General features: G+C 32.8%; 11 protein-coding genes and 1 long non-coding RNA gene across 31 annotated transcripts; 2 read left to right on the top strand and 10 right to left on the bottom strand.

The window, feature by feature from the left end:
* Positions 1–28,375: 28,375 nt before the first annotated feature.
* Positions 28,376–40,745, bottom strand: LOC102612395 (beta-galactosidase 10). Its single transcript, XM_006464855.4, has 19 exons — positions 40,450–40,745; positions 40,039–40,134; positions 39,804–39,916; positions 39,619–39,685; positions 39,406–39,498; positions 38,703–38,846; positions 37,674–37,762; positions 37,387–37,492; positions 37,180–37,267; positions 36,936–37,054; positions 34,748–34,912; positions 34,014–34,222; positions 33,239–33,348; positions 32,442–32,551; positions 31,309–31,416; positions 29,750–29,860; positions 29,397–29,617; positions 28,949–29,058; positions 28,376–28,743 (listed from the first exon to the last, which is right to left on the bottom strand). The coding sequence occupies exons 1-18, from the start codon at positions 40,618–40,620 to the stop codon at positions 28,950–28,952; spliced, it is 2,229 nt and encodes a 742-aa protein (XP_006464918.1). The 5' UTR covers positions 40,621–40,745; the 3' UTR covers positions 28,376–28,743; position 28,949.
* An 11,005-nt stretch (positions 40,746–51,750) lies between these two features.
* LOC102628169 (beta-galactosidase 6) lies at positions 51,751–61,931 on the bottom strand. 2 transcript variants are annotated; one of them, XM_015528739.3, is made up of 18 exons: positions 60,874–61,931; positions 59,827–59,922; positions 59,571–59,683; positions 59,166–59,232; positions 57,870–57,962; positions 57,629–57,772; positions 57,423–57,517; positions 56,360–56,465; positions 56,199–56,283; positions 55,964–56,082; positions 55,526–55,696; positions 55,267–55,448; positions 54,466–54,557; positions 54,272–54,381; positions 54,056–54,169; positions 53,071–53,190; positions 52,808–52,956; positions 51,751–52,089 (listed from the first exon to the last, which is right to left on the bottom strand). In XM_015528739.3, exons 1-18 carry the CDS (start codon positions 61,117–61,119, stop codon positions 51,933–51,935), a joined length of 2,259 nt encoding a protein of 752 aa, XP_015384225.1. In that variant the 5' UTR covers positions 61,120–61,931; the 3' UTR covers positions 51,751–51,932. The 2 variants fall into 2 exon arrangements, with proteins under 2 accessions (XP_015384225.1, XP_006464973.2); XM_006464910.4 differs by having other exon boundaries at positions 52,808–52,953; positions 60,874–61,929.
* A 682-nt stretch (positions 61,932–62,613) lies between these two features.
* Positions 62,614–69,549, bottom strand: LOC102613399 (chaperonin CPN60-1, mitochondrial-like). Of its 15 annotated transcripts, none has more exons than XM_025102450.2 (18): positions 69,190–69,291; positions 68,683–68,735; positions 68,504–68,581; positions 67,985–68,058; positions 67,620–67,795; positions 67,423–67,518; positions 66,241–66,342; positions 65,981–66,064; positions 65,813–65,899; positions 65,503–65,583; positions 65,362–65,421; positions 65,166–65,243; positions 64,989–65,084; positions 64,817–64,901; positions 63,771–63,874; positions 63,369–63,474; positions 63,187–63,265; positions 62,614–63,039 (listed from the first exon to the last, which is right to left on the bottom strand). In XM_025102450.2, exons 6-15 carry the CDS (start codon positions 67,459–67,461, stop codon positions 63,840–63,842), a joined length of 747 nt encoding a protein of 248 aa, XP_024958218.1. In that variant the 5' UTR covers positions 67,462–67,518; positions 67,620–67,795; positions 67,985–68,058; positions 68,504–68,581; positions 68,683–68,735; positions 69,190–69,291; the 3' UTR covers positions 62,614–63,039; positions 63,187–63,265; positions 63,369–63,474; positions 63,771–63,839. The 15 variants fall into 15 exon arrangements, with proteins under 15 accessions (XP_024958218.1, XP_052300020.1, XP_024958217.1 ...); XM_052444060.1 differs by lacking the exon at positions 69,190–69,291 and adding exons at positions 68,826–68,946; positions 69,078–69,141 and having other exon boundaries at positions 62,614–63,265; XM_025102449.2 differs by having other exon boundaries at positions 62,614–63,265; positions 67,423–67,514.
* Positions 69,550–81,734: 12,185 nt separating this feature from the next.
* Positions 81,735–85,033, bottom strand: LOC102614864 (aspartic proteinase Asp1-like). 2 transcript variants are annotated; one of them, XM_025093486.2, is made up of 11 exons: positions 84,865–85,033; positions 84,736–84,766; positions 84,577–84,640; positions 84,087–84,228; positions 83,876–83,993; positions 83,549–83,772; positions 82,932–83,156; positions 82,689–82,827; positions 82,314–82,511; positions 82,129–82,201; positions 81,735–82,031 (listed from the first exon to the last, which is right to left on the bottom strand). In XM_025093486.2, the coding sequence occupies exons 1-11, from the start codon at positions 84,918–84,920 to the stop codon at positions 81,922–81,924; spliced, it is 1,380 nt and encodes a 459-aa protein (XP_024949254.1). In that variant the 5' UTR covers positions 84,921–85,033; the 3' UTR covers positions 81,735–81,921. The 2 variants fall into 2 exon arrangements, with proteins under 2 accessions (XP_024949254.1, XP_024949259.1); XM_025093491.2 differs by having other exon boundaries at positions 84,087–84,132.
* A 10,896-nt stretch (positions 85,034–95,929) lies between these two features.
* On the top strand, positions 95,930–97,682 carry NAC (NAC domain-containing protein 2-like). The gene is given in 3 exon segments (NM_001288863.1): positions 95,930–96,229; positions 96,318–96,592; positions 97,068–97,682. Coding segments are annotated over 3 exon segments (918 nt in total). The 5' UTR covers positions 95,930–96,063; the 3' UTR covers positions 97,545–97,682.
* LOC102614284 (aspartic proteinase Asp1-like) lies at positions 97,630–100,453 on the bottom strand. The gene is made up of 8 exons (XM_006464862.4): positions 99,972–100,453; positions 99,762–99,879; positions 99,435–99,658; positions 98,846–99,070; positions 98,602–98,740; positions 98,235–98,432; positions 98,050–98,122; positions 97,630–97,958 (listed from the first exon to the last, which is right to left on the bottom strand). Exons 1-8 carry the CDS (start codon positions 100,193–100,195, stop codon positions 97,849–97,851), a joined length of 1,311 nt encoding a protein of 436 aa, XP_006464925.1. The 5' UTR covers positions 100,196–100,453; the 3' UTR covers positions 97,630–97,848.
* Positions 100,454–105,394: 4,941 nt separating this feature from the next.
* On the bottom strand, positions 105,395–107,483 carry LOC127903688 (uncharacterized). The gene is made up of 2 exons (XM_052444160.1): positions 106,617–107,483; positions 105,395–106,442 (listed from the first exon to the last, which is right to left on the bottom strand). The coding sequence occupies exons 1-2, from the start codon at positions 106,962–106,964 to the stop codon at positions 105,747–105,749; spliced, it is 1,044 nt and encodes a 347-aa protein (XP_052300120.1). The 5' UTR covers positions 106,965–107,483; the 3' UTR covers positions 105,395–105,746.
* Positions 107,484–109,061: 1,578 nt separating this feature from the next.
* On the bottom strand, positions 109,062–110,533 carry LOC127898875 (uncharacterized). Its single transcript, XM_052431373.1, has 3 exons — positions 109,975–110,533; positions 109,239–109,339; positions 109,062–109,190 (listed from the first exon to the last, which is right to left on the bottom strand). Exons 1-3 carry the CDS (start codon positions 110,531–110,533, stop codon positions 109,062–109,064), a joined length of 789 nt encoding a protein of 262 aa, XP_052287333.1.
* An 832-nt stretch (positions 110,534–111,365) lies between these two features.
* Positions 111,366–112,930, bottom strand: LOC127898956 (uncharacterized). Its single transcript, XM_052431637.1, has 2 exons — positions 111,838–112,930; positions 111,366–111,514 (listed from the first exon to the last, which is right to left on the bottom strand). The coding sequence occupies exons 1-2, from the start codon at positions 112,916–112,918 to the stop codon at positions 111,480–111,482; spliced, it is 1,116 nt and encodes a 371-aa protein (XP_052287597.1). The 5' UTR covers positions 112,919–112,930; the 3' UTR covers positions 111,366–111,479.
* On the top strand, positions 112,604–116,696 carry LOC127898957 (uncharacterized). Its single transcript, XR_008050719.1, has 4 exons — positions 112,604–112,750; positions 114,654–114,760; positions 114,866–116,142; positions 116,323–116,696. It is a non-coding gene; the product is annotated as an uncharacterized LOC127898957 (long non-coding RNA).
* On the bottom strand, positions 113,161–119,241 carry LOC102628761 (uncharacterized). 4 transcript variants are annotated; one of them, XM_052431636.1, is made up of 9 exons: positions 118,825–119,241; positions 118,137–118,237; positions 116,703–116,826; positions 116,352–116,427; positions 115,345–115,473; positions 114,013–115,232; positions 113,797–113,911; positions 113,667–113,702; positions 113,382–113,586 (listed from the first exon to the last, which is right to left on the bottom strand). In XM_052431636.1, the coding sequence occupies exons 1-9, from the start codon at positions 119,088–119,090 to the stop codon at positions 113,521–113,523; spliced, it is 2,133 nt and encodes a 710-aa protein (XP_052287596.1). In that variant the 5' UTR covers positions 119,091–119,241; the 3' UTR covers positions 113,382–113,520. The 4 variants fall into 4 exon arrangements, with proteins under 4 accessions (XP_052287593.1, XP_052287594.1, XP_052287595.1 ...); XM_052431633.1 differs by having other exon boundaries at positions 113,161–113,702; positions 118,825–119,240; XM_052431634.1 differs by having other exon boundaries at positions 113,161–113,702; positions 116,703–116,823; positions 118,825–119,240.
* A 3,174-nt stretch (positions 119,242–122,415) lies between these two features.
* LOC102615535 (aldehyde dehydrogenase family 3 member H1-like) lies at positions 122,416–127,311 on the bottom strand. The gene is made up of 12 exons (XM_006464867.4): positions 127,026–127,311; positions 126,061–126,168; positions 125,719–125,956; positions 125,112–125,180; positions 124,896–124,992; positions 124,585–124,791; positions 124,093–124,208; positions 123,903–124,007; positions 123,653–123,825; positions 123,461–123,551; positions 123,161–123,310; positions 122,416–122,983 (listed from the first exon to the last, which is right to left on the bottom strand). Exons 1-12 carry the CDS (start codon positions 127,061–127,063, stop codon positions 122,744–122,746), a joined length of 1,632 nt encoding a protein of 543 aa, XP_006464930.1. The 5' UTR covers positions 127,064–127,311; the 3' UTR covers positions 122,416–122,743.
* Positions 127,312–141,032: the final 13,721 nt, after the last annotated feature.

Below are 141,032 nucleotides of genomic sequence, written 5' to 3'. Positions count from 1 at the left end.
TTGTTTGTGTCCTAGTCTTTTAGAGTGTATCTCTTTGTTCAAGATATTTTTGGGCTAGTGCAGATTTTTTGGTTTGTTGCTTGATTCTAAGGGACGTTATTCACTGTATTTCCTATACAAAAGTGAGTCAAATTAAAGCTTATCCTTTCTATTCAGCATATTACCTCATTAAATTATTTCTCTGCTTGTTATTAATATGGTACACATCCACAATACTATTTGTTCTAGCTTGTATTGCTATAGCATTTACTAATAGCATCTGAGACTTTGTTCAACTAATCATACCATGGTTTAATGGTCACTATTTATGATCATTGGAGTAAGCTTATGGAAAAAAAATTTAGGTTAAAGGAGTACTGGCAGTGGCGGAACTTGAAATAGCAGAACTTTCACAAGAAGTTGAGTTAGATGCAATAAGAACTAAGCAATTAGAAGAATTTCGGTTGAAAGAACATAAGGTAGAAAATTACCTCTTCCAGGCTACTGATCGTTTAATTCTGGAAATTGTTCTCTGCAAGAAGACTTCTAAACATATTTGAAACTCCATGAAAAGGAAGTACTAAGCCTCAGCAGGCAAAGAAGGCACAATTACAAGCCTTTTCTTCAGACTTTGAGACACTTCGGATGAAATCGGGTGAATCAATTTCTAATTATCTTTGAAGAACTATGGCTATTACAAATAAATAACATGTCTACGGAGAGCAAATTGATGATTTAGCCATAGTTGGAAAAGTTCTTATGGAGTGTTTACTAAACAGCAACGGGAATCAGAATGAAGAATTTGTTTACTTGCTTAATTGAAGAAATGGATGTGAATGAGATGTCTAGGTCCCACACAAAATAAGGACAATATCAATTTTATGATTCCAAGGGGGCCTAGGAATCACAATTCCATTCCTTGCCATGATGAAAATGTCACTGTTATTTTTCTTGTTTTTCAGAAATATCTCTTTATCATTGAAAAATATAAACTAAAAAAAAACAAAACTCGAAATCCCTAATCTAGCAACTGTTCATCTCCAACAATTTTTCATCTCTCTTGCTTAGAAACAATCTGCACTCTCTCTCATAATCAATGACGAATTTGACCGGTGACTAATGTGAGAGAGAGATGAAAAATTGTTGTGGGTTTATGCTTCCAAAACTGCTGAATTATTGCATGGCCATTATATAATTTTATATTTTTTTATATTATAAATTATATGAACTAATATCATGGTGTTTATTGTGTGTTTATGCTTCCAAAACTGCCAAATTATTGCCTAGCCATTTCTTGTGTGATTAGCTTCCGAAACTACCAAATTATTTTAATAAGTTTTGCACTTTTCTTGAAGGTGATTTTGATATGATGATTTTCTTTATTTGAAAGGATAGAATTATTTTTGTGTGGAAATTATTATTCTAATAAAAAAAATGAAAGGTCATGATATCGCAATTCTCATTCATGTCTTTCTTTTTTTTCCCCTAGTATTGGACATTTTAATATTAAGTATGAATGATTATAAAAAGGGTAATTTTTAGGAACCTCCCTTGAGGTTTGGTGCATTAACACCTAAAGAAAGTATGACCGTAATTACAAAGACATCCCCCGCCATTTGTATTTCCATCCACTGACTGTTAGTAGATTAATAAAAAGACAAAAATATCCCTAAATCTGAAAACACCTTTATAGCAGCCATTAGGGTGTTGTACGTTAATAGAATGAAATATGTTTTGCTCCCAATACACGGATAAAAAATTAAGGAATAACCAAATACTATATTGCATACTCATTAACTAGAAAAAAAGATAAAATATTGGCGAAGAATTTAACAATTCTGAACTTCAATTAAGAAAATTGTTTTACAAATTTTATTGAACTCGCAAGTGCACGAATCTATTGTAGAATAGATCAATGGTGACGAGTGTCGATCCCACGAGGAGGTGGCTTTAATTGTGTGTAGAATTAATTTTTCTAAGTGAGTAGTTGGATTTGTGGTGAAAGTGACTTAGACTATCCTAGAATTTAAATTGGAATGGCGGAATTAAATTAAAGAGGAAACTATTATAATTGAAGCGCTTGGGTATTTGGATCTGCATCAACATGCACCATGGGCTAAATATTCCTTATTAATGCCAATTAAATCATAAGGGGGATTTCCACTCTTCATGAACCACAATCTAATCAATATGGTGCTAAGGGCTGATCGTGCCAAATAATAATAATCTTGTACTAGGGAGCCGGTGAAACTAAAGCGGTGTCTAGACAAGATTATTACTATTTGTCGACGAAAAGTCAAAACATCCACAAAAATTAGAGGGGAAAAGAAAATAAATTTACCAAATAAAGCCCATGGCACATGTTGAGACTTCACCTTCAACCCAAGTTTGAAAGAAAATTAGCTACTCATAATTAAACTAGGGGCAAAATAAGAATTTATTAAAATACGTAGAAAATACAAGATGGAGAAGGAATTATAAAAAATTGAACTCAAAAATGTATTCAGGGATGCCAAATTAGGAGGGGAGGCCCATTTTTTATATATACACTGAGTAAATCATGGTCATCGGATTAAAAATATTTTGGACGCTCAGGATTGCGCCACGTCATTAGTCAACAGTACGCGGTTTGAATAGTGACACGGTTTGACCATACGGTTTGAACAGTCAGGTGGCTTGAATAGTGACGCGGTTTGGTTGTAAATAATTCCGTGTATATACATGTACCATACGCGCGATATTTGGTCCACTAACATGCTGCCACGTCAACGATCAACAGCACATAGGAATTTTAGTCTAATAGAATCGTGACACCTCATCAGTCAATGTCACATCATCAGTCAATGCCACGTCATCGTTTCGTATATGTGAACAGTAACGTGAACAGTACGGTGTGAACAATGACATTTTTCCTTTTATGCTCCTCTTAAGGTTTTCGGCTATCCTGAGTTCAAAAGTAATGTCCGTTTTGCTGTTTGATCTCTTGTTCATTGTGAAATGACCATGATGCCCCTAAAATACATAAAATACTTAATTAAAATAAAACACACATAATTAAATCATAAGAGACTTAAATACATAAAAGTAGGAATGTTAGTAAAATTTGAAGTATAAAATGATGATTTTCTCCTTTATAAATATACACTTTCTAACACTCAACAAAAATCATATTTGTTTTAAATTGTAATCACAAATACAATCCTAAAAATCAATTTCATTAAAAAAATCTCAATTTTTTATTTTAATTTTGTTATAAAAATTAGGAATTATATTTACAATTACAATGCTAAAACCCACTTTTGTTTAACATAGAAATCACATGAAAATAACTAATTTCTAATACGCAATGGTTTGTTTAGCTCATCACTAGTGCGAATGTCACTAAAACATCCAGCGACTTCTTCAACAACTCAAACACAACCTTAAATCCATTTTCATACACAGTATCAAATCAACCAAAAGGCTCTAACTTTAACATGCATTGAGTTATTTGGAATTTTCACCTTCTATTAAGTAGTTTCAGAGAAAAGAAATGCTAAATGGATTTAAGAGCGAAATAAGCCGACTATCCCCTTCTTAATAAACACTGGCCCCGGCACCGGCTCGAGCTAAATCAAAGTGGCAGCAATCAAGATAACTAGTTTATCTCTCCGTTGTTACGGGAGACAGGCTGAGACTCAGGAGAGTCCGTTATTCTTCTTGTCAAAAGTCTCGCTTCCTTATTTTAAGTTCCTCCCAGATACATGGCTTACATGCCCGGCTCAACATTCTTGGAAAACAATCGAATTGGGAACTCATTTGTTCTTTACTGTCGCCAGCAATGGTCACTCGACACAACATTTTCCCGCCCCTATTACTTCGTTGTTTATCACTCTTCTTTTAAATTAAAGCTTCTTCAAATTTGAACTTCATTTGATGAGGTTAAAAGCATAAAGAGAAGAATATGGTTGTGTTTGGGACTTTGCGTGGATGAATGGACTGTTAATTAGCTTGGGTTTAAAGGATGAAAAAGAAGATATGTCCAATGCATCCTTGGAACTAGTGGAAAATGAAGTGCACATCGGTCAACTTGATTGCTTTTGATTGTTTCAAAATTTTAGACATAAAGAGAAGAATATGGTTGTGTTTGGGACTTTGTGTGCATGAATGGACTGCTAATTAGCTTGGGTTTGAAAGATGAAAGAGAAGATATGTCCAATGCATCCTTAGAACCAGTGGATAATGAAGTACATAGCGGTCAACTCGATTGCTTTTTATTTTTTCAAAATTTTAGAGAGCCTTTTTACGAAATTACCATTATATATTGACAAGATACCAAATGGAATACAAGGGCAAGAGAGGTATCTAATAATACGCTCATACTTTCTATCTAAGTGTTAATACGCCAAACCTTAGGGGAGGTCCCTAAAAATCACCCTTATAAAAATGTTGGAACAACTGATTTTAATTGTTACAAATAAATAGAGTTTGGAAAAGAGGTCATGCTCAAATTAAATTCAACATTTCCCATCATTTTTAGGTCACTTTCTTCGTGCTACTCATTTTGGTTTGGCGACTTTAGGGTTATGGTGATACAATTGATGGTAAGAAAGTTTGCAGCTTTTAGAACTTGGATTCCATTCCCTTAGTGCTTGTAATTGATCCTATCACAAGTAAAAAATGATAGGAAATATTGGTGCTACTTATTTTAATTATTGTAAATAAATAGAGTTTGGAGAAGAGATCATTCTCAAATTAAGAACAACATTTCCCATCATTTTTTAGGTCACTTTCTTCATGTTACTTATTTCGGTTTGTGGCTTTAGGTGTATGGTGATACGAGACCATATCACTATAATATCATAAATAGCCCTTGTCTCAAGGAAAAAATGAAATGGTTTATGTAAAAAAATAAGTGGATATGTGTCTTTGAACAAATATATATAACTACAAGAATTGAACTAATTTTATTTTTTCTAAATACAAGAAAAAATTATTTTTAAAAAGGTGGGGATGGACAAAGTTTGATTATAATTGCATTATTTGTTTTCTATTTCATAATTATAATATTCGTTTTAGCATGATTTGTTGAATAATCTTCACTTTTGCTTATTTGTTATTTATTAATAATTGTGAAGATTATGATTTGACAACCTGCAAGCTTAATTTGCTTCTGGTTGTGATGTTGAGATATAGGATGACTCATTTGTTAGCAAGAAAAAGAGGAGTCTTGGTAGTTATACACAACTTGGTGATGATGTTGTAAATGATTATAGTTGTGTGTGCTACCATGTGTTCCTATCTTTGTTTAACTTATCAACGAAGATTGATAAGTCTCAAGTCACACTAAAGAGTTTATCAATAACTAAACTTTTTGTATGGCTTAGTTTTTGAAAGTGATGTGAAAGGTTTGTCACAATTAAGAATGGATAGACAAATCTTTTAAAAATTATGTACTAGAAACGAGGTTTATTTGGTACTAGAAATGTGTCGTCCGAGGAAAAGCTTATGAGTTTTTTGTATATCTTAGCACACTATTTGAAGAATTGAGTGATTAGTTTCAATTTTAAAAGATCTAGCTAGACAGTTAGTAAATGTTTCTATGAATGTTTGACGACAATGATTAGATGCCAAAAAGAGTTATGGAAAAAATTTGAGCCTGCGTTGGAGAATTCAACGAACCCAACATGGAAATGGTTTAAGGTACTTATAATATTACATTGATATATTGTGTTCACTTATATAGTTATGTACATTGACATACAATTTTTTTCTAATTTAATATTTTAGAATTTCTTGGGAGCATTAGATGGTACATATATAAAGGTTCACATTTCAGAAGCTAATAAGTCAAGATACATAACTATGAAAAATGAAATTGCAATAAATGTCTTGGGGGTTTGTTCACAAGATATGCAATTTATTTATGTCTTATCGGCATGGGAGGGTTCAACTCATTATATGCGAGTGCTAAAAGATGTTGTAACAAAAAGAAAAGGTTTCAAAGTTCTTCATGATAATAATTTTAACCAAATTGTCTTTAGATTTTAAGATTGCATAATTGATTTTGACTTTTCCAATGGGATGGGTTTTTTTTTCTCCTTTTAGAGGTCGATGTGACCATTTGAGTGACTTTAGGGATGGACACCAACCTACTACTCTAGAAGAGTTGTTTAATATGAAGCACTCTAGTGCTCGCAATGTGATTGAACAATACTTTGGATTATTGAAGAAATGAATAATGTAATATTTCAATAGTAATTGATACCATTGAGCCTTCAAATGAGTGGAATATTTGGAGAAAAAATTTGGCCCCGAATATGTGGAACACATGGCAAGCAAGTAGAAATTCATGAAGACTTTGTTTATGAACTTATGGAATTCAGTTTTATTTGACATTGGATGTTGTATTGTTATTTGACATTTGTTATCATATTGTTATTCGCTTTTGATTCTTCATTGTTACTTGAATTTGGATATTGTATTCTTATTTGCCCTTGATACTATAGTGTTATCTGAATTCGAATATTGTATCGTTATTTATCATTAATTATTGTATTATTATTTGGATTTCGACGTTGTATTGTTACTTGGCATTTGATACTGCATTGTTAGTTGAATTTATATATTGTATTGTTATTTAACATTTGATATTATATTTTTCTTTAACATTTGGTATTGTACTGTTATTTGAATAAATATGATGAGTTACATTCTGACTCCAACTACCAAAGGTCATGGTATGAATAAACACTACTAGACAACAACTCAAGATAATTCATGATTGAAGTATTGTTGGATTTGAGTCAAAATCCTGTGTGGCGGGCAGATGGTGTTTTAAAAATGGGCATTTAAAACAATTGGAAAATAAGTTAGAGGCAAAAATCCCAAGATGTGGTCTAAAAGCATCTCGTCACATTGAGTCTAGATTTAAATGATTCAAGCAAAAAATGTTGTGCTATATCAAATATGCTATCTCTTAGTGGGTTTGGGTGGGATGCCGATAATATAATGATAATATGTGAAAAATATATTTTTTATGAGTATATCAAGGTAAAGTTGTAAATTGTATAGTGTTACTTTTACTGGTTCACTTTAATTTGTATTACTAAAACATTATTATTACTATTTTTTTTACCAAAAAGAAAGGAGACAATTGGCTTATTCAATAAACCATTTCCTCATTATTATACTTTGTCTAAGATTTATGGTCATGGTCCAGCAACTTGAGCTAATGTTACCTATGCAAATGATGATGAATAAGAGATATGTGAAGATGATGATATGAGTATGAATATAGGAGGTGGGTGTTGAGTGTTAGAAAATGCATATTTATAAAGGAGAAAACCGTCATTTTACATTTCAAGTCTTACTAACAACCCTTACTTTTATGTATTTAACCTTCTTGTGATTTAATTACATGTGTTTATTTTAATTAAATATTTTATGTATTTTAGGGGCATTATAGTCATTTCACAATAAAGGAGAGATCAGACGGTAAAACGAACATCACTTTTGAACTCAAGACGGTCGAAAACCTTAGGAGGAGCATAAAATGAAAAATGGCACTATTCATATGTACGGTACTATTCACGTGTACAGTACTAACTACGTTACTGTTTACAACACTGTTCACATAGACGGATCGATGACGTGGCATTGACCAATCATGTGGCATTGACTGATGAGGTGTCACGATCTTGTTGGGCTAAAATTCTTATGTACTGTTGATGGTGACGTGGCAGCATATCAGTGGATGAAAAATCTCGCGTACGGTACATGCATCACACAGGATTATTTTCAACCAAACTGCGTTACTGTTCATCCGAGTCAAACCGCGTTACTGTTCATCCGAGTCAAACCGCGTTACTGTTCATCCGAGTCAAACCGTGTTACTGTTCATCCGAGTCAAACCGTGGACTGTTGACTGATGACATGGCGCAATCCTGAGCGTCCAAACTGTTTTTAATCCGATGGCCATGATTTACTCCATGTATCTATAAAAAGGGGGCCTCCCCCCCTAATTTGATATCTCTGAATCCATTTTTGGGATCCATTTTCTGTAATTTCTTCTCCATCTTGTATTTTCTTCGTATTTTAATAAATTCCCATTTTGCCCCTAGTTCAACTACGAGTGGCTAATTTTCTTTCAAGCTTGGGTTGACGGTGAAGTCTCAACATGTGTCATGGGCTTTATTTGGTAAATTTATTTTCTCTTCCCCTCTAGTTTTTGTGGATGTTTTGACTTCTCGTCGACAAATAATACTAATCTTGTCTAGTACTGCCTTGGTTTCACCGGCCCTCTAGTATAAGGTTATTATTATTTGGCACGATAAGCCCTTAGCACCATATTGATTAGAGCATGGTTCATGAGGTGTGGATTCCCCCCTCATGATTTAATTGGCATTAATAAGGAATATTTAGCCCATGATGCATGTTGATACGGATCCAGATACCCAAGTACATCATTTTAATAGAATTCTCTTCAATTTATTCTCGCCATTTCAATTCCAACTTTAGAATTTATTCTCGCCATTTTAATTTAAGTTTTAGCATATTCCAAATCATTTCCACCACAAATCCAATCACCCATTTACAAAATTAATTCTACATATAATTAAAATCCACCTCCTCGTGGGATCGACACTCGTCACCATTGATCTATACTACAATAGATTCGTGCGCTTGCGAGTACACTAAAATTTGTACAACAAGTTTTTGGCGCCATTGCCGGGGAGGTAAGTAATTTTAATTCATAGAATTAATTTTTTGTGAATAATTTCTTTTAATTGTTTTCTTATATTTTTTTTTTTAAAAAAAGTGAATCTACATTTAAAGGTTAGTATTTCTTTTCTTTTTCTCTTATTTAACATTCTATAATTTAATTTTCAATTTATTTTTCTTTGTAATTTTTTTTGTTTATCTTATTATTTTATTTTTAGTTAATTTATTTCATGTATTTGTTTTTGTGTATTTTTATAGAAACGTTGTAATAGCGCAATAAGGTTAGTATCGTAATTTCTCCCTCTTCTTTATTTTTATTTGTTTTGTTCCCATCTTTATTTTTATTTTTATTTTATTTGTTTTGCATGCATGGTCGTAGGTCATTATTACCTAATCTTGAACCTATAGACCTTGAACTTGAGAAAACACTTCGCACACACAAACAAGTAAAAAATAAAATGGATTTGCAACCACAGGAGAGGCCATTTAAGGATTATTTCAGTCCTTTAGCAAATTTGAGCACATCATGTATAAGATACCCAAATGTAGCTGCTAGGAGCTTTGAACTAAAACCTAGTGTGCTAAATTGTCTCCCCACATTTTATGGCCTAGAAAATAAGGACCCATATAATCATCTGAATGATTTTCATGCTATTTGTCAAACTTTTAAATACGAGAATTTTTCAGACGATGATGTTAAACTTAGATTATTCCCATTTTCTTTAAAGGATAGAGCTCGTTCATGGTTAAATACTTTACCTGCTAATAGCATCACATCATGGGAACAAATGGTAACAAAATTTTTAAATAAATATTTCCCAGTGCATAAAACCAATGCTATTCGCAGGGAAATCTCAGAGTTTACTCAAAGAGAAGACGAGCAGTTTTTCGAAACATGGGAGCGATTCAATAGGCTACTCTTGAAGTGTCCACATCATGGGTACGAGAAATGGCACCAATGCTAATACTTTTTGGAGGGATTACTACCAAATGTGCAAGAATGGCTAATGGCAACAAGTGGAGGAGAGCTAATGTCAAAAAGTGCATCAGAAATTTGGAAATTCTTCCAGCGACAAGCAGATAATTCCCAACAACGGAGTCGATCACTCAGGACTACTAGAAGAATTAAAGAAGTGAATGAGGTTCAAATTGGCGAATCAACTTCAGGAATCAAAGAAGTCAAGGAGATGGTTGAAGGTCTTGCTCGACAAATAGCATCGTTATCGACTGCTAAATCAACAGAATCACATGACCATGACTCATACTTAGATCAAGCCAATGCCATAGGTGTAATAAGAAAACCATCGAATTACAAGCCATACTCCAACACATATAATCCTGGATGGAGAGACCACCCTAATTTTTCATGGTCTCAAGGATTCCAACAGAATGGACCAGCAGCTCCAGCTCCACCAATGCAACCAATTCCACAAAATCCTCAAGCCTCTCAGCCCCCATTTAGACCATACAATCAGAACCAGAACTACTCTTAACCTAGACCATGGGAGGATTCATTCCAAAATCTCAAGAATCTTACTCACTCTACGATTGAGCAACAGAACCGCACCATTGATGGACTACGAAATGAATTGAGAGCGGGCTTCAACTCACAAGCCCAATCAGTTTCAAGCCTCGAGAAGATGGTGGGACAACTTGCTTCTTCAGTTCAGACCTTGGCAATGACCGTTGAGAAAGGTAAATTTCCAAGTCAACCAGTGCCTAACCCTAAAGGAGTGCATGAAGCAAGTACCAGTTCACCGCAACAGCATGAAGAGGTCAAAGCAGTCATGACCTTGCGAAAAGGAAAAGAAGTCGACAACAAAGTGGAGATGCCGGTGACAAAAGAAAATCAAATTGTACCTGTGAGTGTTGAGGACTCATCACCGGAGGAGAAAGAAGAAACCAACCCACGAGAATATGTTCCGAAAGCTCCATTTCCTCAGCGGTTAGCTAAAGGCAAGAAGGGAAAATCCACAGGTGAGATTCTTGAAATCTTCAAACAGGTAAGTGTTAACATCCCTTTGTTTGATGCTATTAAACAAGTTTCATCTTATGACAAGTTTCTTAAAGACCTTTGTACTAAAAAGAGAAACATGCATGTTCAAAAGAAGACATTTTTAACAAAAAACGTTAGTTCTATACTCCAACATAAAATTCCTTTAAAATGCAAAGACCCAGGCTCCCCCACTATCTCATGTAGTATAGGGAACCACACAATTGAGAATGCTTTGTTGGATTTAGGAGCTAGTGTAAATCTTTTGCCTTACTCTATATTCGTGAAACTTGGACTTGGAGAATTACACCCAACTCCAGTGGTGTTACAGCTTGCAGATCGGTCCACGAAAATACCTCGTGGTATTGTGGAGGACGTGCTTATCCAGGTAGACAAGTTTTATTTTCCTGTTGATTTCATTGTAATTGACACTCAACCAATACAGGATTCGAGGAAGCACATCCCCATTATTCTAGGCCGACCTTTCTTGGCAACTGCGGATGCTCACATTCAATGCAGGACTGGAAATATGCAGTTGTCCTTCGGCAACATGACTATGGAGCTGAACATCTTCAACATTGCCAAACAACCTCACAATGCAGATGATGGAATTGTTGATGTGGATTTAATTGAAATAATAGTTGATGACACTTTTCTTTCAAACCTTAGTGATGATCCTTTATAAACATGTTTAACTCACTTTGGTTTTGATTTTGATATTGACAGATCGGTTGATGAGGTCAACGTCATGCTTGACTCAACACCATCTATGGACACTAATAAATGGAAGTCAAGAGTTGAACAACTAGCACCATCAGAGAATAAACTCATCCCATCATCAGAATCACCACCGAAACTCGAGCTCAAACCATTACCCAACACATTGGAATATGCATTTTTGGGAGAAGAAAGTACTCTGCCGGTAATCATCATCCCTAAATGACGAACAAAAAGGTAAGTTGTTGGATGTTTTGAAAGAGCACAAAGGGGCATTAGGATGGACCATAGCAGACATAAAAGGTATAAACCTAGTAAACTGCATGCATTACATTCACTTTGATGAAAATGCTAAATCTACTAGGGAAATGCAACGTCGGTTAAATCCTAACATGAAAGAAGTTGTTAGAACTGAAGTCCTTAAACTATTAGACGCAGGTATCATTTACCCCATTTCTGATAGTTCATGGGTCAGTCCTGTGCAAGTTGTCCCCAAAAAGTCAGGAGTCACAGTAGTTACGAATGCTGATAATGAATTGATACCCACTAGAGTAACTACAGGATGGCGTGTATGTATTGATTATAGGAAGTTGAATTCTGTCACACGTAAAGACCATTTTCCTTTACCATTTATTGATCAAATGCTTGATAGATTAGCAGGCCATGAATTTTATTGCTTTCTAGATGGCTACTCAGGATATAATCAGATTCCCATAGCACCAAAAGATCAAGAGAAAACTACTTTCACTTGCCCTTTTGGCACATTTGCATATAGGAGAATGCCATTTGGATTATGTAATGCACCTACTACATTTCAACGATGCATGTTGAGCATTTTTTCTGATATGGTGGAACAATTCCTTGAAGTCTTTATGGATGATTTTTCTGTCTTTGGTGACTCGTTTGATCAATGTTTACATCATCTAACACTAGTTCTGCAGAGATATATCGAGAAGAACTTGGTCTTAAATTGGGAGAAATGCCATTTTATGGTAAAACAAGGTATTGTTCTCGGTCACATCATTTCGAGCAAAGGTATTGAGGTTGACAAAGTCAAGGTGGATCTCATTTCTAATCTTCCTCCACCCAAAACAGTCAGAGAAGTAAGATCTTTCCTTGGGCATGCTGGTTTCTATAGACGTTTCATTAAAGATTTTAGCAAAGTTTCTAGACCCTTATGCAATTTACTTGCTAAGGATATACCTTTTATCTTTAGTGATTCATGTCTTATGGCGTTTGAAAAATTAAAACAGTTGTTGACATCATCACCCATCATTCAGGCCCCAAACTGGAGCTTACCATTTGAGCTAATGTGTGATGCATCTGATTATGCAGTAGGAGCACTATTAGGACAAAGAGTTGATCGAATTCCCCACGTTATTTACTATGCTAGTATGACATTAAATGATGCACAGTTGAACTATTCAACTATTGAAAAAGAAATGCTAGCAGTAGTGTTTGCATTGGAAAAATTTCGATCATATCTCATTGGTTGTAAAATAATTATATTCACGGATCATGCTGCTCTTAAATATCTTCTCACAAAGAAAGATGCAAAAGCTAAACTAATTCGTTGGGTGTTACTTTTGCAGGAGTTTGACTTGGAATTCAAATATAAGAAAGGCACAGAGAATGTTGTGGCGGACCACCTCTCTCGTCTCCATTTTGACACAATTACAGAATCATTACCATTGAATGAGTCATTTCCAGATGAACAATTAATGAATGTGGAAGTATTACCTTGGTATGCTGATATAGTTAACTATCTTGTTACAGGTAAACTTTCAGAGCATTGGACCAAGCAAGACAAGGCTAAATTCTTTGCAGAAATAAAGAATTTCTTTTGGGATGACACGTATTTGTTCAAGTATTGTGCAGACCAAATTGTTAGACGATGCGTCCCAGAAAGTGAAATTCCGAATATCCTTTCATTCTGCCATGAACAAGCTTGTGGAGGCCATTTCAGTGCTAAGAAAACAGCAACTAAAGTTTTACAATGCGGTTTCTATTGGCCAACTATATTTCGAGACGCTTACACTTTCTGTTCTTCATGTGATAGGTGTCAACGAATGGGGAGCATTACGCGAAAGAATATGATGCCACTAAATCCAATTTTAGTAGTTGAGATTATTGATGTATGGGGTATCGACTTCATGGGACCCTTTCCCCCGTCTTTTGGCCATCAATACATATTGGTTGCTGTTGACTACGTATCGAAATGGGTAGAAGCAATTCCATGTAGAACCAATGATCACAATGTGGTGATAGGATTTTTGAAAAGCAATATTGTCTCACGCTTTGGATTCCCTCGAGCAATAATCAGTGATGGTGGTGCCCACTTTTGTAACAAAGCATTCAAAGCTCTTTTGACAAAGTATTCAATCACACACAAAGTGGCGACCCCGTATCATCCGCAAACCAGTGGCCAAGTTGAGATCTCGAATCGAGAAATAAAGCACATATTAGAAAAGACGGTGAGGCCGGACAGAAAAGATTGGTCATTAAGACTTGATGATGCCTTATGGGTATATAGAACGGCTTTCAAGACCCCGATTGGGATGTCACCCTACAGACTAGTGTATGGAAAAGCTTGCCACCTACCTGTGGAACTCGAGCATCGTGCGTATTGGGCCATCAAGAAATTCAACTTTGACATGCAGCAAGCCAGCTCAGAAAGAAGATTACAGCTGGCAGAACTTGAAGAAATTCGCAATGATGCATACGAAAATGCCAAGATTTACAAGCAACGAATGAAAGTCTTCCATGATAAGCAAATTATGAGAAAATCGTTCACTCCAGGTCAGAAAGTGCTTTTATTCAATTCTCACTTGCACCTATTCCCAGGTAAGTTACGCTCTCGTTGGTCTGGCCCATTTATCGTACATACTGTTTTTCCACATTGGGCAATTGAAATTAAGGACCCAAAGAACGGTGTCACGTTTAAAGTTAATGGTCAAAGATTAAAGCCATATCTAGAGTACCAACCACATGGAGAAGACACCGAAATAAATTTGAGTGGCCCACCAAATTTGAATTGATTTTTTTTCTTTTCGTTGATTTGATTTTTCTTTCGTTCTTTTTATTATTATTCTCTTGCTAATTGAAATTGTTTTTGCATAAGTGTGTTTATTTTACCATTAAGTTTTCTTTTATCGTTTTTAATCATGAGTACCTTACTTAGACCGTTCCTCCTGAACATTCTTAAACCACTTCAACGTGTCAAAACTCATCTCAAAAGGCAGATTCAATTTTGTAAAACACATCGCATTTGGGCTCTACAACCACCAGAGTTAGTAGCCTATGTTGAGGGTTTAGAAAGCCAACTCAGAGACATTGAGAGAAGTGTTTACGACATCCAGTTGGAGCTTGAGGTAAATTCAATAAGAGGACGATTTTAATTTTCTTTGTGTGTTTTAATTTGTTTTTCTGTTTGTGTGCTTTAGTTTGTTACCTCAGTGAAGTGGCGGATAACGGTACTCCATGACAATCAAGTCGGTTACTTCAGTTTCCCATAATAACTGATATTCTGAGGCGAAGGTATGGACAGAAACGAGATTCTAGCGAAACTTCACAAGCGATTCCCTTCACTTCCTCAGAATGCCCTCCTTACGATCTATAAAGCTCGGTCCGAACGCATGCGATTACTCATGAGGAATAACATACATGCTGACATCCGTTGGTTAATCGAGGCTAAAGTACGATCGGCAGGTGAGTTACCTCCAAAATTTATTGCATACATACCTGGTTGTGGTAAAAGAAATTATGCAAGAAAACGACGAGCTCGAAGAATTTCTGTTGCTTGTCATAAGTGTGCCAGAATGAGTTGCAATAAAAACCCATGTTCTTTAGGAATGATGTCTGATAACAGGGAAGATAAGATTCAATTCATTAAGGATGGCTTGAATAAGGAGTCATTGGATAATATCCTTTTGTCTCTTGAAACGCATCCCAGTGGATATGTGCAAGGAGCGATTCTCCAGTTATGGTCATTATTCCAGAAAGAGCATGCACGATATAGTCTTGGAAATCTGACTATAAATGACCATGTTTGCCAGTTTATAAGAAAACTGGATAGGAAGCCAATCCTCGACCCATAGAGGGCGTTCAAGCCGTTTCTGGACGTAAAACCAGAGGAAGATGTGAGCCACAGTCGCAACTACCTGTAAATATCCTTTTACTTTATTGTTATTTTATTTCACTATTGTCTTATTGTTTGCATTATTGTCTTTAATAATTTTATTACTGTTTGCTTTTTCCTTTTTACTGTTTTCTTTTTGACTTGCGAGCACGTGCTTTACGCGTTATTTGACACTGACATATTACCTCATACACAACCATGACCCACTATCACCGAGACTCTTAAATGTGATTTTTTTTTTGTCAAGCACTCACAAATTGTTTTTGAGAAGTATCACAATGTCAGCTACTCCCAATAGACAATTCAAGAACATTTGTGTGCTTTCTGGATTTACATATGGCAAACATAAAGAGTTCGTTGAGGCAGCCATAGATCTTGGTCGAAGCATAGCAGCGAGAAAATTACACTTGGTGTATGGAGGAGGTAATCGAGGGTTATCAAAAATGGTCTCAGAAGCAGCTTTTATCAAAGGAAGTCAAGTGTTAGGCATCATCCCAAGAGTCTTAAAACCATTGGGCAGTTCGTCTGACTCATCAACTGGAGAAGAGTTAGTCGTCTCAGGTATGCAAGAAAGAATAACTGAAATGCTTAATCATGCTGATGCTTTTATTTTCCTTCCAGGAGATCTTGCAACACTAGAGGCACTTATCACGCTAGCATCTTGGGCCCATCTGCACATCCACCAAAAACCCATCGGTTTGTTAAATGTCAATAACTTTTATGATGGCTTTATCGCATTTCTTAACCATGCAATAAAAAACTATTTCATTCCTTCTAATGTAAAAAAACTTTTTATTTGTGCTCACACTGCTAATGAGCTACTTGATATGTTACAAGCTTATAAACCGGAGCCAGACCCCTGGACCTTTGTGTTGGAGCGCCCAAATAATGATGGTAACAGTAGCTGCAGTAAGAAGTACAAATTAGATTTAACTCTCCGCTTGTAAATATTGTTTTCTGTGTTGCACCACCCAGGTGATGTCTTCTAAACTCTACTTCTTTCCTTTCAAACATTGAGGACAATGTTTCGTTCTGGTTGGGGGGAGGGAATAGTCGACAATTGTGGAATTTTGGTTAAGTTTTTACTAATTTTTGTTGTAGAAACTAACTGTTGCTAATTTTTTGTGTAGTGACTCTAGAAACGCATCTTCATCGTTTTAAAAAAAAAAATTTAAAAAAAACTTTAAAAAAAATTCAGACATTTTTTTTTTCTTTATTATGTGTTTATGTTTATTTTTCTTCTTTTTAATTTCTCCTCTATAAATATACATTTTCCAACTTGTGAGTCGAAGATGGTTGAATATGGAGTGTAGTTCCTCTAGAAACGCATCTTCTTTAAAAAAAATAAAAAAATCATTTTCGTTTTCTATCATTTTACGTATAACTTTTCTAATTAGTTTTTATGCATCATTTTCACATTTCTGCATGCATATTTTCCTTTCATGTTTAGAATAGGTTGGGGGGTAGAATGTTGTTTAAAAAAAAAAAAATTTGTGTGATTTGTTTTAACATTGGGTGACATGATTAATTTTAAATTTTAGTATTTGTATTATCTTTGGTCTTAAGTGATGTTACATTATGTTTGCTACTCTACATGTTGATGTCGGAGACATATATGAGTTGCTTGAAGGAATGAACATGTCATAATAAGTACCAAGTGAGTTTTTGAGCCTATCATTTTTCTTGGAGAGTAACCCTTTTGCCCATTCTTTATACAGCTTAACAGTTTATTATTGTATACACGATCTCTAGATTTCTTTTGAGTTAACCCTTAATAAAAAAAAAAGAAAAAAAATGTGTGTTGCTACATTTGGAGGCCCATCTAACTAGTAGATATGGAAGGTTACTTAGAGCCCTAAAAGACAATGGAAAGGACATCTTTGATCCGTTTGAGCCTTTCTAGCAATCCATTTTATTAAATATCCATAGTTAACCCTTTTGAGCCTTAAAAAAAATATATATTTTTTCTTTGTCAACTTATCATCTTGACCCACTCCGATTTGGAGTATTACCCGATATCTTATAAGTTCCATTACCTATTTATGTTTGAGAAAATGTAAATAATTATGTTGTTCAGTGAAGTTATACCAAAACAAAAAAAAGTAAAAAAAAACAACAAAACAAAAGTTTCTGTTTCAAAAGAATAAAAATAACAATAATAGGTGAAATCCACCTTGCAACTTCCAAAAAAAAAAAATCTCTACATTTTTCTCAAATATACACTTTATTTTCCTTATTTCCTTTCTTTGTTAACCATGTCCCTAGCCTACGTTACATCCTAATAAAAGTCCTTCCTGATTTTAGGGAACTATAATCTAAAGTAGAAGCTAGTTATATGGGCTAAAAAGATGTAGTGGTGCATATAAAAAAAATAAATAAATAAATAGGGTTAACTAACAGTTTTTATTTGACTTGAGATCGTATTATTTTTAAGCTGAGGGCATATTTATTTCATCTTGGTGAGAGCATGTGATATCACTTCTTCATTATTTTCTCTCAATTATCATTCATTGGAGTGACTATTTTTATTGGGTTTAATTTCTTTGTGAGAGTGTCACTACTTCCAGTGAGATTTTGGGGTTTGACATGTCATTCTTGAAAGTAGCTATAACAAAGTCTACTGGGCTGATTCATGTGGATGGTTGATGTGGGTGTGATGTTACTTTAGATTGGAGATAATGCTTATACTTTTATTTGATTGCTATCATTAATCTCATTGAATAAACACGAGTGTTTCTAAATTTAAAAAAAAAATCATTTTGAATTTGAATTTTATTTTCGCTTCATTTGCTAGGGACTAGCAATAAGCTGGTTGGGGGGTGTGTTGAGTGTTAGAAAATGCATATTTATAAAGGAGAAAACCGTCATTTTACATTTCAAGTCTTACTAACAACCCTTACTTTTATGTATTTAACCTTCTTGTGATTTAATTACATGTGTTTTATTTTAATTAAATATTTTATGTATTTTAGGGGCATTATAGTCATTTCACAATAAAGGAGAGATCAGACGGCAAAACAGACATCACTTTTGAACTCAGGACGGTCGAAAACCTTAGGAGGAGCATAAAAGGAAAAATGGCACTATTCATATGTACGGTACTATTCACGTGTACGGTACTAACTACGTTACTGTTCACATAGACGGATCGATGACGTGGCATTGACCGATGATGTGGCATTGACTGATGAGGTGTCACGATCCTGTTGGGCTAAAATTCTTATGTACTGTTGATGGTGACGTGGCAGCATATCAGTGGATGAAAAATCTCGCGTACGGTACATGCATCACACTGGATTATTTTCAACCAAACCGCGTTACTGTTCATCCGAGTCAAACCGCGTTACTGTTCATCCGAGTCAAACCGTGTTACTGTTCATCCGCGTGGTCAAACCGTGGACTGTTGACTGATGACGTGGCGCAATCCTGAGCGTCCAAACTGTTTTTAATCCGATGGCCATGATTTACTCCATGTATCTATAAAAAGGGGGCCTCCCCCCCTAATTTGATATCTCTGAATCCATTTTTGGGATCCATTTTCTGTAATTCCTTCTCCATCTTGTATTTTCTTTGTATTTTAATAAATTCCCATTTTGCCCCTAGTTCAACTATGAGTGGCTAATTTTCTTTCAAGCTTGGGTTGAAGGTGAAGTCTCAACATGTGTCATGGGCTTTATTTGGTAAATTTATTTTCTCTTCCCCTCTAGTTTTTGTGGATGTTTTGACTTCTCGTCGACAAATAATACTAATCTTGTCTAGTACCGCATTGGTTTCACCGGCCCTCTAGTATAAGGTTATTATTATTTGGCACGATAAGCCCTTAGCACCATATTGATTAGAGCGTGGTTCATGAGGTGTGGATTCCCCCCTCATGATTTAATTGGCATTAATAAGGAATATTTAGCCCATGATGCATGTTGATATGGATCCAGATACCCAAGTACGTCATTTTAATAGAATTCTCTTCAATTTATTCTCGCCATTTCAATTCCAACTTTAGAATTTATTCTCGCCATTTTAATTTAAGTTTTAGCATATTCCAAATCAATTCCACCACAAATCCAATCACCCATTTACAAAATTAATTCTACATATAATTAAAATCCACCTCCTCGTGGGATCGACACTCGTCACCATTGATCTATACTACAATAGATTCGTGCGCTTGCGAGTACATTAAAATTTGCACAACAGTGGGTTGGTTAATGAACCTTTTACTGAAGATTTTATTCATAGTATTCATAGTATGTCAAATACTCCACATTGGAATATTGTTCCCTAGAAGTAGATTCTACTCTCAGTAGTTCAAGAAACAAGTCTAGGAAAAGAAAAAGCAAAGACAAAGCATTTAACCAAATGTGCTCAAAGATTAAGAAAATGGCTAAGACAGTGGCAGCAACAGTACCTAGGCTTGATAGGTTGATTAATGTGCTTTCTACTTGATAAAGATATAGCTGATTTGCAAGCTAAGTTATATGAAGAAATGAGCAAAATTGAAGGCTTGGGTGATTGAAGAAACATATGATGCGACTAGTCTATTGGCCACGAAACATGATTTGTTACGTATGTTCTTTACCTTGTCTGATTACCTTAAGAAAGGACATGTCATCTAAATACTTCATCGTGGAATGTAGTCTGATTATAATGTTAAAAATTTTGTACTTGTGTTGCTATGTCCAAAATTGGCAAGATGTGTTATGTAAGGATTTTTAATTTTATGTTTTTATTGGCATTGTTGGGTTAATTTTCTAAGTGTATATCTGAGTTGGTTATAAGTGAATTTTTTTATCTTAATATTTAAAATAAATGGCGGGAATGAATTAAAGATGAAAACAATGCAAATAAAGCACTTGAGTCTCTTGATTCACACTCAACATTTCACCATAGGCTTAACATTTCTTTTTTAGTTCCAATTAATTCCTGAGGTGGTATTTCCACTCCTTATAATCTTCACTTTAATAAATATGATATCAAGCGCTCAATGTATTAGAGGGTAATGATCTTCCACTTAGTGTGGTGTCAAGAACACGTTGTGTCGGACGATAATAATCTTTTTGTCAGCAACGTGGCAAGACCGTCCACTAAATAGCCTAAATACACTCTCTGTCGACACTAACTATGGCCAATGGGCCGTGCCGGCACCAACTATCGGCCCACAAGGGCTCGTGGGCCAGCACGGCATGGCCCACCAATTTGGTGGGCCGTGCCTACCTTTTTTTCAGTTGAGCCCAGCACGGCCCATGGCACCAGCGGGCTCGTGCCGTGCCCAAAAAAAGCCCACCAACTTTTTTTTTAACGTGCTTAAAAAAGTCCACGTGCCTGACGTGCTTTATTCAAACCCACGTGCCTAACGTGCTTTATTTAAGCCCACGTGCCTAACGTGATTTTTTAAGCCCACCAACATCATAATCATAATCATAATAATAATAATAATAATAATATTCATAATCATAATCATATTAATTTTCATTAAGAGAGCAATTAACATTTTATTATTAGTTTATCACAATTTCACAACCATATATTTTATTTCACAATAATCAATCATAATTCATAACACAACAATACATAAATTTAATTCCATAGATCATAATAATAATTAATTAAAATTAAAAATACAATCCTCGAATAATCATTATAATAATTCATAACTACGAAATATTAATATAACAAATCATAGGTCACAACTTACAAGTTATAACTACGAAACGCGAACTACGACCAATTGACGAATAACAAGCACAAAAAAATTATAAACATAAATAAATAATTAAATAAATATCATAAATAAAATTAAATATCATAAATAACATTATTCATGTAATAAATATCATAAATAAAATTATGATATTTATAATTTTATTTATTAAAATCATGATATTTACTTATTCATTTAATAAATTATAAACATAAAAATTAGAATATTTATTTAAACTAAGATTTAATGATTTAAATTAATTTTTAAAAGTCTATGATAAAAAATATATTAAAACATTTAATTTCAAGATATTTTACTTTAATTTCATAACATTTTATATTTATTTTTTGTTAAAAAAATTTACTTAGATATATTTTGGCCCACGGGCCGCGTGCTAGCCCACCAATGAACCGTGCTTATTATGTGCTTTTTCGCGTACCGTGCTTTGGCCCATCTCTAATCGTGCCGTGCTTTAAGGCCCGCGTGCCTAAAATTCTAGGCCCGGCACGGCCCACGTGCGTGCTGTGCCGTGCCTCATGCCTCACCAAAACGTGCTCGTGCCGTGTTGTGTCGTACAGACACGTGCCGCCCGGCCCATTGGCTATCTTTAGTCGACACTATATCAAAACAACCCACAAAATACTAGAGAGGAATTTCTCTGAAATAAATATGGTGCTAAGTACTGATTGTGCTAGACAATAACGATCCTTTACTAGGGAGCCAGTATACCATGCAAAATCTAAACATGATACACTATCTATCAACAATGAGTCAAAAAAACTACATAAATTATAGAGGAAAAGAAAATAAACTTACCTAATTAAGCCCATGGATCATGTTGAGACTTCACCTTCAATCCAAGTTTGAAACTACAATATCCACTCATAATTAAATTAGGGCAAAATGATAATTTTATTAAAAAATTATAATGGGTAAATTATGACCATCGGATGAAAACAATTCGGACGCTCAGATTTGCACCACATGGAAAGTTTTGATTGGCTGGAGCATATCATCAGTCAACACCACATTAGCATTTCGGTACAATAAGATGTTGCCAATCATCGGTCAACGCCACATCAGTATCTCGGTCCAATAGCATTCTACCATATCATTGGTCGGTACCATATCATCGATCGATACCACATCATCAGTCAATTCCACATTATTGGTCCAATAAGATGTTGCCACGTCATTTTACTGTACATGTGAATAGTGTCATACTTGTGAATAATACCGTATACATAAACAGTACCGTATAAATGAATAATGTCTAATACCCTTTTAAGTTCTTCCTAAGGTTTTTAATCGTTCCAAGTTTAAAAATATCATTTGTTTTGCTTTCCGACTTTTCAATAGAAGTAAAATAGCCAAAATATCTTTGAAATACATAAAATACTTAAATTATAATAAAACACACATAATAAAAGCTTAGAAGATTTAAACATGTAAAAGTGGAAATGTTAGTGAGACTTGTAGCATAAAATGATAATTTTACATTGTATAAATATGCATTCTCCAGTACTCAACAATTCACATGACCATAATTTTATATCAATAGACAATTTCAATATAAAATGTTTTAAATGCCACACGTACGACAACTTTCAATCTGAATATCGTACAAACTTGAATAAAGAACATGGTAAAAAATCTAATGAAGCTGAGAAAGATGAAGAAGTCTCATAGTTAACGACATGCCATGTTAAAGAAAAACCTAGAAATCATATGTGTTGTCTGGATACAGACTATAGAAATCATATATATGGTGATAAATCTGTGTTTACTGATTTAAATGAATTTAAATAATACTTTAATAAATCTCATTTTTAATAAATTTTAAATGATACTTTATGACATTTATCGATGACATTAATTGAAAGACTTAGATTTATTTCTTATAAGAGAAATCTAAGGCTTTTGCAGCATTCAAAAGCTACAAAGCTCTTGTAGAAAAAGAAGTGAAATTCTCTGTACCGACTATAGTAGTAAATGCAATTCACAAGAGTTTGTCAATTTTTATGAGATACATGGGATTAAGAAGCAACTAACATTAGCTTATACACCACAACAAATGGATTTTCAAAAAGGAAAAATAGCATATCTTGAACATGATTTGAAGCGTGTTAAAGTAGAGCAGTGTAATGAAGAATTTATAGCCTGAAGTAGTAAATTAGAGCATCCATATATTGAACAAAATACCAACACTTGTTGTTTGAAATGTGAAACCAAAAGAAGCTTAGATTGGGTGAAGACCAATAGTTGACCATTTTAAAATCTTTAAATGCACTGTCTATGCCAAGGTCCTAGATCAGAAGAGGAATAAGATTGATCATAAAGGACAAAAATATGTCTTTCTAGTGTTAGTGACCAATCAAAAGCCTAAAGACTACAATCTTAACATCAAGAAAATTATTGTTAACCAAGATGCTATATTTAATTAAGAAAATTTATGGGTATGGATGTCAGCACCACACAGTAACAAATGCCAATAGACTTTGACAACGGAGATGATGAAAAAGATCTTAAAGCAATAACATGACATTCATCCAATGACAGTACCAATGAACCTATGGAACAATTAGATACAGCACATAAGACACAACCTCTGCACTCTAGGAAGAGGTCTATATGGATGGATTATCGCAAGATATCTGGTGTGAAGAATATGATACCTTAACTCATTTTGTTTTAATTATAGATAGTGCTCCTACCACTTTTGAAGTGGCTGTCAACGAATCAAAATGACGAAAGGCGATAGATGATGAAATTACAGCCATTTAAAGGAACAACACTTCAGAGTTGATTAACCTTCCATAAAAACACAAAACAATAAATATCAAGAGGGTGTTCAAAGCAAAATTGAAATAGAATGGCGGCATTGACAAACATAAAGCCTGATTAGTAGCTAAATGTAAAGGTTACAAGTAAGATTATGGAATTGACTACAGAAAAGTCTTTGCCTCAGTAGCAAGACATGATACCATCATGCTAATAATTGTAGTGGTTACACGATATTCATGGCTAAATCTACCAATTGGACATGAAATTGGCATTCTTACAAAGTGATCCATAGGAGCAGACCCCCTGGTTATGCAAAGAATATGAATGAGAATAAAGTCTACAAATTAAAGAAGGCATTATACGAACTGAAATAGGCACCTAGAGCCTAGTACAGTCAGATATGTGCCTACTTTGAAAAAGAAGGCTTCAAAAAATGTCCACATGAACATATACATATCATAAAAGTTGAAGATGGAAAGAAAATGCTCATTATGTGTCTTTATGTGGATGAGTTGATTTATAGCAGGAACGATATGAGCATGATTGAGAAGTTTAAACAATGTACGATGAGTAAGTTTGATGGGTCTGATCTGGTTATAACACATTATTTTCTTGGCATTGGGGTTGTATACTCAACTACATATATCTTCATCTCTGAAAAGAAATATATATGAGAGATTCTAAATAGGTTTCAATTGACAAATTGCATTGAGAAATTGCATTTTAGCAAGTGCACCATAGAGAATGGCCTAAATCTTACAAAAGATCTTAAAGGAAAGAAGATAGATAACATTTTCTTTAAGTGAATTGTAGGATGTTTAATGTACTTAATAGCAACAAGGCCTGCATAATGTATGTTATTAGTCTTATAAGAAGATACATGAAACATCCTCAATAGAGTTATTCTACCGAAGTGATAAAAATCTAACTACTTGGTTTCACAGAGAGTGACTATACTAGAGATTTTGATGACAGGAAGAGCACTTTGGGATACGTTTTCATGCTAAGCTATATAGCTACTTTTTGGTAATCAAAGAAGTAGCCAATTGTCACTTTGTCCACCACTGAAGCCGAATACGTTGTTGCAGCAATAGGTGCATGTCATGCTATTTGGTTGAGAAGATCTTAAAGAATTATGTTGCAAACAAGAAGTTTTAACATCAATCTACTATCACAACAGTTCAACCATCAAACTTTCATTGAATCCAGTATTTTATGGGAAGACAAAACATATAGATGAATTAGTTTTTACACCAGATGCCTTGAATTAGTTTTTTCCCAAAAGTGAAGATCAACTCGCTGACGTTTTTACAAAGTCCCTCAAGCTAGCAACCCTTTTAAAATTGCAAAAGTTACTTAGAGTTTGCACTTTCAAAGACCACAGGTGACGAATAGTAAATCATTTTATAGCTTCTAAAAAACTAAATTAAATGATTTTGTTTCAATAAATATTTAGTTCTAGAGAGGGATTGTTTGGAATAAATCTATATATTTTTTAGTCTTTTGGTCTGTTTGTCTGTGTCTTAGTCTTTTGGAGTGTATCTATTTATTAAGGGTCTTGTAGGCTAGTTTTGATTTTGGTTTGGTTTATTGCTTGATTCTAGAGAGAGTTTTTCTTTGCACTGCCTATATAACAGTGAGTCAAATAAGAGCTTATGTTATCCTTTTTACTTAGCATAATTTCTCCCTAAATTTTTTCTCTACTTGTTATTATCTGCACCACTTTTAATTTATTAGAATTTGTTTTGTCAAATTTCAGAAAAACTCTAAATAAGAATAATAGGTAGAAATTGATCATGTTATAGTGAACATTAAGGGATTGTTCCTTTTTTGTCTTAAGCCTAACTTTTAATTATTTTTAAACATTAACAATTTTTATTTTGTTTGTTTTCTATCATTTATATATGATTATAAGATATTTAGGTCTAAATAAAAAATTTAAATATTTTGACTTTTATTTGAATGGCAAAACATCTTAATTAATATTCTCTCTCATTAATACTTCTATTAAATAAATTTATTTCCTATTATATAAATTATCGTTTTATTATTTTTTTATCCCTTTTTTGTTATATATGCATATTTGACTTTTTTTAATGAGAATTTTAAATATAATAGAACTTTAGGTGAGTGTGTTTTCTAATAGGTCCATCTATTTGTATTTATATTTCCTATTTTTATGATAGTTTTATAATTTTATTTAATACATTAATTTTATTTCAAATGATTAAACAATTCTAGATTGATTTACGTAATTAACAAGAAAAGATATCAATATAATATATTAAAAATAATATTATAAGTATCACATATAAATATTAACATTATAAGATATAAATTTTATTCTTCATGCGTATTATTAATATTTATGAAGTTATATATGTTAAAATATCTTATTTCAAATGTTTTCTTTTTGAAAAATAAACAATTTAATACCTATATTCAGATATTGACAAAAAAAACAACATGTTATTCACATATATGTATTCAAACTTATTCAAATTTCGGCCAAATTTAGACACATTTATATTTTTTAAAAAAAGCACTGCATAAGAGAAAGATAAGTTCATTCAGGAAAAAAAAAAGAAAATTGAAAGAGAAAAAAACTAATTGAAGTAATTTTATAATGTTTGAGAATTGGTGAATTAAAATAATAAGTAATAATTTGATAATTATTTTAATTAAAAAATAAGTATTAGAAGAAAATTAGTGCATTTAAATAACCTTACTCTTTAATTTAATGTGAAACAACATTTTCGATATGATAAAAAGTTTCCATATTACACTATTGGCCTATTCGGAGAAGTAAGAAAGGTCAAACAATGAAAGTTTTAAAAATTATAAATCCTTATTTGTGTTCTGACGGGGTATCGTGGTCATTTTACTTGTTTCAACTAGTCCACTAATAGTTAGGTGGCGTTTGTTTTTTTGTTTGAATCAGAATAGACCTGAATTAGTCTGAATTCTAAATAGATTTGAATATCTGAATCTAAATAATATGTTTGTTTTTTCGTCTGAATCTCGAAAAATAAGTATTAAGTTATTTGTTTTTTTCAATTGAAAAAGCTAAAAATATGTACTTTTACATTTGTATCCTTATTAAATTTGAATGTCAAATAAATATATATTAAATACCACAATATTTTAACATTTATAAGTAAAACTATATTTAAGTGAATACATAATTATTTTGAAATTTTAATATATAAAATAACATAAATTTCAAATTTTATCGTATATAATATAAGAAAGAAAAAACAAGGATATTTTTATATGGGGTAAATGTCTATGGGTGAGTTTTGGGATAGACATGAAAAATAAATTATAAAACATGGATATTTTTTACTAGGGATGGCAATGGGGCGGGGTGGGGGTGGGGATGCCTACCCCATTCCCCACCCCATTAAAAATTTTTGCCTCCATTCCCCACCCCATTCAGTGGGTTGGGGATGGGGAATCCCCACGTGGGGAATGATTCCCCCATCCCCACCCCATTCCCTATTTACTTATTTTATAGTAAATATAAAAATATGATTTCAGTAAATTAAAAATTAGAGACTTAAAATAAAATCATCATCATATTATAAAGTATTTAAATTTTTTTAAAAATCTCTAAAAGTTTGAAACAATATCTTAAACTGATATTAAAAGTGAAAAATATTTAAAGAGAGCAGCACCTTAAAAGAGAAAAGAAAATATAATAATATTTTAAAATTAAAAAATATTGTAGGGTTTTCTTTTACTCATATCATGTTTATATTACATAAAAATTAAAAAATATTAATTGACATTATAGTTGATAAAATAAAAATTATTAACATATTTATGTATAATGGGGATTGGGGTGGGGGTGGGGTGGGGAGTACAATACCAAACCCCACCCCGTTAACAATTTGGGGATTATTTTTCTCTCACTCCCCACCTCATTCTCCAAAAATTATTAAAAATTTTTTCCATTTGGGGTAGGGCTCCATGGGGCCCCAAACCCGTGGAGGATTTTGCCATCCCTATTTTTGACATTAGTAAGTAATTGACTTAATTCAAATTTCTTCATTAAGTAAAAAGCCAAAAAAATTGACTTATTTTATTAAGTCAAAATTATCTAAAAAATCTCAATAAGTTATAAAAACAAACACCCTTATTTAACTTAATTAATTAAGTTAAGTCACTTTAAGTCATTAAGTTAAAAAACAAACGCCACCTTAATCTCAACATTTAAATTTTAACTTAAATTCTAATATTATGTGTCACTCATTTATTGGACAGTATATTACTTAATCACCGTAGCATTACTGTTTCAGAAATCATTGATAATTCTGAAACTGTGGAATCCACACATAATTAAACCCAGCCGCCAGTTGGATCTAAGGAAATAAATCATAATTTATTAAAAACGGTCATATTGGCTTAATGCCCGTCTCATATAATAGCATCTCAACTTACAATGAAAATAAATAAAAAAGAATATTTCCTGCTTGATAGATTAAAGTTGCAGGTGCTAGCCTAAAAAACCAAAAAAACAAAAAAAAACTCCCTAACATTTTTGCTTCTTCTATTCGGTGAATGGCCCGCAAGAATAAAGTTGATGCTTTGTGCAATCTGCTATATCAGCTGGAATGGCAGCTTCAGCTGCACATTACTTCCAACTACAAGTTCCTTAAGTTGCACCGGGGACAGACCAATATTTGCTTCGGATTGTTCTATGGCACAGTCATTTTCATTGAGGGAAACCTGGCAATAGTTTTGAAGAATATTAGGTAAACTTGAAATACACAACACAAAATCAATAGGCATTGAGTTCAATATGCATGTTTTGCACTAAGGGATGAACAGGGAAACTTGCCAAGGCAGTTTCCGTTAAAGCTCATATTACAGAACAAATGAAGCAACTTCAACACGTTAGCAAAATAATCCTCGCCAACAAAAGCAAACTTGCCTCAGATTTTACGTCTCGAAAATGTAATTTTTGTTGGATCTCCACCTTTCTCCTCGAAAATCACCAAAATGTTTTCAGACGGCTTGAACCAAGAACGTGGAATGTGGTACCTGGTCATCGCAGATTAATTAGTTGTTTCATAAGTCATAACAAGAATTAATTATATAAGGATCAATTACCGGTTAAAAGATAGTTCAGGAATTAGAAACCATTGTGCTATCTATAACTCAGTGCTCTACTTAATTTTACGATATACTTGAATTCACTAGTTCTAATGTCAGTAATCTCCTGAGTATTTCATGCACAAAATGACCTTTGGTCATGGAAATTTTGAGGACATCCGGTGTGGCAATTTAGAACCAATTCGAAAAGAGAAAGGGACAGACCATATAAATTCCTAGTACCAATTTGCATTCAAGTAAATTTTTTTTTTCCTATTTTACTTTACCATCGTTGTGATGGTTCCCCGCATCCAGTAATGCATTTGTCTGGGTTGAATTTGCCCCTGTAATCGCATTCTTGAACACACTCATCATGAGGAGAACTTTTCCTACTTTTCCTGGGCCAGTATCTTCCTATTTCTTCTCCATTCAACCAAGCCAGGCCTTTCCCCATTTTAAGCATATCCAAACCAATAGGTTCATCCCCAGGTGGTTGTTTCACAACAGCCTGCAACATTCCATGTGTTTATCTAATTAATATTCTTAATAAGCAATAGCAAATTTAATGCAAGTATAAAGATAAATGAAAATAGAAGCTACAATTTGAGACACGAAAAAGAAAATTTTGCCAATGTTTTACCTTGTACCATGTCAAAGGCTGATTTTTTGGTGGCTCCATAGTCGATACCCAATTTATGTTATTCCTATATCCAGGATTGTATATACCTAGGTGTTCTCCCTGTAGTCCTATCTGAAAATTGTGGGAAAACCGAATGAAGTGAGCTTTTAGGAATCTTCAACAGCAGCTCACTATTGCTTAATGGATATCTCAACCATCAATAACATATTACATGATTATGCCCCACCATTACTGTGACATTGGTCAAGCGAAAGAGCATTATGTCCTTAAAGAGATGCAAAGTGCATCAAGAGATTGAACATTATGACCTTTTTGGTCAAACTCACTTTGTTATCATTCTGAGTTACCATTCTGATTCAGACCCACACTATTGTCAGGCCCATCAGTAAGTATAGAAGAATCAATATTAAAAGCATTGCTAAATTTGCATATTGATTTCAAATATTCACCAAAAAAGAGATGCAAAGTGCAAATGATTGTTTTCTAACATGTTAAAGAAGAGTTTATCCTTCAAAATGATTTGGAAGGATACCTCCTAAAATTCAAGTTTTCTTGTGGGCTTTGGCACAACGAAAAATGAATACTGCAGAAGTGATCCAAAGAAAGTTTCCTCTTTTTTTTTTTTTGGAGAAAGCAAAGAAAGTTTCCTAATACTTGTCACTCTCAGTCTCGGTGTGTGTTGTGCAAGAAAAGTGCAGAAATCTCTAATCATCTTCTTCATTTGTTTATGGCTTCAAAGTTGTGGAATGGGTTGTGCAAAGACGCCAATATGTTGTGGGTCATCCTGGGCTCTTGTGACTGTCTTCTTATGGAGAATTCCTTTGCTTTTGGCAAAGGAATAAAGGCAAAATCTCTTTGAAGAAGTGCAGTAGCAGCACTGTTCTGTGTGACATTACAGAGAAGAAACATTTGCATTTTTGAAGGGAAAGCCATGGATAATATTGAAGAATTGTGGGATCGATTCCTTTTTTTTTTTTTTGTGCTTCGCTTTGGGCTTCAATGTCTAAAGAGTTCCAGGATTCATCTTTTCTTCTTCATTCATCCAAATTGGGAGGGATTTTGAGATAGGGTGTTAAAGTTGGAACATTGTCTATGGGTTGTTGGATATACATTTCTAAAAGCTTTTCTTTTTTTTCCTTTTTCTATTACTTAGTGGACAACTGGTCCACCCTCTATTTTGACTTTTCTCCATTAATACACTTTTGAGTTTCATATTTAAAAAAGAAAAAAAAGATAATGTTAAAGAAAAGAAGCAAAAGGGCAGCATTAAGTTTTTAGCGTTCTTTTTATGACCCAAAGAAATATGTAGTAATACCATATGACCTCACCATTCGAAGGGCCTTCTGAAAATATTGTTACATTTTTTATTCATGAATTCCATATTATTATGAAATTACTTCTACAGCTGATAAGCCAGAAAGGAAGGTATTAAAAGCATAAAATTATACTCAATTAGATTATTGACAACATTGTTGCAAAGAGCTCCTATACCCAAAGTACTTCAAAACTTCAAAAGCAGCAGGAGACATAAACCTGTTATACCACAGGAAGAAACATACCTTATAGGTCCAACTATATGTAGATAAGTCAAGAGTCCCACTGTTGAATCCTGTAATCTTAACACTGGTTATTCCTGCTCCCACCCATTCATAAAATGGTCCTGCATTCTAAAGCAACGAGGAAAGTAGCACCAAGGATTTTGGAAAATTGAGCACTTAAAAAATTTACACAAATGAAAAATCAATTAGGAAGAATTCTTTATTTTATGAGGGAGACAAAATTTTAGCAATAGCAGCAATGTACTCTGTGTGTGTGTGTGTGTGTGTGTGTGTGTGTGTGTGTGTGTATCTATATGGAATGCTAACGTAAGGCATCTTAGCTAAGCATATTCCCTATTTTAAGGATTTCTTGATTTGTAACATCAGATTGCTTTACCCTATGGAAAAGGAAACATCAAAATACTTTGCATAAGTAACTCAATCCTATCTTGTTTTAACAACTCAGAGAGGCACTACTCGTGACACCAATACATAAGTTTACACATTAAAAAAAGTAACGGTAAAGGTAGAAGAACAAAATTGTAGTAACGTATTGATGTGGACATGCATGAATGGCTAATTGGAAAGCAATGAATGAACAGTTAAAGAGTCTAGTAACAGCCCATTGGGGACAATTTTTTAGGAGTCAATAGACAATCTCGGTTTTTGTAATCCTTAGAAATTGAAATCTGTAAAATCAAAACGTATTAGAGACACCTAGAGACCATAAAAATCATTGAAAGGGTAGTTGTTATACCGTAAAACAAATTAGGACAATGTAATGAGAGTTTAAAGCAATAACATATTCAGTAATTTCCATTTTCTCCAAGTAATTTGTTTTCAGATTTTTTTTTTTCTTTCCTCTTAAGAAATCTTTGCAACAAAGGTGTTGGGAGTAAAATTAAGTACTAGTCTCTCAGTACAGCATGCAGCACCAGTTTCGTGTTTATGTCATATAAATTACTAATCTGATAAAAGTAGGTAATATGATCGACTTACGGTGCTGACCAAGCTAAGCCATACTTTGAGGAACACACAAAATGGCCATGATGTAAATCAGATCAACTCATTATTGATCTTATCTTTTGAACAAAAGGCATTAAATCCTTCATCTTGTATTATCACAAAGTAAACAGGTTAAGATTGTAACTCACTTGCAAGCCAACTGTCATGCTTAACAATGCAATTTCATTATTTCCAGCTTTGAGGGAGATAGGATTCTTATACTTGAAGGGTGGATGTGTTCCATTTCCAGATGCGCTACCTAAGATTACCAAATGCAAGGTGAGTACTTCAGGGAGCTTGATGACAAAATAAACTATAAAAATGATTAATAGCAGGAATATGAAAACTCAGGGAGAGCATGAAAATGGTAATTTGCAAAAATTAAAAACAAACAACATAAATACAGAAAAAATATGTTGTAGAGAAGTTATGATAAGAAGATAGCACGAATGACATAGCACCTGCATTTGCAATGAGCTCAGGGAAATTATATTCTCAAATTACACTAACTTTGAATATTTCCTTCTCTAAATGAATTCTCTTTAAGTTTTCCCCATTTCTTCTCCTGTACTCTCGCTAAAATCTCCCATTCCTTCTAAACCTCTTCATTTCTATTAAGCTTCCGGTTCTACACCACATGCATATAGATGGTGGTGCTGCAATTGCTGACAGAGACTTGCTCACTAAGATGAAAGAGCAGATATTTCCACACTTTCAGAAAGTATCTTGAGAATTCCAGCATAAAATTATTAAAACTGACAACAATCCAGTGTCACTCTTCACCAAAAGCTAGTCAGAATCAAGATATCAAACCTTTTATGTTGACCAACTCTAAACTGTGTATTTTTTGTCACACAGGCGAAGACTACAATTTACACATCATGCAATTAACCAAATTTAGGCAAAAAAAAAAAAAAAAGCCACAGAGAGAGAGAGAAATAAAAACCTTGAAGTTCCTGATTTGCAAAAGCATGAAGGGCATGACCCTTTGATTCAATTAGAAGAACCGGCCGGCTTCCGTTTTTCAAGAACTCTTCATTTTCATTAACAATTATACTGCAATTATGTAACAAAATCCGTTTTAAAAACCATATAAGAATACACATAACACTTCTAATCAAATGTTTGTGTCATTTAATATGCACATCAGGAGTGCACTAAAACGGAACATGTCCAGTGAAAGGTGTTAAAAAAAGGATAATGCAGATAGATTGCATACACAAGACAACCACAGGAAAACCAGGGCGACAACCGACTAGAGCCTTATCTAAATTCTCTGCCAGATCCAAATAAGAAGCAGTTAAAACTCACACCCTGAACATGTAAGCAAGAGTATCTCTGTATTTAAAGATTTGTCCTACCTTCTTGTTCTGATAATTTAGTTATATATAAGCAATAGCCAAGAAAATCATTCAAATTCTATATTATCAAAACTTTGGGCAATTTTCTTTCTTTTTTTTTTTTCATAGGAAAATTGTGTTTGCCGGTAGTTCAGTCAGTAAAATCTCTTTGGTTGATACAAGAGGTCTGGAGAAACTGCCCTGTAAAAGGCTGACTTAACTAAAGCTAAGGCCAAAAGAAATATTATACCAGTAATATTCTTACATCTTGAAAAGAAAAACTCAATTACTTGTTTCCAATTACACAGTAATAGATGCCGAGCTGCTTATGACTTCATAACAAGATTTTAAGAAGTGATAAAATTTCTCAACGAGACTAACCTTGTTGTATACCAGAGGTAGTCTGTAGTGTCTTTTGTGGTATTGATATGGTCAACAAAACCACTTTTGACAAAGTCAGCTTCTCCCCATATCCCTGCTATCTCCTTAAACACCTGCCATTTCAAACCCTTTGAGCCATTATCTGGTGATGCCTCTGATGGCTGCAAATTCTCTGGTACCATTTCAACTGTGGATGATTGGGCACGTACCTGTTATACTTAAATATTACTAATTAAGAAAAATTCATTTACAGAACTGAGGATGGGCAGAGCGCAAGTCTTGGCACTTATACCTCATAGAATCACCTAATATTTATCTTAATACTCTTTGATAGAGCTGTATACTTCCTAAACTTCGCTGAATATTAGAAATAAATTATCTAACGTGAAAATTCAATGATGCTTACATGACATTAGATTAGCAGCCATGAAAAATTGAATGAAACCCTTTTGTAAAGTACAAATGCAATTTTAACAAAGGACTGGGAAAGAGCTCAGGAGAAAAGTTTTAGCTAGTGTTAAATCAGCTATGATAGCCATTAAACTATTCAAGTTACAAAGAAATATGTACTTATTATATAAAATCAGCACAAGTATATAAGATTAATGACATATCACCATCATGTCATGTTCGAATATTTCAAGAATAGTTTTACAACATCCATGGTTGATAAATTTTTAACAGTTTGCTATCTAATAGAATTGATGGTCAGTTTGTAGGCAGCAAATACTTACATTTGCAGTGTTAAATACTACTTTCTTGCAGTCTGGCAAAATACTAACTGACCACGCAGGCAAGTGATATGACACATTTCGAAACACTACTGTCTTGTCATTTTTGTCATCCATGTTAGCTAGAAAGGCAGCACATGCTCCAGAAGAATCAGCATAGACATCAGCCTACAAAACAGTGGTTATTCTGGAATGCTACTCAGTTGCATTGGAAGAAAAGGTGCATTAAACTAAGTCAAAATTAAATCAGAATACCAAATTTATCAGGAATAGGAATATGATGAGTAATGCAAAAATAAAAGAACCATTAATCTACCAGAGAATACCAAAAGATTAACTTTTAACAAAATGAAAGAGTCTTCAACTTGGACAGTCTCCCCATATAATTCCCTTTTCTCTCTTTTATTCTCTTTTGGCAGTGGTAGGTTAGAAGGAGGCGACCGCTCTCCTCAAATGGTAAACGTCTGAGTCTTTTTTGAGAAAGATACAAGCAATTTGACAATTTATTAATCACCTCATTTGAGAAAAATGAGGTAAGTTAATTGTCAAATATACAAATATAGATAAAGACCCATTTGAATCCGGATTAATTGTGCATGTATATACATATACAAAAAGCCACAAGAAGCCCATAAATTTACAAGTAAAAGACTAAGCACAACTTTCTGGATTTAGTTGCAGTACAACAGTTACATTCAGTTAGCATCCCAAGACTTACGACATAAATTTCTTTATTACTATTAGACAAGAGCTCTTAGGCCAAGTGATAATTGAACATGGTAGCACAGCAGGTTTCCTAAAGGTCTTGTGTTCGGATCTTCAGGACATGAACTAAATTCTCATAGAGTGGAAGGGGTCGCATGTGTTGGATCCACATGACAAATCCTGACCCTCAAGCTTAAGCTTTTAGGTCAAGTGGTTTTTTCAGGACATTAATGATCAATTTCCTTTCCTTCATAATCCTTAGACCAACAAGACCCACACTAACATCAATTAAAGAGATCGAAGAATTTAACATTCTTAGATAACCTAAGAATTTTCTTAACCCAATATGCCAGTTAGGCTTCAGAGTTTAAAGGGAAAGTGACAAACCAATACCAAACTAAACGACCAGTGAGCATAAAGGCTACATGTCAAACCACATATAATCCAAAAGCCGAGGTGAAACTAACAGATTTAACGAAAAAGGAACTTGGCTCAGATTAACCAAAAGTGAGGATCTTAGCCTTATAACAGGCCAATTAGGATAACACTTACTACTGTCAAATTATGTTTGAAAAATGAAAATAGGTTTTAATATAATTTATAATGTGTATGGTATTTTGATACAATAATTGATAATAAAGCATACTTTGCATCCCTAATACCCTTCTAAACTTGACACATGACCTAGAACATTAGAATATTAAGTTGTAATATGGTTCAAAAACAAGTATCCTAATGACTACATAACCTGCCTAACCAGAACTGCTTCTTATTAGGCAGGCTGGGTCTTGAAAAAGTTCAAGTATTAGGGAACTGTGCATTGATGGTTCTTCCGGTCCTTTAGAATGAATGGAATAGAGGAATGTTTGAGAAGGATACAGAAGCTGAGGTTGATGTAATATGGGATGAAGTTCCGTTATTAACATCTTTGAGGGTGTCAGTCATCAAACAATTAGAGAAAACTTTTGTTTGTACTTGGAAACTGTTTAGTTTGCATTTGATGATCTTCTATTTTGTTCTCTATCTCTAGTGGGAAGATGTAATGACGTCTGACTGATTTAAAATTTTGTAATCTCTTTTTTTTTTTTTACACTAAAAATATCAAATTTCATCAAAAAAAAAGGTTGGGAAACTCACCTACAAACACCACCAACAACCCAATCAAGGTTGTCTTAAGATGATTAAGATGCAAGTCAAAATCACAAAAACTTCATGGAATTTATGATCAATCAAAGATGCAAAATATTTGAATCCTAGTACATACAAAGTACAAACATGGGGAAGATAAAGCAATGAATCAACTTTGAAACTATCTATGAATTCAATTCTTGATTTATCTATGAATTCGTAGAAAGAAAATAAGCAATTTGAGAATACAGTTGCATAAGAGCCACTTCTGCATAAGAATTTATAAACTATAACTGGCAAGAAAAAAAAAATGACGTTTAAGATGTAAAAGCGACTTGGTATAACAAGGAAAAATCACCTCTTGGGAAGAACCAAGTGACAAATTACTTCGCTCACCGTTGAGCAATGCATGCTCACATAACTTTATGGCTCCATGAAGTTCTTTAAGGTGTCCCCATTTCGGATTCCTAGGTAGACCTAGAAGCCAAGTTAGGAACCATCAAACAAATAATAAATGCTACATGTGGAATAAAGTATAGACTAATATTTAATTTTAGGAAAAAAAAAAAGAAATCTTTGATTGACAAATGTAGACACCTCACCGTACTCATCAATTGGTGCTTCATAGTCATAACTTGTTGTAATAAAAGGTCCTCCTGCTGTGCGACCAAAATTTGTTCCACCGTGATACTAAAGAAGAGTAAACAACATAATCACAATGTAGTTGCACCGTTCTAAAGAGATAATTTGAAGTAAACTTCTTAGTTAAAAATTTATTGCTTAAACGGAAAGAAGAGTAACTAAAATACCATGTAGTAGTTGTGGACACTGCCTCCTTTCTGGAAAAAACGAGCCACAGAAAAAGCAATATCCTCAGATGGCCTGTGAGGATCTCTACCACCAAATGTCTTAAACCTGGAAAATTTAGAGCATCACCAGTATCATAACCTAATTAGAAATCAGAATTTTAAGAAAGCTTAAATATATCAACACTGTTTCGCATTCCTTTTAAAACAATGATAAGAAAGATTACAAACAGTTATTAAGAAAGTTCATGAAGAAAACATAAGATACTATAGATAAAATACAACATTACCATCCAGGCCAATTCTCAGTCCAAATTTTGGGCATGCTCGGTGAATGAGGTGTGAATTGATCACAGTAAAAGGAGTTACAAGTATTGATCTGTAAATGAGAAGAAAAAAGTGAAAATAAGTACTTGGGCTAAATGTTGAAAATCTCATATTATTCCTAGCAATAACATAGAAAAAAGTAATAACATTCTTATGAAAGACAAAGGAAACTGCAATCCTAATTCTCACAACATCATCAAAAATATTAAATTAGACAAATATAACATAAACTATTTCCATTGACTATCCATCATATTGACAATCCAGAAACTGAAACAGGAAGGGAACTGTATTTTGACTGGTACAACTTTATTCAAACATACAGCCATGTGACCAAATCATTGGGTATACAGAGGAATTTTGTGACATGCGCTACAAAAATCTTCCTATTTATAAATACACTTCCCCAAGAAACTCAAGAAGTACTTGCTACCATAGACAAATCCATCTTTTTAATTCTCTTGCATAAACTAGTTCATAACAGGTACTATATATCCCAAGAATTTCAGCATCCATTGGGCTTGAGACACTAGGGAGCCTAGCAAACTGTACCCTCTTCGTTACTTAGTCCCCAATCAAAGAAAATGATTTTTCTCTTTTCACGTTTTTCTTTCACAAGAAAAACTACTATGAAAACTTTTAGCTGTTAATGCTCACATCTTAACTAGTAACAGGAGAAGTCCCTGGCTTTTAAGAGCAAGACAGATCCTAATTTTTTTTTTTAACTGCAATTGATATGAAAAGCTTTTGATCCCAGAAAAGAAGATACTCAATATAAACAAATTAGAGGAACCAATGAGTATTAAGTAATTGGATCTACTGCCCTAGGTTAATAACTTCAATTCACATCACTCATTATGATATTGAGCATGGAGGGCTGTATGTCTACGGTGCTCAAATTTGGTGCTTATATTCTCTTGTATATACTCAAATTGCAGATTAGCGATGCCAAGTTGGAAATTTTGAAATGGCTTAGCAGATAAATCTCTTACCACAGGATCTGGAGTATCAAATTGTTGGCACATAATCCAAGGGACACCTATATTTTGAGCAACAGCCATTTTAGCAGCCCACAAGGCATACCGCTTTCCTCCTTCCCCATAAAATGATTCATAATACCCATATTCATTTTCGACCTACAGTAAGAACAAAGACAGAGAATGTGATCTGAAACCATTTGTTACCAAGAAGAAGAACACAGAAAATAGCCAAGTAATAGACTCTTGAAAATCGTTAACCAAAAAAATGGACAAAAGAATATTATTGAAAAAGCAAAAACAATGAACACAAAACATGATAACTCAGGTAAGATAATTGATTTTCCACTTTTTCCTCTATTTATATCGCCTATCCGTGTGTATTCTTCTCAATTTTTCTTCATGTTCAATTCAACGTAAAAGTGGCTCCCGTATAAGTGAATATTAACATCCTCAGGATTAAAGAACTTTGTAACTGCAAACACCAGCCAATTAAGGATATGGAAAGCTGAAAATCTTTAGAAACATGAAATTTACCCTTCTGAGAAGCAAGCGCAGGAAAGTGATTTTATATTGACAATTTGTTAGATTAACTCTATTCAAATATTAAATACAGGCATTTTGATTATAAAACGTCTAAGATCTATGTCTTCTACCCTACAATTTTCAAAAAATAAAAAGGGCATAGAGAGGAGGAGGAGGAGGAAGTTATGCATGCCTGTGCCAATATGATGGGACCACCCTGTGATGCAAAAAGCTTCTCCCTCTTCATCATGTCCACTATTAATGTCATGAACTTCTGCATATGATACTATACATCCAATAAACAGGAAAAGAGTTTTAAACTGGGATGTTCATATACTCCAATAAGAACCTTTAATTTGGTATATTAGTCACCAAGCAACAGACACAAGAAAAATGAATTACATACCTTGAATGGCTCTGTATCATTTCGGAAGACAGTGCCAGGAATGTAGTGCAACCAAACTGGTATCCCACTATATCATATGATCAACAATTAGATATTTACCCCAAGCAAATAGTAAGTGAAAGACATTTATAATACAGACAAAAAAGAACATTGGAGTCTGAATCTATAGCAGCACATTAGCATACCCATAGTTATACTCAGCTGCAACAAATGGGCCAATTCGCAAGATCATATACATCCTGGCCTGCTGAATAATCTTAATAAACTTGACCAGATTAAATCTTCCTCCGAAATAATACTTGAAGTTCCCATTTAAAGGAAAAAAACGAAGGAAATGTTAATATAAATCAACAAAGATAAGACAAATCTAATCAGTGGATATCTGAAATCTACTCTACTCCACAGTATATTGAAACTTACTTTGCCTGGAGAAAGTTCATGACCATTCCAAAAAACATACGACTCAATCGTATTGACGCCTCCTTCCTTTGCCTGTTGAACCAGCCCCGGCCACATCTACCACACACCCAAATTTATACTCAGAAGATTACAAAGAACTGAGAACACAGATTGCTTTCAAGCTTCAAAAAACAATGCATATTCCAATGAAAGATTAAAACTCAAGTAAACGAACAGCTAAATAAATAAAGGAATGCGCTCCACTTCAATGTAGATTCAATTATCGAACTATTTTTTCTCAGCAATCAAACAAAAGATCAAATTCCTTATTAAGAGAACAAGGAAAAAAAAACAAAAAAAGAACTAACCCCATTTAAGTTAGAATGTTGTAATAACAAAAAGACTACAAAAAAGGAAAGGAGAGTGACTGACCCCAGGAACACTGCGAGGATAATGAATGGCGGCAGAAATAATAAGCTCTCGGCGACCATTGATGATCAAAGAGCGGCTATCGTAAGTTACATTTCCCGCAAAACAATATGTGATCGAACTGGAGAAAACAATTAACAAAGCGAAAGGCGCAATGGGTGTTCTTGGCTTCATCTTTTACAGAGTTTTAGTGAGTGAAGTGCAGTACAGCTCCTCTTGGCTTCACTGTACTGTGCTATTTATAGAAACTAAAGAAGACGAGTAGATGAAGTGTTGAAGTCAGCATTGCGTAAATTATGGGATACAGACATGAGACAACAATCTCTGAAACGATTACGATACCATGATTTTTCGATTTTCTTTATTATTATTAATTGTCACTATAATAATTAATTCAAATTTTAGTTCAAAATTCATGACGCTATTAATTCTTATTTTCACAAGGATTAAATATTTTATTATATAATCCGAATTTAACTAAGAGTATTTTCAAAAAATTCTTCAAATAAGTAATAAATCTTATTTAAAGAGTCAATGAGTCAATCAATATTTAAGATCCAAAAAATACTTCAATTAAAATTTTTCAAATAAGAAATAATTATCTTTCTTCAATTTTATAGAGTTATTTTCTCCCTTTTTAATTTATATTTTATTACTTTTTATTGGAGAAAGAAAGAAGTGTTTTAATTACTATTTATTTTTCTTTTAAAAAATATTTATTTAATTAAAATAATATTAATATATTTTTATTTAAAGAGTATTTTGAAAAATAATAGATTTTTTCACTCTCTTTTTTACGACATAAATAAGTAAATAGATATTTAAAAAGTAAAATTAATAAAAAATTTTGGAGATGCCCTAATAGTGCTCATTTCTACATGAATTTAAGTAGGATTAAATAATTTATTATAATATAAATCTGCCACAAATATTAAAATTTTGTTCAATAATTACTTTCACTTGTATTTAATCTTAAAGTAAACATTAAAATTTAATTCAATAATTTATTTTAATTTGTATTTCTTTCAAAATTAAATATGAAAATTTTAATTTTATAATTTATTTTAACTTATATATAATTAAGAATGAATATCAAATTTTTAATTCCATAATTTATCTAAATTAGTATGTAATATTAAACATAAAAAATTATTCAATTATTTATTTAAAATAATATTGAATATTGAATATGAAATTTAACGATCAATAATATAATTCAAAAATAATTGTATTACTGAAATAGTTATTCTTAGGATTTATTAAATTAAACTTAAGAGTCGGTGACCTACAAAAAATTGAAAGATTTGTGTGTTCAGTGGACCCAAACAAAGAAACCTGCTCTGCCACTCTCATAATCTATCTATTGAGTCTTGACACATGGTCTTGTTTGTTAGGGAATTGAATTGCTTATGTCATAGGTCAGACTTGAGACTAGGTGCCATTTCCACTTCCAATAAAATTAGAAGATGATGAGTCAACATTCACCATACAATAAACAATGCTCTGTTTTGGACTAAAATAATCAGTTAAATACTTTTCAAATAACATTTTGGATTAATTAATTTATCAATTTGTAGTTTTTAAAATAATTGCTACTAATTGAATTGTACAAGTAATCAGTTACAAAGAGAATCTATTAACTAAGTAAATTTTAAAATCAGTCATAAATAGTAATACAAATGATTGAGATGAACATAATCCTATTAAATAAAATTTATTAGCACATTTATAAATATATATATATATATTTATTATGTATTATATAATAATTGATAACCAAAAAAAATTATATTTTACTAATTTTATTTCTTTTACTTTGGTACATCAATATAAATAATAGTAATAATAATAATCTCTTTAAGTTTAATAATTTTATTTCCGAATTGAATTAGGATAATATTGGATTTTCCAATTATTTGTGAGGATATATATTAATTTTATTAAATGTAAAATTAATTCTCAAAGTCGATTTTGAAAAGTCATTCCTTCCCTTTATTTCAAAATTTATTATAAGATGGGATAATTTTGCCAAAAATAATTTTGGAAAAAAATAATCAAATACTAAAATTAATTTTTAACTTTTTAAAATCACTTTTGATTCTCCCAAAACAATTAGAGAACTCGGTAGTCGGCTCACCTAGATTAATTGTATTTCATATATCACAAATCCAATGTGTGGATTTGTTATCACTTGTTTGAAACACATAATATATTATTACTTAAATTGATAATCTTATTAAAAGTTTCAAACTTCACACAAGTAAAAAACATTATGCCTCTAATCTTGAAAAAAAGAAAAGAAAAGAAAAATACCTTCGTTGGTTTAGTTTCTTATAGTGAAAGAAATTAATACAGCTATAACATTATTTTAGAATTTTAGAATTTTGTTATTTAGGTATTTTCATATTTTCTATTTTAATTAGAGACAATTATAGTATATGCTTTAGTATTTTATTTTTATTATAATTGTAATTTAATTTTCTATTGAAATTAACTTAGGGAAGTAGGTTTGCCCTATTATAAATAGGGAGATATTATTTTTTTTTATAACTCCAATTATTCAATAAAATCCGTCTTTTATAATTTCCTTTGCAATTATTTATCAAAATCTTTTTGTTGAAGTCGTTTGGATTAGAGTGTCATCTAATTTCTCGTAAAGAATCATAAAGAATCTGATTGAATCGTTTGTATTATAACGAGATCTAATGAGTGTAACTTACATTTGCTTGGTTCGGCATTAAAACAATATCTATTGTTTATTTACCTTCGGAAACAAGTTAAAAGTGTTTCTTTAAAAATAAATAAATAAATAAAATCTCGTTATTTCAGGAGAGTACAATATAAAGATAACAATGCAAATGTTGTGGACCCAACACAAACTGAATGACCTGACTCTACATCAGTGGAGACAAACTAATCTACCGAGTGAGCTGTAAATCAAAGCGTAAGACTCCTACCTCAGCAACATCGACTTCATCTAAACCATCCAACTGGTGGAGGCTCCCAAGCCACAGACATCGAAACTGGATGCTCTAAAACTGCCCTCACAGTCCCCCGCACGGCCATTTACAACAGAATCCCACAACCCAGGTTTCAATTTGAATAAATATACGTTTGCCAGGTTTGGAGTCATGATAATTAGAAAGAATGTCTGTTCAAAGAAAGAGATATTTTATAATTAAATTTTAATTATGTCGTTAAAAGATACTTGTATATGGCATTAGAAATAATTTCTCTAAATTTTTTTATAAGGTCGTGCATGCAATGAGAATGAGGTATATGTGGTGGGCAACGTAGGGAAAAAGATTGCTACCATAAATGAAAGTCATTTGGACCCAATTCTTGCCTTCAACGTCAAGGCATTTTGCGTTTAATGTAGTTTTCATATTTTTATCATGATTTTTTAATTATCATTTCAAAATTTAAGATAAAAATATCTTCAATTTTGCATTACCTATTTCTTAATTTCTATCCAAGTTAAATTTAAAATTAATTCAATTTCTTTTGGGCTTTTTCCGTCAATTATATTACTTTTTAAAAAGATTAAATTTCCTTTTTATTTTCAATTTTAATCTTCATGGTAGATCAATGTGTATGATGGAAGCCCCACAATTACGAGGAAAGGGACATGAAAATTAAAGTCATCTCATATGGGTTGTCCAAACATGCATGCTACCTACCTGCCATAAAGATTTTTTTTTTCTTTTTTTCTTCTTTCTTGAAACAATAAAAAATAAAATGAAATAAAAGCTATAAATTCTCATTAAAATATCAAGTTACTTTTTTTATTTTATTAAACCAACAGAAATAAAAACAGAAGTCTAGATTGCATACCAACTTGTTTATTGTGTCTTGCATCAGTAATTTATTTTATTGTGGTAGAATCTTTTGTAATTAACGAGAAATGAAAACGAACTCTGATATTTAATTTTAGATTAATAATAAACCCATAAATTTTTGTACAAGCTTATCTTGTATAAACTGATATGATATAATATAATTGGTTGAATTAAATATATCTTGATCCACATAATTTATTTTTATTATTTTATATTTTTATTTAATTAATAAATTAATATCATATCAATTTATACAAAATAAATTTACGTAAAAATTTGTGACTCTATATCACTCTTAATTTTAATACCATATTTATATGGTGAGGAATCTTTATCTAGAATTTGAGTAACCTTATAAAATTAATGAAACTGAAAATTATTAAATGCAACGTGGAAACATGGGGCCGACCGCCGACGGATCACGTATGCGATCAGAAATCAGAGCATTGGGATAATTACAATAAGGTCCTCATAGTCTTTTACAATAACAAGATCTGAAATTTGACTCTCCCAGCCAGCTGTAGTCAGCTGTAGTCTTCATAAGTTGTTGATCAATTGATGTTGAATTTGCTCAAATAGGGTGAGCAGGTGAAATTGATAGTCAAAAATTGGAAATCTTTGTAATGCGTCACCAATTAATGAATATCATCTACAAGCCTGCAAAAGTTTCACTCGCCCTAATTGATGAGACTATGAGAGGAACTAATAAGCTAATTTCACTTTAAATTTCACTTTAGGAAAAAAATTAATTACACTAGTGATGAGGTGATAAGACTAACCAATCATTGTATATTTTTAGGTAGGTAATCGAATGGATCCCATCAATTTTTATTTTTTAAAATTTCTGTCAATTAAAGTCGAATGGGTCTTATTAGGCCCTTCTAAAATTACAAACTTCTATTGGTCGATGCACCACTTCAATCTGCTAAAGTGATGTTGGCTAATGCATGTAAGTTTTTCTCTTTAAATAGGGATTCGGCACTTTAAACTAAAATGTGGGTTCTCTTATTAGCTATATATATAATGTCTCTTTCAATCATTCTTATAAAATTATTTTTGTTAGATTTTTAATATAGTATTGTTAGATCTTTAGTTTAATGTTAAACTTATATATGAATAATTATGTGTTGTTGCGGACTGTCATATAAGGTTATGCTCAATTAAAAGTGATCTATTAAGTTTTTCGATATTATAAGCTTTAATGTATTTGATAGGGTGTGGGCCTTTAATGTGTAGAGATTTAAGGGTAAATTTCTATTTCTATAATGAGTCGAAATATGAATTCTTAAAAACAATAGGAAAGTTATCTATATAAGTGGTCATGGTTCTCAGGTCACACATATCATTCTATTCTTTCTGACAATCCATTATCAGAAACAGAGAGTATAGAGAAACTTAAAAGATTCCTTAAGAGAAGGTGTTGATCTGGAAGTCCAATCACACTACTCCAGAGAGTAATTAAGTATTATGGATCCAGATACGCTTCCGCATATTTGTTATTGATTCTTAGTGATACAACATGAATATTCTTGGTTATAGGTGATGGTTTTCACTAAAAAATTTCTTATTCTAACAAGTGGTATTAGCGCCTCTTTATGTTGAATCATCGAGAATCAAATTTATTTTCCATTAATGAATAAAGTTTTGGTTTTCTCGAACTTGGTATCATTGAATTTGAGAAAGATTGTGATTATTTTTTTAGGGATTAAAAAAATTCAATATTTTGAAATTTGAAATTTGGTATGAGGAAAAGAGTTTAGGCCAACGGCAGCCCTTGCCATTACCAGCATCATCAGCACTGACTTGAGTGGTCTAGATCGCGTCAGGAAAAAAGAGCCGCAATAAAAGCAGCGGCTCGGGAAAAAAAAAAAAAAAGAGGGGTAGACGTGGCCATCCGACTGCGCCAGGACAGCAGATTATGAGAATTGGCAGCCACGACCGTTGTATAAGGAAAGAAGGAGCGATAGCCATGGCTACCACATGATAAAAAGAAAAAAAAAAGTTAGGGTTAGGGTTGGTTTAAGATCCAATTCGGTTTACTCAATTCAACCTTAACCCGTTTGAGGGGGGCTAGATTACGATCCGATTCAGGTTAACCCGACCACTTAATGTTTGACTGGTCAATAAGTGATCAGTCAATGACTGACCGCCAACCAGACTTTGACTGAATTTTTTATTATTTTAAGGTAATTTTTTTATGCAATTTTAAATTCAAATATTGGTATATTTAATATATATTTTGAGATGAATTAATCGAAGTAACATGTCACCAAAGTAACCTCTCTTGTAAAAATTAATTTATTTTGGAATATAAATGATTGTTTGTATGTAATTTCTATGAATATTGATCAGCCCAAAGAAAAGTCAATATTTGACAAAATTGTATGTTCACCTGTGGTAATAAACACGTGATGATTATTTATTTTTACATGCAAATAATAAATTGGCCCAAAGAATGATTTATTATTTAACTTGTTTTTATTATCAGTGTTTAATGACTACACCAAGATATCACTTACAAGTAAATACATTCCTCCAAAGATGGAAAATTAATGGAGTATCTAATATCCTGAGATGGGGTTTACCTTTATTTGAATTTTTTTTTTTAGACTCACATGAGCTTGTTTTATTTGTTTGTTGTTCTCTATTCAGTTATGACTGCTGCTAATATTACTTTCAAAATCAATTCCATTTCTATGCTAAATGGCTCTAAATTCAAGTCCTGACAAGAGAACCTCTTAATAGTTCTCGCAGTCATGGATTTCAACTTTGTGTTAGGGGTTGATTCTCCCCCACCTTTTACGGATAAAAGTACACCTGACGATAACAAAAATAGAAAGGTAGGAGAGATCAAATCACATGTGTATCATGATCATGAAGAAGGCCATTTCGAAAGCATTCAGGGGCTCAATGTTTGAAAAAACAACTACAGCTAACGAGTTTCTTGCAGAGATTGAACAGAGATTTGCCAAAGATAAAAAGGCTGAAATTGGTACGCTCTTGACAAGCCTAATTTTAATAGGCTATACGAGTAAAGGCACTATCAGAAAGTACATCATGGATATGTCTCATCTTGTTTCTAAGTTAAGAGCACTTAAGCTTAAACACTCTGAGGACTTGCTAGTGCATCTGATTAATATCCTTACCAACACAATTTAACCAATTTAAGGGGAGCTATAACTGTCAAAAAGAGACTTAGCCTTTGAATGAGCTCATACCACACTGTGTTCAGAAAGAGGATAGGTTGAAGAAAGATAAGGTAGAAAGTGTTCAACTAGCCTCTACCTCTAGGAGTAAGGACAAGGGCAACTAAAGTAATAAAGGTAAGAAAACTACAGGCACAGTACCTCAAAAGAAACAACAAAAGAAATTGGGTGATTCAAAAGGTGCTAGTTGTTTCTTCTGTAGAGCCAAAAGGCATAAGAAGAAGTATTGCACCAATTATCACACATGGCATGTCAAGAAAGGTATGCCTCTTAATTTGGTTTGTTATAATGTTAATTTAACTTCAGTGCCTTGACATACATGGTGGACAGATTCTAGCACAACAATTCACATCAATGTGTCTATTCAGGGTTTCTTGAACTGTCAAAAGCTCAATAATAATGAAAGATACATCTATGTAGGTGATGGCAGAAGGTTGAAGTTGAAGTAATTGAAAATTTTAAATTATTATTAAAAACCATATTTTATTAGATCTCAATGAAAATTTATTATTTCGTCTTTAGACGGAATTTGACATCTATTTCTAACTTGGACAAGTCTGGCTTTTCTTCTTCATTTGGGAATGAAAAATTCAGTTTGTTTAGTGATTCAAAACTAATTGGTTCTAGTTCTTTGTCAGGTGATGATAATCTTTATATGCTTGATATGATTGCTTCTTTTAATGAATTCCTACAATTAAGTACACAAGGTATAAAAAGAAAATTAACTAATGAGAATTTAGTTGTGTTATAGCACCGGAAATTGGGTCATATCTCCAGATGGAGGATAGAAAGACGTGTGTCAGACAAAATTCTTGACCCCTTGGAGTTTTACATTTGATATTTGTTTTAACTGTATCAAGGGAAAACAAAACAATAAAAGGAGATTTAAAACCAACAAGACTATAAACATCTTAGAACTCATACATACGGATATTTGTGGGCATTCTCTTACTACTTGGATTGGTCAACAATATTTTATAACATATGTAAACGATTTTTTTATATATGACAAGAAAAGTCACAATCCTAGGATATGTTCAAAAATTTTAAGGCTGAAGTTGAAAATCAACTCGACAAAAGAATCAAAAGCGTCAAATCTGACCATTGTGGTGAATATTATGGCAAATATGATGGTTCAGATGAACAACATTCAAGATCATTTGTTAAATTCCTAGAGGAATGTAGTATTGTCTCATAGTATATTATGCCGCATTCACCCATTATGAATGATGTTGCTAAAACACAAAATATGACACTTAACGACATGGTAAGGAGTATGATTTGTTATTCTACCTTACTAGAATGACTATGAGGAGAAGCACTTAAGACTACTGAGTATGTCCTTAGCAGGATTTCAACTAAAATGACTGCCAAAACCGTTACAAGCTTTAAACAGGTAAAAAACCTAGTTTAAAACACTTGCATGTTTAGGGATGGCCAGCTGAGGTAAGGCCTTATAGGCCTAATAAGAAGAAACCAAACTCAAAGACAATAAGTTGTTATTTTATTGGATACTCTGAAAAATCCAATGCTACAAGTTTTGTGATCCCACAACTAAATCGATTTTCGAGTCGGGAAATGCTCAGTTCTTTGAGGATGTCAAGTTTCTAGGGGAGATACAAAGAGGGACTTTGTCTTTGAAGATGTTGATATTCCTATAGATTTTATTGGCATTAATCAGGGTCTGATTCCTGACTTTGTTTAGGACACAGCAAATCAACACAATGTCATAGAACTCCTTATACAAAAAATTATTCTAGAAGAACAAACCACCTCAAAAACTTATGCCATTAAGGAGATCCACTAGAAAAAAGAGAAATGCAATACCATATGATTACATTGCATTTCTCCAAGAACATGAGACATTAGAGTGATCCATCAGGCCATTGAAAGTTATAACTCTCAGGAGTGGATTGATGCTATAAATGAGGAGATGAAGTCTATAAAGGACAATGACGTATGTGATCTTTTTCCATTACCAAAAAGTACGTTGCAAATTAATTTTTAACAATAAGAGATATTCAAAAAGCAATATGGAGAGGTACAAAGTGCGTCTTGTCGTAAAGGGCTTCACACAAAAAGAATGCATTGACTATAAAAAGACTTTCTCTCCGATTTTTTTTAAAGACTATTTCAGAATTGTAATGGCATTGGTGGTGCATTTGAATCTTTAATTACATCATATGGATGTTAAGAGTGTGTTTCTTAATTGGTCCAACCACAAAACTTTGTATCAGGAGATCCAAAGAATGTGGTTTGCAAACTTAAGAAATCCATCTATGGGCTCGAGCAAGCACCTCAAAAATGATATTTCAAGTTTCATCAAGTGATCATCTCATTCGATTTTGAGGTGAATTTGGTCAAAGATTGCATATACCATAAGTCCTGTGGAAGCAAGTATATTTTTTCGGTTTTATATCGATGGCCTTTTTCTTGCCAGCAACGATATAGGTTTATAGTACGACACCAAGAGATTTCTAACTAAGAACTTTGAGATGAAAGATCTTTGTGACACCTCTTTTATATTAGGCAAACAAATACACCAGGATCACTCCTGGGGTATTATTAGATTGTCACAAAAAAGTTATACCGAAACAGTTTTAAAACAAATATAGCTTGTAAAATTGCAAACCAGGTGATAACTCTATGGCTAAAAGAGACAAGTTTAGTTTCAATCAGTACATCAACAATTATTTTGAGGAGAAAGAAATGCAGAAAATCCTTTATGTGTCAGCAGTTGGAAGTCGAATATATGCTCAGGTCTATATACAATCGATATTGCATACGTTACTGGAATGTTGGGTAGATATTTAAGTAATCTAAGAGTAGACCATTGGAAAGCAGCCAAGCGGGTCTTCCGATAATTACAGGGAATAAAAGGTTACATGCTCACATATCGAAGATCAGATTAGCTTAAAATCGTCGAGTATACTAGCTCTGATTTTACTGGATGCCAAGATAGTATGAAATCCAGATCCGGTTACATCTATCTGCTATATGGGGGTGTTGTTTCCTGGAATAGTGCTAAATAGTCTCTTATAACCTCTTCAATGATGGCAGCAGGGCTTCATAGCATGTTATGAGGCATTCAATCACGAAATATGTATACAGAATTTTGTCACCAGCTGCCAATAATAGACGGTACTACTAGACCGCCCAAATTATTTATGACAACAAGTCAGCAGTGTTGTATTCAAATTATAACAGGAGCTCAACGAAGTCGAAGTATATAGACATCAGGTTCCTAGTCGTTAAAGAAAGAGTTTAGAGTGAACAATTGACTATAGAGCACATCGACACAAACTCCATGATTGTGAATCTGCTTATTAAGGGATTGTCACCTAAGATGTTTCGTGAGCACACTGCTCATATGGGTGTCGTGTCATTAAAAATATTCAGTTCTAGTGAGAGTTTGTGATTTTAGATACTCTTATAATATAGACATTTTTTCAGTTATTTCAATTTATGAATATTTCATGTTATTTTCTGCAGAAATAAAGTTTTGATTTATCCACACTCTAATTTTAGTATGGTTTGATTTCACAAAGGTTTAAAGTAGACTAATTGAAAATAAGCATGTTAAAATCACATTGCATGAAATTTCTATACTACACATCTACATCATGATCCATGTCATTCAATTATATTGGCATAATGGTCATTAATGGGTCAAGTTACGATAGTTGTAACTAAATTATAGGAGATGATTTTCACCAAATGTTTCTTGTTCTGACAATTTTATCTTCTCCCACGTTTATATAATTTATTTTTCTTAGGTTGAGCTTTAAAATTAAGGCATTCAACAAAATAATTAGTTGTTTCAGTATGGTTTATTATTTCATCTTATCCCTTCCAGATCAAAATCTTGGATCTGTCGGCCATTCTTATTCATCATTCATCAAGTAGATCTAATTCTTTATTAACTTGCACTTGATCATTCTACACTTTTACATTAAAAATATCCTCTTAGATTAATTTGAACCGATTAAGGGTGCGTTTGGAATTGGAGTTTGGCAGTTGTAACTTAAAAGTTACAGCACTAGAGTGTTTGGTAAACACTAACTGCTGTATCTTTTAAACTATATTGATATGATTTTTCACTTATATAATGAAAAATCTATTATATCTTTAATAATTTTTTTATAATTATTATTTAAAATTTATATTTACTATATCTTATTAACTTTTGTTTGATAGTTATAATTTTTTTTTCATAACAGTTATAGCTTAAAAGTTACAACACCTTAATCTCAAACGGAGACCTAAATCATCCCATTCATTAAGATAAAGAAAAATATTGAAATTTCTTGAACATTGCAAATGGAATCACTTAAAAAATATTTCAAGAAGCTTTATCTATAAAGAAATTATTATTATTAATCGAATTAAAAAAAAAAGTAATAAGGTGCTATTTCTATTGATCAATAGTGAGACACACCAATCATGAAGGGATGTAATGGTTAGATATAAAGCTGGGTTGGCATAAGTTAGTGAGTGAAATGGTCTCTACAGATATATGAAGTGGATCCCCTCCAAATTCTTCCATCAAAACCAATACATTTTCAGTACTTTTGAGAAAGGATCGAGGCACATGATACCTGCAAATTAAGATATTTATGTAATCATAAGTAAAAGTCTCCTTAAGAGCCGTTGCATGCCAAATTTTTACAACATGAGGATGACACTTGCATCGATTTTTAGAATTTATTTTTATCATCTGGATCGTTCACTAATTTTCATTTTTTATCAATTTAAAATTTATTTTAATCATTTAGATATCTGATGAATTTTTAATACCTATTTTGTTTATGGTGTTTTTATGTTCTTCAAAAGGAAAAGGGGCAAGAAATTTGAACTGAACAGTCAATCAAATACAATTAAATAAAAAATCCTACTTGAACAGGCCCTTGGGGGCATTTTGTATATGGTGTTAAAATAATAATAGAAATGCATACGTATTTATACGGTCGGAGTATAAATGTGAATTATTAACTTACAAATTGATTATCAAGGTATAAATTTTTTTAAAAAAATACATTTAAAACTGTAAGGGAAGGATCATTGTGTTTTCAAACTATAAAAGGGAGATAATTATGTCAATTCAAAAAATTCTTGAAATTAAGCCTAATTTCAAGAAGCTTAAAATACTTAAATATATGCTTTATGGACCTAAACAATGATTTTTTTTTTTTTTCCGATACCATAATGAAGTAAAATTTATCAAGAAACTAAATTATAAGTGTTAGGAGGAGCTTAAATGTCGTTCTCTATTCTAGCAATCAAGTATATGTATGAAGAAAGTAGATATATACGTACAAAGTTTGTGAAGAATTTCCTTCAGAAGTGTAAAATGAAACCCAGTAACGGCCAACACTCAGTCCATTAACCCAGGCTTCACCTTTGCCCATTGAGCTGAGATTTAGGGCCACCGGATCATCCCCAACGGGTGCATCAAACGCAGTCTGCTAATTAATCATCCATTTTAATCAATCATTAATTACAAGCTAATTGTTAATTGCGAGGTAAATAATCTTATAAATTAATTAATAACACAAAATCCAGTGTGTACGTGTACTTACCTTGTACCACGTAAGTGGTTGTTTACTGGAGAGATATTGATCAATCTTAGTCCACTCAGGAGCATTTTCCAAATTCTGCTCAGTATTGTATATTTGTAATTTCTCTCCCAATAGCCCAACCTACGTTCAAGGATTATAACTCAAGAATTTGAATCAACTGTTGATTTTTTTTTTTTTTTTTTTGTAAAGTTACATTATTGATAGTTATTGAATAATAAATATGTATAAAATTAACTCTTAATTAACGTGACTAGTGAAGGAGTCAGAAATTTAACTTAGATGAGGCAAATTTCAAGAAAAGTAGATCCATATGATTCGTTTTTTTCTTCTTTCGTCAGATTGTTAGATACAAAAAGCTTTCAAAGGGTAATCTTTTAAGGAGGTGAAATAAATAATTTGATTATTTTTTGGGTACTAGTAGATAGAAATGTGCCGCTAACTTTGACTCATATATGGGAGTAAAGATTTACGTTCTGTTTGTTATAGTTCTTTAAATAGAGTTTATTGAAATAGAACTTTAAAAAATAAAAGTTTATAAAAAAAATTAATTGTTTGGTTCTTAATAAGAATTTTTTAAAAAAATTGTAAAATTACTTTAACAAGTAAGTTTTTTAAATTATATTATGAAATAAAATTGTCAAGTAAGTAAAGAAATATATTCTCAAAATTTAAACTTTTGTTAAGAGAGGTAAAACAAGTTATTTAATTTTTAAAAACTCTACTGAAAAAATAATAATAATAAAATTTTAAAAAAATTATAAAATTAAATAAGCAATTATGGTAGCTAAACAAACACTCAAATCATTTAGATTCGTGGGGTCAATAGCTTAAAGCATTAACTTAAATTTGAGGATTTTGAAATCTAGTAAGAGCATTTGCCCCACTTGCCTTGCATTGGCTCTGTCCTCATGAGTGATATAATTTTAAAAAATCAGAAAAATTCAAATCAGATCAGTAGTGGATCCAAATTTTTAATGTTAGTTACCTCATATCCCCAAGTATAGTTATTCGTGAAATTATACGAGTTCTCCATATCACCACAATGTATTTCCACTGTAGCAAGGCCAGCAAATCTTTTCTCAAGAAAAGCTCCTGAATCCTGAAGATAATAAATTTGTTTTTGTTTTAAATATGTAGATAATAAATTAGTCAAAGAAGCATATATTATTTCATGGTGAAATTAAATTAATTAATAGCTTACAGGCAATCCAACCATGACGCTGAGTATGGAAATATTGTTCATCCCATCGTTTAGATCGACTGGAATATCCATTGTAAATTTCTTCACATCATGGTTTCCATGGGCAGTACCTGCAAATATTAATTAATTAAAATAAATATTTGATTTTTTAATAAAAAAAATTAACAAGAGGATTATGAAGTTTAATTACTTGCCTGCATATACGTTGTTGACAAAAGCATGTGCAACATGTGCAAGAGACTCCACATGAAGTACTGGTTCAGTGCAAGATGAATTGGTTTGAAAGCTGTTAGAAGCATTTACCAATATATGTTCTTGATCAAATTAAAATAGTAGTTTTTATTAAAATTTCATGAAATATAAACAATAATTAGACTTTAAACAATAGTTAATTTTTTACATACGGTGCATAGGTGTAGACATAAGGATTTGAACTATAATCAAAGTAGTATAATATTATAAAAATATTTCTACGACATTTTGCAACTTAATTTGATCGTAGTTCAAAGTCAAATTGTGTAAAATTTAGATGTCCGAACCTGATCATAATTTGGGACTTGTTTGTTAAATATCTAAAGTTTAAAATTTTATTAATTTTAGACCTTTTTAAATTTCACTTGTTTATTTTTTGTAGTTTATGTATGATTTTCACACATTTACATTTGAATAGAAAAAAGTAAATTTTTATGACTTTTATCTTAATAGAAAAAAGAAGTAAATATTATATTCCAAAAATATCTCTAAAAGTGCTTATTTCCTAAACTATAAAACCTAATCCTTTTTTTTATTTTAATACACAAGGACATAAATGTCAAATAATAATGCGTAAAATCTTTTTATTTATAAAAACAAACAAGATACTATTTACATTTAGATATTTTTAAAAAAATGGCATTAAGATATTTGTATTTAGACCCATTCAAATTTTTAAAAAATTCAGACACATTCAAATTTCATTAAAAAAAAAAACAAAAACTACTTAATATTATGCATACCTGAAAGTATACCAAAGATAATCAGATTTATCTTTGGTTGTATTCATGTGCTCTAACAGTGTATCTGCTTTCAATGGAGTGTCTAAGAAGTTTGGAATCAGATCTTTAAATTGTTGCCATCGTTCTGCTTCATTGAACACTTCACTTACATTTGTTCTTCTCTCATTGTACACCACATTAACCTATACATCATTTATGAAATATGTAATCTACTTAACGTGTAACCATGTTCGTTTGAAGTTATAATGAATTTAATTACCTTTGCTGTGTTGAAGATGACATTTATACAATCGGGTAAAATAGTAATGGACTTTGGTGGCAGCTGAAATGACATGTTCCGGAATTGAACCGTAGCATTATCATCTCTTCCATCATTGTTTATGAGAAATGCAACACATCCTCCTCCTGCTTCTTCTTCAAAAACATAGGCCTAATCAACACATAATACCTCATCACCATTAATATCATTAATTTGTTGTGTGTATTATTTAATTGAAATATAAAGTTATGATTATGGTACCCCAAGAAGTATTCTAGAATCTAAATATCGTCATATGATCAGAAAATTTTATAAGGTACAATATCCTTAGGACATCATAGTCGGATTCAAAATTTAATAGCGGATTACCAAAATAATAGTAATAATAATAGCAATAGTAATATTAACGAAAGAATTGGATTGATATGCATATGATACCTCTTGAAGCTGACCTAGTGAAAAATTACTCGGGTTCCCCTGCAACAAAGTTTCAGAGCATGAATTAATGGCGCCGTGCAATTCCTTAAGATGCCCCCATTTGGGCTGCCTCGTTAAACCTGTAATATATTTTAAGTAATTAAATATGAACGTGCAAAAAACGAAAAACAAAAAAAAAAAAAAAGTTTGGTTGGATTTATCAATCTATCTCTAAAAGTAATTATTTCATCATTACCATATTCGTCTAATGGAGCCTGATCGTAATAACTTGTTATGATGTAGGCAGATGCTGTTCTTCCAAAGTTCGTTCCTCCATGATACTGTTGTATACGTTAATTAAATTAAAGCATGGATGATTAAAATTAATTAAAAGAGATATTGAGATTGCTTATATACCATGTAGTAGTTGATGTAGCTTCCATTTTTTGCAATAAAAAGTGTGACATGAAATGCTATGTCTTCTGCGGACCTTATGTAAGGTTCTCCTCCATAAACTTGATAGCTTCAAAAGATTTTAAAAAGGGGGAGGGAAAAAAAAAAGCATTTATATGTTAGCTTAGCTTAATAAAAATTTACTAACAAACTCTTATTTGAATTGATCCACACATCCTCCTCTTACGAATAAGGTAGATGGTTTAAATCTACCTAATGGTCGGGAGATTTAATTTTCTTTGATTTTCTATCATACGCTTAATTGTATTAGACTTCTTGAACTTACTTATATTTTCATGGGTTTATATAAATTGTATTATAATATTAAACTGTTTACAAAATAAAAATTAATACCAATTTCTAATTTGATCCTCAGCATTTGACCCAATTACCCGATCAATTCCTCCTATATTTTCAAAAAACTATTCAAAATATCCGTGTCATTATTTTTTGAAAATAATAAATAAAATAACATCGCATTTTGATTAATTTTTAAAACTACTAGCCTATTGTATAATTAGCCTAAACCCTAGCGACGAAAGAAGAGTTACCCTACCCATGTTTCTATTTGTCCTTTTGCACGGCAGTTACAACCTCAAGCTACTGTACTACTAGCTTTTAGCCGTCGATTGATGCTACTAACAAATTTTCCAACAACTGCGAACTAGAGCTCCTCATTTATTTGAATTAATTTTGATAATATCGAAATCAAAACTAATATAGAATGAAAGGAAACAAAGAATAACTTTAGTATAAGAATCAAGAAATTATAAATTAATTGGAATGAACAATAAATCATAAGAATAGGCTAGCAATAAAGCGGTTGAGATTGGAATAAATGATAAAAGAATGGTGGCTTGAGGTGGTGATAATATTGATGGAAGATGGTTAAGATTTCTAGCATCGTTTATACTTTTATTTAAATTTTTATCATTTAACAAGGATAATTTAAAAAAAAAATGGAGTTATTTGAATAATAAAAAATAATGAAAGAAATTAACTCCAAAACAAAAGTTACGGAACATACAAAGAAGTCCAATTTTCTGTCCACATTGATGGCTTATTTGGTGAGTTCGGCCCGCTAAAAGTTTGTCCACATCTCATTCCATTACATGTATTTATCTGCATGCATGTATCACACAAATTAACCAATAAATAACTAAATAAATTTCTTACCCATAATTTATTTATCTTTTTTTCTAAAAAAAAAAAGATTAAAGCTTAATTAATTACCACAGGGTCTGGGGCATCAGTTTGCTTACACATAACCCAAGGCACACCGGTTTCAAGCTCGACCGCCATTTTTGCTGCCCAGCGAACATACGAAGGTCCTGCTTCACCAAAAGCTTTCTCTATGTTTTGATATTCATTCTCAATCTATAATACAACATTAATTAATTGCCATTTGTCAGATTAATTTTGCAGTTATAAAATTTAAGTTTTAGAAATTAATTGATGAAGTTCACTTTCTCACCTGTGAGAGTATTATTGGTCCTCCTTGTGAAGCATATAGACCTGATGATTTCATCAAGTTCACTATTTTGGTTGTAAAGTTTTGCATGTAAAACTACAAAACGTTAATTATTTACATATATTAGATTAATAAAATCACTACAAAGAACTTTGTTGTAAAAATAAATTGCAATTTATTTATATCTTAATTAAATCAAAATTTAAATTTAAATGATTATTTTTTTAAAAAATATATAAATTATCATTGTTTACTCAGTTGAGATACTTTATTTATACTGCAACGGATATATGATGGATAAAATTCCACCGATTAAAATAAAAATGATAAGACTTAACAATTAATTAAAATAAAAATGATAAGACTTAACAATTAATTATCACTTGAGCGAGTCAAATGGTTATATATTATTTGCCAGATCAATTAGATATAAACTGAATATCCAAACTAAGTAAATATAACATTATTATTTTTTTAAAACTATTTTTCTTTTGTCTTTCTATTTTCCAGAAAGATCTTACCTATAAAACACCAACTGTAGCCCCTTATTATTATAGAAATATAAACTTAGTAATTTAATTTTTAAAAACATAGATCCCACTACAAATGGATAAAAGTAAATACATATCAAATTCTTAAAAAAGTTAGATAAGTTTAATTTCGGAAAAGATTAAAATTTTAGTTCGTTTATTCTATTTAATTCCTTAATAATTTCATTAAAAATCCATTATTTAAGAAATACACGTTCCATTAATTATTTCACCCTTCATGTTTCAAATCATCCAAAACCTTATTAAAATTTTTTATTAACTTTAATATTTTTATTTCTTTTACTATTTTACCCCTAAAAATTGTATTAATCAATGCTAGATTGTAATAAGGTAATAATTTTATAGATTACCAATCACATTCAAACATAAAAATTGACAGAAATAGGATAAAATCGATTTAATTAACTATTCTACCTTGTTTCTATTAGCAGTTATATGAGCACTTTCTCTTTAGCATTTTTATTTATTTATAGACTAAAAAATATCGTTAATTGGAAAGCATACAGTCCAAAAGCTATTCTTTTTAATGTGACACAATAATCATGCTATATATGTTCACCGGAAAGCAATCGAACATGGAACAAAGAAAAGTTCACAGTCACAGATGTGATCCAGGACATCAGTTTGGTAAATTAGTTAATTTCTTGTTTATTTATGGACAATTATTAATTAAGTTGGAAGCAAAAATTAATTAATGGCAATTACTGAAGTTTGGAGATCAAGTGGGGACATATATGTAAAAATATACCTTGAAGGGCTCGTTGTCTGTTCGATAGACAATGTTCGGGACATCATGCAACCAAAAAGGAAATCCCCTGATGATTAACGGCAGCATATACAAAACATAAATCAGATACTAATTAAATACTATGTAACAACGTAATGTAGTATGTAACATCTAATTAAGAAAAGAAAAAAAAAAGACGCTTAATGAGAACTGATTTAAGATCTTATACTTTATTAAAGTTTGAAAAAGATATTAAGTTATATAATTTAATAATATATTGTCATTACACTATTAAATTATATAACTCAATAACTTTCCTGATCATAATATTATTAAACTATACGATTTAATAACTTTTTCAAATTTTAATAAATTCAGGATTCTGAATTGAAACATTTACAGGCATTTAGTTAATTAATTACTTACCCATAAGTCCATTCGCTCTCAATGAAGGGTCCAATTGTAAGACAAGCATAAAGGCCTTGTGCTTGAATTTCCTTGATGAATTTCACCAAGTCATATCTTCCCCCGAAGTCATACTGTAATATTAATTTGAGAGACAAATTAAATAGTTTTTTGAAATAAAAGAATACCCCCCCCATTTCCTCAGAATTTAAACTCGGGCAATTAACTAAGATAGAAGTACTTGAAATAATAAGTAAATGCAAGAGGACTGACTGACCTCGCCAGGCTGAGGCTCGTGAAGGTTCCAAAAGACATAAGTCTGAATAACGTGTAGGCCTCCCTCTTTGGCTTTGGCTATCAATGACGGCCACATCTGCATTCATCAAATTGATGTTTCAATCTTGCTCGTGACCATTTGCAGACAAATTTTTTTTTTGTATGCTTTGTATTATTTTCTATCAGTCAGTAACCAAAAGCAAAGCCAGGCCAACAAATATTCTGTCGAACTAACGTCGAAAAAATTAAAATGAGCTGCATGTGACCGTGAGCTGCTAAAGTTGAAAAATTAAGGAGCAGGTGAAAAAGGAAAGTCTTATCAAAAGGGTACCCATTTTATTCTGTTGCCCGTGATGTAATAGGAGTAGGATAAAGACCTATCGACTTTCTCCGACCCAAAAAGTCTTATCTTTTGTATCTATAAAGAGTATTTGTCTGGAGGGAAAATAATAATAACACTCGTAGTTTGACCAAACATTTGCGGAAGTCTCCTTATTTTATATATATATATATTAAAGATATATAGACTTTCTTCTGTGTTCAGTAATGCTCATACGAATTCTAAAATTTAATATATATACGGACCTTGTTACCTTATTATTATGTAAGTTACGTAATTTTTTTACAACTGTTTGATAAAAATTCAATGATTGTAGAAATGTAAAGTAATAAAATCATGTTATTTCCACAACTGTTGGATTTTCATCAAACGGCTGTGAAAGAATTATATACCTTACATTATTACATGAGGTAACTAAAACTTATATATATATGGAAAGGTCTACCTGACCGTTTCTAAAAGCAATGAGACTAGATCTGTAACAATTTTATCTGACCACTAAGGTGTTGCTATTCTTAAACGAGCAGGCAAGGCTTTTGCATGAAATGCTCTCATTATTCTGAATTCCTGAATTTTGTGAACCATTAACACTCAACAAGAAGAAAGATAATTAAGTAAACTTAGAATTAATGCCACTTCACTTGGTAAGGTTTTAATACAATATTAATGGCAAAAAAAAAAAAAAAGGAGTTGTCGGAGTTTGGTTACCTGAGGGGTGCTGCGAGGATAGTGGATAGAACCAGAGAATAGAATTTTTCTCTGACCATCAATGATGAGGGATCTTCCATCGTATGTCACATTTCCTCCTTCAACAAAGCAGCCTGCTTCTCCTATTATTATCACTAATATTGCAACCCAATAACAGGACGCCATTGTTTTAGTTAATTTGGTGATGTATTTGGCTTTGCAAAATGGGTTTCTGTTGGGTGCCCAGCTTTCTAAATATATACACATCTCTCTCTCCCCCCCCCCCCCCCCCCCCCAATGAAGACAAGAGAAGCTGAGAAGTCACACTTATTTTATTCTATTGTTAGTTGGCAAGGCAATTTATACATTATATATAGTTATATACTCCTCACACACACACACACACACACAGAGACATATATATGCGTGTTAAATTGTGTATACAAATAGTGATTGCAGAGGAGGCACACAGCCAAGCCTCATGAGGTGAGGTAGCTGCCACCCAGCTCCTTTAGTTCTAGGGTTAGGCCGCGTGAGTTAATTAGTCAGTTAGTCTAAGTATTTTATTTGAACTTTATGAAAAATTATTAGATCAATCAATAATTGGGATATTTTGAGTAATTTCTAAAAATTATAATTCCAAATTCTATGGACTCAACTGGAATTTACCCAAGCCTCATGATTGTTTTGCACCGCACGAAATGAGGTGGGGACGTGCTGGGCTTCTAAGGTAATCAATAACCAAACTAGCTTTTGAACAAATGAAATTTCCACCATTGATTCATCTTCAATGAATAGTTATCAGTTTACCCAACTAGCAGGTTATTCTCTAATTCGATTTAAGTTTTTTTTTTTAATGATAAATAGATTTAAGTTGAATTGTAATATATATGTACATATAGTGTAATTTTTCAATAAAAAATCCTTTCCTTTAATAAAATAAGGAACAATTTCAAAGAGAAAAAAAATACATATTTCAATACAAAGTACATTGCATTAATTTATATATTTTATCTCTTTTATCCATATATGCATCCAAAAACCCTGAGCTTTATTATTGAAATCCAGCTATGGTACAATTGTGGTACCATACCATAGTTGTTTTCACCCATTAGATCTAACTATGGTGAGAGCAACAGCTGGATCCAATAGCTAAAAACAATTGTGGTATTATACCACAGTTACACTATAGTTTTGTCTTTATTATTATAAAAAATTGTTTACAACATTATAAACAAAGCCCTTGACTTTATAAAATAAAGATTCATAGATCGAAAAAATTTCATATATATCATCTACTAAACAAGTGAATATTTATTTATCACATTAAACTATAAAATAAATGAAAATAAGAATAAAGAAGACTAATATTACAAATAAGAATAAAGAAGACTAACATTACAACCATCAACTCTTGTACAAAATAGTTGTAATCTTATTTCATTCTATTTTATTCAGTTTTATTCTTATTTCAAATTTATTTGTTCTTTTCTATTAAATGACGAGTAACAAAAAATTTGGCTGCTATATATAATTATAAATCTCTATAATCTCTAGAAGTCCGATAAAATTAGAAAATAATGGATAAATTTTTAATTATCCCTTGTGATTAACTATCTTCAGATCTCCCCTTATGAAAGCCTCAAATTACCTCATATTTAGTCAATCAATAGGGCAAAAATGGGCTTGAGTTGAAATTTTTTTTTTTGGTTCTCTTAACAAAAAGAAGGGCTAAATTGAGATTTTTAAAACTAAGAGAAGTGATTTGAAGATAGTCATAATCTGAATTAACTCGAAAGTAGACAAATCTTGATGGCGATCGACTAACCGGCTAAGTTGGGCATGATAGAATCAAGGACAAAAGACAAAATACTATATTGTGAGCACAGCATAATTAATCAAAACCAATGCAATACTATAACATGATCAACCCAATCAATCCAGGTGTCAGCTTGTTAGGAACCTCCCATTCCATCTATCTTCCCATTCTGTCGCTGAAGCATCTCATAGGAGGAGTAGGCTACGGTGCAACTATAGTACCGTGTCACAGTTACATCCAGCCGTTGGATGCACTTAGATTGGTGGAACCCACTGACATCCAACGGCTGGATGTAACTGTGCCACGGTACCACAATTGCACCACAGATTTCCCCCTCATAGGAACACCAACAATGAGTAATAAAGTAACTACACAAGAAGCAATAATTTGACATTAATAACTGAGACTGAAGCTAAGCTAGAAAAAGAGGTTGCTGTCCCCAAGGAGGATGAAGCTGAACATCCTAAGCAATAAATAGGATCATTTGAGAGAATTAGGACGTCTGAACCAATAACCTTATGGCATCGTCTAATTCTTTTATTACGAGTTTCATGGGATCGAAGATTCCAAGCTTAATTACATCTACATATTCACCTGGTACAAAGAGAGATGAAAATATTGTTAACTCGATTCATAACGGTAAAAATCGAAAGTTCTTTTTTTTTTTTTTTTTACTTTTTTTATTTGAGAAACAAACCTCTAGCTGGATCATATCCAACATCAGGATTGTCTTGCTCTAGTAGCTTTTCAGCAACTGCTGAGCCATCAACGCCAGCAGCAGAAGCAATTGTGCACACAGGCATCTGCAGGGTCGAATTATTAATAATCAAGTAGACAATTTTTTTATGAGCCAAGTTAATTAAATTATTACCTAGGATATAATTTTAATTTTGTACCAACCAAAATTTGTCTAAACAATGAAAATGATATAAAGTCGTTATTAATGAGATTTTTCATGCCACTAAGATCTTTCGTTCCCAAATTGCTAACAATTCCTTTTTGCTTGGTTAGTATGCAACTTATCACCATTAAACAAAGACCATCAGTTAATGAAAATCAAACATACACACACACACACAAACATATAAAATAAAAAGACCTTAAGAGCTTGTTGTAAAAGCTGAACACCAATCTTTCCACCTAAGCTTGTAGTTTGCAATTTGTCCAGCTACTTTGAGGCATGAAAAAGCGCAACCCCACCACCTGTAAATGACATCATAATACCGAGCCCTCGGATACATTAAAACCCTTATTACCGCCAGAGAGAGAAAATATACAAATAAGTCAAAACTAGCAAATGGCTGCCAACAAACTTGGGAGGAGTTCTCTGGAAAATTGCACCACTAAAACAAATCATACTGATTATCTCTCAAATAAATTATATGCCAAATATTAGTATTTTTATTTAATATATCTTACAAAAGTAAATAGTCCTAAGTGGGGTTTGCTAACCTTGAAATATGTAAATGTGAAAACCATAATGCAAGACTTGATACAACAATTCAATAGTTGAATCATGTGAAAGTTGGCCTTGAAACCTAATACAAAACTTGAGAACTTAATGGAAAGTTTATAATGACTGACTTAAAAATTTGAAACCACTAGACATTTGGTACATTATGCTGAATTTGAAAACAGAATGCAAGTCTTCACATGTTCAACACAAAAACTGAAACATTTGAATAATGGACTTGAAGCTCAGTGCATAGAAATTAAAATCTTATAATAACAACAAACTTGAAACCAACCAAAACTTGGACCTATAAATACTTGTAATTCACAACATAGTACCTGAGATACTTAACCAAAAAGTTGGAACGCATTAAAACCCATAAAATGGTACCTAATACATTTAACACAAAACTTGAAACACATTAAAACAGTCTGAAATTATAGTAAATATATTTTATGTTTTATTCATAGTGTGGAAGTACAGGCTGTCCCTAGTAATAGTTTGTTTCCATTTTAATTGTTTGGGTGCCACGTGCTGTACATATAGTGCAAATCCATAACGTTACAGCAGTTAATAAGAGCATAAAAAAAGCAATTCCTCATCCTCTCAAGATGGACCCACTGAAACTCTAAAAATAAAAAATGGAAAATTTGAAGTTATAAAAATAATAGGATTAAAAATAATAGGATTACCAGGTATGATTCCACCCTCCATCGCAGCCTTGACAGCATTTAGGGCATTAACAATTCTTTTATTCTTTGTACTACCTCCGGTAACCTTAAATTAAAACAACCTCATCTGAACTGTATGCTTAAGATGCCACAATGAAACACTAGCAAAAGTAAATGTTCTGAACCACTGAACCTTAACAATAAGAGCGCCACAAGAAAGATTTAGAAGCCTCTCTTCAAGCAACTTAATTTCATAATCCGAGGTACTTGCTTTAATCGCAGATCTCAACTGCCACCAGAATATTGAATAATTAATAAACAAAATGAAAGCTTATAAATTGTTGAGAAACATATTAAAGAGACAAGAAACCTGTTCACATCTTTTTTCAATGTCTGCTTGGCTACCAGACCCACCAAGGATAACCATCTCATTATCCGATATTACAACCTATAGCAATGGAGAAAGATAAGATATATTGTTTGAAAGAAAAACTGCCCTTACCATGATCAAGGGTGAAGACTGGCACGACAACAATGTAGATCTACACATATATTGAATGTCTTACCTCTTTGCATGAACCAAGCTTTAGTCGTGCAAGTAAAGAATTAGACTCAGCAGTAACAACCTAAAAATGGAAATACAGGACATTAATTTCTGTATTACAACATGATGCAAAATGGGAGAAAAAATTAACACATCAACCTACCCATCCACCAGTGAGAACGGCAAGGTCCTGCATGATTCCCTTACAATTTTCTTCAAATTCAGGAGGTTTGACCAAACAAAACTTCATTCAATTCCAAAACCCACCATAATTAAGAATGCATAAAACAACATTATGCAAAAATAAATAAATTATATAACAATTTATAACATTTAAAAATGTCATATTTTTGTCAGCTTAAAATTGTCATGTATTCTCTAGTAATCTCATTTGATATTGGTAACTTTCCCGTAACTTCTTGTCTTGTTGAGTAATTTGACCTTATTCTAGTTGGCCAAAAAAATTTGATTACCTTGGTACTAACACATATCCTGTCTAGAATTAGAGATCCTGCCACTTCCACTTCAACATCCTCAGCAATAATAAATAAAGGTTGTTTCTGAGAAAGCAAAAAAAAAAAAAAACTCAATTAACTTGGTTTATAAATAAATTTAAATTTCCTGCAAACAAGCGCTCTTACATAACCTATAGGTCCAATCGCTTGCTTGACAATCTTTTTCGAAATTTTGTTCTCATTGATTAAAACTTTCGGATTTTTCAAAACCTGGCAAAATGACTGGTGTTAACACAAGAATGAAACATCAAAAAGCAAAGAGTGATATATTATAACATCATTATATTTCTCAAGTGAAACCAATGCAAAATTAATTAATAGATTTCCGATGAACCAAAGTTACAAAAATTGAGAATAATGATTTATGTATACATTGCAATGCTTACACATGTTTGGGTCTCATCATCGATGAAGAAAGAGGAAACAGCGCCCCAATTTAACTTCATTCCTCTTAGAAACTTTAATTCATTCTTCTTTTTTTCCTCATCCTGCAACAGTTTTAAGACTGACAACAATTATGTGTTGCTGAGTCTTTGATTGACTAAGAAAATTTATAAAAAGAAAAAGGAATAAGATCACATCTTCTTTTACACAGTGCTTTATCCTGATTTTCAAGCTGAGTTTGTATTAAAATGAAGTTCTAGGATTGGTGGTTTTGTCACTTAGGGTCAGGTTGGAAATGCTTATCATAAGCACATTTTACCCTGGTGTTAGCAGTGGATCCAAATTCTAGATTTAAATAGAGCTTTATGTGATCTGAATTCATGTAATTGGGAAGAAATAAGTTTACAAATACCCCTTCTCATTTAGTATAATTGTGAAGCAATAGTGATCTAATAGGGTTCAATTTTCTATCTTCTTTTGTATATTTTTGAAGTGGTGTTTCTCTCCTCATAGGCTGCTAGAACTACTAGTCCTTTGGCAAAAAGCATCCAATTTTCTGTTTAATAATTTCTTTTTGCCCCAAAAAAAGGGTAAAAACACATTCTTATTATATTTTACAAATAAACCTAATATATTTTCTCTCTTTTCCCCTACTTTGGTCTCATATGGGATTGAGGTTAAACAACTGTAACTTAAAAGCTATAGCAAAAGTGTTTGCTAAAAACTAGTTGTCGTAGTTTAAAAGTTAAGTTGATTTGATTTTATACTTGAATGTTGAAAAATCTATCATATTTTTACTAATTTTGTCAAAATTAGTATTTAAAAATTGAATTACTACATGGTATTAACTTTTATTTCATAATTACAGTTTTTTTCCTACAGCAACTATAGCTTAAAAGCTACAGCACCTCAATACCAAACAGGGCCTTAATCATCTTAAATTTATTCTTTTTTATACTTCCCCAAATTCATTTAATTCCCTCAAAATAAAAACCACAAAGACCAACAGTTGCAGTTATAAAAATATAAAAATATTAAACATATGAAAGAACATAACATAAAAGCCACACCATGCCTAATCATTCTCAGGCCAAAAGAAACCAGACTAGAAAAATCCACCAAGCTAGCTAATATTCACTGAAAATAAAGGGGAAAAGATTGCAGAAATTCAACAAGCAACTTACATATATGATAAAAAGACCCTCTTTTCCAACTTTCTCCATAACCTCGGTAAGGAGGACATCAATCCTTTTGTCCTCATTTGCAGCTGTTCTTCCTACCTTTAAAAAAAAATAGAAAAGAAAAAATTAAAGCACCTCGCTTATCACTGTTCATATAATCATCCCAACTCCTAAAAGTAAGCAAAATTCCTAAAATGAACCTAAGCAATTTCATCAGATCTGCTTGCAACTCGTGCTCTGCACTTTAAGTGTCCCTTAATTGCCTCAAATTCCATATAAATCTCATCTTTTAGATCCATGGCATCTACTCCTGCTTCTAGTACCTTGCGTCCTTCTATACACATGGCTTGATGCATGACAGGAAGATATTTGATGCCTGCAAACAAATATATCAAAATCAAAATTCATATGGGCAACAATGCCCATTTGCAAGAGATTCTATCAAAATACTAGCATACATCCAAAGACTGTTTCTCAAAACGAAACATTAACACTATAAAAAATTTGGGTCAATAATCCACTAAAATAAATCAAAAAGTTTTTTTTTCAAAATATGAGCAATCACCATATTCATCTGGTTCACATGTAGGGTTTTTGACCTGCTGCATAAAGCCTGTAAGAAAACTTTCCTCTATAACACTGCAATCCTACAGCACAAGCATCCAATAACATTAGACAATCATCTGAAAACAGTCCGAAATTAGTATTGTTGATAGAACAGGAAAAAATAAAAACGCAGAATCACCAAAAATGAAAGCCCAAAATGTAAATCTTAATAAGCATGCACATCCAGTATCTATGATCTCAAGCAGTGCCATTGCAATTGTTAAATTTGTATCACAGCAGTAGTAGACATAGCCAAATGTCCCTTCAAAGTTTCAATTATATCTTGCAAAACATAGCTATACAAGTAAGTAAGTTTTAAAGATTTCAATTTTATTTCACAAAATAAAACAATTTTTTAAAGGACTAACTATTGAAGTGCAGGAGCCATTAAATTCTTTTCTTTTCTTTTCTTTTTTCTTTTTTTTTCTCAAAAAGCAAACAAGAAATTCCCCTTAGAAGTAGTGAATAAGTCACTCACTTTCACTTTAGGACTCTTCTTGAGTTCAATGTCTTTGGCAGCATAGTTTCTGCTCCAACTCAATCTACTAGGAACGACCTGTTAAAAGGGAAAGGAAAAAAAAACCATAAAGAAGGAAACAAAACTAGAAAACCATTGAGTTAGAGAAAGATTATATAATGGAAATAAGAAAACCTCACCGGCTGGAAACTCTTCTCAGGAAATCTAACGTTGACAATTTTATTTTCGGTGTCTGTAAAAGATTTATCAATTGTAAGGAGGTTTTGTTTAATACCCAGGTGTGGAAGACTAACAAACATAACTTGTAAAGATAGATATTGACCATTTACTAATGCTTTGTCATCACCATTAAGATGAAGAAGGACAAACTCCTGTGCAGCCGATGGTGGCTCGTAGTGGCAGATAACATCATCTTGTTTTCTAACTTTTTATTTTTATTTCAACTATAATAACATAATTAATAAACAGTAATAATACAAACAAATAGTTAAAATCAAGTAAAAGGGAGATTATATGATTATATCTCCAATTTACAAACATTGTTTTAAAATTAATACACTTTATACCACCGTACATGGAATAATAAATTTGATGCCTTTGGCAGCGTATTTTGTGCTCCAACTCAATCTACCATGAACCTGATATAGTAAATATTAAAGAAGAAAGGAAAAATAAACACAAATTACCCAAAAAGAGGCAACAAAATAACGGATATTTGAGAGTGAGAATGAGATTGTGTAATGGAAATAAGCAAATCTCACAGGCTGCAAGTGGAAGCTCCTGTCAGGCAACCTACAATTGACAGAAACAATCAACAAAAGCAAAATAAAAAAATTAAAAAGAAAACCGAAAATGAGTTTCAGAAACTATCAACTGAGAAAATTCCATGCCTGACGAATGCTTCGGAGGGGAGGGTAGAGCCAAATGGAAACATGCTTCCTTGCATTGCGATCAAAGCGACGATTTACAGAGTCACTTAGATGATGTTTTTTAAAGCCCAAAAAAAAAAAATCTATTTTAAAAAGACTGTTTAAGAATATTAGGAATTTTAAAGGTGGATTGTTTTAGTTAAATTATCATTAAAAATTTTTTTGAATTTTTATTAATACGAAGCGTGGTTAATAAATTAAAAAATAAAATAATTAAATTTTAATTATATATTAATATTAAAATATAAGTCACATAAGACTTATAAACAATTAGGAGAAAAGAAGCATCAGATCCGGGGAGAGGATGTAATTTTCTAGACAATTAACTCAATTTCTGAAAAGCATTTTTAGTATTGTCATTTAAATAGAAGTTAGAGAGAGAGTGGCATGGATGGATTCAATTTTTTTTGGAATTGAGCTAAACCGAATAAACATAATTAAAATTATGAAATGAACCGAATCAAAATTGGTTTGGTTCTGGTTCGACTTGATTTTTTTAATTTCAACTTTTAAAATCTTATTTTTTAATTATTTAATTTTTAGGTCAATTTTTTGTTTAACTAATTAAATCAATCGTTTTTTTTATTTACAAATCGAATTGAACTAATAGTTTGGTTAGCTTTTTTTGAACCATAACTTTAGAGAGGACAAAATTCAAATTATTTTTTATCATTGGAAATTCGAAGCGCGGTACCCAAGGAAATAAAAATGCTTGAAAATCATGGGGACAGTCTTTTGAAAGGCACATTCTTAATATAATTGATTTGTTGTCTGTATTGCTGTATTAATTACCACATTACAATTTTATAAAGAGTATTATTTGTACGTCATTAGGCTTCTATGCAAGTCCAACTGAAAAATAAACAAAATTAAATTAAAAAATTGATAAACTTATCTTAGTAAAAATTATTTACTCCATCATAGCGTAAATAGTACATTGTAATGTAAGATACAAGGCAAAGGTAAAGTGATGACGACACACTTTTAACTATAATTTCAATTTCTACAACAAGAACAATTAAGCTTTCAGTACTGATGTTTGTCCCGGGTCAAACCCCGAAAGAGCTTTAAAACGACGTTGTTTCATCTATTAATTTGTTTTTGTTTTCATTCTCGGTAAAATGATGTCATTTTTCGAAAGGCAAAATTCCCACGCTCAAGGCAAAAGCAATGCCAGAAGCCCAGAACCCATCTACTTTCTCTTCCTCTTCGTTTCACCACACTATAATTCTGAGTACAATTCTTACACAGCTCACTTCTCCCAAAACCCAGTTGCCAACACAAACAAACTGCTTGCTTCACTTCAAAAAACTTGTTGTAACCAACAACTTGCTTCTGTTGTTATGGCTGTTGTCGTTGCTGCAGTGGTCTTAAGTTCGCAGATCCAAAAGAAGCAAGTCTAACGGATAGCTCTAAGTTGAGAATTTCTCGATAATGGGTGCTGCTATGCATTATTTCTTCATTATTATTAATAGTCTATTTGTTAAAATTATTATGGTTATGAATTTGGTTGAGAGGGCGATGAGTTTGAGGGTCAAGGCCATGGTTAAGTAACTTATGCTTGATGTGTGCTTCCTGATAATATTCCAACTATTAATGACCACTTGCACATTACACAAATTCAAAACACCCCCCGCCCAAAAAAAAAAAGGTTTTTTTAGATCTAATAATTAAAATTTACCCACTCCTAAACAAATAAAAATTAAAAAAAAAAAGAAAAAAGAGAGAAAAAGCTTAATTAGTTACTTGTTTCAACTAGATTAAACAAAGAGGAAGAAGAAGACTACCATTTACAAACCAAAACGACTTCATTCACAGCAAAGCAGAACAAAAAAAAAAAAATCAAGCAGAAACATGTGCCGTTAAGAGAACAAAGAAAAGGAAGAAGCAAGTGTTCAGCTGGGTTAAATAAAGAGGAAGAAGAAGGCTGCTATTTGCAAACCAAAACGACTTCGTTGAAAGCAAATCAGAACAAATAACAAAATTGAAGCAAAAACGTCGTCGTTCAATAGCGCTTGAAAACAAAAAAATTAAGAGCCGAAACGGCGTCGTTTGACACAATTTCGGGGTTTGACCCAGAGCAAACATGTTGTACTTACCATTTTATATTTCTAATATTATTCTAAATTTTGTTGGGTTGGGGGTTGGGGGAATTCTAAGACCAAGCCAAGCCCAAGTTTTTAGTTGTAAGCTCCAGTCTAGACATTGGCCTAGCCCTTGTGCAGGGCCGAAGCCTGTGGGCTATGCCAGCCCGGCCATTTTTTGCCCTAAGAAATAAAAAAATTTGAATAACTTAATAATTAAGTCTTCCTTAATTTTTAATTTAAATCTTTTGACCAATCTTTGACAATTAAAGTTATTTTAAGAGTTTCAATTTGACAATTTATCTTTATAGCATAAAATAAAATGTATTATAATAGCATAATAATTTTGTATTTATTTTCTACTAAATAATCTAATATTTTTAAGGGCAAAGTTATTTGCACTCTAAAAATTACTCTGAACACTTTATTGATCTATAAATTCATGCTCTAAGTTTAAAAAGATAATTTTTACTTTTTATACTCTTTAAAATGTCAAAAAAGACCTTAAACAAATTAGTTAAATTAATTTACTCAAAGCACCAATCAAATTATTTTGCAAGTCCATAATGAATTAATAACAATTTAGTATGTACAACAATGGAATCAAATTATGTTCTAAACAAATGCTTTAATATAAATTTTAGTTATTAATTTTTGTCTATTAAAGAATATGTTCAATGTTGATTGGGTAAAAACTCGTTTAGTCCCTATATTATAAGGTTAGTACCCGTTTAGTCCCTATATTTTTAAAAATACCTCAAAACATCCCTATCGTTAAATTATTGACACTCTTACGGTTACTTTTTGTTTCTTTTGACTTGCTTTTATAATATTACCCTTTTACAAAAAAATTTTTGGACATTAATAAAAAAATTAAATTACCATTTTCACCCAAACAATATAAAATGGAAATAAAAAGAATTAACATTAATTTTTTTATCTAACTACTACTTTTTTTGCTTTTGATTTTCGAGAATATCCCTATTTATAGGTCTGAGATCTACATCTATGAATTAAAATGTCCGAATGATTAACTTTGCAGTCAATTGTTGGAATCAATAGGTCTTCAAATTGTTCATTTGAAAAAATTAAAACCCTTCTTATTGGATGATCATAATACTTCCCAAAAGTTAAAAAAAAAATTTATCAATAGAGGAAGAATATCACTATTTTTAATTCAGTAAGATACCGAAATGGATAATTAACTCATTCGATACTAGAAATAATTGCAGAAAATCTTTTGATGACATGAATTCTTATTTCTCAATGATATCCCATGATCAAGACTATTGGTTAAATCCTATGAAATCATTTCATAAAAGTTCATTACTATATTCTTTTTATAAAGTAAATCGACTTCAATTCCTGAATAGTTCACATCACTTCCGCTTTTATCGTAACAAAATATTCACTTTTTATGTGAAAAAGTTCCATGTCAATAATTATAATTTTATGCGTGGACAAGTTCTCAATATCTTGTTCATTTGCGACAATGTATTTTCGTTGTGCGATGGTTAAAAAAACAAAAGCGTTTTTTCGGAGAGAGATACTATTTCACCAATCGAGTCACAAGTATCTAACATATTCATATTTAATGATTTCCGACAAATAGGTGACAAAAGGTATAATTCGTACAAAAAATTTTCCTTTTCCAATTTGATCTGATGTATTAGTTTGTAGAGCTATTTACTCGATTGTAGCCATTTCTAAAATACCTCTAATGAAGGGACAAATAGTCAACTTTGAAAGAACTTATTGTCAACCTCTTCCATATATAAATCAATCGGATTCAGATGAGAGGAAATTGCACCAACATCTCATTTTAGTTTGAACATGAGTTTGATTCACACTCCATGTTATGAGAAATATTTATCATCCAAAAAGAGAACGAGGAAAAAAATAAAGTCTGTATTCAAAGAAATGCAGTGAAAAAGACAGATGTCTAGAACATTGCAACAAGACAGTGCTTTTTCAATTCTCTCAAATTTGGAATCAATTCCAAACATATATGCCATATTTCCTACTACAAGGTACAAATATCTAAACTTGATATTTTTAGATTCTTTTTCAGACTTATTGCCGGTACTAAGTAGCAGGAAAAAAATTTGTATCCATTTTTTATGATATTATGCATGGATCAAATAGAGCCATAGAGGATGGCAAACTCTTTAAAAAAAATGGTGTCTTCCACAATGGAATTTGATAAATGAGATTTCGAGAAAGTATTTCCACAATTTTCTTCAGTCCAAAGAAATGATTCATTGAATAATGAATCACCATTGATATTGACAAATCTGAGATTGCAAAATGCTCCAGAGTTCCTTTATTCAATCATTTTCCTTCTTCTTGTTGCTATGTATCTCGTTCATACACATCTTATCTTTGTTTCCCAAGCTTATATTGAGTTAGGCCCCGTTTGGGATTGCTTTTGGGAGAGTTAAAAGTAATTTTAAAAATCTAAAAGCTAATTTTGGTGTTTGGTAAAAAAAAAATCAAAATCACTTTTGTCAGAATCAGCTCATCTTACAGCTGATTTTGAAAAGCAGGGAAAGAGTAACTTTTAGATTCTGATTTTGAGAATCAATTTTATCCTTTAATATAATTCCATAACTATCCTTACAATTATTACTTAAACCCAAAATTATCCTTATTTAAATTGGAAATAAAATCAATATTTTAATATATTTTTTTTTATAATTAACGCACACCTTTCGTTTACCCTATTTCTTCATATTTTGTGTTCTATCAAAACTTCTCTAGTGCAACAAAGCAAGATCCAGTACGTGTTCCATCACCATATTCAATAACAGTAAGTGACTCATCACGCTTTTCATGTATATTCAATGTAATTTTTATTATAATATTTGTTGTTTGTCTTATTTGGGTTTGTTTATATATAAACAATTCTATACCTATGCAATTTTTATTATAATATTCATTGTTTGTCATAAGGGAAATTCCTTCAACTATCAAGACACTTCATTTTTTTTCCATAAGAATAGTTTGTGTAACTAAAAATACAGGGCACAAAGCTATAGAAAGTGCTACGTTTATGCTGCTTGGCAAGAAGTTAATATGCCAATTCCACATTTTTATAAAAAAAAAATTGTTTGATTCAACGAGATATTGTATGTGTACATTTTTATATGTATAAATAAATTTCATCCTACATTATGTACATTTTAGTCATTTATTTTCTTACAGCAGTTTAACAATAAGATTTACCAAACACTCATAATTGCTTTCAAAATTCACAGTACTTTTGAAAATAAAATTTACCAAACACTTAAATGATTCTCTTCACAGCTGATTATTTCTACAGCACAGTTAACAACAATTATTTTAAAAGCTGCAGCATTACCAAACTGGCCCTTAGAGACAAAGTTTGAATGGGTAAAATCTTTGATAATTCTACGTACATGATTGAGTTGCGAAAACTTCTAGATAGGTATTCCACATTTGATCTGAATTTTTTTTATTAAAGAATCTATTTCTAGGTACTCTGAAACAAATTATGAGATGCGGTACAAGAAATACGGAGTTCTGCCTTCGGGCCGAAACATGCTATACAGCGGTCCCACGGATGGTTTCCAAGATGATCCTTTTGGCCCACAGGTCCAGTATCAGATGGATCGGTTATCACCCTATCAAGTCATTTTTATGATTCGCCATTTTAAATTGCTCATTGGGGGTAGGGGTGGGCAAAATCGGGTTCGGATCAACCCGATCGGGTTTCGGGTTGGTCGGGTTGGATAAAAATTAATCCGAACTCCACCCAAACATATAACCCGATCCGATCCGATCCGTCGGGTGGAGTTCGGATCGGATCGGATGCGGGTTAATTCGGGTCGGGTGTAATCGGATCGAATTCGGGTTAAATTCTGGTTATTCGGATCAATTCGGGTCAATTCGGGTTATAATTAATTTGGCAATTGGGGAGGTGAAATTAGGAAATTAATTTATTATAATTTTATTGTATTTTTTCCTGAGGGGTTTTGGTGCTGGAAAGATTGTAAAAGTCACATGAAATTATCTTTTCTATTTTGTGTTGTTGATTATGAGGCTCATAATAAATCTTGCACCAAGCATGCTTACAAAAATTTTGTTCATATTAAAATAAATTAGGTTTGTGTTCATTTTGACAATAACAACATGAACGTGCATGTCCTTTTTAAACAAGCATTTGTGGCTTATGCACTTGCAGAATTTGTCAATACAAATTTGGCCCCCAAAAAAAAAAATTGTTCATTTTTGTATTCATGTAAGGCACTATCAACACACACCAGGGATTGCAAGCTATCATATAAAATAAAAAATAAAAAGTCATTGATTCGTAAATTTCTAGCTTCAGGTGAGAAATGAATCTCCTCATAAATAAATAACTAAATAAAGTTAACAGCCAAACAGAGCTGGAATGAACGGCACTAAATAATTATTCAAATTATAGTTGGGGAAATGATGATACAGGAATTGCAATTCCTTCAGCTTGCCCAATGTGTTAGAAATAGAGCCAGTGAAACTGTTCGAGTAAAGATCCAAGCTCTGAAATTTCGTTGTTAGAATAATGTGATGATAAATAATCATTAAAGTAGATTTGATTGCATCAAACTCTTAATCAAGTTTTCATGACCATGTTATCTACCTATCTAGTTAAAGCTTGGCTACACTAAATTAATGAAAATTGGAGAGTGAATTGTAAATCACTTGCTAACAGACGATCAAATTACCGATTATGCTCAAACAATCAAGCGATTAAACCAGTAAAATCATTCAATGATCGATAAAGTTCGGAAAGGTAATCAAATTACCGATAGAAACGTACAATACATGTAGGTTTTAAGCACAAATGAGCTACTTATAGAATAAATCAAAACACTCTACACTAATTTGTCAATAACAGAATTTGTGCACTTGCAGACTATTAAAATCAACCCAACTTGTCAATACAAAGAAAAATCTTCAATGGAGTATGTCATCAATGCTTTAAAATATAACAAATACTCATACCTCTGCCATTTAATAATGAAAAAAGTTGAACTATCATGTGCATCCTATAACCAAAACTTTACGCAGTCAAATCAGAAAAAATAATATATGCATGGTATCCAAAATTCCAAATAATCTAAGCTGGATTCTAGTCTTCGTTTTTTCTCAAAATTTTTCAATTGGTTTCTTTTCCACTCTTGTCACCTTGCTAACTAAGACATTTCTCTCCCACCTTCCTTGTCCTCCCTCATTCATCCATCCATTCATTTCAACCAACAAAAAAAGAAAACTGCTATAGAATTAAATTCAAATGATTCAAAATTAAAAATGAACACAAAGCATAAAATTAAAATTAACACAAAGTTTAAATTTAATAGTCTCCATCCAAAGCGCAATGTCCAATTCTAAAATCTAAACATTAATCTTTAGAACACAAAATTAAACATAATTAAATAGTTTCCATTTTCCAAAACACAAATGACAAAGTTCCAAAATCCATAACACAACAAAGTTTAAATGTAAATCTAGATCAACTTCCTCCACGGCTCCACCGTTCCTCGCAAGCACTTTGACAACTTTTAACTTCAATTTCTTCTACTCCAAGTTGAAGAATTGAAGCAGATATCCCCTAGGAAAAAATTGAAAAAATAATATATGATAACCGTTTAACTACTTTCTTTAAGCCTCATTACAAATAAAGGGACATTAAACATAAACACATATGCCCAATTCATGTGTATACTTGATTAAATATAAGAAAAAAAAATTAAGTAAATTGTGGCTTATTTCATGGCATTCATCACCAAGTAAATTTAATAATAATCCTAATTCCTAAGTAATACCATTCCAGCAATTTCAACGTGTCTAAAATAAATGAAACAATTATAATATTACAATTTGAATTAAAAATTAAAAATTAAAATTATAACAACTATTGTCTATTATTATAGTGTAAATTCAACTTAAACATATAATATGAAATTATAAATAATAATATATATTAAGAATTACCTTTCAAATATCCCCAACACCCATATCAGCGCTCACTGTTTCCACCGTTGAAGCTTGTGATCTTACAAACTCTTTAAAATGTCAAAAAAAAAAAATGAAATTAGTAAATAACTTAAGTACATGTAGATGCTATTTATAAAGTTATAATACATCTTAACTTTATAAAGTATGAGAAAAATATTATCTTCTTGTAGCTCTATATGGAATATCTGCTCTTTAATATCTTCCTGAAGGTTGTAGACATGATTAGCAAAAAGTTTAGCTTGTAACCAAATTTCGGTACATATCAATGCCTCAACCATACAAGGGGTCAAAGAACTCCGATATTTGTTAATGATGCAACGCCCTGTGCTAAAGGAAGATTCAGATGCCACTGTGGAAACAAGAACGACGAGGACATCCCTTGCAATTTTCTCTAATATCGAATACTTCAATCCATTAACCTTCCACCAAAGCAAAACATTGAGCTTAAGATTGCTCGGATCTTCAACTGGGTCACTGAAATATCGTTCCACCTCAGATACTACTCTCTTGCCCTCATTCTGAACAAACACTTTCTGAGCATACCCAAAGAAAGGGCGAGAAACGCGGAAACTGTCATCACCATCACCACTAGGACCCTCCGGCAAACCAACCTCAGTTGTAAAATAAGGAGAATAACTTATACCACCATAGCTGCCGTTAGGAACACTCTCACTACACATCGATGGTGTGGAACTAGAGCACATTGCACTATATGCATCATAAAGCTCATTCAACAAATCTTTCACTGCTTTGGTCATTTCTTCAACTTTCCAACCATCATTGGCAAAAATGATCTCAAAAATATGTTTGGCAAAGTCCATTTTAGCTCGTGGATTAAGAATAAATACAACAATCAACATTTTATTTATCTTCCCTGAAGACTCCCAATATTTATCAAATTCTTCCCTCATTTGATAAGCCATAGCCACCACCCAAGGATCTGTACTTACCTCTAATGCAGTCAATGAGCTCTCAATTAAGTCAATGGTATCATAACAAAGATTAGAAGTCACACTCAAAGAAGCAGAAAATAACAATGTGGCATCATAAAATACCTTCAAAAACTTTACAATTCGCCCTACACTCTCCCAATCCTCAGGTCCAGGCGGGCCCACCCTCTTAGCGTTATTTTCTTTCTCGAGAAAGTATGCCTCATACAGTTTATCCACCTCTGTCATTCTATCAAATGCTGCTTGAAACTTCAACGCAGTCATCAACATTAAATAGGTGGAATTCCACCTAGTAGGACAATCCAAAACAACTGTTCTATTTGGACATTTCACTTGTTGAGCACACAGTTTAAATGCCTGTAGCCTCGTTGTGGAGGATCTCACATACTTCACAGCATTCCGGATGGCGGCAACACTAGCATGCAATTCATTCAACCCCGAAACAACAATCAAGTTCAAAATATGTGCACAACAACGCACATGCATATACTGACCCGCCAATACAATTGCATCATCATTCCTCCAAGCAAGTAATTGCATAGTGACATAATTAACAGCAACATCATTTGTACTGGCATTATCAACAGTTATTGCAAACAACTTCTCTATCCCCCAATCTTGTAAACAAGCTACAACCTTTTTACAGATCGTTTTCCCTCTATGATCTTCAATCACACTGAAACTAATAATCCTTCTATTCAAACACCAATCACTATCAATAAAATGAGCTGTGATCACCATGTAGCTCATGTTTTGAACAAAAGTCCATAAATCAGTGGTAAGAGACACTCGCTGTTTGTTGTTGCAAATCAAACTCTTCAACATTATCGTTTCTTCCAAAAATAAATCCATAACATCCCTACCAATAGTTCCCCGAGATAGCATAACAAACTGCGGAATGGTTACACTACAGAAATGCCTGAACCCTTTGTTATCCACAAAACTAAGTGGCAACTCACCCATAATGATCATTTTGGTGACTGCCCTTCTACAAGCGTCTTGACTCCACCCTTTAGCCAAAACCATATTACTTGCATTTCCTTCCCCACCCTCAGTTGTCAAGTTTTGTTGACTTCCCTCTTGTTGTTCCCGGAATGTCTTGTATGCAAGGCAAGCCAGTATATGATTTCTCATATTTGTAATCCCATCACGCATTGAATGACATTGATATTGTCTACCACAATAGTTGCACTTACATTTGTTTGGATTGTCCTCAAGCAAAGTGAAATGATTCCACGTCGCAGATCTTTTCTTCATCGCTGGTCTTTTCCGCTTTGTCTTTTGAGTTCCTTCCATTTGAACACTTTGATAGTCATCATCACTTATTGAATTCGATCTTGAGTGTCCAGGCATCTAAACATACAAATAAATAATTATTAATCATTAATTCATAAATGAAAACACAAAAAGACTATTAAAAAAAATCTACTTAATAGTTAGTATTACAAATTGATTCAAATAATTGTTAATTTAATTTTATGAAACTTTTTGAAATCGATATTTCCAATTTTCCACCATAATGTTTATATATGATCAAGAATTCAAGATGCATATTCCATAAAAGAAAACCAAGAAATTAATGTAATTATTTAATTTATAATATCTAATTATCCATTGGCCAAAATAATATAATATTAATTACATATCCGTATCTTAAATTCTTAATTCTTATTATGCCCACATTATATGTACTTAACCACTTAATAGTTACTTATTGGTTATCATGCAATTAATTAAATTGATTAATTATTTGTTGAAGTTGAAACTTGAAACTACTGCAATTAAATTGGTTAATTTTTTGTTGAAGTTGAAACTATTCTACAAATACACATATCATATGACATATATAATTATAATTTATATTGTAACATAATATTTAATTTTAATTTTTAATCTAACATTACTATTCATACAAAAAATCAATTATTAATAAATAACAGAAAATTAATGCCGGATTATTTTCATTTTATTGATAACATTTAACAATATATAATTAACATACAAAGTTACAATTAACATTTCTCATATAACATATAAAAAATAACAATTATAATTAATCATTAATGCATATATAATTATATATTATATACTGATATACCATCACTTAAACAAGTTCAAAAGCCAGATTTGTTGATTCGGTTCGGGCTTCAAGTTCCAAACTTCCAACTTCCAAAACAGAGAGTGAAGAGACCTTTTGGCTTTTGAGACTGGAGCCGTGAGTCCGTGACCTGTGAGGCGTGACCGTGAATGGGTGTGGTGGCCGGATGTCAACACTCAACAGCTATGAGCCCGTGACCCGTGAATGCCAATGGTGGAGACTCGAGTGGATCGGAGGCAGCTTGCCGGGTGGATCTTCAATCGGACTGAGTGATGGTGGAGTTGAGGATTCAAGGCGTGGATCCGGCGCTTGGTTGCAGCAGATCTGGAGATCGGGTCACAATCTTCACGAATCAGCTTCGGCTTCGGTTGGGGTCGTTCTCAGTAGCGGTTGCTACGTGTGGTGGCCGGTTGCAGCTAGCTCTGTGAACTGTGCGTGTGTGTTCGCTACGTGTGGTGAGCGACGGAGGCCGTGAGGCATGAATGGGTGTGGGTTGGCTGCTTGTGCTTGACGGCTTGAGTGCTGGTTTCAGTGATTTGATTTTGTATGTAACAGTGAGGGTTTGTGTCTTTGTGATACCGTGAGGCGGTGACTGGTGAAGTGGTGAGTGTTTGAGTGAGTGAGGGTTTGTGAGTTGTTACTTTGCTTGTGTTCCTTTCTTAATTTCTTTGTGAATTCTGAATTGTTTTGTTGCGGTGAATAGTTTGGAGTGAATTACTTAATTGCTTTGTTGCGGTGAATACTTTGTGAATTACTGAATTGTGAATTACTGTAAATCCGTGAGTCTGTGACACTATGAGTCTGTGATGTGTGATCTGTATTCTGTGAGTTACTGATTCAGTGATTGTGAGTGTGTCATGTGTGTATTTGTATTATGTGATTTGTAATTTTGTATTTGCCAAATTTGTTTTTTGTCTCAACCCGATCGGGTTTTCGGATCGGATCGGGTTTCATGATCCGATCGGGTTTTGTTCCCCACCCGATCCGATCCGAAACCGAAATTTTTCGGATCGGATCGGGTCGGATCGGGTTGGGTCGGATATTTTGCCCACCCCTATTTGGGGGTCCAATGCATCATAGTATGCTAGGTCCTGTATTATATAATCCTTTTGTAAACCACAATTGTAAGGCATTCTTATTCATGCAAGATTGTAGAAGAGAACTTTTTAATATATAAAAGTACTGATTTCACTTGCATAAAAGTACAGCATTTCTGCATCATTTAAGCAAAACACATACTAGTTCAATATTCAAATATTATACAAACAACCATACCTGCTGTGTTTTATTTATAGACAGGAGTAGCAACTTTTTTTATGAAAGGGTACAGTGGTAATCAAGTATTCATGGCTTTTGATTTTGGGATCTGATCACAATTGGTAGGCATCCATCCAATCATTTGCTTTTCATTGTCAAAAATAACTAATCTGTCTTGCATCGATATAGCTGTTAAGAAGGTAATAAATACAGTGGTTCAGCAGCATGATGATGGTATTAGTCTTTGCTTTAATATGTTCAAAGAACTATACAAAATCTCCAATACCTCCAATGACATTTAAATCCTGCAGCCCCACTTCAGCCCCATTCAGGATACCCAAGCAAACATTTCCTTTATTCTGAAAGAACAAATTGTTTATGTTTTCAATGGGAAGTGCTATTTCTAACCAAAATGATGACAATGAGAAAACAAACAAAAGATATGAGAATGATATTGTAGGTTGGACTTACTGATATTATCAGATATGCTTCAGGGGTTAATTCAAAAAGAGTTCTAGTTTTCCCATCAGTGAAGCTCAGGGCTAGGGTCCTGAAGCATTTCTTGACATCATGCACATTTTTGAAAGGTCTCCTGCCTTTCCAACAGAGTGGCAGCGTCTCATCCTCTGGTGCCTCTTTCAACGACTTTGCACTAAGTTCTTTCTTCATCTATAAGCATTTAAATTATCAATGTAAAACATCAGGTTTCATGAAGGTTTGACATTGGCAATTAATACCATTGAATCATATAACTTGTGACCAGTTAATTAGTTAAAAATTTCTTATCAACAAACAAATGAATCATAAATGATAAGGAAGGTTAATTTTTTGTTTTTTCAGACTCACTATAGATGTTAAAGTTTGATAAGTAACACGATTAAGGTAAGTATAAGAGCTCCCACTGTCAAAAACCACAGGTAGATTCTTTAAACCAGTAGTTTCCCCACCAAAAAAGAGTTCTGCAACTCCAGGTGAGTAGTATTTGCTGAAATCAAGAATTAGAGGAGGTAAAATGAGCAGAGGAACAACCAAAATATTGATAATAAGACTAATAAATTTGAACACTGGGGGTATGGGAGGGTCAATTACGTATAATCAGATGACATTGAAGTCCAAACTACTCGAGAAGAATCATAGAGGTCATCTCCAAAGAATAGAAATCCTCCACCCCCTCCACTTAAACAGTGTCCAACGACATTTCGTATTAACTTCTGGCTATGAAGCTGCGAAACAATGCTGGATTTCCCCTTGCCAAGGCCAAGTATCCCATCCAAGGGATGATAAGATGTACCTGGAACTTGATTATATCCACATCTGTAAACAAGGAAATAAATAGATATAGTATGAATTATGATGCACGGGGAAACAACTTCAAGTAAACATGATTTCTACTTGACTATTTCAAATGCTGTATCTAAAGGAAAAAGACATAATCAAATAAAAGGTTACTCTACTACTGCCTCTGAAGACATATTTTAATCTAAATGGTCCCATATTTTGTTAATTGTTCTCCCCGTCTGAAATAGATAAGGACTCTAACAAACTAAAATGGCCAATTCAAGTCATATTGGTCGCGGTAAGGAAATCATAGGTCACCATTTATCAAACTTCGTCGTATACACGTCAGACGTCAGTGGCAACATGATTTACAAAATCATTTAAAAGAACAAGGGCATAAGGAAACTATGAAAATCTTAGCTACCAACCCGAGGGCTAGACGAGGATTAAGTCGTTGGCCATTCGTATAGTTGAAGGCAAAAGCATCCTTGACAAGAACACCAAGAGACGAGCCGCCATCTGCATATTCAAGCTCATAGTCACATTGTGTAGGGTCTTCACAATTGTGGTGACCAGGTGCATGCAAGGATGCACAAATGGGGTCCTCAAAAGGCACAAGGTTATTGCTTGGTCTGTAAAGCGGATGAGGTGCCTACAATTACAGTAAAAAGCTTCTGCAGCTATATTCAATTCAGCACAATATATAATCATAATGGAAATTTCATGAAACAAGCTTGTAATGTCGATGCAAGTACCTCAACACACCGGACACATGGTGCATCACATTGGAGCCAAGTGAGATCACTACCAGTATCCAGATCAAGAAAGTAAGGTCTTGCTGGCTGTCCTATGTACATGGTAACATTATAGTATCTGCAAATTCAACCAAAAATGAAAAAGATGTAAATTGAGTTCCTAAATATCTCACTTTCAAAAAAACGAATATGACTTCTTTATGTTACATACCCAGTAGGATATACATTTCCACGGACTTGGAACAAAAGGGAAGAGCCTACATGATTGAACAACAATGAAGAGGAAGAGGATGAGGATGACGTCCTTACAGTTGGAAAACATAGATTTTCTCCATTGCAGCTGCTCTTCATCACTGAAAGATGTGGAAATGACAAAAGACACCAATACCAATGCCACCACCAAACCCACCTTCCCTTTTCCCATCTTTTTAGTTACTATATACTGTGTTTGATAAAATACCTCAGTGAATCAAAGACGGGTCTGGCGCTTTATGGTTTATTAAGGCATTTTAATAAGAACATCTTGTTTTCTAACTTTTTAGTTTATTTTAACTATAATAACACGATTAATATCCCATAAAAAAACATATTTAATAAATAGTAGTAATATAAACACATAATTAAAATCAAGTAAAAGGGAAATTCGATTATATCTGCAACTTATAAACATTGTTTTAAAATTAATACATTTTATACCGTACATGCACAAATAAATTTGATGCCTTTGGCAGCATAGTTTCTGCTCCAACTCAATCTACCAGGAACCTGTCATGATTAATATTTTTTTCAAAAAAAAAGAAAATAAACACAAATTACCCAAAAATAAGCAACAAAATAACGAATAAGTAAGCAAATCTCACAGGCTGGAAGTGGAAACTCCTGTCAGGCAACCTACAATTGACAGAAACAATCAAGAAAAGCAAAATTAAAAAATAAAAAATAAAACTGAAAATGAGTTTCAGAAACTATCAACTGAGAAAATTCCATGCCTGACGAATGCTTCGGAGGGGAGGGTAGAGCCAAATGGAAACATGCTTCCTTGCATTGCAATACAAAGCGATTTACAGAGTCGCTTATTAGATACAAGAGCTCGATGTCTCCTAATCTCTACATGCTGCAACTGAGAGCACGACGCCAGGTCCTTTTTTTTTAATTTTTTCAAAAAAAAATTCTATTTGGTAATTGTGCTGGGCGGGACGGGCTTGGAAAAAGCCTTGACCCAAGCCTTTGTTTTCAGAGATGGTTTGAGGCCCTTAAAAAAGCCTGTTCAAGAATATTAGGAATTTCAAAGATGGATTGTTTTAATTGAATTGCTATTAACTTTTTTTTTTCTTTTTTGGAACCCGAACAAATTCCAAGAAGCATTTTACACATAGGGCTTTCTCAATGTAATTTTTCCTTTTTTTTTTTAATTAGAAGTTAAAGGGGGTAGTAGGTGATATGGTTCGGTCCGGTCGGTTCGATTTTTATTGAACTAAGCTAAACGGAATAAACATAATTAAAATTATGAAATGAACCAAACCAAAATTGGTTTGGTTCTAATTGGGTTCGATTTTTTTTAATTTTTAAAATATTTATTTTTTTGGTTATCGAATTTTCAAGTCGATTTTTTATTTAATTAATTAAATTGATTATTTTTTTCTTGGTTTGTAAATTGGACCCAAATCGGGCAAACCGATGGTTAGGTTAGCTTTTTTGGAGCCACAATTTATGGGTAAGCAAAGTTCAAATCATTTTTTATCCTGTTTTATCATTGGAAATTTGAATTCAAGTAGCTTGCGAAATAAAAATGATTGAAAACCGCTCGGTCAAGCTTCTAAAGTGCACTTTCTTAATATTTGATTTGTTTTTTGTATTGTATTAATTACTACATTATAATTTTATAAAGAGTATTATTATTAAGTGATTATGTTTCTATGCAGGTCCAATTGAAAAATAAATTAAATTAAATTAAGACATTAATAAACTTATCTTAGCATAATTGTATACAAAATGATGATATAATTATCCATCATAGTGTAAAATAGTATAATGTAAATATTTAATGATAGAAATAAGACAAAGGACAGAGAAAGATGTTTGGGTAATAAAATAGGGTGAGCATAATAAGACTTTACTCAAAATCTCATTATGTTCACCTTGCTATTAGTTGGTAAAATTGGGCAACCATAATAAGGGTTCACTCAAATCCATAATAAGGCTTCACCATAAAGCACGAGACTGAAGAAAATAAGCAAGCAAGATTTAGGTGAGGAGACAATTAAATTGAGGATAGACCCAATCGAAGCCACCTTTTCATCCTCTCCAAAAATTCAAGGAGTGAACGTTATTTTCAAAACCCATTATTTCATAATCCAAGGGGAAGAGGGAGATGGGACTCTATCCTCAAATCCCACAATACCGTAAACCATGGGGAGGGATTTTGATCCCTAAAAGACTCCCAAGAGTGCCAACAGTTGGGGACTTATGAAAAATCTCTGTCCTCTCTCATTTTCTATATTATCTGGAGAGGTTTTAATTTTGAACTCACTTTCTTCCTCGTCCATCTATACCTCTCCTTATCTTTATCTTTATTTTTTCTTATTTAAAAGGGGAGAATTTCTTCTTACATTTTTTTTTTGTTCCTTCATTTTTTACACAAAACCATACACTTTATTTTTCTAGTATACCGTGAAACTGAATTGAGCGTCGAAGGGTTAATGCCAAAAAAACTTCCAGCGCCCTTGAATGTTTTTGTGGCTGCACGTGTTAGCCAAAGTTCAATTCGTAGTCACCAATTTTTTTCAAACTTTTGGAAACAGGCAAAACCACTTCCCTATATAAATAAATTCAAATGCTAGCGTTAAGATCTGATTGATAGCTCATACACTGATACAACCAAATTTTGGTGTCAACAAAAGAAAAAGACAAGGTGATGATGATGAACTTTTAATTGTAATTTCAGTTTCCAAAACAAGAACCATTAAGATTATATGATTAAGCGTCACTTTTATTTCCCTTTAATATGGTTAACTTTTAATGCATGATGATCGATTAGTTGATAAATACATTACATGCTATTCTTAACGTTTTACATTTCTAATATAATCCTTAAATTTTTTTGGGTAAAAAATCTAAAGATCAAGCCAAGCACAAGCTTTTTATTGTAATCTCGAGTCCAGGCTTCGGCTCTATTCTGGCCCTAAAACAAATGGTCAGGGCCCAAGCTTGTGGGCTAGGCCAGCCTGGCCACTTTGCTCATCCTAATTATTTTTTAAGAAATTCAAAGAAAAAAGTTTGAATAATTTAATAATTAAGTCTTCCTTAATTTTTTATTTAAATCTTTTGACCATATTTAAAAATTAAAGTTATTTTAAAAAGTTCAGTTTGACTATTTTTTTCTTACAACATAAAATAAAAATTTATTATAATGGCATAATAATTTAGTATTTATTTTGTGACTAGATAATCTAATATTTTTAAATTGGGTCACAGGCAAAACAAAAGAACACCAAATAAGAATTGTAAATTGAAAATCAAAAGAGTCACAAATCCTTTGTTAAAATAAAAATCTTTGGACATATCAAATCGCTCCACTATAAATACTTGTTTAAAATGTTGGGGGGGGGGGGGGGGCCCTTAAGATTTTCGAGGTAAGATAATTGAATAATTAAGTAGTCCAACGACACCCTTTCTTGTTGGCCTAATCAAATTTATATATTTCAACAATAATTAGAATCGATTACTAAATCTTGCAAAGGGCTTGTTTGTTTTTAGGTTAGAAATGTCTTAAATTGACTTTGTTTAAGAGGTTTTGATACCTTAACTTGTTTGTTGTGTAATTGAAGTTTTATTGTAAGACATTTTTATCTAAATAAAAAAATAAAATTTCCTAACTTTTATTTGAATGATAAAATGTCTGAATGAAAAATTAATTTTTTTTTCTCACAAATACCCTCATTAAATATACTTATTTTCTACCCATCTATTATGTAAAACCTAATAACCCTTTGATTTTTTTTTCTATATATCCAAAAGAATTTTTTAATTAACTATAATATATTTTGGATGTCATATTAGAATTTCTCTTGACCTCAACTTTTACTTGGTATTAAATACTTAATATACTTTGAATTTGAATTTTAGGCAAATACTTTTATTATTAGATATAAATTTTTTTATGTATAAATATTATGTTAAATTTTAACCAATAATGTTATCATAATTATTTTCATAAATTATTTATCAAATGCTTACCTTATAAATATTTATAACATATAAAAACTATTGTTCTACATAGCTTACCACTTTTAAATTCCATATATATATAGCACTTTTAAGGTCAGAAGTGTAAAAGTAATAGATTTAAGATATTTTGGGTTTATGAAAATAAATAATTTACTACTTACACTCAAACATCAAAAAATAAAAAAATAAATTTATTATTAGATATATGTATGCAAACCTATGTAGACCACATTCAGACCCATTCAGTTTTTTTTTTTTTTAAAGAACAAACACGACATAAGTTTCAAGAAAAGTAATTGATAGTTGAAGCTATTTGAACCCATAAGTTTCCTCTCTAATCCCTCTTATTAGGGCACAACTACAATACATGCATGTATGTGATACATGCAAGCAATAAAAAAAATTTAAAAAACATTATTCAAACACTTAAAAAAAAATGGGAGCAACCGGTTTTTGCCACCGGTTGCCCCTTAAATGAATTAAATAATAGTAAATATAATAATATTCAAATATAATAAATAAAATAATCATTATTTTAATATTAAAAGACACATAACAATAAAAAATCATTTTTATAATAATAAAAATCGAGTTTCAAGTTTAATGGTTCTGGTATCAAGTTCATGGTCCTGGTTTCATATTTATTGGTCCATTAATTGGATGATTTTTATGGTTGCAAGTTAATGATCTGAGGTTTCAAGTTCATTGCTCTATATTTCAAGTTCCTTTAGTTTCAAGTTTAATGGTGTAGGCATCATGTTAATGGTCATAGTTTCATGTTTATTGATCCATTAATTGGATGATTTTCATGTTTGCAAGTTAATGATCTCCGGTTTCATGTTCATTGCACCACGTTTCAAGTTCCTTTGGTTTCAAGTTTAATGATGTAGGCATCAAGTTAATAGTCATGGTTTCATATTTATTGGTCCATTAATTGGATGAGTTTCATGGTTGCAAGTTAATGATCTCAAGTTTCATGTTCATTACCTTATGTTTCAAGTTCATTTGGTTTCAAGTTTAATGGTCATGGTTTTATGTTTATTGGTCCAATAATTGGATGATTTTCATGGTTACAAGTTAATGATATCCGATTTCATGTTCATTGCACCAAGTTTCAAGTTCTTTTGTTTTCAAGTTTAATGGCGTAGACATCAAGTTAATGGTCCTTATTTCATGTTTACTGGTCCATTAATTGGATGATTTTCGTGATTGCAAGTTAATGACATCAGATTTTATCTCCATTGCCCTAAGTTTCAAGTTCCTTTGATTTCAAGTTTAATGGTTCCAGTATCAAGTTAATGGTCTTGGTTTCATATTTATTGGTCCATTAATTTGATGATTTTCCTGGTTGCAAGTTAATGACCTCAGATTTCATGTTCATTGTCCTAAGTTTCAAGTTCCTTTGGTTTCAAGTTTAATGGTTTCGGTATTAAGTTAATAGTATTAGTTTCATGTTTACTGGTCCATTAATTATATGAGTTTCATGATTGCAAGTTAATGATCTCAGATTTCATGTTCATTGCCCTAAGTTTCAAGTTCATTTGGTTTCAAGTTTAATGGTTCCTGTATCAAGTTGATGGTCTTGGTTTCATGTTTATTGGTCCATTAATTAGATGATTTTCATGGTCGCAAGTTAATGATTGCAGGTTTCATGTTCATTATACTAAGTTTCAAGTTCATTTGGTTTCAAGTTTAATGATCCCGACATCAAGTTAAGGGTCTTGGTTTCATGTTTATTGGTCCATTAATTGGATTATTTTTATGATTGCAAGTTAATGATATCAAATTTCATATTCATTACTCGAAGTTTCAAGTTCTTTTGGTTTCAAATTTAATGGTCCAAGTATCAAAATAATCTTCCTGATCTAGTTTCATGTTTATTAATTCATTAACCGATTCTATAGGTTTCAGGTTTTGCAAAAAAAAAAAAAAAATTTATTATTTAAATTCATCTCATCTGTTGGATTCATTATTTGAATCCAATGGCCATTTTTCCTGCATGTATCAGATACATGCAGGTATTGTAGCATCAGCCCTCTCATTAATTTAGGTTTTTACTTTCAAAATAATTTTTGATAAAATTACTTAATAACCCTACTTCTCTTTCTCTCATAATTCTTCAATTTCACAGTAGATAATTCAAACTTTCCCTTTCAATTTCAAATAAACATTGATGTTTAGTTCTCAACTTCTCAAAATCATATTCATAATTGCTGTTACAAACTGGGACTTAAAAAACCTATCTGAAAGAAAGAATATCAATTATTTTTTACCAGCCATGAAAATTATAAAAGTTTCTTTGGGTTTTATATTTGCCCTTGAAGCAACTTTTGGATTCTTAATTTAACGTTGGACTTATATATAAATAATTATATATTAGAAACTGTTATATAAGATTAGACCCAATTAAAAATAATCTTTTAAGATTTTTAGTAATAAGGGTCTTATTACTGACATAGTGTGGGCTTTTTGTTTGATTTTTTTATTCAAAAAAAAGAATATGGATAAAATTTAAATTAATTTTTTAACCTTCTACTTAATTTAAAATTTAAATTAGAATAATCAATTAAATAAAACTGACTGAAAATAAAATTAATTGAAACCCACTCAGTCATATTGCAAAGAGGCGGACGTTTGTTTGGTGTTGCAATGATACTCCCACGAACTGCCATCCATAAAAGGATAACAACAACATATCATAGTCTGATCTTCTCATTGGGTAAAAAAAAAAAATCATAATCTGATTGATACATGTTAGTCGGTCAACACTGACAGCTCGTGGGGAGATCGAGGAAACTTCCAAGAAATTCGGCGAGCGCACGTTCATTTCACTTGGACCTGCTTTCTTTATCAAGTTGTTGATCTTGAATCCTTGATCATATGATGCCTTTGAATCTCGCTTCCCCTACTGATTGTGACCTTTTCCTTATCTTTTTCCCTTATTCAATCTTTAAAACAGTCTATTTGGATAGACCTTTCCAAAGACGGCGCCTGATTTTATAAATTACAAATTGCACTTTGAAGGCCAGATGCAGTAAAAAAAAAACTTCTTTTTTTTTTTTTAAATATATGGGTTTAGCTAATGGGTTTTAAGCGATCAGATACTGTTAACAGAATGTTATGTTCACATTATTTTTTTTTCAAAAAAAAAAAATCCATTAAATATAATGTAGGCTTAGAGGCCTAGAGCATCTCCAAAAAACTCTATAAATTTTATTCTTTAAATATCTATTTACTTACCTATGTGGTAAATAAAAAAATAAAAAAATATGATATTCTTCAAAAGACTTTTCAAATAAAAATAACTTAATATAATTTTAATTAAATAATTATTTTTTTAAAAAAAAGTCAATAACAATTAAAATATTTCTCTCTTTTTCTCTAATAAAAAATAATAAAATATAAATTGAAGAGCGAGAAATCAATTCTCTAAATTTAAAGAGAGAGAATAATTTTTTATTTAAAAAATCTTAATTAAAATATTTTTTAAAGTCTTAAATATTAAAGTGATTTTTTAAATAATTAATAAAATTTTATTTAAAGAGTCTTTTGGTGATGTTGTTACTCGTAGCCGCAGCTAATCGAATACTTGACAAGAAGTCAAAGCAGTTTCAAAAGCAAAATGATCCCATTTGCCAACTTGCATGAAATTAAAAAGTAAAAAGTAGCAGGTGTCTTGTTGGTTTAATTCAGGCCAGATAATTCATTACATGTCGGCAATTCTTATCTATTCAGTAATGATCCACGTCATATAACACTCTCCTATTCTTCTATTCAGACAACTTCTTAGACACTGGCTTCACAACTTTGCTCCCCCGGGCTTCACTTTCCGTGTTCAATTCTTTGTCGAGTGATTTTTACTAGTTTTCATATGAAATTAAGGCTAATGCTAAGTTACATGTATGTACCTTACACCCCTCTCACATGAATAGTGAATGATGTGGGTTCACTCACTATTCATGTGAGAGGATTGTAAGATACATGCATGTAATTTAGAGGGATCCTGAAATTAAATATGTGATGACTGGTACGCGTTATTCGCATTCTTTCACCCACACACTTCCCTGGCTTAACAAGATTTCCAAATCATACTAACGTGCATTCCACGTAACCAATGAAACAAATCTTAAAAAGATTAGTACACATCAAGTAAAGTCTAATGATTAAATATCCACTCAGTTGTTGTCGGACTTAAGTTGTTACAATTAATATTGAAGTTGATGTGTAATTTTATTGCGTTATATATCTTTTGATCCTTATTATGACGCAAGATAAAGTGAAATAATATAATATTTTATGATGCTAGTGAAAAAGTATTTGAATTAGTGTATAAGTCCTGATATTTTCTAATTAGTGAACGAATTTTAAATTATTAAGTCTAAAAATAAAATTATGACAGATTGTATACTCAAAAATTTTCATAGATGCATTTTAAGTTATAAAACCTAATTACAAAATCATCATAGGTATATGCCCAGAATAAAAATAAATTCTTTGACTAATCAAATTGAAATCGGAACTTTTCAATCAAAGAAAAAGTCTCCTCACGCACATGCATTTTTTCACAAATTAGATATTTCAGACTCTTGACTTTTATTAATGTTTTGGACACGGCCCAAAATTTCATGAGCTACAGAAAGACAGTAGAGTTGCAGTCAGAGCTCACGTCAAATAGGGGACAACATGGCCCACGCAAACCCGATGTCACCAACCAAAATTTCTGATTAATCGGGTGCATGTGCGATCGTTGACACAGAATCACTCACACTGTTCAGATGACGTCTGTTTCCGTACGTGGGCGAGCATTGAACATGACGTATTATTCAAATCACACGATTGAAAAAGGTTTTGCGATCGCCTCCGGCTGACTTCACCGTAACGACTCTGGAGTCGCCAGTCATCGCACACTGCCTGGCTGCTTGCTGCCCAAGAAAATGCATTGGCCATAATGTAATCACGTTTGCAAATTACTAGAAAAAGTAACGGGAAGGATTGCTAGTTTTCTCTTATTAAAATTAATATATATTATTTATCCTCTATCATTTTTGTAATATTCAGAAACTCCTTTGTTATAAAAACTTAAGAGAAAAGAAGTGTAAATAGTTCATTTATTTGGTATTTTATTTTAGGAATATAAGATAATAGTTATTATAAAAAATTAAAAATATAAAAAAATCTTATCAGTAATTTGTTATTAACACAACAACCTATATTTCTTATTTTTAGGATTTGAACTTTTTAATTTTAATTCATATAATTTATTTTATTTTTAATCAATATAAATAAAAATGTATTTAAAAACAAAAGACTACTGTAAAATTATGGTAGCAGCTGTGTGATTAGATATTATGGAAAAAATAGAAAATAAGTGATATATATTAATTTCATTAGAAGGGAAATTGTGTCAATCTCCCAAAAGAAATTACATTATTTGATTAAGGACTTGTTTAGTGGATGAAATAATTTTTGGAAAACAGGAAATCGACCTCCATTAGGTAGCAAATTTCCTGAGCTGCAAATTAAAACAACTACTTCTAAAATTATAAACTTACTTCTCAAAAACAGACAAACTATATATATCACACGAAACAAGATAATTCTTTATGCAATTAAAACATGAATTAGAAAAAGGTGACGATCTATATATTTCCGGTGTAAAGGCCATTAATTCTCTAATTTTGTCTTCTAATTTGTACAAAAAACTTATTGTGTTAAATTAATTTTAAAAAGAGAAAAAATTAAAAAAATGTAATAATCTAACAACTATTTATATTAAAACAAGACATTCTTATGAGATTATATTGATATATTTAAAATAAATAATCACGTAACTAACATCATGTTGTTTGTTCTCATTAACGTGTGTAGTTGAGTTAATTAGTAAAATTTCTTACTTTCAGGGTGCGTTTGACTCACTGTATTATATGATGTTGTATTGCATTATTTTAATATTTGTGTATTGTATTAGCATTGTATTATAACAATATTGTACAATATTTAGTACTATATTGTACTGTATTAATTTTTAATTATACTATATTTGGTGTTGCACTGTATTGTATTAATTTTTTGTGATTAATTTAAATCATATATTTAGAAAATAATTTATTAATACTTGAAAAAAATACTAAATATAGAAAACTTAAATTTTAGAAATTTTAGTGTAAATGTTAAAAAATGTCATAATTCTTCATAAAGATCAAAGTGGGTGACCTTAAATTTTAAGAAGCATAGCATTTATTTTTTAGTATTTTCTAAATACATAACCTTTGAAATAAATATAGAAGCAAATAATCTCTAAATAATATGACAACATAAATAGATAGTCTTTTTATAAGACACACATAAATAGTTAAAACCTAAAAGATTAGCTCAAAAGTTATCTTAACATGATAGAATAAAAGTTTATACATATCACAAGATAATTGCAAAATAATAAAGTAATACAATTATTATAACATATTCACTAATAAAATGAATTATGTTAAATAATCCAAGTAAGAGTTATGTAGTATATGTAATAATATTTTATATTATTATTAATTTTAAATTAATATTATTCAAATTTAAATATTTATTATTAGTTATATTAAATTATAAATTTATTAATAAATTATAATATAAAAATAAAAAATAATATTATATTAAATTAAAAAGTTATATTTATTTATTACTATTATAAAGCAAAGTTACCAAAAAAAAAAGACAAGTTGCCGCATTAGCACTCCCCCTTAATTCGTTACAATTTTGTTCCAAACAAAGGATAGTATTAGTTTGACGAAGGATAGTTCCCTAATGCTATGCAATAGTGTCTTCCAAACATGCCCTTAAAGGTAAAGGCTTGTGGTTCAAGGATGTGACTATACTACCCTTTGGAAATCACGAGTAGCATTAAATTGTTAAATTTTATTTATTTAATGATGTCCAGACTATGGGTAAGATACCTCAAAGGTACTACAATTGGACGTAAAGTTTAAATCACACCCAAATTAATATAGAAATGATATACTTCTAAAACTCAAAATACTATATAAAAAGAATAAACTTGTAAAGTATAGAGAATGACTATCATACAAATTTGAGATATTAGTTGGGATGGTTATTATCTATAGTGGGATCTTGCAAGTTGCAACAAGTCTATTAGATTTAATCTAATAGAAGCTTTTTGGTTGATTTGAAATAATGGTGACCCCAGTGCAGCTTGGAATTTTTTTTTATTTAAAAAAGTCCAACAATCGAATAATCATCGAAGCAACATACTGTATTTTTATTTAAGTACAGGATCTCGCAATGGATGTTTATTTTTAGTTGAGATCCAAATCTTTTGAGTTTAGTAATATGGATAGTAGCCTTCTAAGAAACTGAGCTAAAGAAATTTGGTTCAATTAAGGCGAGAAATGTCGGCGAACGTGGCACAACAGGAGTGGTGGAGTGACAGAAAACACAAACTAGGGCTCAAACTAGATGATCCAGTATTGACTAAGGACCGAAGAGGGACCACCAGAGTCAGCGATCTGTTGTGCCGATTCGGAAGGTCTTTTCTAACAAGAAAAGACAAGGTTTGTGACGGAAGCAGTGACAGGAGCAGCCAAAGTGGGACAGCACACATGCTAACAGCAAATGAAAATAGGGACACGTGGCAATGTCTTGGCTGCGGTCAGCTCTAAAATGAAGACGGTAGGTAACTTCCACCACCCACGTTTTTGTTCTAGATTCGAATGTACTACCGGCGTGGGCACTATGCCCCACGTGTCTAATTTTTATTTTAATGTTACTAATTCGACTATAAAACCTCCATTTGCAGATTTATTCTTAATTTCAGCGACCGAACCCCCGAGGGAAGAAAAAAAAAAACCAGAGCAAAACATAGAAAGACCAAGCGAGTGAGCGAGCAAGCGAGCAAGCAGGAGAGCAAGCAAGAGAGAAGAAGAAGAAGAAGAAATCAATTAATTAGTTAGAAGATGATGAAGGGAGCAGAGCTAGAGTTACCGCCAGGTTTCAGATTTCACCCGACAGACGAGGAGCTGGTGAATCACTATTTGTGTAGGAAATGTGCAGGGCTACCGATTTCTGTTCCTATTATTGCCGAGATTGATCTCTACAAATACGATCCTTGGGAGCTACCCGGTAATTTTTCCTTTTTTAAATTTTAATTTCTTTTTTTTTAAGGTTTTTGAGAAATAGTTTGTTGAATTTAGTCTATTTGTGCCTGTAGAAATGGCACGGTACGGCGAAAAGGAGTGGTATTTCTTTTCTCCAAGGGACAGGAAATATCCAAACGGTTCAAGGCCGAACCGGGCGGCCGGATCCGGATACTGGAAGGCGACCGGAGCGGACAAGCCCATTGGGAAGCCGAAGACTCTTGGTATAAAAAAGGCGCTTGTGTTCTACGCTGGAAAAGCGCCTAAAGGAATCAAAACTAATTGGATTATGCATGAATATCGCCCTGCTAATGTTCACAGATCCCCCGCCACCAAAAACAACCTAAGGGTACTTACTGATCTTCGATCATCCTCTTCAATTGATGCTTAAGGGTAAAATGGTCATTGAACATCACGGTGCAACTTGTTAAAAATTAAATAAATTTTAAATTACCTATATTTTTAAAAAACTGTAAATTACTTTTATATTTAGTGAAAAGATAAGTAAAAAATATAGTGAGTTAATAATTATTTTTTGATTTTCTTAATAAAAATATCGGTAAAAATTAAAGTTTTCAAAAGTAAATGGAATAATTTAAAGATAATTAATTAAATAAAAAAATCAACTCTTAAAAAATATTAGCCACCTTTTTGGAACAAAAGCGTGAGGCATCTTATGCGAACCCGGTGGCCCACGAATAAGCATAATGCAGCACATTGTATATCGAATGATGGGGGCATTGCCTTGCATCATTTTGTAAGAAATATCAACAACCCTTTGTGTTAATTGCTGACTAACAATTGTTACTATTTTGATGATGCAGCTTGACGATTGGGTATTATGTCGATTGTACAACAAGAAGGGGAGGATGGAAAAACATTACCCCAGCGATCAAAAATCAATTGGATTCCCAGAACTGGAGGAGGATCGGAAACCAAATATTAACATTTCACGTCAAGAGGTAGCATTAGGAATGCCTCCACATCAGGGATCGCCTGCGCCAATGATGAATGACCTATTACATATGGATACGTCGGACTCGGTGCCCCGGTTGCAGACGGATTCGAGTTGCTCCGAGCACGTGTTGTCGCCGGAGATCACGTGCGATAAGGAGGTCCAAAGTATGCCCAAATGGAATGATCTAGGCAATGCCTTGAATGATGATTATAATCAGTTCAATTTCAACTACATGGACACTAATAGCTTCCAAGACGACCCTTTTGGCCCGCAAGTTCAGTATCAGATGGATCAGTTATCACCCTATCAAGACCTTTTTATGATTCTGCAGAAGCCATTTTAAGTTCAATACATCGTAGTATGCTAGGTCCTGTATTATATAATCCTTTTGTAAACCACAATTGTAGGGCATTCTTATTCGTGCAAGATTGTAGAAGAAATTTTTTTAATATATGAACAACAAAGAAAAGAATGACTTCACTTACATAAAAGTACCGCATTTGCGCATCATTTAAGCAAATACATACTAGCTCAATATACAAATATAATACAACCAACAACCATACCCTCTGTGCTTTATTGATAGACAGGAGGAGCAGTCTCCCTTTTTTTTTTTTTTTGAATTTTTTGAAAATGAACATTGGTCATCAAGTATTCATGGCTTTGGATTTCGGGATCCGATCACAATTGGCAGGCATCCATCCAATCCTCTGCTTCTCATTGTCATAAATAACTACTCTGTCTTGCATTGATATATCTGTTAAGATGGTAGCAAATACAGTCATCAGCATGATGATGGTATTAATATCTGCTTATTAGTTCAAAGAAATTTACAAAATCAGAAATACCTCCGATGACATTTAAATCTTGCAGCCCCACTTCAGCCCCATTCAGGATTCCCAAGCAAACATTTCCTCTATTCTGAAAGGACATTTCGTTTATGTTTTCAGTGGGAAGTGCTATCTCTAACCAAAATGATGACAATCAGAAAACAAAGAAAAGATATGAGAATGTAATTGTAGGTTGTGCTTACCGATATTATCAGATATGCTTCAGGGGTTAATTCAAAAAGAGTTCTAGTTTTCCCATCAGTGAAGCTCAGGGCTAGGGCCTTGAAGTACTTCTTGACATCACGCACATTTTTGAAAGGTCTCTTGCCTTTCCAACAGAGTGGCAGCGTCCGATCTTCTGGTGCCTCTTTCAAGGACTTTGCACTTATTTCTCTCTTCATCTATAAGCATATAATTTATCAATGCAAAACATCAGGTTTCATGAAGGTTTGACATTGGCAATTGATACGATTGAATCATATAACTTGTGACCAGTCAATTAGTTAAAATTTCTTATCAACAAACAAATGAATCATAAATGATGAGGAAGGTTAATTTTTTCTGACTCACCATAGATGTTAAAGTTTGATAAGCAACGTGACTAAGGTAAGTATAAGAGCTCCCGCTGTCAAAAACCAGGGGTAGATTCTTTAAACCAGTAGTTTTCCCACCAAAAAGGAGTTCTGCAACTCCAGGTGAGTAGTATTTGCTGAAATCAAGAATTAGAGGAGGTACAATAAGCAGAGGAACCCACCAAATTATTGATAATAAGACTAATAAATTTGAACAACAGGGGTATGGGAGGGTCAATTACGTATAATCAGATGACATTGAAGTCCAAACTACTCTAGAAGAATCATAGAGGTCATCTCCAAAGAATAGGAATCCTCCACCCCGTCCACTTAAACAGTGTCCAACGACATTTCGTATTAACTTCTGACTATGAAGCTGTGAAACAATGCTGGATTTCCCCTTACCAAGGCCAAGTATTCCATCCAAGGGATGATGAGATGCACCTGGAACTTGATCATATCCGCACCTGCAAACAAGGAAATCAATAGATAAAGTATTAATTATGATGCATGGGGAAACAACTTCAAGTAAACATGATTTCAACTTGACTCTTTCAAATGCCGTATCTGAAGGAAAAAGATATAATCAAATAAAAAGTTACTTTGCTGCCTCTGAAGACATATTTTCATCTAAAAGTACCCATAGTTTGTTAATTTTTCTCCCTGCCTAAAATAGATAAGAACTCTGACGGATGAAATGGCCAATTCAAGTCATATTAGTTGCAATAAGGAAATCATCGGTCACCATTTATCAAACTTCTTATACACGTCAAGAGCCACATTATTTACAAAACCATTTATAAGGAATCTAAGAAAATGTTAGTTACCAACCCGAGGGCTAGACGAGGATTAAGTCGTTGGCCATTTGTATAGTTGAAGGCAAAAGCATCCTTGACAAGAACACCAAGAGATGAGCCACCATCTGCGTACTCAACCTCATAGTCACATTGTGTTGGGTCTTCACATTTGTGTTGTCCGGGTGCATGCAAGGATGCACAAATGGGGTCCTCGCAAGGCACGAGGTCATTGCTTGGTCTGTAAAGCGGATGAGGCGCCTACAATTACAATAAAATGCTTCTGCGGTTATATTCAATTCAGCACAATGTAAAATCATAACAGACAATTCATGAAACAAACTTGTAACATTGACGCGAGTACCTCAACGCACTGGACACATGGTGCATCACATTGGAGCCAAATGAGATCACTACCGGTGTCCAGATCAAGAAAGTAAGGTTTTGGCGGCTGTCCTACGTACACGGTAACATTATAGTATCTGCAAATTTAAGCAAAAAAGAAACAGATGTAAATTGAGTTCCTAAATATCTTACTTCCAAAAAACGAATATACATTCTTTATGTTACGTACCCAGTAGGATATACGTTTCCCTGGACTCGGAATAAAAGGGAAGAGCCTACACGATTGAACAACAATGAAGAGGAAGAGGAAGAGGAAGAGGAAGAGGACGACGTAGTTGCAGTAGAAAACAGAGATTTTCTCCATCGCAGCTGGTGTTCATCACTGGAAGATGTGGAAATGACAAAAGACATCAATACCAACGCCAGCACCAAACCCACCCTCTCTTTACCCATCTTTTGTGTTACTATACAAGGTGTTTGATAAAATGTCTTAATGAATCGAAGATGGGTCTTGGCGCTTTATGGATTAGCAGTAGTCTCTTCTTACTTGTGAAGTAAGAAATTCATTGGTATTGCTTTGCTTGGTTCCTTTAATTACATTACATTCGTTTTCAACTGTCTTGGGTTTTCACAGTCTTATTAGCATTCAATTAGATTTCTTCAAGTTAAGGCTTCTTTTTTATTCTTTTCCACCATGTGAAGTAGATTTTTGAAACAAACTTGGAACTGGAATCTTATAAACGGTAATGTCAACAAGTCAACTACCTTAAATTATTAGTTACTTTTTCCATGTACAAATAGTTTTTTTTTTTTTTTTTTCAATTAGAATCCTCGTAGCCATTTTAAGTTTTTAAATCTAGTGAAAGAAATGATTTAATTATAAATAAAATGAAAAAAAATAACTTATTTGCCAATATCAAACGGTAATGTCAACATCTTCTTGCATCAAAATTACATCATATTGTTAGTTTTTTTTTTTTCACAAAGTGTGGCCTTAGTCATACATTATAAATTTTTATTTAGACATAAAATATGTAGAGATTTTGTGATTCATGCAAAATTTTACTTTTCTACATTGCAAACCAAATACCATGGACAACAGAAATAAATTTATATTTTTCTTCTTTCTCACAATTCAAGTCATTCTTTTTTCTTTTTTCTTTTTTTAATTTTACCTATGAACAATATGGGTAAATATTTTGATAATAGTGGGTTTGAGTTGATGATCACGACGGCATTCAGCATCCTCTGAGACCACTGCGAATTTGCGATTCTTCTCAGACAAGACTAAAGAATTTTTTATTTTTTTTTCGGAAATTTGTCTTAAAAACAAGAAAGACGTTTTTTTTTTTCTTTTGTTTCTTGAAATTATTTTGCGATTCTTGGAATTGGTTCTTGTTTTCTTAAAAACACGTTTTTTTTTTTGAAAAGTTCTTGAAAACACTGTTGACTATAACGATTTGGGTTTTGGGATGACTTGCCTTTTGGTAACTCGGTTAAGCAAGACAGTCAGATATATGTATAGTAACTCTACCATTAATCTAACGGCTATCCAAGTTGATAATCTACTAAAGTACCCAATACTCAATTTAGACAGTGTTTGTTTTTTTATCTGAAATTTAAATGAGTAAGAGTTTTTTTAAGTATGAATTAGTCTGATTATAAAAATATGAATGATATGTTTATTTTTCTTTTTTAAATATCTAAATATAAATGGTATTTTATTTGTTTTCATAATAAAAAATATCTTAAATTTAGTTATTTGACATTTATGTCCTTGTAAATTAAAACAAAAAAAGGATTAGATTTTATAGTTTAGAAAATAAATTATTTTACAGAGATATTTTTGGAATATAATATTTACTTGTCATTTCGACTTTTTTTCATTCAGATAAAAGTAAAAAAAGTTTATTTTTTCTATTTAGATGTTAATGTCTGAAAATCAGACATAAATTCTAAAAAATAAATAAGCATATTTTAGAAAATGTCTGAAATTAATAAAATTTCAGACTTCAGATATTTAACAAATAACCCCTTAGTCTAATTTGTTCTGATGAAGCAATATTGTGTTTTATCTCGAGGGAGCAACTGTTTACTAAAGTTGTAGGTCTCTGTGGTAGAAGCACGAGAGTTAATTTGGACGTATGCACGTAGCACTACTGTTTTCGTTTTGTTTTTTATTTTTATTTTCTCTTAATCTGTTAGTTTTAGTATGATGATATGATCTCATATATGCTTTTCAAATTATAGAAATCGACACCTAATTTTAACAAAAAAAAATCTTTAATTTCAAATTCTAAGAATAATATTTTAACTATTATGATGGCAATTTCTTTTTATAATACATTTTTATAACTTAATTTCACTTATACAATTATAACTTAAATTATCTTTCAAAAAATTATATTATAAATTTATAAAAAAGTATTATATTCAAACTATAAATTAAATAAATTTGTAATAAAGAAAGGTGTCTAGTTGGTTTAAGTTTTGAGTTTGAGATTCCTTTAAAAAAAAAGTTTTTGAGTAAGAGATAACCACATTAACACTATGAGAAGAGAGGATAAGAATTCAGTACTGAGCTGAGTTTTTGCTCAGTACTGAATAAGTAATTATTCAATAAGATAAAAAAAAATAAAAATTTTAAAACAATTCTAATAATTGATTTAGTGATAAGAAAAAACTCAGTTCAACATTGAATTCTAATCTAAGAAGAGATTTTTAGCCTTTTGATAAGGAAAAAAATATTATAACAAAATATTTTTAATTTATAAATAGTATTATATTCAAAACATAAATTAAATAAATTTGTAATAACAAAGTTGTCTAGTTGGTTTAAGTTTTGAGTTTTATATTACTTAGAAAAAAAAATTTGAGTAAGAGATAATACCAATAACACTGTGATGAGAGAATTTAGGCCTTTTCATCACACATATGTATTAAATCAACCAATTCTATCCTTTTTTTTTTCTTTTTAAGTTTTTAAAAATAGACTACAGAAAAAATTGAAACAAACTTTGTATCTTTCAAACTTGTTGATTTTGTTATTTAAGGTGTTCATCCAAACTTCAAAGATAATTCGTCGGTTGTTTTTTTGTTACTTCATAGCCACTCACAAGTAATGATGGCCAACAGGTTGTGTCGGCGTCTTTTTCATAAGGGTCCGGCACGAACCCGCTCGTATTGCGGGTCGTGCCTAAAAAAAAGCCCATCAACTTTTTTTTTCTTCTTTAAGCCAACATATCCAGCGTGCCTAAAAAAACCAACGTGCTTGACGTGCTTTATTTAAGCTCACGTGTCTGGCGTGCTTTTTTAAGCCCATCAGCCTAATAATAATAATAATTATTATTATTATTATCATCATCATCATAATTATCATAATAATTTTTATTAAGAGAGCAATTAATATTTTATTATCAGTTTATCACAATTTCACAACTATATATTTAATTTCACAATAACCAATCATAACACAATAATACATAAATTTAATTCCATAGATCATACATAAATGAAATATTAATGTTGTAAAATTCCATAGATCATACATAAATGCAATATTAATGTTGTAAAATATTTTATTTATCATTTTTAAAATCATGATATTTATAATTTAATTTATTAAAATCATGATATTTATTTATTCATTTAATAAATTGTAAACATAAAAAAATTAGAATCTTTATTTAAACTAAGACTTAAATTAATTTTTCAAAAGTCTATGCTAAAAAATATATTAAAAAATTTAATTTCAAAATATTTGTAAAATCATAACATTTATATTTACTTTTCATTAAAAATTTTACTTTGATATATTTTGGTCCACGTACTATTGATGGCCCACGGGCTATGTGTTAGCCCACCAATGAAGTGTTCTTATTACGTGCCTTTTCATCACTAATTGTGCCATGCTTTTAAGGCCCATGTGCCTAAATTTATAGGCTCGGCATGGCCCACGTGCGTGCCGTGCCGCGTGCTTTACCGAAAGGTGCTTGTGCCGTGCGGTGCCGTACGGACACGTACTGTACCCATACCGTGTCACGTGTCGGCCGACCCATTAATACACCAATTATTTGAAAACTTCTCATCCTACCACTATGGAACAGGACCTAAAACCATCTCTAGTCACAAGCCTTAATACACCAATTATTTTGAAAACTTCTCATCCTACCACTATGGAACAGGACCTAGACCATCACAATCAATTGATCCCTGCAAACATTTAAAAAAAGAAAAAAGAAAAGTAATAATAATAATAATAATAATAATAATAATTAAGACTTCAACAATCAAATTCATTAATTCAATGCGTTGAGAAGAATCAGGTGAAGCCTTTTCAGACCAGGAAAATCAACGGAATTCTCATGAACCTTTTCTCATTTTAACATATTCAATGTATTCAAAACTATTGACAAACCAGTAAGAATATAATCGCTATATGAATATGGATTTGGTTGAAGAATGCAATTACTTTTTCAAAGTCAAAAAGCAACCTTTAGCAAGATTTTTATGAGCACCTAAGAGACTAAGAGACTAATAGTCTAAAATATCCTGCGTCAGTTTATCTTTTTGCTGTATCAGCTTCATTGCAGAGAGTTACATCAGTTTCACTGCAGAGCATTCTTTTCTAGGACTACACTGCATCACTTACAATGATCGCCATTGGCGCGAATGGCCTATGATTTGACAAGAAAAAGAAAAATCTCTCAACTAATGCAACTGACTGAAAGGCACTTGTTGAATTTTGCATAGGACTAACGAGAGTTGATCTAGATTCAGAACTATAAAAAAAACTCCAAATACAAAGCCAAAATATAGACTTGGTAAAAATCATAGAAGCAGTGAGGCATTTGTTAGACATATGAAGAAAGATTGTCGACACAATCAACCTCTGATTTATGAAAATGGCTGTGTCCCTTATCTGCAATGTTATGCAACACCTTATAGCTGATGATATGATAGTAAAATAAAAAAAGATTTGGAACCCAACTGGCAAACCGCGTAATTCTAAGTAAGTTAAAAGCTGTAAATGCATACTTAAATACAAATGGAAAGAAGATAAACAACAGAACAGTACAAATAAATCATACTATATTCATCCAGAGGAAGGCGAAGAAGATGAGGCGACAACCGCAATGTGAGCTCAATTTTGCTTACATAAAACATTGCAACTTCTTCCAAATTGAACTGCCAAAACTGAGAATTGTAAAGCAAATCCGAAGTAATTAAGACTTTGTCTTGCGTGGGAAAGCTCCTCTTTGCGGTGAAAAATTTAGGGTTACTTTTTGCCTGCCCCCACATGTTTCAATACATAACTGAATGTTATAAAAAAAAAAAAAAATTTCAATCTCTTATCTTCAGTACATAATTAATTATAGTTCAGCAATCAGTAGCATTATTGTGCATGAATATCTCAAATTCAATCCTTAACTCTGGGTTTAATCACACCAGGAAAAGCTAGCTCAAGCAGTAAAACAATCTCAGTGCATGAAAACTTGTAACCACTTTCATTTTTCAGTCATTCACTTAGAACAGGCAGAGTCAGTCCAATCAGTATTCTCCAAAAATGAAGAAATAACTCCAGGAACCTTAAAAAAATGGAAAAAAAAGGTAAATCTTTCATAAAATACATAGATAATATAACTGCTCTTCTATTGCTTATCGAAAATAAAGTTGTCTGTCACTCTCTTCAATCCCCTTTTCAAGGCCTTCCTCTACCTTTATGTTGTGAAGGCAATGCCAATGATGCCTCAGGAGCTAAACCACGTGATTGTTGCTGCTGCAACATCACTGTGTTGGTAGCCATTGTTGAAGTTGATTTAGGAGAAAGTCATCGGCCATGAACCTGAGGCCTTTGCTTTTTATTCTTAAGTTGATGATGTGGAGGAAGCGATATATCCATAGTTGCGGCTGATTTTGGTTTAGGAGGCCTCCCTCGACGTTTAGGCTGTGGTTGCTCCTTTCCATGCTGCTGATGCTGGAATGGGAGTGGTTCTCTTCTTTTCTATATAATTGAGTCAGACTGGGAAGAGTCGTCACCCCGTGGCCATAACTGCCGCTGCTGCAGTCTTCTTTTGACATGCTTTTGAGAAATAATGGCGGAATCATCAGTTATTTCTGTTGGCTGGGATTTTAGACGCTTTTCCAGACGATGATGGTTTCTTTGTTGCTCTTGCGCTCTTTTAAGAGTTGAAGACCGTGATTTTTTCTTCTGCTCTGATTTAAGGGAAACGAGACTCAAATCATGATCAGCCTCAAGAATTGGAAGAACTGGCTCGGACTCAGAAGGCTTTCCATCTCTAGGCCGTAATTGCCTCTTCTGCATCTGCTTTGCCCGATCAAGCTGTTTAACAACAGAGTTAGCTACTGGCTCGGATGCAGTGGGCTTTCCACCTCTAGGCCGTAGTTGCCTCTTCTGCATCAGCTTTGCTGGATCAAACTGTTTAGCAACCGAAGTAGCCACTGGCTCAGATTCAGTGGGCCTTCCAACTCTAAGCCTCTTCTGCATTAGCTTTGCTGGATCAGACTGTTTAGCAACAGAAGTAGCTGTATCTAGTTGAGATGTAGATGGCATTTGGCTAAAAGTTTGCAATTGCGTCTGTTGTCCCTGTCCTACCATTTGCTGCTGTGTCTGAGACTGATGCTCCAGTAAGGTTGTTTTATTCTCTCCATGCCTTCCCTCAATTGGATTTTCTGGCTGCTGTAAGGATAAAAAAAACCATTAATATCTTGGTCAATGATTACAATGTTATTTAATAGTTTATATAATGATTCAATTTGATAGTGGTTTCTTCCCTTTCATATCATGTCATGTCAGACGTGCTAATAAATAACAACTATCAAAGAAATCAAAAGAAGCTAAGACAAAAGCTACCTTGAATTCGGATTTTTTTTCCTTACTACTAAAACTAGTTTGCTGCTGATGCTCAAGGTTAAGCTCCAGTAATTCCCTGGGTACACTAAGAGAACTTGTAACCAGCTGAGATTCAAGTAGCCTTTTAGGGCCACAAAGTTCATATTTTTTTAGCTGCTCTGAGTCTACACATACATTTAGATTAGATTTTTCCATTTCTGTTCCCGATATGGCCATCTCCCCACTAAACTTGAAGTTTGGTCCTGTTGTTAGAGAGTTATCTTCTTGTATTGTTTCTATCCTTTGGATCACCAATTGTGCATGTAAATATTTAGAGTCTGAAAATGCTATTTTCCTTATTCCATTCATTCTACAGGTTACACTTAAATAGAATGTAGAAAACAAACTCCTAATAGATATCCCCTAACTGTAGGATACTTATCTAAACTTGAATTTTTTAAAAAATATTATCTAAAACTTTATTCCGATAAGACTTTAAAACTAAACTAATTATCTAAAACTTTATTCTGATAAGACTTTCAAACTAACTGAAAAATCCTAACTTCTTGACACTCCCCCTCAAGTTGGTGCGTAGATGTCAATCATTCCCAACTTGCTGACAAGATGTCCAAAGTTAGTTTTGAGGAGTCCCTTGGTTAGGATATCTGCTGTTTGTTGTTTTGTTGGAACAAACAATAGGCAGATAATCTTATTCTCAAGGTTCTCCTTGATGAAGTGACGGTCAATTTCAACATGCTTGGTCCTATCATGTTGCACTGGGTTATGTGCAATGTTGATTGCTGCTTTGTTGTCGCAGTATAACCTCATAGGTAGAACTATAGGTCTTCTCAAATCCTCTAGAACTTGTTTTAGCCACAATACTTCACAAAGCCCATGTGCCATAGCTCTAAATTCAGCTTCAGCAGTACTTCGTAAAACCACATTTTGTTTTTTACTCCTCCAAGTCACTAAATTACCCCATACAAAAGTGCAATAGCCAGTAGTAGACTTCCTGTCTATAACTGAACCTGCCCAATCAGCATCAGTGTATACCTCAATCCCTCTATTCTCTGTTTTTCTAAACAAAAGTCCCTTTCCTGGAGTACTTTTTAGATATCTCAGAATTCTGTAAACAGCTTCAAGATGTTCTTCCCGAAGATGATGCATGAAGCGACTTACTATACTGACTGCAAAAGCGATGTCTGGTCTAGTATGAGACAAGTAAATAAGTTTTCCCACCAAATTCTGATATCGTCGTGCATCCACTAAAGCTTTTTCTCCTTCACCTAGTTTTAGATTGTACTCCATAGGTGTATCAATTGGTTTGCAGCCACTCATTCCAGTTTCCTTCAATAAATCAAGGATGTATTTCCTTTGTGAGACAACTATACCTTTCTTGGAACGAGCAACTTCCATTCCAAGAAAGTATTTCAAGGCACCTAAGTCCTTGATTTCAAAATCAGTGGCTAGGCATTGCTTCAATCTTTCCATTTCAACTAAATCATCTCCAGTAAGAATAATGTCATCCACATACACTATAAGCACAATGATTTTACCTTTAGCTGAAACTCTAGTGAACATTGTGTGATCAGCCTGACTTTGTCTGTAACCTTGTCTGTTGACAGCTGTAGTAAATTTCTCAAACCAAGCCCTAGGCGATTGTTTGAGACCATATAAGGACTTTTGCAACTTGCACACATTTGACCTAAATTTTTCAGAGAAACCAGGAGGAGGATCCATGTATACTTCCTCTTTTAAATCCCCGTTGAGAAATGCATTCTTCACATCCAATTGTTGTAATGGCCAATTTAGGTTTGTAGCAATAGACAAGAGAACTCGTACAATGTTTAACTTTGCTACTGGTGCAAATGTCTCTGAATAGTCAATCCCATAGGTTTGAGTAAACTCCTTTGCCACTAGGCGAGCCTTGTATCTCTCAAGTGAATCATCTGAATTGTATTTGACAGTAAATACCCACTTGCAACCAACTGTTGACTTTCCTTTAGGCAAATTGACCACCTTCCAAGTCTGATTCTTCTCAAGAGCATTCATCTCTTCAAGGACAGCTACCTTCCATTCAGGTACACTTAGGGATGGCAAATTCAGGGTCCGGGTCCGGATTTAGCCGTTCCGGTTCAGGACCCGGATGTTAATTTGGTATTCCGAATCCGAATATAAACCCGAATAATTTACCTCTGGGTCCGGACCGGGTTTAACCCGGGAAAATTCGGGTTTCCGGATTGCGGGTTTCAAACCTGAATGTCTGTATTTTTTTGCCTTTTTTCAATTCTCTAACAGGCTATGGATACAATGGAAAAACAATACACAGCCTCATAGCCAACCAAAAAAGTAAAAGCAGCAGAATGAGAACCAATGCAACTAGAATCCAACCTTACATCAAAGAAGCAATCAAAAGAACACAAGCCTAACACAAGCCTAACACAAGCCTAACACAAGCCTAAAAAATTACAAACACAGATCATCTCCCTCATATCCATTTTCACCCTCGTCAGATCCAGCACCAACCTCCTCATAATCCTTCTCCAAAGCTGAAAAATCCTCACGGGTTTCAAATAACTCACCTTTCTCTATGCCCTATTGGCATTACATCAAATCAAAATTGTGGTCAATGCGAGAAAATACCTTAGCAATGCGAGAAAATACCTTAGCAATACTAGTTGAGTTCGCTATCATGCACACGGCCCTTTGCACCTTCGCGAGATCACCACTCGAACAGTTGGAGGCTGGTAATTGATACCACACTTGAATCCAGTTTGGCACCAATCAACAAATTGAATGGCAGCTGATGATGATAATGATCAACACAGCCGTGGTGGCAGCAAAGCAGCGAGATGACGATGACGAAAAAGTCAATAGTTGGGGGCTGTGTTGAATTGATGAAGAGAAGAAGACAATGGGTGGCAGCTGTATTGAGAGAAAGTTGTAAAGTGCAAGAGTTGTAAAGTGTAAACTAGGGTTTCCTCTTTCTTTTTGACTTTTTGCTTTTCTATTTATATTTTTTAAAAATTAAAAATATAATATTAAGAGTAAAGACATCCAGGTCCGGGTTCCGGATATACGGGTTGGCCTATTCCGGATCCGGATCCGGACCCGGATACATCCGGGTTTATTAAATTGTTTCCGGATTTCGGATTTTTTTGTATCCGGTGCGGGTTGAACCCGGTCCGGATTATCCGAGTTCGTGCGGATCCGAGCCGGGTCCAGGTTATTTTGCCATCCCTAGGTACACTTAGAGCATCCTGTACATTCTTTGGAATTTTTACACTAGAAAGTTGTGAGGTAAATGTATAGAAAGGAGGTGATAGGTTGTGATACGAAAGAAAGTTAGACAATGGGTATTTGGCACAACTTCTAATACCTTTCCTTAGAGCAATAGGTATGTTTAGATCACTAAGAACCTGAGAAGTTGAATTTAACTCACAAGAAGGATTAGAATTAAAATTACCTGAGGAAGGAGTCTGATTTGACCTTGGATTGGAATCATGGCCTTGCTGCAAAGTAAGGTTCTCTCTTCTTTGATTAGTACCCTTTCTTGAGTAAACAATAAACTCAAGTTGTTTATTACCCTGTCTTGCACACAAATCTGGTTCTAATGGCACATTAGAAGGCTGTCCAGGTTGATTAGCATTTACATTATCAGATTTAGTGAGGTTTTCTTGTGGTTCAGGTGCATTAGGTTCTAATATGGGATCAAGAATGGTAGAACCAGGTAAAGCAGTGTTTGGAACATGTACAACAGTATTAAGTTCAGGTATGGCAGCCTCGAGACTTTTTTCTGGACGGAGTGAGTCTAGCACAGAAGAAATAGAAGGGGTTTCTAGGTGAATAGTGTTAAAGATAGAATCTTCACTCCTATTCTCCCCCTGAAGATGATTATCTACATAATATCTTCGTTTTTCAAAAAATGTAACATCCATGGTAACAAACATTTTTTTTAAAATAGGATCAAAACATTTATACCCCTTTTGTGTTGGAGAATATCCAACAAAAATGCATTTTCTAGCCTTTGGAGCAAGTTTGCCCCGATTCTGGTTGTGAATATGGACAAAAGCAACACAACCAAATATTTTGGGCGGAAGTGTGACTGAAATTCTTGAGGTAGAGAAACATTGATTAAAGAAATCAGATGGAATTTGAAATTATAGAACTTTTGAAGGCATTCGATTTATTAAATAGGCAGTGGTGAGTACAACTTCTCCCCACAAATACATAGGAACTTGAGTTGTAAAAAGTAAAGATCTAGCAACTTCAAGGAGATGCTTATTTTTGCGTTCAGCAATTCCATTTTGTTGGGGGGTATCCGTACATGAACTTTGATGAAATATGCCATTTTCCACAAAATAATCTCCCAAAAACTTGTTAAAGTATTCTTTACCATTGTCAGTTCGGAAAACTTGAATTTTAGTTTGAAACTGAGTTTGTACCATGTTGTTAAAAGTTTTAAAAATCATTCCCACATCTGATTTTTCCTTCATTAAATATACCCAAGAAATACGGGTATGATCATCAATGAAGGTAATAAACCATCTTTTTCCTGTTAATGTAGAAATTCTATTAGGTCCCCAAACATCACTATGAATCACAGAAAAAGGTTTTGAGGCTTTGTAGGGTTGGGAAGGAAATGATGCACGATGATGTTTTGCTAATTCACAAATTTCACATTTAAAGGAAGAAGAACTTTTATTAGCAAACAAGTTGGGAAATAAATATTGCAAATACTGAAAACTAGGATGGCCTAACCTAAAGTGCCACAACAAAACTTCATTGTCATTATTAATAGCAGAAACAGAATTGAAACAAGTACGTGGAGGTTGTCGTCTCAAACTTGGTACTTCTTCAAAGAAATACAGCCCCCCACTTTGTCTAGCACTGCCAATCATCTTCCCCGAGGTCAAATCCTGAAATTCACAATGTTTTTGGAAGAAATTAGCGCAACAGTTCAAGTCAAGAGTTAATTTGCTAATAGACAAAAGATTGCAAGATAGGTTAGGAACATGTAGAACATTATGAAGAGTGAGAGTGGAAGAAAGAATGATAGACCCTTTTCCAGCAATAGCCGAAAGGGATCTGTCAGCGATCTTAATTTTTTGATTTCCTGCACATGGCTTATAGGCAGAAAACAAAGATGGAGAGCCTGTCATGTGATCGGTTGCTCTTGAATCAATAATCCAAGAAAAAGAATTCGAATGATGACAAACAAGGGCAGCAGAAAGATAATTACCTTTTTGAGCTAATGAATAAGAGGGAGTAGATGAATTGAAGGATGAGGATTGAAACAATTTATACAAGTGCTCTAATTGATCCTTCGTGAAAGGTGATGACTCTGAAGAACCTGATTGCTCTTGATCTGAAGTAGCTTGGAAGGCTCGTCCATCACCTCCTTGTTTCTTCTTCACATGAGGAGGCTTGCCATGTAGCTTCCAGCAGGTTTCTCTTGTATGCCAAGCCCTTTTACAGAAGTCGCACCAAGGTTTCTTTGAATTCCTTCGATCTCCATCAGGTTCAGGTGCCTTTGAAACAAGAGCAGAACTCTCTGAACTCTCTACTTCACTGGTGGCTTTAACATCATTAAGCATGACATTCCGTCGTGCTTCTTCTCTTCTTACCTCAGAAAAAACTTCTCGAATAGATGGAAGGGGTTTCCTGCTCAGAATTCTGCCTCTCACTTCGTCTAAATCACGGTTTAGCCCAGCCAAGAACACATATACTCTGTCATTTTCCAACATCTTCTTATACCTTACACTATCACTCGAGCAGTCCCACTGCTCATCATAGCAAAGATCTAATTTCTGCCAAAGGATCAACAGTTCATTATAGTAAGTTGTGACCTCCCGATTACCTTGCTTGGACTGCCACAGTTGAGTTTTCAACTCAAATATCTGAGATGAATTTTCTAAATCAGAATAGGTATCTCGGATTGCATCCCACACCGCCTTGGCTGTCGATAAGAACAGATAAGGCTTACCAATCCTAGCCTCCATTGAGTTTATCAACCACACAATAACCATTGAATTTGCTGATCTCCAGGTCGGAAGAGAAGGATCTCCAGCAGCTGGTTTTGTTACTTCACCAGTCAAATGCCCCAGCTTTCCCTTTCCATCAATTACCAACTTAACGCACTGTGCCCACTCTAAGTAATTTTTTCCATTCAATTTATGAACAGTTAGTTGCAAAGAAGAGCTATCCTGGTTATATTCAGACTGCTGCAACAGCGGCTGAGGAGTTGTGGTGTTACTATCATCATTTTCGGCAGTAGATGCCGATGAGCTCTTTGTAGCTCCAGTCATGGCAGTTTTCACCATTGAAAAATAGACCTCTAAATATTCATTGCTCTGATACCATGTAAATATTTAGAGTCTGAAAATGCTATTTTCCTTATTCCATTCATTCTACAAGTTACACTTAAATAGAATGTAGAAAACAAACTCCTAATAGATATCCCCTAACTGTAGGATACTTATCTAAACTTGAATTTAAAAAAAAAGATTATCTAAAACTTTATTCCGATAAGACTTTAAAACTAAACTAATTATCTAAAACTTTATTCTGATAAGACTTTCAAACTAACTGAAAAATCCTAACCAGTGCATTTCCATTTTCATCATGTGAATCACAAGAGGAAATTGCCATCAACCTTGGTTGGGATTTGGGTACCTCTTGCTGATCACATAGCTTTAATTTCTTACTTGGCTTCTCAAATAACTCCTCTAAAGTTCTTTCCAGTTGTGGTGGCCTTTTTGGACTAGGAAGCTCAATTTCCTGTTTCCCCACAAGCTGCATTGAATCTGTGGGTAAATTAACAGATGCTGATGTTACTTTTCTTTGGTCTGCCGCAACCTTCACTTGACCACAAATGTCCAGCTGTTGCTGCTGTTCTGCTTGAAAAGTAGAAGCAAGCACAGTTTCACTCCCCGTACTTGGAGGATTCTCTGTTTGCAGCAAATGCTCCTCTACCAATTCCTGTTGTTTTCTGATTTTAGGCATTAATTTGTTATTTCCTGATACTTCCAAGTTCAAAGAACAGATGATATCAATCAGCTTCCCCTCTACCTTGTTAGTCTTCTTCAACAATTCCATTAAATCTTCCTAAAATCCAGATAAGCACATAATGACATCAGATTTATCAAGTGGAATTAAACTGAATTAGAACATTAACAGGTAAACTATTTTGGTGACTAACCTTCTGTAAATGTGATGAATCAGAAAGATCCACTTTTTGACCTGTGACATTATTTTGGGTGCTGACAGTGGCTATATTGTCATTTTCTTTCTTTATAAGCTTGACCAGCATGTTGCTATTTATTTAACAAGAAAAATAACACTGTAAGAATGATCATAAGAACAAGAATAAAAGAGAGATGCAATAAAGATTGAGGATAATAGAAAAGAAGAACACCTAAGATCAAAAATCTGGCAGCACACTTCCATTTTTTGTTCCTGTAACCTCTTTTCCTCTTCAGTCCCTTCAAAGTGTTGCCTTTCTGGATTAATATGTTCCACAATTTCTTCAAAGTGTATTTCTGGAAACTGAGCTTGCTCATCTCGAACTTCACTTTCTGAATTTGTTGTTTGATTTATCTTTTCAAGTTTCTTGCTTTCCAGTTCTTTATGATATGGTTCTTCAATAACTTCATCTTCTCGTTCTTTCCGATATTCAGCTTCAGTTACTTCACTTTTCTTTCCAGGATTACTCCCTTTTTCTTGATAGTTCTCTTCTATGGTCAACCCAACTGTTTCGCTTAGTACTTGACTTTGCTGTAGATTCAATTCCTTTCGCTGTTGATTCTGCCACTCTTGCATTTGATCATGTACGTCATCCGTTTCCCTTCCTTGTTCAGATTCAATCTGCTCTTCAACTACCTTTAATCGTATTTCTCCCACTTCATTTTGTTCTTTGCTTACTTCATCTCCTCGTTCATTTTGATTTTCTGCTTCCATTATTTCACTACTCTTTTCAGCCTGATTATTCCTTTCTGCTTGGTAATTCTTTTCTACGGTCACATCAATTGTTTCACTCACTGCTTGACTTTGTTGCAGATCCAATTCCTTATGCTGGTGATTCTGCTGCTCTTGCATTTGATCATGTTCTTCGTTCCCTTCCCAGTCTTGTTCAACTACAATTTGTTCTTCAACTACTTTTAATCGTAATTCTTCCACTTCATTTTTTTCTCCATTCAATTCAGCATCCCCTTGTTTTTTCTGCTTTTCAATCAGTTCAATTCGTTGTTCTGCTTGCTTTTGCTTTTCAGGTCTTTCAGACATTTCCTGCTGTACTTGATTCTGTTCTTGGCTATCTTCGATTTTTTGCTGTTTCTGGGATTGAACTCTTCTAAACTTACGCTGCCTGCTATACGTCCTATTCTGCTCACACCTCTTTGAACGTTTGTTTTCCTTTTTCAACTTATGAAGAGAATAAATATCCTCAAATGAAAGCATATAGCAATTTGCAGATGTGCTGACGATCTCCCCTTTAATGACAAGCTTCTGTAAATGACAAGTTAATAGTGCCGCATGAGCAAATGGCAAATCCTCATACTCTGCCTCAATAAACTTTGATATTGCTTCCTCACTTGAACCCCCTTGCTCATTCAACTCTGTGATTGCCCTTTGTATCATCTATGTAAAAAACAACACCGCGTGCAGAAAGTAATTAGTTTAATGCAGCAGAAAATAGGCAAAAGTAGAATCGTATAAATGTTCCTAGAAGGCTAGAAAGAAGGGATAGTACAGAAGCATAAGGTGGGTGATCCGGGGTGCGAGTGTACTTGCTGAAATGTTCTTTAATTTTCTCCCAGTGCAGGCATGTAGATGGGTTTGAGCTTTCAAGCAGCCTCTTTATATGCTCAAGTTTTTTCCTCTGTTCATGGTAATCAACAGCATTGAAATTGGAGTAGAGCAAAATACTATAACAAAAAATCAGGGTCAATGCAAATATTTGGGTCAGCTACTGTACCTTGAAACCATCTAATTTCATAAATGAATAGTCTAGGACTTGGGCCATAGAAAGTTGAGAGAACATAGATATGACATTCAAACTAGTAACTTAGGTCATATTTGCATGCTAACAATGCAAATGCACATATCTAAATATATTTGCATTATATGTATGTTGATTTTTGAGGAATATTTGAATCTTAACAGACACAGAAGGAAGAAGAATTTAAGTCAGCAAAGTTCATCAAAACCTACTAGTGACAAGTAATGACTAAATCGTATCAAAACTGTTAAGGACTCAATGATCATGAATGCATGTTATAACTTCCCCAATAGACAGCTTCCCCTTGATATGAAGCCCTTAACTAGTCAAAATATTATCCATGATAACACATCAGAAGATCTGTAAACATGGATCTCTCACAAAGCATAATGATGGCATGAACATGCAGATCAGCTGGCATGCAAAACTATGGAAACTGGCTAGTTATGTATCAGAGCACAAGTATATGCAATACGTGCATAGGTGCTAATCTACCAATATGTGATAATTGGTGATTTTGTACACAACAAACCAGTAGCCAATAGAAAGGTATGCCTAAGCCAATATATATTCTGAATTATTATTATTATTATTATGATGATGAAGATGATGATGAATAATAATAATAATAGTAAATTTTTCCAATTCCTTTTCCTAAAATCCCTGTTGATAGTATGAATCTGGGCATGTGAGATAAAAAGCTTGCAGATAATGGAACTTTTGGTATAGGCCGGGGCATTCCAGGAGGAATTAATTACTTGTGAAGGTCGGGGAGTGGGTGCTGTAGTTGACGCCAGAGGTGGGCTACCAGCAGGAGGCACGGGAAGGGCAGAGCTGTAAGTATAGCCCAAAAACAATCAAGAGCTTCAATTAATATGTACATCATGGCATAAAAATGTTGTAATATGATAATATTAATAATTTTTTTTTTGAAAAAAAAACACTTATAGTGAAAGGGATTGTAATGGTTTCAAATTAACTGAAAACATCTGATAGAGGAAAGAGAGGATTAAAAGTGGACATTAAAAAATATACTGTATGTCTCCTTTTGCCACGAGAAGGTGTAAGCATAATAGAAGAAGAAGAAGAAGAAACATTAGGAAACATACATTGGCTGCTTTGCACCTATAGTTGATTGAGGAGTATAGCTAACAGGTAATTGTTCTGGCACCTCACCCACTGGCTGAGTTAAAGGAGTATCCGGTGTGGCCACTTTAGATGGAACTTCTTCTGCTATAAAATTAGCATTTATTATTTGCATGTGCAAAATCTACAGATTTTCTTATAGCAGGATTATAACCCATGTCAGAATATTAGGAACTTGGAACATTAGAACAAGCAGTACTTCTCCATCACTTTAATTATACTATTGTATCAAAAATTAAAACATTGCAGACGAAAAGTTCTCCATATCTTACCCAGTTCAGTTTCCAGCTTGAAAGAACTTTTGATTATGAATAGGAAGGATGGGCTGAATAAACTATACAAACAGAAGTTATCTACCAAAAAGTTAAGCTGCCTCCTGTGCATGTGAGAACAAGAGCAGAACAAAACTCCAGCGAGGCAATGAAAATCATTCACATGAAAAACCAAACATCATGGAGAAATCCAGCGGTCAACTGTTGTTATATGAATTTTTTTTTTTGTTGCTTGCAAACTTGTAATTCCCAACAAAGAACAATTACTACAAAATATGCTTAATGGTGGTTGGGCAACTAACACAAAGGCCAACACAATCTATTATATATTCTTAAGGCAAAATGATGCACTCATTTAAGAATTTTGGAGTTTGCAATCAGTGATTATACCAAAGAGCACTACTACAAGGGCAATCTCTGAAAAGTGAATTAGGAGCAAAACTGTTACTAGCCACTTTTATCCCAAATATTTCAGGTTAGCTCCTTGAAAGTATGGGAACTTTTCAATCAGCTCTCAGCCCACATGGGATGTTGGAGAGAAAAGGACGGCTATTAACATGAGCCAAATGTAATTCACACATAGGTATACCTAGCATGTTGTTTGAACAAAATATATTTAGCAATCAATATAAAGCTGCAGTTTAACTCAATCCAAAAATGGCTCCAGCAAAGATAAAAGGATACATAGCCAACTACCAAACATGATTCTAGAAGAGTACTAACTAAAAAGCTTAACAAATAATTCTGGAGGAAAAAAGAAATTAAATAGGATATTCTCTATCTTTCCCCCAATAAATGCTTATACAAATGCTCCCAATACTCAGAATTCTGAAAAGCGTAAAAAAGTTATTCAGCCAACTCTTAACTCCAATAACTGTAAAGCATTCAACATATCATATCACATTATTAGATTTTATATTACAATTCAAGCATCTATTTGGATTGCCTGGGTACGAAAAACAATTTAACAGATGGCATGTTCCATTTGTCAAATGCTAGTGACTATACGACGTCTCTAAAGAGAAGAGACAGAAGCAATAAAGAGTCTCAAATTAAACAGAAAAGTGCACAAACAATCCAGAAATTAAGTAACCGAATAACCGACATATTTGCAAAGCTCCTTACCTTCTTCTCCATAATGAGCAGCTAAGACGTCAGGTGGTATTCCTTGCATTCCATATATCACAATGCCAATCGATTCCCGACCAGCTTTTGCATTGGGTACTCTGTTACAAGAATTACAAATACAAACTCAATGAGTGTAATGCAACTACATTGCAGATGCAAACAGCTTATACCGACTGAACACAACATGTCAAAAAAGGAACTAACTTTATCATGATCTATTCACCAAAAGGAACCAATTGACCTGGAGTAAATAAACTAATTCTAAGCATTCTCAGGGTACACAAAATATGCCAGTTCAAGCATATGTTGAGGGCACCAGTTCGAGTCTCGTGGGTCTCTTTCCCTTTTTCTAAATAGGGCACATTTATATCTAATGTGTTAGTGGGAGTAAATTTTCCAGTTTGTCTCGGTAGACTGCTCAATTGTACAATAAATATAAACATATGCATCTAGATTTCCACGTAGACCCTGTATTGTAATGTATTGGAGGATTATTGCAACCATTCAGATTAACATCGAGAGACATTCAAAGACACACTTTGATACCCATTGTGTTACCAAATTTGCATGCAATCAAAAGATTTAATTACTACAAAATCCCAACGCAGAATTGCTTCTTGCCATACTACTCAGTACTCACTAACTGAAATTAGAGAAAGAAACGTGTACAAAGATTAATTATTACGCGGTAACGGTCTCTTTGTGAAGCTGATGGACGTGAGCGGCCATGGCACCTGCAGTGGGAAGTTGGTCGTGGCAGACGTGGCACTTGAAGTGGTTATCTTTCTGATGCTCAACTAAAATCTTCTCGTCGGCGAATTCACCGTCGCAGTAATAGCACCACACCTTCAACTTCAACGATGCTCTTGTTATCTTCTTCTTCTTCTTTCCCATATTTGCCCGCATGCAAATGCAATGCCCTCTCTCTCTCTCTCTCTCCCTGTTGTGCATATCAAACTACATGCTCCCAGGATTCAGAGTCCTTCTCTCAGTTGGTTTCTCCTTTCCTGAGTTGAGTCGTGTGTGTGGGTTTAATTATATATATATATATATGTTCTGCCTTTTAAAGGCAGTTTCAATTTTGCTGCCTGTCTATGACAACTAAGACAAAATCTTTAAACTGACCAACTTCTTATATTGCATGTCATCGCATGCGTGAATGATATCAGTAACGAAACTCGAAACCCAAGCGCAAGCATTACGTTCGACCCATATTTTATTTTTATAGGGTATGCTGTCCGACATTGTCATTCCACCTATCCAAGTTACTTTTCTATTACGAGCAATATTACACATTCAGATATTTACATCTTAATTTAATTCTCAATTTGTGTGGTATTTATTTATTTAACGGTAGTTAAATAACATTATAAATTATAAAATTTATCATATAATAAATGATTAACATATGATATTGAGACTTAAATATTAGAAATATAAATATTAAAAATACTTTAATAGTATTATTTTATTATTCTTATCCACTCATAATGATTCATGATTTTTTTCTTTTTAGATATTAAATACAAATCGATGAAATTAAGCACAATACAATTGCATCCCACTAATATGTACAATCAATCTAATACATTAAAGTCCAATACAACATCTGAAACCCACAAAAATAGCTTATAATAAAATTTAATGGTTTACTATGGTTACATTTATTTTTTTGTTTGAATTTTGAATAAATCTAAATTTAGCTAAAGTCTGAAAAGAAATGTTTGAATAACATATTTATTTTTCTTTTTTTAACATTTGAACATAAAATTTGAAAGCTAATAGTTTGGCACAAATATCATTTTCAATGGCGCATATATTTATTCTTCACAATTTAAAAATTTAAAGTTGATTAGTTTGATACCATTAAAAATAATACTTAGTTTGATACCATTAAAAATAATACTATCATTGTTTCTTAATTTAACTTTGTAATAAAAATATAATTATAACATCAACTTTCATTATAAAGTCAACACTGTTGTTTTAGTTTTGATTTATCAAAATGAATATAATTTGATTTGTTCAATATTTTGGTTTAGTTAATATTCCCATGTTAATAAAAATTTAAAGTAATTAAAAAAAATCAAGGATAATACAAAGATATAATGTTCATACATAATATAGGAAGTGCGTGATTTATTAATGGTATTTTTGAGATTTGATATTACAATTTTTCATTTAAATTTCAAACTTCACTTAAAAGTGAACTAAACAAACAACCTAAATAAGTAAATGTATGAAAAATAAATAAATTTAGAGTTCAGATAAAAAAAAGCACTTATGTTTGATGTAGTATCAATTGTGTTGTTTATAATAATTTTTTATTATTAAATCAATACTATTTTAATCTATTATCAAAATATAACAACTGCAGGCAACCTCCAACCATTGTTGGCCACCATCCCTAAATTCCTCGACGACCGATGAACTTAAAAGTGGTGGCGGTGAATTATAACTTGTTGCTGCCTGACAGCAGTGAGTTACTGATAGGGTAGAAACTTTAATAGTGAATGTACTAAGAATAGATGCTCAATTGCCATAGATATTAGTAGCTTTGCATAAAGTCAGAGATCATGAATCATAATTTCAATGGTGCCAAGTTTATGTACTTTAACCAAGATTAATTATCGTTCTTGTCACATAATAAGAGAGTATGGTCTACGACTACTTGATCTTATTGATGAGGCTGGAGAGCCATATAATATAACAAGGGTGACAAAACCAAATTCCAAGTATGAAGGATGGGGTCTAGGCGTGTGACATGGGCATGGAGGACGTGAAAGTCATGCATGCAAGGGAGTAGGAACCGAAACAATATTCATAGTTATCGACTTAAAGTATACATAGGAGTATTCATAGCTTGTTTAGTTGTTGCATTTAAATTATCTTGTGCTACTTGTTTTGCTGAACGGGTTAATAGCTAGGTAGTTGCATTTATTTTGTATTTTGTTATTTGCTTAGTTGACGTATTATAAGCCTCTATTTTCGGCTGTATATTAGAGTAGTGGGCTGTGATTAAATGTATAAATACGGTCTCGAGTTCAATAATAAGCAGTCAGCAAATTATCTAAATTATCTTGTGATTTATTCTCACCCAAAGAGAATCATACGCATTGTATAAGTGTAGTTCTGACTGTGACTTATCACTTATCTTATCAAATTGTTTTATCTTTTACATATTTATATGGGGACTCTTTTTTCTACAGTACTTTTTCTTTGAAAAAGTGTTAGAATGAAATTGGATTGAAGCCTTCATGGCTTCGTTTTAGGCTCCGTTTGGTACAACTTATTAAATAGAGCTTATAACAGCAGAGCTTATACCAATAGAGCTTTTGCACAAAAAGTCATTGGGTGTTTGGTTGTCAATAAAAAAAGCACTTTTGAACCATTAAACTATGTGATATTTTTTATATTATCTATTTTTAGAAAAGCTCTATAACCTCTACTCCCAAAAGCTCAAATTTTGGACTTTTACTAGTATAGGTAAATTAGCTTATTTAAGCTAAAAAAACTCTACTAAAAAAATAACTAAATACCATAAAAATTTTTAAAAAGTGCTTATACGATTAAATAAGCATTTATGGCTCTTAAATAAGTCATACCAAACAGGCACTTAGTCACCCACTGGTTCGGTGTTTCTTTTTTAGTTTATTTTATTTTCTTACTCTTTCATTTAAAGCTTTCGATTCCAGGATTGTAATAAGTTATTCTTCACAGTTTATAAATTACAGTCGTAGAGGGGTTCTTGAAAAAAGCCTTTATTGCTAGGGGCAAACATACAATGAAGTACGGATATAGACGACGTAATTTACAAGTGTCTGGCAATTGCCTTCAAAGAAGAAGAGGACATAGTAGTGCTTATGGGAAGAACGAAGATAGGAGGAGAAAAAAACACTGAAAACTGCCCAGCGGGCAAGGTCTTTCTCGCAAGAGGAATCAATAAGGAGGGGCTAAAAGCAGCAGTGCAACAAGCCTAGCGAACAGTTAAGGAAATGAAGATCGAAAGCATGGGGGACGATATATTCCTCTTCAAGTTTGCCTCAGAAGAAGAAAAGAAAAGGGTGTTTATGGGGGTCTGTGGCACTTTGTTAGAGCCCTGCTAGTGCTTAACTTAACCAACTGGTATTGGCGACACAGAGAAATAATCCTTCATGCATACATCGTTTTGGGTACAAATTCACAATATACTTATAACGTGTATGGATAGAGGCACCGTTTGAAAGTTGGAAGAGAAGATTGGTAATGTCGAGGAAATTGAAACAGATGAAGCAAGTAAATGCATAGGCCAGCTTGCACGAGCCAAAATATCTATTGATATAACACAACTTTTGAAAAAGGTTATGTTCTTGCAACAAGGGGTCAAAATTCCAATGCCAATCTTGTAAGAAAAATTGCCAGACTTATGTTTTTTCAGTGAGTATATTGGCCACCTTCTAACTTTTAACATGATACAAGAATCCTCACCATTAGCAGTTTGTTTCTGGACCTGAAGTTGCTTTACAATTTATGGTGGACATTCTTCCCTTGCATATTTCTCACAATTCACTTTGGATATAACGACAAGAAAATGATTTTAAGGACTTAAAAGTTCGTTTATCTTCTCAGTCTCTAGACCATCCGATCAAAGCAAGAAGTAAGCCAAATATGTTACCATTGAAAAGAGCCCTCAATAATTTTTGCTTTTCTGCTGTGTACGGTGGATACCTTGTTGTTGAATCTCCATTAAAGCTTCTGTAAAGAACTGCTTTCTTGTGGCTAAAGGCATCAAAAGAAAATTTACCATGGTACGATCCCATTCCACTCTCTCCAACTCCTCCAAAGGGTAAGGAGGAAACTGTAGTCTGTAAAATTCATAGGCGGCATGATTTCCCAATGAGTTTAGATCACCAATACAGATTATAAAGTGCAAACTGTAACTATAAGTGTATGCAGTGGTTAGTACTGAAGGAGCATTGCAATGACACAAAATTGCTATATATATATATATGTATGACAGGGTTCCATTAAGAGAAAATTACATGCACGATTGTGTCGTTGAAGACTATTCCTCCGGCTGATATGTTCTGTACAAATTCTTTCTTCATCTGCTCATCATCACTGAAAAAGTATGCAGCAAGAGGTTTCGGTTTGGATTTTATCACATCGAAGCTGTCTTCTATTTTTTCAACCTTACACAGTTCAGAAAGAACTAAATTAGTTACAAGTGACTGATGTTTCACAAACAATTGCATGCTCACTTACTCATTTTGGAATTTGAATGTCCTCACCCCTTAGAAACAGGCCTTCAGTTTAAAATGTGCACTTGATACAATACTCACAGTGACAATTGGCAATAATGGCCCAAATATCTCTTCCTTCATAATCGTAGAGTCATCTGGAACATCCAGCAATATGGTTGGAGCTATCTTTCTGCAATAATAGATGCAATAGTCAGTGAAACTAAATGTTCTAGTAAGGTAACACTCTAAAATGAACAAAATGAACAATGGAAGCCACACTATCAGACTCACAATTGCTTTTCATCCCTTTGGCCTCCATAAACAATTTTGTCTGATACTTTATCTTCATCCAAGAGGCTTGCAAGACGTGCAAAGTGGAATGGATTCACAATGCGAGATAGATCTTTTGATTCCATTGGATTTTTCCCAAAAAACTCCTTCAGTTCATTTCTCAAACTGTCTATCTATAGAAGAAGCATGCATTAAGAAAAGATATCCCTAGAAAAATACACAAATTTATTATTCTTAGAGACGATCTTACCAGCTTTGGAGCAAAGTCTTTAGTTGTTATGATATAATCAACACCAATGCAAGCTTGTCCATTATTGGCCATCCACTTGCCGGCTATGATCCTCCTTGTAGTGACCTTAGAATAATTTTGATAATCATTTCCATGGCAAGAAATTAACATGGGATACATATATAGTAAAACTATGTATGAAATGTCTTACTTGTAAGTTAATCGTTGAATCAACAACCGCAGGGCTTTTTCCCCCAAGTTCCAAAATTACAGGTGTAAGGTGCTTTGCAGCAGCAGCCATAACAATTCGCCCCACTCTTGGGCTACCTAAAACAAGTTCAAGACGGCTCAAAATTGTCTACTGCAGAGGAACTGAGTGCAAAACAAAAACGTGAATATTTATGAAATATTTTTGACAGGATGAAAAACATATTACTCGCTCCTTGAGAATCAAATCATTTGATAAACCTTGAACCCTTATAGCTCTACTGGATAGATATTTATCATCATCATTGATAACTTGGAAAGTTGATTGGAGAGTGTACTTCTAATAGGACAACCATATAAAAGAATTTTAAAGTTTATTGAGCATGTTATGGATGTTCGGCTTCCAAAAAATGTGAGTCCAATTAACTGAAATTATAGACACTTGACACAATTTAAGAGGCTTGACTTGATTTAATAAATAATTGTAGGGAGAAACCTGTGTAGAAAATTTTATCCCACTTCTGCTCTAGTAATGCAGATGTTTCAGCAACAGCCCCCTCGACAACTCTGACAGCAGAATTGTCTACGTAATCCTCTAGTAATTTGGCAAGCAGTGATGATGTGGCCGGTGCAATTTCTGATGGCTTTAGAACCACGGCATTACCAGCTGCAATAGCTCCAATGACTGGATCAAGAGACAACACTGGAACAAAGATATAGAATGTGTTACTCGAGAAAGAGAAACCAGATCTCGATGTCATACGTAACTGAATTCTGGTGCTGGAAATGTGATTATAAGTTGCATACAGAAGGGGTAGTTCCAAGTAGAGATGACCAATACAACTCCCAGAGGTTCTGAAATAATTTCTGCCGAAGATGGATATGTTGTCAATGAAGTTTTGGCCTATGAAATGTTGAGCATTTTGCATTAGGTTTGCTTACCTTTTGAATTTTCAGGACAAAGTTAGCATTATATATTCTCATACTGATCCAAACATAATTTGAAGTTGCAGCAGTAGTTACCTTTTCAGGCTTCGTCCAATATTTAAGTTCTTTAAGAGCCAACTTACATGAACTTTTTGTCATAGAAATCTGCAATACAGAGCCTACTTTATTATTGAATATATTTTTGTTTTTTAATCTAAAATATGAATCAATTGAAACTGATATGAAATCTGAATAAATCTAAATATTTGAATGATAATGCTTTCCTTTTTTCCAGAGGTGAATTGCTCACAGAGTGAAAAAAAGAAACAAAATAAATTTTGGAAAAAAGAAATAACATTAATGTAATAGAGTAGTAAAAACATGAGAAATTAGAGAAGTAAAAAGATCATAAATATTGTAGGTTGAACATGGTAGCATTATAGATTTTAAATTATGACTTCACACATTTTGCCAACATATCAAGATGCAAAGTCCAATAATTATGAAAAGAATGCATCAATATGAATTTGTTTTCTAGGAAAACGACAATCAGACACTCAAGGTTTGTTCAAACATACATGTAAATCTTCAAGGGTTTAGAAATGAACACACAGATCCCTTTTTTACTATTATATCCTTTTAGTGACCTCAGAGATAATCTTTAAAATTTTGTACTAAAGAAACAAGAGAGTAGAGATTAAACCTCAGAGATGAAGGTTTCAAATGGGGGCTTAGAGAGGTCCTTATGAATGGCTTCAATAATCTCCTCCTCCTTTTCTTCAATCATGTTTGCAATACTTTGTATCTGTGACATCCTCCACTCATAACTCTTTGTCTTTCTTGAATTATAATTATTTCGAAGCTCCTTCATCAACGAAGCAGCTTTCTCGACATCAAATCTTTGCATTTGCTTCTCTTCTGCAGCCATTGTTGCTGAACAACTAAAGAAATTATAGTAATCATTAGAACAACGAAATGAAAGATTAAGAATTATGATTGAAAATATTTTTGATTACGAATTATGATTGGAAATGTTTATGATTACCGGCATGAAAATGAAGTGAGGCTCAAGTATGGAAACGAAATATGGGTTTGATTCTTCCCGCAAGTGTAATTGTATATAAAAGATTTGTTCAAGCAAGCCGCACCTGTGCTGTTACATTAATATTACAAGAAGAAAATATATATCAGAGGAATAAAATCATTTGATCCTTTGTAATATTACAAGATGAATTATTTTCAAACGCTTTGCTTGACAAAGTTGAACTGATAATAAGTCAGTTTATGTTTCGAATTCATGAGAAAAAGATAACTTTCTTAAGAGTATAATGTAAAATTCACTGCAAAAGTACATCCAAGCAAATAAAAACTTAAATATTACAGATGAAATACCTATAGTTTACAATTTTAAAATCCACAAATAAACTCAAATTCTGTTATTAAACTTAAAAAAAAATAGTCGAAACGAGAATGATAAATAAAATATTAAAAAAATCTTAATCCAATACAAAATAAAAACGGGCTAAAAACAAAAATTTTCAATTTATTTTACCCTTGTGCCTCCTATTGTACATGGATTTCGCCGCCTCCTATACCGATTTTCTACCAAGCTTAAAATTGAAACGGCCTTAAATTGTTTAAAATATGTAATTATGGACGTCTAAATTTTATCAATAAATGAAATAAAATTGGAGGTTAACACAACATGCTATTGGTTTGGTAAAGCAGACCAGGTTCCCTATCTTTAATCCTACAGCTCATCAACATGCTAATGTTCATATTATTATCCAATTGACTTAACTTTAGACAATTATATATAAATGGGAATTTTCTGAAAATAAAAGACACAATTATTTTATTGTAGGAAAAAAAATATATAATTAAGGATAAAAATCTTCTGCTCTTTCCAGTGCATGAAATCGTTTTTCTTTTTTACCCCCAAAAGAAAGAACTTCACTAAGTAAAATTAGCTCGTGAGTGAAGAAGAATAAGTAGTTATATATCATGTACCTGAAATCTTGAAAAGGTCGAACGGAGGGGTTTCTCATTGCGGTTGCAGTTTAGAGCCTTAGTTTCTGTCTACCAATGTATGTAAACTGATTCTGCTGCTGGGGGTCAACTCATCGAGCAACTCCCATTAGAATAATAAAATGCCTTTTTTTACCTTTTTTCTAATTCCCTTTATTTTGTTATGTACTATGTACGGACGGGAGCCTGAGTTACAAGTGAAATCCATGGAATTGAAGAAGATAAAATAACAAAGAGAAAGTTTAATCCAACACTAATACCCTTTTTACTGTAGAGGAAGCACAGGAAAGAATTGCCAACGTTATCTCATTATTTTGTTTTAGTGGCTGAGAAAATATAGAAAAATACCAACAAGTCATTTCTCATTTGGATTCCTCCACTCACTGTTCATGCGAGTGGAGTAACTGAGTAACGTACATTAAATGTATGTTAGGGATTGTCTTGTTTGTTTGTTTGTTTGTTTGTTTGTTTTTATGTATTTCCTCACAATATCTTATATCCAGTTGAAAAAATAAGTTTAATTATTTAATTATAAATAAAGTGAAATATTTCGACTTAATTGTCAGCATCAAATTTAAGACTTCATCTTGACTACTTATTTTTAAATTAAAAAAAAACGATTTATGAAGAGTTTAATTCTATTACAATAAGATGTAAAAAATTAAAATTTATGGGTTTGTGGAATTACTTTTGTAGATTTAATTGAGGTAATTTTAATAGATTTAAAGGGGATTAGTTGTAAACTCAAGTAATTTTCTCTTTAATTCTTAAAATTTATATTCTTTGGCCAAACTTGTGCTCTCATTGGTCATGAACTGATCTGCCCTAATTTATTTCAGTAGGAGAGACTTAGAGCAAAAAAAGATAAAGAGAGTGTCCTTGTCCATTAATATTACTATATGTTTAGAAATGTTGGACAAGTGGGTCAACCCATCACCTAACCCAACCCATACATGGTAACTACGTACGGTTTTTGGGAGTTGTTCAAAGGAAAGTTGATTTTGGATCAACTTCCCCAATAGTCGAATACGTTCTTCCCAATCGAATACAGATTTTTCTTCGACTTCAACTTCTTCTCTTCTTCTTAATACTGAACCAAGAACATTTGAATAACCCATTTTGAAAAGGCATTTATACTGTGATCAAGAGGAGGATTTCCATCTATGATTTCCTTCCGACCATTGACGTAATCTAACATTTGATTATTTCGTTGCTTGATTTGTGAAGAAAGGTAGGCTCTTGAATCTTTTTATTTTCCTTCATTGATATTAGAGCTTGTTTTTGTGTTGGATTCGTGTATATGGTTACGTTTTTTTCATGAAAAAGTATGAATTTTCTATGTTAATTGATTTTTATGAAATGTATGATCTGGTCGATGTTGGTTTTGTGTTCTGAAGTGTTTAAATTATAGTATAAATTCTAGAATTGATAGAAATAGAAACGACCTAAGGTTTATAATGCATAAACCTTAAGAAATCTTGAAACCTGAAACTTCAATTGCTTATAACTTAATATATCATTGGAAAGATCTTTTCAAGAGCTATCCAACATTATGTGATTTGTTAAAAATGGACATAAATGAGAAAGTTAGGGCCAAAACAAGAATCTGGTTGGTTTGGGGCTGAAAATCAGAAACCTTAATTTTTGGAGAAGATGATGAGTAGTGCTAGAATCAATTTTTCGACCATTCCAGATTATTCTGATCTCCATTCGAAAATCTAAGGGCATCGTTGGATTCAAGACAAAAAATAGAGTTGGATAGTGCTAGATTGACATCACCAGAGTCGTGCCCACGTGATGGTTGTGCGCGTGGGGACATGCACAGCACTGTGGCATGCGTGAAGCACATGCGCTTGCCAGTGCGCATGGGGATTGTTCAGATTATTATTATTTTTTTGTGTATCTTGCTATTTGAGACTCCAACTTGTGCGCCGTTTATGCCTTTGATTTGAAAATTAATTTCCTATTTTTTAATATATTTGAAATAAAATTTCGGATTGAATATATATAGTCTCATGGATGAGCATTATATGTTAATAAATATTTCGCTCTAGTAGGAGCTCGAAAATATATTTTTTATTATGGACATTGGCTGAAATTAGATTGTATTTCGTGTTTAGTCGTTTGTTAACAATTATCGATATGAACATTATGTTATTTGTCCTATATGCCTTTTGTTATAAAATGTGAACTAAGGAAGACGGATTAATGACATAATGACATATAGAGCTTGGGTTTCTCCTATTGATTTAATTAAGATTAATGATAACTTATCTTATAAAGAACTTATGAAGAAAATGAAGAATCATAAGATGGACCCTGATCGTTCTATGTGTATAAATATAGAAGATATATGTTATGTCTTTAGTTTGCTAAAGTATGGAAAAGCAGACAAAAAATATGCAGACTGAAATTATTATTAATAGGTCCTCATAAATTCCTTACTTAATGCTGATAATACATTTGTCTTTAAAGGTTGCATGTTAGAGGAGATTGAGAATCTCCCAAGCAATAAATATTGTAAGTTGAGGTGTGAAATTAAGCTGACAGAGGAGGACCATCTTGCTTCAAAGATGAGGCGAACTTCAATACTTAGCATTCACACGAGCCTTCGAAATGGGAGACAAGCTAGTAGCCTTGGTAGAGGATAAAAGTTATAGTATGAGAAAACTATAAACAGAATCATCAAGAAGGAACAATTATTTTTATATGGAGATATACTTGAGTATAAGTTGGATGAAAGAGTCACAAGCAACAAATGATATTTTAAGAACATGTGAAAGATTCTATGTATTAGTTTGACTATGTTTGGTTATTTCTTCAGTTTGTTGACTTTTCATTTATATTGTTTTTCATTTTGTTGGTTGAACAATATGTTGCTATGACTTTATTAATGAACTTCTACATTAATTGTTGCTAAACTTTATATACTCTGCTATGGTCTCTCATGAATCATTCTGTTGAGTGGGAGTTCTAAACAAATTGAATTTAATGAATTCATATTTAGAACTGATAATTTTGTACATTAAAATCAAATTAATGATGAACATGATAAAGGAAATTGGATAATGATTAGAAGCTTCGATGACTTTTCGATTCCATTCTCGATATTAGTTTGTCAATTTTTGTTTTGTTTATGTTTGTGGCAAAATTAATTGTTTATGTGTAATTATTGATTATGCCTTTATTGATTGTATTTTGAATTGTCTCTGTGTTAAAAAAAAAAAGATGAGATGGTATATGCATTTAAGAACATTGTGGCAGAATTGAATAAGATTGAGAAACTGAGTGGTGACAATTATGATTTTTGGCACCGTAAGATTTAATACATCTTTAAAGAGCAAGAAACTTCGAAACTCTTAACAACACCCTAGTTGAACCTAAGCAAGGCAATACTGCTTAATATATGAGGGATCTTGAGGCTTATCAAGCCTGGAAAAAGAAGAATAACAATGCTCGCATTGCACTATTGAGCAATATGAAAAATGACCTTATGTATGAATTTGAGAAGTATGAAACTGCTTAAGAGACGTGGTTAGCTCTAAAAGATAAGTTTGGTGGCACCTCGGCCACTAAGCTGAGAAAGCTTACGATCAAGTTCGATTATTGTCGATAACATTAAAATCACACGATAAGGCAACATTTGATGGAGATGTCGAACATGCTTTGTGAACTTAAGTTTGTTGGACATATTCTGACTAATGAATAACAAGTCCAGGCAATGATAAGATCTTTTCCTAATACTTGGGAACACATGAAGGTGAATATGGCTCACAATGAGAATTTTAAAACTTTTAATGATATTGCTCATCTCCTGGAGTTAGAGGTAGAGAACCTTGAGGCTGCTAAGCTTTTTTATTGTGTTTATATAGTTGAGTCAAGCTTGCACAAGGCTTTAGATTTCAAGCATAAAAAGGGCTATAAGAATATCTAAAATGCTAAGGGATTTTATCCTGATCAGAAGAAGCTAAATGTTAAGAAGTGCCCAAGGGGTAAAGCGTGCTAGTCAGAAAAATGACAAATTCAAGATAAGATGCTACCACTATAACAACCCGGGTCACTTCACTTGTGAGTGAACTGAGCTAAAAAAAGTAAGACCCAACTCCACTTTGTTGAATTATGCTTTAGTTATGAGTTCTATACTTTTAACTGAATCTCGTCTTGTGTGGACTGTAGATTCAAGAGCAACATATCATATAACTCGTGATCGAGATGCATTTATGGAGTATAATCAAATTAGTCAAAGGACTAGATGGATCTATATGGGCAACAACTCCAGTGTTAAAGCAAAAGGAATAGGCACTTGCAAATTGACTTTGCGTGGTTGACATATTCTTTTGTCACGGGATGTCCTATGTGCACAGAGATTCGACAAAACTTAGTTTTTGTTTCTGCTCTTCTTGAATTAGGATATAATTTAAATTTTTATGGTGTTTGTTGGAGATTCTCATAAATTTGGTCCTTATTGGAACTGGTCATTTAGTTAATAGTTTTATTGTATTAGATACGATAGTTGATGGTTCAAGTTATAATAATAGTTGTTTTTCATATGTTATTTTTTCTTGTAATAATAAAATAGATGTAATGACTTGGCATTCTAGATTAGGTCGCATAGGGCAAGACCTGTGAGGGAGGACATGTTGGGTCGACTCACCAAGGTTGAATTGCTCATATATGAAAATTGTCTAACTGAAAAAACAACTAGAAAACCATTCAATAAGGTAATTAAAGACGAAAAACCATTACAGTTAATCCATTTTGATATCTAAGGTCCAATGAATGTAAGGACTAAATATGGAGCCTCATATTTTATCACATTTATTAATGATTATTCGCGTTTCGGTCATGTCTACTTAATTTCTCACAAATCAGAAGCATTAGATTGCTTTAAATTATATTTGAACATAGTAGAGAATCAATTAGACAGCAATGTTAAAGTCCTAAGGACTGACCGAAGACGTGAATACCTTTCGGAGCAGTTCAAGGAACTATGTAATGAAAAAAAAAAAAGATAGATAACTGACTATTCTTAAAACTCCGCAACAAAATGAAGGAATATAACTTTATTGGAAATGATAAGGTCAATGATGACGTAATTAAATCTTTCAATATTCTATTGAAGAGATGCTTTGTTAACTGCTGCCTATATACTTACCCGAGTTCCTTCAAAATTAGTTAGTTCTACTCCATATGAGTTATGGATGGGTAGGAAACCTAACCTATCTCATCGGCAACCATAGGGGTCTGCATCTTATGTTCATAACACCACTTATATGTTTAAAAAATTAGAAGTCAGGAGTAAAAAATGTATCTTAATAAATTTAAAAGATATGTGTTTATTAATGAACATGTAAATGGAACTATGATTGAATTGGAATTATGAAATATCAATTTTCTGAAAATGAATTTCCTAGCATTGAAGAAGTTGATAATGATTTTCAATTTTATGAATTGAAAAATCCAAATGAGATTATCACTCTAACGTTTATGTTGATACTAATACCGGCCCTTCAGGGATTGCCACTCTGAGTGAGAGTAAATAACGGACACTTCAATTCCAATTAGGGAATCAAATTTGAAGAGTAGTTATAGGCTAATTCTTCATTGTAATTTTAAGATTGAAGGAGAAGCTTTTATGATCGTTTCACACGATGGTGAGGAGCCAAATACTTTTAACAAGGCTCTTACATCGTCTGCTAGGGATTTGTGGATGAAAGCAATGAAGTAAGAGACGGAGTCTACGAAAGTCAAACACGTTTGGGACTTGGTTGATCTTCTGCCTAACCGTGGAGCTATCAGAAACAAATGGGTTTTTTTGGATAAAGCATAAAGTAGATGGGACAATCAAGAGATATAAAGAAAGATTAGTCACTAAAGGCTATACCCAAAAGGAGTGCGTAGACTATAAAGAGACATTTGCTCCTGCAGTAAGGTTGCTCTTGGCTATTGTTGCACATTCAGACCTTGAATTACATTAGAAAGATGTAAAAATCACATTTCTCAATGGAGAACTAGAGGAATAAATTTATATGCAAAACCACAGAATTTTGTTGTTAAAGGACAAGAGCACAAGGTATGCAAGCTCAAAAGATCTATCGATGGCCTTAAACAATCCTCTAGACAATGAAATCTTAAATTCCATTAAGCTATAGTTTATTATGGCTTCAAAAAGGTTGGGGAAGACCATTGTGTATACATTAAGAAGTGTGAAGACATTTTTACAAACAGTAAAGAGTTTGTCAAAACTATTAAAGATTGACTATACTCAAATTTTGACATGAAAGATATAAGAGAAGCAACTTATATCTTAGGAGTCAAAATTTTTAGGGATCGTTCAAGAAAATTTCTAGCACTATCACAAGAGCCTTACATTAAAAGGATCCTTGAAAGATGGCGCTGATGGATACCCCAATAGCAAAAGAACAATTTCTTAATCTAGATATATGCCCCAAGACTCCTCAAGAAAAGGAAAAAAATGACTAGAGTTCCTTCTATTGGATGTCTCATGTATGCCACGATGTGTACAAGGCTTGATATCAGTTATGATGTAGGACTGGTGAGTAGATACTAGTCTAATCCTGGTTAAAAGCATTAGAGTGATATCAAGAGGATTTTAGCATATCTCAAAGGCACTGCATATCAAGGAGGTGGTTTACATCTTATTGGATATTCAAATGCCGACTGAGGTAGTGATTTAGATGAGTGAAAGTTGACCTCAGGATATTCATTCTTGCTAAACAGATGAGCAATTACATGGAGTAACAAAAAGCAAGCATGCACGACTTTATCGACGTTGGAAGCCAAATATATTGCATGTTCTACAAGATTGTGTACCTAAAGAGATTTATAGAGGACTTAGAGATTAATATTAGTAATATAGTCTAATAACTATCTACTGTGATAGTCAAATTGCTATCTATTTCTTTAAAGATGCCAAATACCATGGCAAGTCAAAACACATTGACACTAAATACAATTTTATAAGAGACATTTTGGCAAAGAATGAAGTAGCCATACAATATATATCTACACATAGCATGATAGCTGATGCACTTACCAAAACTATAACGAGGGATATATTCACCTCTCGTGCTAGATCATTAGGGGTATATAGACTGTAATTTTACATTGTTAATATGTATTTATTTTTGTGAACATCTTTGTTACATAAATTATTTTGAAATGTAATGATATTTAAAGTTCTCTTATTTCAATTAATTTTTGTGAAAGGTATAATTACATACATATGAGAGTATGTTATTGTTGGGGAAAAATCAGGTTTTTAAAATTTTTATAAAACCTTTTAAGGACCGCTCTCATATAATATATAGGAATTTGTAATCTAGAAATCGTCCCTTGAAAAACTGAGTTGGCTTTTTCCGCTGAAGTGATTTGGGCTCCTAGATCACGATCCGCCACCACCACTCCTGTTAGATCACGATCCGTCACCACCACGCTTGTTAGATCACGAACTGTCACAAATGATCTTCCAGGTTATGACTCAGGTTCGATCTGCACTTGACGTGTGGGCGCCTTTATCACTACCAAAGCAACTAGCACGAGAAAATTTTTCTCTCAACAATAGAGAGAAAAATCTTATTCTCTGATTTTTATAAAGTGGCTTTCCGTTTTTTTCTTTTGAGAAAATAAGCCTTATATATCTCCCTTTAGTGAAAACCTTAGGCTCCAAATAATGCCTTAAATAAAACTCACGTTATTTTCTTTTTCAATAGGGGACCCACCTTATAAAATAACATAAGGCCCCTTATACAAAAGCTAATTAAATGGAGCCTCCAATTAAATGATATATTTAGGCTTTTGACCCAAATAGCTAGTTATCTTACTTATTAGTCCAGTAGTGGTGCAATCAATTAAATGAGCTAATCCGGGGATCATTTGGGAACATACAATAGTGGCTACAATAATTAGGCCTGTAATTAAACTAGCCCAATTATTTAATTCCAAATCTACTCCACTAAAAGATTGGAACTGACTTCCATAATTGTATGTTCGAATAATAATTCGTCCCAAGCCACATTGATTTCTTTACTGCACAATCCTTTGTACCACATCGTTAATTAAATTGATATCTCAACTGTCCAATCAATTTAATAATATCTTATTCCTTGATACTTACTGGTTTTCTTTAATGATCATTTTCAACATACTAAATATGTTGACACACTCTGGCCAGAGAATTCTATGATCAAGTGCCGAAAACCCATCAAGAGATGTGTTGTACAAATTCTATATTGTTAATCCATAACTCCAATACTCATAATTGCTCCCACCAAGATACCGGGTAATCTTGACCACAAGTATGTATCGTGCCCATTGGTAACTCAAATGGAATAACAATTACAATCATGAAATCATAATTAACTCAAGATTAAGATTACAGTAAAATCAATGCCTATGAGATTTAATAAGTCTGACAGTTATTAGAAAGTTAATTAAATCTCATATGTGATCCTGTTCAATGTAGTCGCACTACATCAATAAATTCATACATGATTAAGACAAATCATTCAATGAATTTATTACAGTCTATACCTAAATAAAGTGCCCAACTTTATTTATCAACTGCGAACTAAATTTATTTAATCATAAGATAACTTGTATTTATGTCTTCTGTGAATCCACATGGTGATTACATAAATACATATAATATGATTAAATGGACTTTAATACAAATATTAATGCAATTAAGATGTTTGAATAAAATACCTCATTTATTTTATTAATCAGAAAAGTTGTTTATTACAATCAAATAAACACATATGCTTTTAAAGAGCATATTTTCCCAACAATCTCCCACTAGCTCTCAAAGCATATCTAGCATATTGTACATGCTCTAGGGCTCTAAGTGCATGTTATAAAGGTTTCCCACTAATGGCCATTGTAATAAGATCTGCCATTTAGCATCTAATGCCATTTGGGGTACTGTCATATAATCTTTCTACACTATTCCCTTATAAGATGATACTTCCCGTCAGTATGTTTTGTTTCTTGTGGTTCCTTAGTTCCTTAGATTGAGCTACCGCACCACCATTATCACAAAATAATTTAAGGGGTGCAGTTATAACAGGTACCACCTCAAGATTTCGTAGGAACTTGCGGAACCATATAGCTTCTTTTGCAGCCTCAAATGTAGCTACATATTCAGCTTTAGTTGTTGAGTCTGTGATACAAGATTGTTTCACACTCATCCAACTAATAGCTCCACTTCCCAATGTAAACACATAGCCGGAAGTTGATTTTCTGGAATCCTTATCTGACATAAAGTCAGAATTAGTATAACCCACTGGAATGGGATCATCACCGGAATACACAAGCATATAATTTTTAGTTCTTTTCAGATACTTCATTATATGCTTGACTGCAGTCCAGTATTTGAGGTCCAGGATTAAATTGATATCTGCTAACCATCTCTACCACAAAACAGATGTTTGGCCTAGTGCAAAGCATGACATACATGAGACTTCCCACAACTTCTGCATAGGGAACTCGTCTCATTCTCTCTATCTCTTTAGATGTTTTAGGTGATTGATCCTTAGAGAATGTAATTCCATGTCTGAATGGTACTAAACCAGTCTTGGAATTTTTCATGCTAAATTTAGCCAACATCTTATCGATATAGACCGCTTGAGACAAGGCTGAAGTTTTATTCTTCTGGTCTCGTAATAACTTGATACCAAGAATATAACTTATCTCTCCCAGGTCTTTCATATCAAATTATTTTGCTAACCAAATCTTTATTGTAGTCAATACTCCTATATCGTTTCCAATCAGAAGAATATTGTCCACACAAAGAACTAGGAAGGCTACAAATTTTCCCTGAGTTTTCTTGTACACTCATGGTTCATCAATGTTCTGAATGAATCCAAGCGATTTAATCGCTTGATCAAATCTGATGTTCCATGACTGGGATGCTTGCTTCAATCCATAAATGGATCTCTGTAACTTACATACCATGTGTTCTTGGCCTTTTTTTTGTATAAATCCATCTGGTTACTGCATGTAGATGTTTTCTTCAAGATGCTTGTTAAGAAAGGCGGTCTTGACATCCATTTGCTAAATTTCATGATCTAGCACTGTAGCAATGGAGAGCGGAATCCTGATGGATTTAAGCATAGCAACCAGAGAAAAGGTTTCCTCATAATTGATACCTTCTTTTTTAGTAAACCTTTCGACTACTAATCTTGCTTTAAATGTTTCCACCCTTCCATCTACTCCTCTTTTTCTCTTGTAGATCCACTTGCACCCTATAGGTTTTACCCCATTTGGTGCCTCTACAAGTTCCCAGACTTTATTGGAATACATAGATTCTATTTCTTGATTCATGACCTTTTTCAAAATTCAACATCTTTATCTATTAGAGCTTCGTTGTAACTAGTGGGATCGTGTACATGTTCATCTGAGATAGCCGTATAGGTTTCTCCCAAAAGCATGTATCTCGCAGGTAACCTAGTTACCCTCCCACTACGACGAGGTTCTAAAAGTGATGGTTGTTCAAGGATAATCCTGTGCTGATCAGCTGGTTGTTGCTGTTCTTCCTGTTCTATAACAGGTGTTGAAAGCTGAGCATCAACTTGATCTCTTTTATTTCTCTAGTTTTACCTTACTCTTAGGTTATAAGTCATTATATAGTCTTCCTCAAAGAAAGTAAAGAATATTTCTATAAATACATTCCTATCTTGAGGACTATAATTCAGACTTTCCCTTATTCCTTTAAGATACCTAAAACATGCAAGCTTCTGAACACGAATCCATCTTCTCTATCTCTGATTCTAGTAAACTCCAAATACGAATGTGTCTCAAACTATGTTTGTGACTTTTTCATAATATCTTGAAGTAGTAGACACCGAGATAGATGAAACTAAGTTCAATAAACTTTGTAGTTTCAAATTCTAGTATCTATAATCAAAAAGATAAATGATAAACCACTTAGTATATATCTTGTCTTATCCAAAAGAATCTTGTTTCTCTATTTAATTACACTATTGTATCATAGTGTTCATTGACAACCAAATAGTGCTTGAATTCTCCATAGAGATATTCTTTGTTTCGATCATATCGAAGTTCTTTTTATGTTCCTGTCTAATTGCTTCTGTCTTATCTACGTACTCTTTTGAATTTCAAAAGCAATGGAATCATGACGCATTTAGACAAACATAAATAAAATGAATATTAATCAACAAGATTGATAGAATACTCATAACCTCTTCTAACATGTAAACTGATTAGTCCGTATACATTTGTATGCGCTAAATCATCAAATACAATGTTATGCTTTTAGCTCAAAAAGAGCATCCTTGTCATATTACTTTTCTAAATAAGATTTATAGAGTTACAATGATCAATCTTAATAGGCCAACAAGTCTATCATTAATCATTTTCTTAAAATCTTATTATAGTTTATATGACTTAAGCATAAATATCAGAGGTGATTTTTGGTTAGAAGAAACATTTCTTTTCTTAGATAAATGCATATACTTTTTATCATTATATCATACTTTGAATAGATCAATGTACTTCTATGATATAAATTGTCTTTATAAATAACCAAAATAAGTAATAAACAGAGGATCCATAAATAACAGTGTACTCCTGTTTATTAAACCAAGCCACCGAAATTAAATTCCTCTAATATTTGGAAAAATAAAGACAAATATCAAAACTAAAGTCTTGTAAAATTGATCTAGTCTTTCAATTGATATAAACTAGCACGTCCTCAACTGCTGTTTGAAGCTTTCTTCACTTAATCTCTTGGTTTCTTGAAAACTAAATAAATGAATTACAAATAAGATTAGTTATCTCAGAATTCATTATTGTATGAATCAATAGAAATCTGAACTAATTAGGAAGCTTAAAGATTTCCTATACCTGATTTTAATAATCTTAGGACAATCTTTCTTCCAGTGACCCTTCTGTCCACATTTGTAGCACTTGCCTTTTTGCTTGCCACTTCTTTTAGTGGATAGTTTGCCGATCCCAACTCTTGCTTGCTCATTCTTGTCTTTCGACTTAAGCCTTGAAGAGAATCCTTTTTCAGGAAGTTTTCTGCTATTATAAAATTCTTCTATAGCATGTAGTTCGTGCATTAATTCAATTAAGGTCATATCTTTATTGTTTAAGATATAGCTGACCTTAAACTCTTTGAATGTATCAGGTAAAGATTCAATCACCATGTTAATCTTTGATTTATCATTGATTTGAACACCATGAATCTCTACTTCATTCAAATAGTCCATCATTTTGAGGACATGATCACGAACTTTTGTGCCCTCTTCCATCTTAGTATCCGTAATACGTTTTAATGCTGCTTCTCTGGCAAAATGGGTATTTTGCCCAAACATCTGATGAAGACTAGCCATTATTTCAGTGGTTGTTTCCATGCTCCGATGTTTCTTATGCAGTTCCACAGAAATCAAAGCCAATATATAGCGCTTAGCCATTTTGTTAGCTTCGCGCCATTTCTCATAAGGCTCCCTCTGATTTCTATAATCGTATAACGTTGGTTCAGGAGGGCAAGGCTGGGTCAACACATATTTGCTTCCCTTAGCAGTGAGAATATTAAATAGATTGCGTTTCCAATCTAAATAATTTTCGCCAGTGAGTTCATTTTTAACAAGGATAAGTAATAATGGGTTGATGGAAGACATTTTCTGAAAAAAAATAAAATAAAATAAACATGCATAAATACTTTGAAACAATATTCACAATAAATGACAAAAATGCAAAAAAACCATAAATGCATTTTAATTTATTGTAACGATAATCTAGTACCACTTTGACAAGCTATCCGTTGGGGAAGTCATGTCAACACTTACTAGACCCAATTATCCATTAGATTATTTACTTTCATGTAGAGACATGATAAATAATTATCGTTATCCTTTTGGGCCTAAATTTGTTAACAGAGCTTCGTTGGGAAGGTTAATAACAAACTTTAGTTGAGTGTATAACCATTGTTTCAATCTGCGTATTTTTCATATCAATAGTCACCGTTGGGGTGAACAATCGATTGAAAAATATTTCAATTTTATCTTTGAAGAAGTTCATCAAATAAAATATCTAATATATATACCCTCCGAAGGGAGCATCACCGTATCATGAAGTCGAGGTATATATATAATTTTATTATTGAACTAACAATGAAGCCCGTGGGAAAATTATCTTGAATTTTCCCTCTCCCACTCAATATTTGAAAATTGGTTTTTCCTTTTTAAAACATACATATTGTTAATTGCATGCTTCCTATAATATTATCTAGATGATATCAAATATTATTAAGCATGTGCAAATTTCAAACAATATAATAAAATTCATAATTAATGAATGACATGTATCATTATGCATAGAGTGGCACTACCTATTCTATATGACATGTTATCATGGCATGTTATCATCCAAAACATAACATATAGAAAAACAATTAAATAATCTTAATTCATGGCTTTCCTAATAATAAAAAAATACATTAACTTCAGCCTAGTCTTCATTGGGCTTCTTGTCAATGTCCATCTTTTCATAATCTTGTCTTTGTTAATGGACTAGGAGAAATTAGGCTTTTAAATTTATAATTGGTCCAATTTTAATTTTTGGAAGGAAATAAATAAATAAATTTTTTTTATTAAAATAAAACTTTTGGACCCAAGAATAAATTTAATGTGTTCAATTTTATCTATGCATTTTAATCCATTAAGCCCAAATTACAATTGGGCCTAAAACTAGGATTCTTTAAGCTTAAAACTATTTTTGGACTTAAATGCAAAAAATTAAAACGTATCTGCCCAAAGAAAAAATTATGAAACCATAGGGCCCTCCATGATAAAAACCACGAAACCCTAAAATCATATTTTTCTTTCTTTCTTCTTCCCCAGCTGCCATCACCAGGGCAGCCATTGTTCACAATTTCCAGCCATCTCCGACGCCGAACCACCCGCCGCCATGTCGCCAGAAACGCTCCAAACTCGCGCACGCAAC

This window comes from Citrus sinensis, chromosome 7, assembly GCF_022201045.2.
Source record: "Citrus sinensis cultivar Valencia sweet orange chromosome 7, DVS_A1.0, whole genome shotgun sequence".
NCBI classification, from domain to species: domain Eukaryota; kingdom Viridiplantae; phylum Streptophyta; class Magnoliopsida; order Sapindales; family Rutaceae; genus Citrus; species Citrus sinensis.
The sequence above is the reverse complement of the archived record's forward strand: the minus strand, read 5'-3'. Positions and strand labels throughout refer to the sequence as shown.

Bases quoted from the DNA above. Each gene is read 5' to 3' on its own strand.
- LOC127898956 (XM_052431637.1), bottom strand. From the start codon at position 112,918: ATGGTGAAAACTGCCATGACTGGAGCTACAAAGAGCTCATCGGCATCT. The intron at 111,515-111,837 runs GTAATTATCTTT...TGTGAATTTCAG, and splicing joins TTATTCATTAGCTCAAAAAG to GATTTGACCTCGGGGAAGAT.
- LOC102614864 (XM_025093486.2), bottom strand. From the start codon at position 84,920: ATGCAAGGAAGCATGTTTCCATTTGGCTCTACCCTCCCCTCCGAAGCA. The intron at 84,767-84,864 runs GCATGGAATTTT...TGTCAATTGTAG, and splicing joins CCCTCCGAAGCATTCGTCAG to GTTGCCTGACAGGAGTTTCC. The intron at 84,641-84,735 runs GTGAGATTTGCT...TAATCATGACAG, and splicing joins GGAGTTTCCACTTCCAGCCT to GTTCCTGGTAGATTGAGTTG.
- LOC102615535 (XM_006464867.4), bottom strand. From the start codon at position 127,063: ATGAGAAACCCCTCCGTTCGACCTTTTCAAGATTTCAG. The intron at 123,311-123,460 runs GTGAGTATTGTA...GAACTGTGTAAG, and splicing joins CATTATTGCCAATTGTCACT to GTTGAAAAAATAGAAGACAG. The intron at 122,984-123,160 runs GTAATTTTCTCT...TGAATTTTACAG, and splicing joins TCAACGACACAATCGTGCAT to ACTACAGTTTCCTCCTTACC.
- LOC127898875 (XM_052431373.1), bottom strand. From the start codon at position 110,533: ATGGATGTTACATTTTTTGAAAAACGAAGATATTATGTAGATAATCAT. The intron at 109,340-109,974 runs GTATTAGAAGTT...ATCAATTACCAG, and splicing joins ACCTATTGCTCTAAGGAAAG to CCTCCAACTGTTCGAGTGGT. The intron at 109,191-109,238 runs GTATTTTCTCGC...TAATGCCAATAG, and splicing joins TATTTTCTCGCATTGCTAAG to GGCATAGAGAAAGGTGAGTT.
- LOC102628761 (XM_052431633.1), bottom strand. From the start codon at position 119,090: ATGCACAACAGGGAGAGAGAGAGAGAGAGAGGGCATTGCATTTGCATG. The intron at 116,827-118,136 runs GTAAGGAGCTTT...CTAATTTTATAG, and splicing joins TGCTCATTATGGAGAAGAAG to CAGAAGAAGTTCCATCTAAA. The intron at 113,912-114,012 runs GTGTTCTTCTTT...TTAAATAAATAG, and splicing joins TGCCAGATTTTTGATCTTAG to CAACATGCTGGTCAAGCTTA.
- LOC127903688 (XM_052444160.1), bottom strand. From the start codon at position 106,964: ATGAATGGAATAAGGAAAATAGCATTTTCAGACTCTAAATATTTACAT. The intron at 106,443-106,616 runs GTAGCTTTTGTC...TTATCCTTACAG, and splicing joins AAAAAAAATCCGAATTCAAG to CAGCCAGAAAATCCAATTGA.
- LOC102613399 (XM_025102450.2), bottom strand. From the start codon at position 67,461: ATGGAGAAAGTTGGAAAAGAGGGTCTTTTTATCATATAT. The intron at 65,422-65,502 runs GTAGGTTGATGT...TTCCATTTTTAG, and splicing joins CCGTTCTCACTGGTGGATGG to GTTGTTACTGCTGAGTCTAA. The intron at 65,244-65,361 runs GTAAGACATTCA...CCATTGCTATAG, and splicing joins AGCTTGGTTCATGCAAAGAG to GTTGTAATATCGGATAATGA.
- LOC102614284 (XM_006464862.4), bottom strand. From the start codon at position 100,195: ATGGGTAAAGAGAGGGTGGGTTTGGTGCTGGCGTTGGTATTGATGTCT. The intron at 99,659-99,761 runs GTACTCGCGTCA...TTGTAATTGTAG, and splicing joins CATGTGTCCAGTGCGTTGAG to GCGCCTCATCCGCTTTACAG. The intron at 98,433-98,601 runs GTGAGTCAGAAA...ATATGCTTATAG, and splicing joins ATCAAACTTTAACATCTATG to ATGAAGAGAGAAATAAGTGC.
- LOC102628169 (XM_015528739.3), bottom strand. From the start codon at position 61,119: ATGTGTATATATTTAGAAAGCTGGGCACCCAACAGAAACCCATTTTGC. The intron at 57,518-57,628 runs GTAATTAATTAA...ACATGCATGCAG, and splicing joins CTGATGCCCCAGACCCTGTG to ATAAATACATGTAATGGAAT. The intron at 54,382-54,465 runs GCAAGTAATTAA...TAATATTTGCAG, and splicing joins TGTCAACAACGTATATGCAG to GTACTGCCCATGGAAACCAT.
- LOC102612395 (XM_006464855.4), bottom strand. From the start codon at position 40,620: ATGAAGCCAAGAACACCCATTGCGCCTTTCGCTTTGTTAATTGTTTTC. The intron at 37,493-37,673 runs GTAATGTTGTAT...TAAATTTTCCAG, and splicing joins ACTGAGAATTGGCCTGGATG to GTTTAAGACATTTGGTGGTA. The intron at 34,223-34,747 runs GTAAGTATTTGC...TAAGTATAACAG, and splicing joins TAGTATTTAACACTGCAAAT to GTACGTGCCCAATCATCCAC.